Source organism: Scyliorhinus canicula, unplaced genomic scaffold (assembly GCF_902713615.1).
Source record: "Scyliorhinus canicula unplaced genomic scaffold, sScyCan1.1, whole genome shotgun sequence".
Taxonomy (NCBI): Eukaryota; Metazoa; Chordata; class Chondrichthyes; order Carcharhiniformes; family Scyliorhinidae; genus Scyliorhinus; species Scyliorhinus canicula.
The window spans coordinates 4,526,708-4,644,792 of record NW_024055498.1 but is presented as its reverse complement, the minus strand read 5'-3'; the positions used below and the strand labels follow the sequence as shown (position 1 = coordinate 4,644,792).

At 46.6% G+C, this 118,085-nt stretch overlaps 1 protein-coding gene and 18 non-coding genes across 19 annotated transcripts; 8 read left to right on the top strand and 11 right to left on the bottom strand.

The window, feature by feature from the left end:
• Nucleotides 1-8,799: 8,799 nt before the first annotated feature.
• Nucleotides 8,800-46,731, bottom strand: LOC119960329. The gene is made up of 5 exons (XM_038788063.1): nucleotides 46,582-46,731; nucleotides 43,912-44,044; nucleotides 13,431-13,710; nucleotides 12,591-12,670; nucleotides 8,800-9,113 (listed from the first exon to the last, which is right to left on the bottom strand). The coding sequence occupies exons 1-5, from the start codon at nucleotides 46,729-46,731 to the stop codon at nucleotides 8,800-8,802; spliced, it is 957 nt and encodes a 318-aa protein (XP_038643991.1).
• trnav-cac lies at nucleotides 39,920-39,992 on the top strand. Its single transcript has one exon. It is a non-coding gene; the product is annotated as a tRNA-Val (tRNA).
• trnan-guu lies at nucleotides 41,929-42,002 on the top strand. Its single transcript has one exon. It is a non-coding gene; the product is annotated as a tRNA-Asn (tRNA).
• Nucleotides 46,732-48,056: 1,325 nt separating the features above from the next.
• On the top strand, nucleotides 48,057-48,129 carry trnav-cac. The gene has a single exon. It is a non-coding gene; the product is annotated as a tRNA-Val (tRNA).
• Nucleotides 48,130-50,231: 2,102 nt separating this feature from the next.
• trnav-aac lies at nucleotides 50,232-50,304 on the bottom strand. Its single transcript has one exon. It is a non-coding gene; the product is annotated as a tRNA-Val (tRNA).
• A 330-nt stretch (nucleotides 50,305-50,634) lies between these two features.
• Nucleotides 50,635-50,707, bottom strand: trnar-ucg. The gene has a single exon. It is a non-coding gene; the product is annotated as a tRNA-Arg (tRNA).
• A 5,237-nt stretch (nucleotides 50,708-55,944) lies between these two features.
• On the bottom strand, nucleotides 55,945-56,017 carry trnav-aac. Its single transcript has one exon. It is a non-coding gene; the product is annotated as a tRNA-Val (tRNA).
• Nucleotides 56,018-71,065: 15,048 nt separating this feature from the next.
• Nucleotides 71,066-71,139, top strand: trnan-auu. The gene has a single exon. It is a non-coding gene; the product is annotated as a tRNA-Asn (tRNA).
• A 1,545-nt stretch (nucleotides 71,140-72,684) lies between these two features.
• On the top strand, nucleotides 72,685-72,756 carry trnat-cgu. Its single transcript has one exon. It is a non-coding gene; the product is annotated as a tRNA-Thr (tRNA).
• Nucleotides 72,757-77,757: 5,001 nt separating this feature from the next.
• Nucleotides 77,758-77,830, bottom strand: trnav-aac. The gene has a single exon. It is a non-coding gene; the product is annotated as a tRNA-Val (tRNA).
• A 329-nt stretch (nucleotides 77,831-78,159) lies between these two features.
• Nucleotides 78,160-78,232, bottom strand: trnar-acg. Its single transcript has one exon. It is a non-coding gene; the product is annotated as a tRNA-Arg (tRNA).
• A 94-nt stretch (nucleotides 78,233-78,326) lies between these two features.
• trnav-uac lies at nucleotides 78,327-78,399 on the bottom strand. Its single transcript has one exon. It is a non-coding gene; the product is annotated as a tRNA-Val (tRNA).
• A 2,236-nt stretch (nucleotides 78,400-80,635) lies between these two features.
• Nucleotides 80,636-80,708, bottom strand: trnav-uac. The gene has a single exon. It is a non-coding gene; the product is annotated as a tRNA-Val (tRNA).
• Nucleotides 80,709-82,339: 1,631 nt separating this feature from the next.
• trnav-aac lies at nucleotides 82,340-82,412 on the bottom strand. The gene has a single exon. It is a non-coding gene; the product is annotated as a tRNA-Val (tRNA).
• A 2,262-nt stretch (nucleotides 82,413-84,674) lies between these two features.
• trnav-aac lies at nucleotides 84,675-84,747 on the bottom strand. Its single transcript has one exon. It is a non-coding gene; the product is annotated as a tRNA-Val (tRNA).
• A 496-nt stretch (nucleotides 84,748-85,243) lies between these two features.
• trnai-uau lies at nucleotides 85,244-85,316 on the bottom strand. The gene has a single exon. It is a non-coding gene; the product is annotated as a tRNA-Ile (tRNA).
• A 1,924-nt stretch (nucleotides 85,317-87,240) lies between these two features.
• Nucleotides 87,241-87,313, top strand: trnar-acg. The gene has a single exon. It is a non-coding gene; the product is annotated as a tRNA-Arg (tRNA).
• A 2,345-nt stretch (nucleotides 87,314-89,658) lies between these two features.
• On the top strand, nucleotides 89,659-89,732 carry trnan-guu. Its single transcript has one exon. It is a non-coding gene; the product is annotated as a tRNA-Asn (tRNA).
• Nucleotides 89,733-93,622: 3,890 nt separating this feature from the next.
• Nucleotides 93,623-93,694, top strand: trnat-cgu. The gene has a single exon. It is a non-coding gene; the product is annotated as a tRNA-Thr (tRNA).
• The last annotated feature ends 24,391 nt before the right edge of the window (nucleotides 93,695-118,085 follow it).

The window sequence follows — 118,085 nt, the reverse complement described above, 5'->3', positions numbered from 1 at the left end:
TTCTTCTGAGGTAGTATGGGCTGAGGTTAGAAACAGGAAAGGAGAGGTCACCCTGTTGGGAGTTTTCTATAGGCCACCTAATAGTTCTAGGGATGTAGAGGAAAGGATGGCGAAGATGATTCTGGAAAAGAGCGAAAGTAACAGGGTAGTTGTTATGGGAGACTTTAACTTTCGAAATATTGACTGGAAAAGATATAGTTCGAGTACATTAGATGGGTCGTTCTTTGTACAATGTGTGCAGGAGGGTTTCCTGACACAATATGTTGACAGGCCAACAAGAGGCGAGGCCACATTGGATTTGGTTTTGGGTAATGAACCAGGCCAGGTGCTAGATCTGGAGGTAGGTGAGCACTTTGGAAACAGTGACCACAATTCGGTGACCTTTACGTTAGTGATGGAAAGGGATAAGTATACCCCGCAGGGCAAGAGTTATAGCTGGGGGAAGGGCAATTATGATGCCATTAGACATGACTTAGGATGTGTTGGTTGGAGAAGTAGGCTGCAAGGGTTGGGCACACTGGATATGTGGAGCTTGTTCAAGGAACAGCTATTGCATGTTCTTGATAAGTACGTACCAGTCAGGCAGGGAGGAAGGGGTCGAGCGAGGGAACCGTGGTTTACCAAAGAAGTGGAATCTCTTGTTAAGAGGAAGAAGGAGGCCTATGTGAAGATGAGGCATGAAGTTTCAGTTGGGGCGCTTGATAGTTACAAGGAAGCGAGGAAGGATCTAAAGAGAGAGCTGAGACGAGCAAGGAGGGGACATGAGAAGACTTTGGCAGGTAGGATCAAGGAAAACCCAAAAGCTTTCTATAGGTATGTCAGGAATAAAAGAATGACTAGGGTAAGAGTAGGGTCAGTCAAGGACAGTGGTGGGAAGTTGTGTGTGGAGGCTGAGGAGATAAGCGAGATACTAAATGAATACTTTTCGTCAGTATTCACTCAAGAAAAAGATAATATTGTGGAGGAGAATGCTGAGACCCAGGCTATTAGAATAGATGGCATTGAGGTGCGTAGGGAAGAAGTGTTGGTAATTCTGGACAAGGTGAAAATAGATAAGTCCCCGGGGCCGGATGGGATTTATCCTAGGATTCTCTGGGAAGCCAGGGAAGAGATTGCTGAGCCTTTGGCTTTGATTTTTAGGTCATCATTGGCTACAGGAATAGTGCCAGAGGACTGGAGGATAGCAAATGTGGTCCCTTTGTTCAAGAAGGGGAGTAGAGATAACCCCGGTAACTATAGGCCGGTGAGCCTAACGTCTGTGGTGGGTAAGGTCTTGGAGAGGATTATAAAAGATACGATTTATAATCATCTAGATAGGAATAATATGATTAGGGATAGTCAGCATGGTTTTGTGAAGGGTAGGTCATGCCTCACAAACCTTATCGAGTTCTTTGAGAAGGTGACTGAACAGGTAGACGAGGGTAGAGCAGTTGATGTGGTGTATATGGATTTCAGTAAAGCGTTTGATAAGGTTCCCCACGGTCGGCTATTGCAGAAAATACGGAGGCTGTGGATTGAGGGTGATTTAGAGATGTGGATCAGAAATTGGCTAGTTGAAAGAAGACAGAGAGTGGTAGTTGATGGGAAATGTTCAGAATGGAGTTCAGTTACGAGTGGCGTACCACAAGGATCTGTTCTGGGGCCGTTGCTGTTTGTCATTTTTATAAATGACCTAGAGGAGGGCGCAGAAGGATGGGTGAGTAAATTTGCAGAAGACACTAAAGTCGGTGGAGTTGTAGACAGTGCGGAAGGATGTTGCAGGTTACAGAGGGACATAGATAAGCTGCAGAGCTGGGCTGAGAGGTGACAAATGGAGTTTAATGTGGAGAAGTGTGAGGTGATTCACTTTGGAAAGAATAACAGGACTGCGGAATATTTGGCTAATGGTAAAATTCTTGGTAGTGTGGATGAGCAGAGGGATCTCGGTGTCCATGTACATAGATCCCTGAAAGTTGCCACCCAGGTTGATAGGGTTGTGAAGAAGGCCTATGGTGTGTTGGCCTTTATTGGTAGAGGGATTGAGTTCCGGAGCCATGAGGTCATGTTGCAGTTGTACAAAACTCTAGTACGGCCGCATTTGGAGTATTGCGTACAGTTCTGGTCGCCTCATTATAGGAAGGACGTGGAAGCTTTGGAACGGGTGCAGAGGAGATTTACCAGGATGTTGCCTGGTATGGAGGGAAAATCTTATGAGGAAAGGCTGATGGACTTGAGGTTGTTTTCGTTAGAGAGAAGAAGGTTAAGAGGTGACTTAATAGAGGCATACAAAATGATCAGAGGGTTAGATAGGGTGGACAGCGAGAGCCTTCTCCCGCGGATGGAGGTGGCTAGCACGAGGGGACATAGCCTTAAATTGAGGGGTAATAGATATAGGACAGAGGTCAGAGGTGGGTTTTTTACGCAAAGAGTGGTGAGGCCGTGGAATGCCCTACCTGCAACAGTAGTGAACTCGCCAACATTGAGGGCATTTAAAAATTTGTTGGATAAGCATATGGATGATAAGGGCATAGTGTAGGTTAGATGACCTTTAGTTTTTTTTTCCATGGCGGTGCAACATCGAGGGCCGAAGGGCCTGTACTGCGCTGGTTCGTTCTATGTTCTATGTTCTATGTTCTATGTACCCAGCGAAGTTGAGGGTAACGTATAACGCCAAAGACTTTTATTTTGAGACAGCGGAGGTGGCTGAGGCATTCATGAGGGCAGAAGGCTTGTCACAGACGTGAGGAGCGGAGCTGGAAGAGAGACTGTGGGATGTGTTTGAGCAGCATGTTGAAATGATACAACTTTCTTTTTACTGATGTGTATTGTAATTTACTTCTCTTTGCATTGTTACAGAGTTCAAGGTAATGGTGGGTTGTTTGGTATTCTGTGTTGCGACGATTAAATGTTATGTTAGTGAATTGTAGGGGTTGTATTGTTGGGTTTGTTGTTTTTTTATTTTTTCTTTCTCTGGGACTGGGTGGAAGGGGACGATATGTCTTTGCGGGGGGAGCCACCCGCGCGAGCTAACTAAAGTCAGCTAGTGAACGGAGGTGAGCTGAGAGGAGGGCTGCAGGCGGTGGAGCCTGGACAGCAGGCTTCAATGGGTCTCCGAGGCGAGCGAGGGGGGGGGGGGCGAAGGGGCGGAGGCTGGGAGATGTTGATTCAGGGGGAAATGTAGCCCCCCTACATTTGGGAGGGGGGGGGAATTGGTTCGATGTTAACAATGGACAGAGGGCAGCACGGTAGCCTAGTGGTTAGCACATCCGCCTCACAGCGCCGAGGTCCCAGGTTCGATCCCGGCTCTGGGTCACTGTCCGTGTGGAGTTTGCAAATTCTCCCCGTGTCTGCGTGGGTTTCGCCCCCACAACCCAAAAATGTGCAGAGTAGGTGGATTGGCCACGCTAAATTGCCCCTTAATTGGAAAAAATAATTGGGTAATCTAAATTTATTTAAAAAAAGAAAAAAAAACAATGGACAGGGGCGTGTCAGGCTTATGGGGCAGGGCCCGCTGGATAAGAAAGGTGGGGGGGGGGGAGAGACCCCCAGCAAGGATAGTCACGTGGAATGTGAGAGGGCTGGGAGGTCCAGTCAAGAAGTCAAGGGTCTTTGCGCATCTTAAAAGTTTGAAAACCGATGTGGCAATGCTGCAGGAGAACTCACTTGAGGGTGAAGGACCAGGTGAGATTTAAAAAGGGCTGGGTTAGCCAAGTGTTTCACTCTGGATTTGATGGAAGGGCTCGAGGGGTAGCGGTGTTGGTGGGCAAAATGGTACATTTCCAGATGGAGAAGGTGGTGGCACATCAGGGGGGTAGATATGTGATTGTGACAGGGGGGCTGGAGGGGCGACTAGTGGGGGGGGGTTGGGACTGGAACTTGGTGCAGGAGCCAAGGTAGGTCAGGTCACGGCCGTGATCGCTGGTCCCATCAGCGGTGGAAGGCGCTGTCTGGGCTAATGGTGGAAACTGGAGGGGTGGACACTTGGAGGTTCATGCACTCAAGGGAACGGGAGTACTCGTTTTTCTCAGCAGTCCATAGGGTATACTCGCGGATTGACTTTTTTATGGTGGGAAAAGCTTTGCTGGCTGGGGTCAAGGGGTCGGAATACTCAGCAATTGCAGTGTCAGATCACGCTCAGTATTGGGTGGATATGGTACTGGAGAAGGGAGTAGCGCAGAGGCCGGGGTGGAAACTGGATGTGGGGCTCTTGGGGAACCAAGTGTGCTGTGAGAAAATTGAAAAGGTAGTTAAGGAATATGTAGGTTTCAACTCTGCGGGTGAGGTGTCGAAGGCAGTTTTCTGGGAGGCTCTAAAGTTGGTAGTGAGGGTGAGATAATTTTGTTTAAGGCCAGGGTGGACAAAGAGGAGAGGTTGCAGTGGCAGAGCGTAATGGATGAGATGTTGGAGGTAGATATGAGTTATGCAGAAGATGGGGATCCAGCAAAGCTGGAAAAGAGGAAGGAACTACAGGCGAGCTTCGACCGACTATCCACCAGGAAGCCGGTGCACCAACTGAGATGAGCAAGGGGTGCAGTTTATGAACATGAAGATAAGGCAGGTATGTTCGCAGGTCAGCTCCAGAGGGAGGCAGTGGCAAGGGAAATTCTTCAGGTGAGGGACAGGGCAGGGAAGTTGGTTTGGCTCCGGAGCTGATTAACAAGGTTTTTGAGGAGTTTTATGAGAGGTTGTACAGGTCAGAGCCGCCCGGGGGAGACTGTGAGATGCAGGAATTTCTAGATGTGTTGGAGTACCCGAAGCTAGGGGAAGGGGAGAGGGCTACATTAGAAGGAGCAATAGTGGAGCAGGAGATAATGGATGCGATTGGGAGGATGCAGTCGGGGAAGGTGGCAGGGGAATCGAACCGTGCTGCTGGCCTGCTTGGTAAGCCAGCGATTTAGCCGAGTGAGCTAAACCAGCCCCTGTTTGGGTTGGGGTGAGATCCACGCAGAGAATGTGCAAACTCTATACAGCAGTGGCCCCGGCGGTTCGAACCCAGGTCCTCGGCGCCGTGAGGTAGCAGTGCTAACCACTGCGCCAGCATGTCGCCCTCGTGGAGTATCAATAACAACTGTCCCACCGGACACCAAGGTCTCGCTGCATTTCCCAGTTTCCTAAACTGCCATCATTCAGAGAATAATCTGCCTTCTTGTCTTTGCCACCAAGGAGGGTAACCTCACATGTACAGTCGTTGGAGATTGGCATGCAGGTACAGCAGGCGACGAGGAAAGCCTGTGATATGCTGGCCTTCAGATAGAGAAGGTTTGAGCACAGGAGATGGGATTGCTTTCAACAGTTATATGGAGCCTTGGTGAGGCCGCACCTTGAGTATTGTGTGTAGTTTTAGTTTGAGGAAGGACATTCTTGCTTTTGAGCATGTCCAGCGAAAGTTCACCAGACTAATTTCCGGGATGGCAGGCCTGACATATGAAGAAATACTGGATCGGCTGGGTTTGGACTCACTGGAGTTGAGAAGAATGAGAGGGGATCTCATAGAAACATATACGATCCTGATGGGACTGCACGGGCCAGATGCGGGACGAATGTTCACGATGTTGGGACTAGGGGTCACAGCCTAAGTATAAAGAATGAGCCATTCAGCACTGAGATGAGGCAGAACTTCTTCTCTTAGAGAGTTGTCAACTTGTGGAATTCTCTACCACAGAAAGCCGTGGGGGCCAGTTCGTTGGATATATTCAAGAGGGAGCTGGACGTGGCCCTTGTGGCTAAAGGGAGCAGGGGAATGGAGAGAAAGTGGGAGTGTGAAACGGAATTTGCATTATCAGCCATGAACATTTGAATGGTGGTGCAGGCTCGAAGAACCGAATGACCTACTCCTGCACCAGTTTTCCATGTTTCTATGTTGATATATATCAGTGACCGAACAAATGCAGATATGAAGTTGAAGAGATTTAAACACAGGTTTGTGAGAAAATGGAACCTGTTGCCACATGGAGCTTGGAGCAGAGAGTATTGATACATTTATGGGCAGATTTGGAAATACTGGAAAGAGAACAGTCTAGACTAGGGGTGGGCAAACTTTTCCGTGCAAGGGCCACATTCAGAAATTCACAATTCACAAAGGGCCGCATAGTATATTAAGTAAAATAATTACTTCACCCGGTTATGATTCTGGGCGCCTCATATAGAACATAGAACAGTACAGCACAGAACAGGCCCTTCGGCCCTCGACGTTGTGCCGAGCAATGATCACCCTACTCAAGTCAACGTATCCACCCTATACCAGTAAGTAACCCAAAAGCCCCCCCCCCCCCCCCCATTAACCTTAAAAAAAAATTTTTTTTAAAAAAAAATTTAAAAAAAGTTTCGGGTGGGGGGGGGGGGGGGGGGGAAGGACAGTCTGGTCTGGAGTATATGCGCAGACACAATTTAATTGGGCCGAATGATCTATTCCTCTCCCCCAATTTCTATACTATGTAAACCACAGAGAATACTGCGTACAGACAACCACGGAGAGAATCAGTCATGGGCGGAAAGAATTGAAAATGTCAGAGAGCCGGAAGAGGCAGTTCCCAGTGAGTAACAGTAAAACCCACTGCGGAAACTGAGCAGACTGAACCCAACCGACAACTCAGAGACTTTGGGACAAGTTCCCACGATTACAAGAAACACAAACAGCAAGTTTAAAGTTAGAAACAAATCGAAACTAACAGTAAATACATAAATTTAAAGAGAAACGGAGAAAAAAATTAATGAAAGAAGAAAATGGTCAAATCGGAGAAAATGCAATCAGAAACTCTGGGAAATGTTAAACCACAGTCAGTGATTGGGGGGAAGGGGGGGAAGAAGGGGGGGAATAGGGGGGGAGGGGGGAGGGGGGAAGGGGGAGGGCGGAAGGGGGGAGGGGGGAAGGGGGTAAGGGGGGGAAGGGGGGAAGGGGGAAGGGGAAGGGGAGAGGGGGGAAGGGGGAGTTGTTGGGTTACGGGTATAGGGTGGATACGTGGGTTTGAGTAGGATGATCATTGCTCGGCACAACATCGAGGGCCGAAGGGCCTGTTCTGTGCTGTACTGTTGCTGTACTGTTCTATGTTCTATCCATGGTAGAATCAAACAGAAATAAGGATGACATTCACTACCTCGAGTGAATGCCTTTCCTTCATGAATGAAATACTATTCGACCATGATTTTCCCATAGTCCTGTTATTATCCTTTTCCCATATTTGACCTTTACCCGTTTGTAAATCACTGTTCAATCAGCTCCCACCACCCATTCTGACAGTGCATTTCAGATCGTTAGAGTTTACTGGGTGGAATAAAACATCACCTCAGTCCCCATTGGTTTGCATTGTATCAATTGTATTGTAACAGTGAATACAATTAAAATGCAATTAAAGTGATAACATTGCCACAAAAACTGAGCAGTTCACGCGATTGGCATATACTCCAGGTTAATCAGTGGTTAAACCATTTTCTTGATCCATGCTCAGGTTTCTGTACAGCTCTCTCCGTGCTCTGTATCACTGTGTGTGTAATCCTCACCATGGTCAGGTTTCTGTACAGCTCACTCCGTGCTCTGTATCACTGTGTGTGTAATCCTCACCATGTTCAGATCTCTGTACAGCTCCCTCCGTGCTCTGTATCACTGTGTGTGATCCTCACGATGTTCAGGTTTCTGTACAGCTCTCTCCGTGCTCTGTATCACTGTGTGTGTAATCCTCACCATGTCCAGGTTTCTGTACAGCTCTCTCCGTGCTCTGTATCACTGTGTGTGTGTAATCCTCACCATGCTCAGGTTTCTGTACAGCTGTCTCCGTGCTCTGTATCACTGTGTGTGTAACCCTCACCATGCTCAGGTTTCTGTACAGCTCTCTCCGTGCTCTGTATCACTGTGTGTGTAACCCTCACCATGCTCAGGTTTCTGTACAGCTGTCTCCGTGCTCTGTATCACTGTGTGTGTAATCCTCACCATGTCCAGGTTTCTGTACAGCTCTCTCCGTGCTCTGTGTCAGTGTGTGTAATCCTCACCATGTTCCGGTTTCTGTACAGCTCTCTCCGTGCTCTATATCACTGTGTGTGTAAACCTCACCATGTTCAGGTTTTTGTACAGCTGTCTCCGTGCTCTGTGTCACTGTGTGTGTAATCCTCACCATGTTCAGGTTTCTGTACAGCAACCTCCGTGCTCTGTATCACTGTGTGTAATCCTCACCATGGTCAGGTTTCTGTACAGCTCTCTCCGTGCTCTGTATCACTGTGCTGTGTGATCCTCACCATGTTCAGGTTTCTGTACAGCTCTGTTCGTGCTCTGTATCACTGTGTGTGTGATCCTCACCATGTTCCGGTTTCTGTACAGCTCTCTCCGTGCTCTGTATCACTGTGTGTGTGTAATCCTCACCATGCTCAGGTTTCTGTACAGCTGTCTCCGTGCTCTGTATCACTGTGTGTGTAACCCTCACCATGCTCAGGTTTCTGTACAGCTGTCTCCGTGCTCTGTGTCACTGTGTGTGTAATCCTCACCATGTTCCGGTTTCTGTACAGCTCTCTCCGTGCTCTGTATCACTGTGTGTGTCTGTAATCCTCACCATGTTCAGGTTTCTGTACAGCTCTCTCCGTGCTCTGTATCACTGTGTGTGTAATCCTCACCATGTTCAGGTTTTGTACAGCTCTCTCCGTGCTCTGTATCACTGTGTGTGTAATCCTCACCATGGTCAGGTTTCTGTACAGCTCTCTCCGTGCTCTGTATCACTGTGTGTGTAATCCTCACCATGTTCAGGGTTTCTGTACAGCTGTCTCCGTGCTCTGTATCACTGTGTGTGTAATCCTCACCATGGTCAGGTTTCTGTACAGCTCTCTCCGTGCTCTGTATCACTGTGCTGTGTGCCGGCTCAGTGCAGCGTAGTACACAGCAGAGTCGCTCGGTTGAAGTTTGGAGATCATTAAACGGCTGATTTTCTTGGAAGTGTCGATAGAAGCAGAAATTCTCCCACCGGCAGCGTTTTCTTTATTCTCCTGTCCTGAAGTGTGTCTCTGAAGCAGGAATTCCGGAGCCTGTCCTGGGGACTGGCGGTACGAGTGTACTGTGTACTGACACAACCCTGAATATTCCCAATTTAAAGTAACTGTGTCACCGGCAGCAGAGTTTTGGAGAGGCGGGTTCTTGGACACCAAAGAACTGGAATCTGGCGGATGAAAAAAACGTAATTTGTTTTATTCGGGAAGCCATTATTTGTTAATCACGTGAATAGCTCAGTTGTTTATGGTATTGTTTTTATTTTAATTCTGCTTGAACTGTATTAACTTTTATGTCAATATGAACCAGTGAGGAATGAGTGGTTATTATCTTTCCCGCCACAAACTCGAAAGTTCCGCAATGCACACTCGGAATGTGTGGTGGGAACTGATTCCACAAAGACTTATCAACGGGCAATGGTCAATGACCGGGATAGGAAAATGCAGAGTTATGGGAAAATTAAATGGTTCATGGGAAGAAGTGTATTTCATTGACAAAGGGCAGTATCTGCCCGTGGGGCCTAATGCAATCCTTACTTCTGTATGTTTCCACCATGGGTGTGACATTTCTGCTCCTATTTTCCTTGCTGAGGAACAGACGCGAGGGAACATTTTCATATCAGTGAGACAATCTGTTTCCTGATATAATTGGCCGAGTGTAACCGAACTGCATTCACCACTTAGCACAGCAAGATCCAACAGAAAATGATTGCGATTCATTGGCTATGGATACAAACCTACGTTTGACATCCGTAGTTAGATGTCAATCACTGACTGCAGTTTAACATTTCCCGGAGTTTCTGATTGCCTTTTACTCTGTCTATTTTCTTTAATCAATAATATTTTTCTCCGTTTCTCTTTAAATTGAATCATTTACTGTTAGTTTCCTTTTATTTCTACATTTACTTTGCGCTGTTTGAGCTTTTCGTGATCGTGGGAACTTGTCCCAAAGTCTCTGAGTTGTCGGTGGGCTTCAGTCTGTTCAGTTTCCGCAGTGGGTTTCACTGTTACTCACTGGGAACTGCCTCTTCCGGCTCTCTGACAATTACAATTCTTTCAGTTTATTAACTGATTGTCTCTCGGGTTCTCTGAGCGAACTTTTCTGTAAGTTTTATATTGTGTATAATCTACTGAAGAGGAATGAACGATTTGGCCCAACTGATTTATGTCTGTGCATACTCCAGGTCAGCCTAACCCACCCGAAATCGAGTTGGCCATTTCCATCCAGCACCTTGTGTCGCTCCATTCTGTTTCCCCTCCTTTATTTTCCATCCTACCCATTTCTGAAACAATAGTCTCTGCGCCAACCACTCAATGTGGCAGCGATTAGTATACCCTGATGTCTCTGTGTAGAAATATCTGTTTCCAATTTGTGTCTGTTTTCTGTTAATGACTATTACATGTTCACCGTCCTTTTCTCTGGAAAAACGCACAAATCACCATTCAGATTTATGTTCATAATTTAATTCACCTATAAATCCTCCTCGTGATTCTCCATCCCTCGGCGAAAGTGGACCCAACATGTTGAACCTTTCCAGAGAGATTTGCATTGCAGCTGATTTCCGTCCTCAGAACCGCAAATTCAAAAGACAATTTCTAACGGGTAGAAAACCGACGAGACCACCTTTCAAAGTTGACCCGCCATTCATTTATCTGGTCGCTGATCCCCTACCTCAACAACCAGTCCCCCCATTGTCGCCATAACCTTTGATACTTTTATATCAAATAATCTATTCAACACTTCTGTGAATAAACTCACATCTGAGAATCCAGAACTCTTTGAGGAACAGAAATCAACGATTCACATGAATTGGTTAACTGAAGAAATGTATCCTCTTCTTAACTCTACTGCCGAAACACATATTCTGAAACTGGGATCCCAAGTGAGAACCTAGCCAGCGTGGATACACTTACCCAGTATCTGTTCTGCCAAGCCCTTTGAACATATGGTATGTTCTGATGAAGTTACATCTCAGGGCTCTACATTACATGGAATATCGGTCTAAATAACTCAATTTCAACTCACAGTAATTTATCTCAGGAATATTTGTTAAATTTCTTCCCAAGCATGGAGATAATTTCTGAACTGAGGTGACTGAACCCTATGCAGCATTCCAGACCATAGTCCCAGCACTGATCTCTGCTGAACACCACCAGTAGTCACAGCACTCCATTCAGCAAATAACCCTTCCATTATTACTCTCTGCCTTCTATGACCTAGCCAGTTCTGTATCCTTCTTGCAAGCTCACAACTGATCCCGTGTGACTTCACCTTTTGTACCAGTCTGACATGAGGGACCTTGTCAAAGGCCTTACTGAAGTCCATATAGACAACATCCACTGCCCTATCTGCAGCAACCACCATTGTGACCTCCTTGAAAAACTCTATTAAGTTAGTGAGACACGATCTCCCCTTCACAAAACCATGCTGCCTTTCACTCATACGTCTACTTGCTTCCAAATGGGAGTAGATCCTGTCTCGAAGAATTCTCTCCACTAATTTCCCTACCACTGATGTAAGGCTCACTGGCTTTTAGTTCCCTGGATTATCCTTGCTCCCTTCTTAAACAATAGAACAACATAGGCTATTCTCCAGTCCTCTGGAACATACCTGAGGACAGTGAGGATCCAAAGATTTCTATCAAGGCCTCAGCAATTTCCTCGCTAGCCTTCTTCAGTATTCTGGGGTAGATCCCATCAGGCCCTGGGGACTTTTCCACCTTAATATTTTTCATGACGATAATCCTCAACTCTACTATCCCACCTTATACCCCTAACGCTCGACGCCCTCACTGAATACATGTCTGTCTCTTTCAGCCTTGAACATGCTTAGCGCCAATATTTCACAGTTTCACGGCCATTTGAGAGAACAAGTTCCTCCTAATCGCTGTTTTACATGGCGCCCCTTGACTCAGAGATTATGCCCTCTGCTTCGAGACACTCCCACAAAAGGAAATCCTCTCAGGATCCAGCCTGTGAAAACCCCAGATTATCCTATCTGTCTCAATAAGGTCAAGTCTCTTTCTTCGAATCTCCTTTATAGAAATTACCTCCAAAGACGGGGCCAACTTCGTGAATTTTCTCCGGACTGTTTCAAATGTCGGTACATACGTTTTCTCAAATGTTGCGTTTCTTCACATGGTGCATCAATCACATTGCGCAGTTCGGAGAACGAACGGCTGCCGTGGAGAGAGCTCTAAGAGCCGATGTGGTGACCAAATGGACAGACACAGAGCCCCCTCACAGACCGACTCTGACAGCGGAGTCCGGACCGTCGACAATCTGCTTTCATTAAAAACAGTTAGGAATGAGAGAGCCTGTGATGTTGAGCATGGACATGATGTGCCATTAAACTAGTAATGGTCCACATACTGTCAACACCCACCAACACCACCACCCATCCCCAATTACCTCTACCCCTATCCCTCTGACCTCCTGCTCCATATACAGTTTCCACAGGAAAAACCTGGACCCAACTCCAGAATCATATTCTGCTCGGAAATCAAAATCTGCCGCCAAGAATATTACTTAGAAAGCAGATCAGCTCCAGTTTCAATCGGTTTTAAGAAATACGGATTATAATAATAAACTGAGGGCTAACATTCACGGACACGCTCTGTAAAATAGCGGGGTTTGGAGACACTTACCGGCTGTGACAGTCATCACCGTCCCGGATCCCTCTGCATAATCATATTTCCAGTTATCACACAGTGACGCGGTTCTCAGACTCCCCGGTATAATAACCACCGATACCTCAAACAGCAAGAAAATGATCACCAGTCATTCGATGCTGCCCAATTATTCGGGGGGTTGAAATACATAAACAACATCCAATGTTTCAGAGACTCTGTTGATTTAAACCGTTCTCTGTGAGGCCCTGAGCTATGACTAAATGGCTGGAGGCAGGAAATATTCGCTTCATATAAACGGACGAAAATGATAAAGAAAGATGGAAATGGTGGAAATGACAATGAAACGTAACCAGGTTACAGACATGATAACATCATCCCGATAATTCGCCACCAGGCCGGGCGAATTGTTACTTGCTTTGTGCGGAGGAAATTGTCCCGGTCTCTGTCACTGTGAATATCCCAATCCAAGCACAGTATGGCAAGTCAATATAAAATCCCCGGCTATATGGTGAACGTGGGGACATAACTTCAACAGTGGGGACTGCGGTTACCAGTTCCCTCTGTTGGAACAGGATCCGGCTGGTCTGAGGGTTCGTCACTGAGATCAGTTATTCCCAATCTCCATTCACTGACACTAATTTCTGGAAAAGTATCAACATCCGCACAAACTCGGCGTTTATAAAACTCAAGATGTTAACGGGAATGAACCAGTCTCGTTATAAACCAGAGCATGGGGCAGACAGTGGGAGGCGGAACTGTGGGGGTTTCAGGGGCAGATTAACTCCGTTTTTACATTTGTTTCTGTGATAATCCGCACTGAGGGGTTTTGTATCGCGGGAAGCCGAGACCCATCACTGTGTGCTCCAGTAATACTGAGCTTTACAGTAATAGGTGGCGCTGTCTTCAACTCTCACATCCCGAATTTCCAGCGAAAATGTCTTTTCTGCTTTATTCACCGACACAACAAATCTCCCTCCGCTGGAGATCCGCTCCCAACCTACCCCGGGCTGGGTTTGTCTGAAGAAATTTCCATTTTCGAATTTATCACCGGAATACACACAGTTAATGGTGAGAGTCTGACACTCCTCGCTGGTCACCGCTTCTGGGTCCTGTTTCACTTTCAGACTCAAACATCCTGGAAATTAAACAGAAGACAGTTTAATGGACCATCACAGCCAGAAACACAGATCAGGGCTAAAACCCCAGACAGGGTCTGTAATTGGGATGGACTCGGGCAGCTTTATATTAAATCCACACAATCTGGGTTAGTCTGATCGGTACTCACGGGGTAAACAGACACACAGGGTGAAAACAAGGAGGATTCCCGTCATTCTGCTGCCTGCAGCTGATGGTTTAGATGACGGGGATCGGGAGACTGCAAACCTGGACTGCTCTGGGAGACTGCTCCTCAGAGCTGAACTAAAACTAAATTACGCCCTTAAATCGGTAAATTAGGCCACGCCCACAGTGCAGCTCACAACAGAACTTGAGTATTTAAGCGGGGCAGCCGGTTGTGAACATCCACAGCCCTTGCTACCACGGAGCCTCCACTTGCCTATCGCTTCATTAGTTTTGTGAGCTGCAGTTCAAACGGAGCTCAAACTGCGCCGCATGGTAGCACAATGGTTGGCACCGTTGCTGTACAGCGCCAGGGTCCCAGGTTCGATTCCTGGCTTGGGTCACTGTCTGTGCGGAGTCGGCACGTTCTCCCCGTGCTTGCGTGCGTTTCCTCCGGGTGCTCCGGATTCCTCCCACAAGTCCCGAAAGACGTGCTGTTAGGTTAATTGGACATTCTGAATTATCCCTCTGTGTACCTGAACAGGCGCCGGAATGCGGCGACCGGCGGATTTCACAGTAACTTCATTGCAGTGTTAATGCAAGGCTACTTGTGACAATAATAAAGATTATTATGATTATTATTAAACAACCTCTCCCACCTCAGTCTATTGAACAGGGGTTCGGAGGGCGAGTTGTTCTGTCAGTAGATGCTCTCGCCCCCTTTTCATTTCAGAAATGAGTTGGGAGATCGGTCCATGTGATTTTGTTGGGTGGTCGTATTTACACTATTATTGCAATGGTGCCGGTAATACCTTTAACAAAACTCTGAAACGGTTCATGGAACCTCGCTTAAATGACTGATCAGAATGCCGAAGCCTCAGAGCCGGCAGCTTCCTTCAATCCAGAAACTGATGATCAGGTTACAATATGATACAGACCACTGATAATATCCAGGTAGATATTTACAATATACACAATGATTACTGCACCATCGCCGTCTATGTTTTTTTCAATTCTAACAATGCTTCAATTTAGTAACGATTACTTTCCAGTTCTGTCATATTCAGAATTCTAATTTGCAGTGACAGAGAATGGACAGATATTCAGAAGGACAATGCACATTATCGGATCGGGTTAGGGGCTTGGAAGAACGAGGAGAGGTAATATATAGTAAATTATACAATTTTATAGGCACTGTGGAAAGAGCGAGAGAAGTGATGTGATGAGAGGGAAGGTTGAGACTTCTGTGAAATGCATTTGAGATTACTGGCTTTATCAATACAAAAGGTGAAAATGTTACGCTATACATTTGTATAACGTTGATAATATCTGGGCTAGATTATTGTTCAAATCTGTGCACCACATCTGATGAATGATTGAGGGCCATGGAGAGGGTGTGGGACATCATTAAAATGGAACCAATGAAGAAATGCTTCCGCTTTGTGGAAAGACTGGGGAATGTGATCCTGTTCTCCGTAAAACTGAGAAGTCTGAGAGAAGATTTGATTGATATTGACAGCTGTCAACAATTCCGGTTGAATAAATAAGGAGATATTGCCTCTAGTGGCAGAAGGTTCAGTCACCAGAGAACTTGCATGTGAAGGATTGACATTTGCTAAAGAACCAGAGACAATTTGAGCTGGTATTTGCTTTGCAATGTGTGAATTTGAGACGTGTTCACTGACTGAAAGGCATGTGGAAGCGGATTTAAATGTCAAACATTGAATAGGATAATGTCCTGACTTCGAACCTTTAGCAAGGCAGCGGGGCAGGGGCAATAGAGGCAGAGTAATTTGAACGCTCCCCTCAGAGGTCAGTCAGGCACCATGTGCTGAATGACCTCTTTGTGAGATTGAATGATGAGGGAATGGAACACGAAGTTCTTGATGATCCCAGTATACAAATATTTACCTATTCCCTGCGCAATGACTTTTCGAAGGCTGTGCTAATGTAATGCAGTTCAGAAACCTATGGCGTCAGTAGAATGTTTGGAGAAAGAAGGTATGGCTTTTCCTAGTTCATACTCCACAGACTGGTGCCCAGATCTGGTATCCAGCAAGGACGGAGGAGGCTGTGTTTTAATCAGATGAGTTTTGAAGGAGAAGCAGAGAAAACAAAGGCCAATTTTCTTCAACACGCCGAGTATCTGATCGTTCCTTCAGTTTGACGTGAAACATACAGATAAAGAGGGAGAGTTGGCCACACATTGCTTAAAGTCCGAATGTGTTTTTGATTTCCAGTAAACTGTGCTTGTCATCTTGTCCAAATCTGCAATTTCAATGTGACTGAACACGAATTTTCTGATTGACAGACATCAAACTGTGAAGAACGACACTTCAGGAACCCCTGGATTAACTGTTCTGTTTGGCACTGGGAAAGTGATCAGCAAATCGGTTAACAAGTGTTCTCCTCACACACAGAGAAGGTTAGAAACATATCCTCCCCATCCCTGCGGATGCCTCGTCCCACCAGTCGAACAGACTCAGCAGAGGTGGCGGCACAACGCTATACATCCGGGAGGGTGTTCCCCTGGGAGAGCCCAAATTCGACCCCAGATCCCGTGAAACTGGTTTCAGATGAAGCATGGACAAATAAACATCCTGCTGATTGCCAAGTACCATCCCCCGACAGCTGATGAATCAGTACTCCTCCATGCTGAACATCATTTGGAGGAAACACTGAGGTGGCAAGGGGACGAAATGTACTCTGGGTGGGGGACTTCAATGTTCATCATCAAGAATACCTCGGGAAGCACCAGCATAGACGTAGTAGGCCGAATCTTAAAGGACATAGCTGCTGGATTGCATCTGAGACAGGTTGTGAGGGAGTCAAAAGAGCTGTCTTTCCCAGTGACAGTGCAGAACAGGAAATAGTAATTGCAAGGCACAATAATGCTACTCCCGAACCCATAAGAAACTTTAGTAAAGTGGCTATGACACTGGCCTAGTGATACGGATGCTGGGCAAGTGCCTCGCGAACATGGGGATGAAATTGGTTTCATGCTGGCGTGAGTGAGCCGCGTGTTTTACACTCAGTCTGGTTAACTTCTCCTCTGGGACAGAAAACCACATCGACTGTAAAACTGTCCGTCAGGTGGCTTCGCAGCTTAGGCCCAACATCAGTCCGCCACTGTTAGAACATAGAACAGTGCAGCACAGAACAGGCCCTTCGGCCCTCAATGTTGTGCCGAGCCATGATCACCCTACTCAAACCCACGTATCCACCCTATACCCGTAACCCAACAACCCCCCCTTAACCTTACTTTTTAGGACACTACGGGCAATTTAGCATGGCCAATCCACCTAACCCGCACATTTTTGGACTGTGGGAGGAAACCGGAGCACCCGGTGGAAACCCACGCACACAGGGGGAGGACGTGCAGACTCCACACAGACAGTGATCCAGCCGGGAATCGAACCTGGGACCCTGGAGCTGTGAAGCATTTATGCTAACCACCATGCTACCCTGCTGCCCCAGCTCCATGTTGCAAGCATGAGAATGTTAAATTTAAGCGAAAGTGTGAAATAGCTGAGAATGAACCGGCAGAACATATCGCATTCCTACAGGAATGTAATCCACCTCAAAACAATGGTAAAATAATTCAACACAATTGTGACATTGTAATCCACACGATACTGCCCGATTTAGACGCAAAGTCAGAAACTGCCCAATGTTTGGATTTTTGGAAATATATACTCAAGTTGCTCCCTCTAGCAGGATGCCCAGGAACCACAGCTTTCTAAAATAATTCTATCATGTGGTTAGTTACCACGGACAGCACTAACCTACTGAGGAGTTGACAATCCCAGAAGGTCTTACAGCAGCTGTGGAGAGGGAAAGGATGTGATGTACCGTGCCCAGTATTTTCTCTTTCTGTGTCTGATTCCAGCAACAGCCGTCCACTTTTATTAAAGGAGTGATTCACAGTTACTTGAAAAACAGACACAGGATTCATTTTCCATTTTCGTTTGGTTGGGGGTTGGAATGTTGAGTGACTCCAGGGAGACACCGAGCGGGTATCGACATCTCGTGCAGCTCAGCGTAGTTTGTAATTGAATTGATTAATAGCAAGGCCTGTTTAGTCATGTGGAATGTTCACTATTGTGACTCAATGAAGAAGTATTATAGCCATCACGTATAAGCCAGTTTATCTCAGTGACATTAGACTCAAGGACAGTATAAACGCAAAAGAAAAAAACATAAAAAAGTGGCGAGGATTAGTGAGAAGCCAGAGGATTGGGAAGCCTTTAAGAGCGAGCAGATGACAGATAAAATATCAATAAGGAAAGCGAAGATGAAATATGAGTGCAAGCTAGCTACTAATATAAATGAAGATGGGAAGAGTTTTTTCAATATAAAGAGAGAGGCAAAAATAGACATTGGACCACTGGACAATGTGCCTGGGCAGCAGGGTAGCATGGTGGTTAGCATAAATGCTTCACAGCTCCAGGGTCCCAGGTTCGATTCCCGGCTGGGTCACTGTCTGTGTGGAGTCTGCACGTCCTCCCCCTGTGTGCGTGGGTTTCCTCCGGGTGCTCCGGTTTCCTCCCACAGTCCAAAGATGTGCGGGTTAGGTGGATTGGCCATGCTAAATTGCCCGTAGTGTCCTAATAAAAAAAAAGTAAGGTTAAGGGGGGGTTGTTGGGTTACGGGTACAGGGTGGATACGTGGGTTTGAGTAGGGTGATCATGGCTCGGCACAACATTGAGGGCCGAAGGGCCTGTTCTGTGCTGTACTGTTCTAAGAAGTAATAATAGGAAACAAAGAAATGGCAGACGAACTGAATAGCTACTTTGCATCAGTCTTCACGGTGGAAGATACCAGTGGGATGCCAAAGCTCCAGGAGAAACAGGGGGCAGAGGTGAGTGCAGTGGCTATCACTAAGGAGAAAGTTCTGGGGACACTGAAAGTTCTGAAAGTGGAGAGGTCAACTGGACCGGATGGACTGCACCGCAGGTTTCCAAAAGAGATAGCTGAGGAGATTGCTGAGGCATTGGTAGTGATCTTTCAGAAATCACTGGAGGCAGGAAGGGTACCAGAGGACTGGAAGGTGGCTCATGTAACACCACTGTTTAAGAAGGGAGGGAGGCAGGAGACGGGAAATTAGAGGCCGGTTGGCTTGACTTCAGTCATTGGTGGGATTTTAGAGTCCATAATTAGAGATGAAATCGCGGAGTACTTGGAAGTGCATGGTAAAATAGGACCGAGTCAGCATGGCTTTTTCAAAAGGAGGTCATGTCTGACAGATCTGTTAGAGTCTTTGACGAGGTAACAAGGAAGTGAGACAAAGGAGAACCAGTGGAAGTGATTTATTTAGATTTCGAGAAGGCCTTTGATAAGGTGCCGCATAGGAGATTGATCATTAAGTTAAGAGCCCATATTGTTAATTCTCAGATCCTGGCATGGGTACGGGATTGGCTGACTGACAGAAGGCAGAGAGTGGGGATAAAGGGTTTTTTTCAGGATGGCAGCCGATGACGAGTGGTAATTTCACACATTTAGCACTCTCTGTGTGTAAGAGGCATTTCCTTTATCCTATAATTGCATTGTGTACTTTTAACCCGTGTCCAGGTGTACTTTTCCGACATTAAATTTAGAGTAAAATTGGGGGATATAACTTTTATGCATGGTGGCGGCCTGTGACTCGTGGTCTGCTGCAGGATCTGTGCTGGGACCACAACCTTTCACAATATACATTAATGATCTGGAAGAAGTAACTGGAGGCACTGCTGCTAAGTTTGCAGATGATACAAATATCTGTAGAGGGACAGGTAGCATTGAGGAAATAAGGGGGCTGCAGAAGGATTTGGACAGGCGAGAAGATTGGGCAATGAAGTGGCAAATGAAATATAACGTGGTAAAGTTTGGTTATGCACTTTGGAAGGAGGAATTTCGACATAGACTATTTTCTAAATGGGGAAATGCTCAGGAATCCAGAAGCACAAAGGGACATGGCTGTCCGTTTTCACGATTCTCTTAAGGTTAACGTGCATGTTCAGTCGGAAGTTAGGAAGGCAAATTCAATGTCAGCATTCATGTCAAGAGGGCTAGAATACAAGACCAGGGACGTACTTCTGTGGCTGTATGAGGCCCTGGTCATGCTCCATTTGGAGTACTGTGAGAAGTTTTGGACCCCGTATCTAAGGAAAGATGAGCATTTTGAGCAGGAGTAAGGGGCAGGGGGAGAGCTGACGGCCGATTTGAGCAGGGGTGGCGGCCATTTTGAGCCGCACATCGGAATTCCCGTCCCGGGGTCACGGTTCGAAGCCCATCCATTCAACATTGCTTTCCTCCTTTTATTCTGAGAAGGACAATATTTTTAGGTGGTGCTCGAGGATTACTGCTGTGTTTGTTCCCTTTTCTTTTGTAAAAAACAAAGTGCGTTCGTCACCTGAGCGAGCGGGTTGGTGGGCATTTTGAGTGAGGAGGGGCTGGCCATTTTAAACGAAGCAGTGGCCATTTTGAGTGAGCCAGGGGCCATTTTTTGGGGCCATTCTTTTCTCCGCCCCGCCCCACCATCCCTCCCCCCTTCCAAAAAGTCGCAATTTGGAAGATGAGCGGTGAGGAACTTGTAAAAGTGGGAGGGGAGGAATTTAAAAGTTGGTGACAGATTTTTAATTTATTGGTTTTTTAAAATTCAGTTCGGCACTGAGGGAAGTGCTCAGTGTTGGTCTCTGCTGTTTTTATGTTATGTTCCTGCCTGAAAAAATATATTCAGCTGCCACCAAAAAAAGGAAAGATGTGCAGCCCGTAGAAAGGGTCCAGAGGAGATCCACAAGAACAATCCTTGGAATCAACACCTTGTCGTATGAGGATCAGTTGAGGACTCTGGGTCTGTAGTCATTGGAGCTTAGAAGGATGAGTGGGGATCTTGTTGAAACTTACAGGATACTGCGAGGCCTGGATAGAGTGGACATGGAGAGGATGATTCCACTTGTAGGAAAAATGAGTAGAGAACACAATCCCAGACCAAAGGGACGATCCGTTAAAACAGAGATGAGGAGAAACTTCTTCAGCCAGAGGGTAGTGAATCTGTAGATATTTTTGCCGCAGCAAGCTGTTGAGGCCAAATCGCTGAACGTCTTGAAGGCAGAGATAGATAGGTTCTTGATTAATAAGGGGATCAGGGGTTATGGGGAGAAGGCAGAAGAATGGGGATGAGAAAAGTATCAGCCATGATTGAATGGCGGAGCAACTCGATGGGCCGAGTGGCCTAATTATGGTTCTATGTCTTATCGTGTAATCGGGGAGAATTAGCCTGACACAGTGTTAGCAACATGCTGTCGGACTTACTCACATAACAGCAGTTAGACTGGCATGCAAAAAACAGGTTCCTCACAGAATGCAAATTATACCCACACAACACAAATTCTACCGGGAGACACCAGCAGCTATTCATAGACGTTACAGTGCAGAAGGAGGCTATTCTGCCCATAGAGTCTGCACCGGCTCCTGGAAAGAGCACCCTACTTAAGTCCACGTCTCCGCCGTGTCCCCGTAACCCAGTAACCAACAGCTAGCCTTTTTTTTGGATGCTAAGTGCAATTCATCATGGCCATTCCGTCTAACCTGCGCATCTTTGGATTGTGAGAGGAGACCAGAGCACCCGGAGGAAACCTACGCAGACACAGGGAGAACGTGCAGACTCCGCACAGACAGTGACCCAGCAGGTAATCGAACCTGGGACCCTGGAGCTGTGAAGCAACTGTGCTAACCACTGTGTTACCGCGCTGCCCCCCACGCCATACAAAGTGTATTATCAAAAACAACTTACATTTACAAAACTCGTTAACTATCATAAAACTGGCCAGTTTAATTCACATGGGAGCAGGCAACCAAAATTGAGACTAAATCACTGAGGGAAATATTAGAATATTTTTCGAAGTCCAAGGTCCCTTGATTATTTCATCTGGCCCGTTCTCTTGTCACTTTTCACCGAATTCACATAATTAATGAGCTGGATACGTTTCCTTGGTTCTTACTCTCGACTTGTCCTCTGATGGTTTTAAGGTCTTAATTATAGTGTTACTGCCTCTGTGTCCTTGATTAACACACTGGGCTCTGACTTTATGTTCGCTCCATGTCCTGATTGTTATTGGATGACAAATCCTGAGGCTTTGTTTTCTTCGGATCCATTGATAAATTAAATCAGGTTTGTCTATTGTGGCGATATTACAAAATTAAATGTACTCCTTGAAGATATTTGATCCCGCTTTGGCTGTCTGTTGTATGAAATCATGTTAAATTGGCCGACAGAAGGGTTTCACCTTCAGCCTACTTTCTGAGTCAATGCATTAAAAAGATCACGTTCTTCCGAATCGTTTTGAAACCACTCCTGACACCTTTGACATAATTTTAAAAACGAGAACAAGATGTTCAGGTACCCGAGTCTATGCCCACTTCAAGATTTCGATCAAGACTAACTAGGTTTTGGACACTGGTTGTTTTAATGCTGTGTGCATTTGAAGATAATCTGTCGCCTGTTGACCACACATTAATGACAGAAACAGCTAATCACCGTGCTCCCGAAGTGCGGACAGTATTTTGCGATGTTGCATCGAAGATAGAACGGTAAAGAGACGTATCTTTGACGTATGATAGGACATGTTTGTGTAATTCTGTGGGAGGGGGCACCTGCCGTCCCTTTTGGGTAAAAAGTATATGACAACTCACTTCAAAATGAAGGTACCACCAAATGGATAAAATAGTGCAGTTGGTAAACGGCAAAATGTGTGATCAATTCGCCTTGTGCCACAGTGGGTTTTTGGAGCCACGGCCCATTCACTAAGGAGGTGAATGGAAACACAACGTCCTGTTCTGCTTCTCGAATCTTTCAAAAAATGGAATCGTTTATTTCTATCTACTCGGTCCCGAAAAAAAACTTGATTTTGAACAGCTCTACAAAATCTCATCTGAACCTTGCATCCGACATAGAGAAGAACCCCCAACTTCTCCAACCCATCCAAGTAACTGATTTATTTTCATCACTGGAAAATTGTGGAAAACTTCTCGGCCTCCTTGCTGAAGCGTTCTTAACATTCCCAATGTGCGATTCCCGGAAATGTACACAGCACTCCAGTTCAGGGCGAACCATTATTTTTTATGCAGCATCGCCAACGCTTCCTCTCTTTTGTATCACTCAGCTCTGTTCTGGAGGTCAGGAAACTATGTGCTTTGATCACCACTTTCATAACCTACTGATCCACCTGAAATGAACCTCACCCAAATACTCTAGAGCTCCTTGTTCCTTCATTCGTTGGAAACTTTAACAGAAGTAATAATTCTGGGGGGACAGAAAGACGAATATGAATTCCCCAAGTAAAGAAGAACGAACGTCAAACCCCAGAGTGTTTAATTATTAGATTCAGCCCTGCAAACACATAAGGCTAATTGCAAATACATTATTCTAGATAAATATATTCTGTGTTTGTTTGTGTGTGTTACTGTGTGCATTTTTGTCTGTGTTTGTGTGTGTGTGTGTGAGTTTGTGTGTATGCCTCTACTTATGTTTGTGTATTTGCTTGTGTGTGTTTGTGATTGTTAATGTGTGCGCACTTCTGTGCTTTTGTATGTGTGTGTTTGTTCGTGTGAGTTTCTGTGTTATATGCGTGTTTGTGCGTGTGTTCGTGCTGTACTTTCAACTGTGAGTCTTGAATTTCCAAAATGGCAAAGTTGCTGAAATCTCCGCTGGATTTACATCACTCTATGTCTTTACCACGGCGTGTCAGTAATCCTCACCCTGTTCAGTGTTTTGCACAGCATTCACTGTGCATTGTATCACTGTGTCTATGATCCTCGCCCTGTCGGCTGTTTTGCATAGCTTGTCTGTGTACTGTACCACTGTGTCGATAATCCTCACCATGTTCAGATTTCTGTACAGTTCTCCGTGCTCTGCAACTTCATTTCCCAACTCCTTGTACTCAATGCCCCGGCTGATGAAGGCAAGCATGCCACATGCCTTCTTCAACACCTTGGCCACCAATATTACATAAAACATAGAACAGTACAGCACAGAACAGGCCCTTCGGCCCTCGACGGTGTGCCGAGCAATGATCACCCTACTCAAACCCACGTATTGCCACTTTTACGGAACTGTGGACTTGCATGCCCAGATCCCTCTGTATGTTAATGTTCATAATGGTTCTGCCATTTATAGTATAATTTATACCTAGATTAGATCCTCCAAAATGCATCAACTCGCATTTGTCCGAATTAAACTCCATCTGTCATCTCTGTTCCCAGTTCGCCAATCTATCCATATCCTGTTTTATTATCTGCCAATCTTCGGAACTATCAGCAATCTTCGTGTCATCTGCAAACTTGCTGATTAGACCATCCACGTTTTCCTCCAGAACATTTACATACACTGCAAACAGCAGAGGTCCCAGCACTGTCCCCTGCGGAATACCACTAGCTACATATCTCCGTTCAGAAAAATACCCTTCCACCACTACTCTCTGACTCCTATAACCAAGCCACTTCTGTATCCAGCCAGCCAGCCCAAACCGAATCCCATGTGATTTTAGTTTTTGTAACAGTCTGCCATGTGGGACCTTGTCAAACGCCTTTCTGAAGTCCATTTAAACTACATCCACAGACCTTTCTTTATCACCACTTCAAAAAACTCAATCAATTTGGTGAGACATGATAGGTAGATAGGTTTTTGATTAATAACGGGATTAGGTAGAAGGGAGGGGAATGTGGTTGAGAAAAAAATATCAACCATGATTGAATGGGGGGGGGGGGGGAGACTTGAAAGGCCGATTGGTCTAATTATGTTCCAATTTCATATCGCCTTATGGTCTTTTGAAGCAGTGCAGTGGGAGAGTGGAAATGATATACTAATTTAACAGAGGGAAACAGGAACTTAGGGAACCCATATAAACCTGGAGAAAGTTAATACAGAACCAGGAAGAAACATTTCATTGAAAGGCAGAGAAAGATTGGATGATCTCTGGGAAACGCGCAAAGCACAATAAGATACAAGGGTGGATTGGGAGGTCTGTGGAGGGAAAGACTGAAATGGAGTCCAGTCTGGAATTCTGTGCAATGTTTGGTCTTCTTAATTAAGACATTATCGAAATGCTTGGGAGGTAATTTAGCAAATACACTTGAGGTAAATCCCTGTGAGAAGATATTAAGTGGTTTGGACCTGCTGCAGCGCCTGTTAGACCGCATGACGGCTCTGGAGCTGTGGGTGGACTCACTTTGGAGCATCCACGATGCTGAGGAGGTCGTGGACAGCACGTTCAGTGAGTTGGTCACACCGCAGATTAGGATTGGTGAGGGAGACAGGGAATGGGTGACCAAAAGGCAGAGAAAGAGCAGGAAGGTAGTGCAGGTGTCCCCTGCGGTCATCTCCCTCCAAAACAGGTATACCGTTTGGGATACTGTTGGGGGAGATGACTCACCAGGGGAAGGCAGTAGTAGCCAGGCTCATGGCACCGTGGCTGGCTTTGCTGCACAGAATGGCGGTAAAAAGACTGGCAGGGCTATAGTCAGGGGATTCAATTGTAAGGGGAGTAGACAGGCATTCCTGTGGTCGAAAATGAGACTCCCGAATGGTATGTTGCCTCCCGGGTACTCGGGTCAGGGATGTCTCCGATCGGCTGCAGGACATACTGAAGGGGGAGGTGAACAACCAGTTGTCGTGGTGCATATAGGCACCAACGATATAGGTAAACAAAAGGGATGAGGTCCTACAATCAGAATTTAGGGAGTTAGGAGATAAGTTAAAAAGTAGGACCTCAAAGGTAGTAATCTCAGGATTGCTACCAGTGCCACGGGACAGCCAGGGTAGAAATTCAAGAATAGTCAGAATGAATACGTGGCTTGAGAGATGGTGCAGGATGGAGGGGTTCAGATTTTTGGGACATTGGAACCGGTTCTGGGGGTGGTGGGACCATTACAAACCGGATGGTCTACACCTGGGCAGGACTGGAACCAATGTCCTAGGGGGTGTTTTTGCTAACACTGTTGGGGAGGTTTTAAATTAATGTGGCAGGGGGATGGGAACCGGATTAGGAAATTAGAGGTCAGTAAACAAACAGCAACTAAAGCCAGTAAGGTACGAGACAATAAACTCAATGTGACAAAGGGGAAGAGTAGACAGGGAAGAGATGATGAACGCAAAGGGACAGGTGGTCTGAGGTGCATTTGTTTTAATGCGAGAAGTGTAGCAGGTAAGGGAGATGAATTTAGGGCTTGGATCAGTACCTGGGAATATGATGTTATTGGTATTACTGAGACTTGGTTGAGGGAAGGGCAGGACTGGCAACTGAATATCCCAGGGTATAGATGCTTCAGGAGGGATAGAGAGGGAGGTAGAAGGGGTGGAGGAGTTGCATTACTCGTCAGAGATGATATCACAGCTGTGATTAAGGAGGGCACGATGGAGGATTCGAGCACTGAGGCAATATGGGTGGAGCTGAGAAATAGGAAGGGTGCAGTAACATTGTTGGGACTTTACTACAGGCCTCCCAAAAGCGAGCATGAAGCAGAGGTACAAATATGCAGACAGATTATAGAAAAATGAAGGAGCAATAGGGTGGTTGTGATGGGAGATTTTAACTTCCCCAACATTGAATGGGATTCGTGTAGTGTTGGAGGCGTAGATGGAGCAGAGTTTGTAAGGAGCATCCAGGAGAGTTTTGTAGAGCAGTATGTAAATAGTCCAACTCGCCAAGGGTCCATTCTGGACCTGGTATTGGGGAATGATCCCGGCCAGGTGGTTGATGTTTCAGCCGGTGATTACTTTGGGAATAGCGATCACAATTCCGTAAGTTTTAGAATACTCATGGACAAGGACAAGAGGGGTCCGAAAGGAAGAGTGCTAAATTGGGGAAAGGCAGAGTATAACAAAATTCGGCAGGAGCTAGGGAATGTGGATTGGGAGCAGCTGTTTAAGGAAAGGTTTTAAGGAAAGGTTGATTAGAGTGCAGGACAGACATGTTCCTGTGAAAATGAGAGATAGAAATGGCAAGATTAGGGAACCATGGATGACGGGTGAAATTGTGAGACTAGCTAAGATGAAAAAGGAAGCATATGTAAGATCGAGGCAACTCAAAACTGATGAAGCTTTGGAGGAATATCAGGAAAGTTGGGCGAATCTCAAACGCGCAATAAAAAGGGCTAAAAGGGGTCATGAAATATCTTTGGCTAACAGGGTTAAGGAAAATCCCAAAGCCTTTTATTCGTATGTAAGGAGCAAGAGGGTAACTAGGGAAATGATTGGCCCACTCAAAGACAAGGGAGGGAATTTATGCGTGGACTCAGAGGAAATGGGTGAGATTCTTAATGAGTTCTTTGCATCGGTATTCACAAAGGAGAGGGACAAGACTAATGTCGAGGCTAGGGATGGATGTTTAAGTACTCTAGGTCAAGTTGTCATACGGAAAGGGGAAGTTTTGGGTATTCTAAAAGACATTAAGGTGGACAGGTCCCCAGGACCAGATGAGATCTATCCCAGGTTATTGAGGGAAGCGAGGGTCGAAATAGCTGAGGCCTTAACAAATATCTTTGCAGCATCCTTGAGCACGGGTGAGGTCCCGGAGGACTGGAGAATTGCTAATGTTGTCCCTTTGTTTCAGAAGGGTAGCAGGGAAAATCCAGGGAATTACAGACCTGTGAGCTTGATGTCACTGGTAGGCAAGCTGTTGGAGAAGATACTGAGGGATAGGATCTATTCACATCTGGAAGAAAATAGACTTATCAGTGATAGGCAGCATGGTTTTGTGCAGGGAAGGTCATGTCTTACAAACCTAATATAATTATTTGAGGAAGTGACAAAGTTAATTGATGAGGGAAGGGCTGTAGATGTCATATTCATGGACTTTAGTAAGGCATTTGATAAGGTTTCCCATGGCAGGTTGATGGAAAAAGTGAAGTCGTATGGGGTTCAGGGTGTACTAGTTAAATGGATAAAGAACTGGCTGGGCAACAGGAGACAGAGAGTAGTGGTGGAAGGGAGTGTCTCAAAATGGAGAAGGTGACTAGTGGTGATCCACAGGGATCCGTGCTCGGACCACTGTTGTTTGTGATGTACATAAATGACCTGGAGGAAGGTATAGGTGGCCTGATTAGCAAGTTTGCAGATAATACAAAGATTGGTGGAGTTGCAGAGAGCGAGGAGGACTGTTAGAGAATACAACAAAATATAGATAGTTTGAAGAGTTGGGCAGAGAAATGGCAGATGGAGTTCAATCCAGGCAAATGCGAGGTGATGCATTTTGGAAGATCAAATTCAAGAGCGGACTATATGGTCAATGGAAGGGTCCTGGGGAAAATTGATGTACAGAGAGATGTGGGAGTTCAGGTCCATTGTACCCTGAAGGTGGCAACGCAGGTTGATAGAGGCATACAGCATGCTTGCCTTCATCGGACGGGGTATTGAGTACAAGAGTAGGCAGGTCATGTTACAGTTGTATAGGACTTTGGTTAGGCCACATTTGGAATACTGCATGCAGTTCTGGACGCCACATTAACAGAAGGATGTGGATGCCTTGGAGAGGGTGCAGAAGAGGTTCATCAGAATGTTGCCTGGCATGGAGGGTGCTAGCTATGAAGAAAGGTTGAGTAGATTAGGATTGTTTTCGTTGGAAAGACGGAGGTTGAGGGGGGACCTGATTGAGGTCTACAAAATTAAGAGAGGTATGGACAGGGTGGATAGCAACACGTTTTCCCATTAGTGGGGGTGTCAGTTACAAGGGGTCACGATTTCAAGGTAAGAGGGGGAAAGTTTAAGGGAGATGTGCGTGGAAAGTTTTTTACGCAGAGGGCGGTGGGTGCCTGGAACGCTTTACCAGCGGAGATGGTAGAGGTGGGCACGATAGCATCATTTAAGATGCATCTAGATGGGTATATGAACGGGCGGGAACAGAGGGAAGTAGACCTTGGAAAATAGGAGACAGGTTTAGATAAAGGATCTGGATCGGCGCAGGCTGGGAGGGCCGAAGGGCCTGTTCCTGTGCTGTAATTTTCTTTGTTCTTTGTTGAAGGTTATACAGGACAGCTTATCAGCACTGAAACAGGATAATTTGGAACGGCTCCAGAGTTCATTTGTCGATTGGAGAAAAGGCTGGACACCTAGAATCGGACGATCCAGGAGCTGGAGAGGACAGCGGAGGAACAGGCGGATTTTCAAACGTGGCGGACGTGGAGATCGGAAAGTTGTGGGAGCAACAAAAAAGGCTCTTGGAAAAGATGGAGAACCTGGAGAACAGGTCCCGCCGGCAGAACCTGAGAGTCGTTGGCCTCCCGGCGGGGGCTGAGGGGTTGGATGCTGCCAAGTAGATGGCAGACATGTTCCAGAAGCTGCTGGGGAATGAGGTATTCCCTCGACCGCTGGAGGTGGACAGGGCAGATAGAGCACAGCCGCGGCCAGGGGGTCCCCCACAGGCGATGGTGGTCCGATTCCACAGGTTCCTGGGTAAGGAGCAAGTTCTTCAGTGGGCCAAGAGTACGCGGAACTACAAATGGGACAATAGTACCCGGCGCGTCTACCAGAACCTGAGCATGGAGGTGGCCAGAAGGAGGGCAGGCTACAGGCAAGTTACAGGTTACAGATTTTGTACAGGAAGCAGGTGAAATTTGGAGTGCTCTACTCGGCGCATCTGTGGGTCACGCACGAGGGCCAGCACCATTATTTTGTGGAACCCGAGAAGGCGATGGACTTTTCAAGGAGGCAAGGGCTGTACCTGTTTTGTTATACTCTTCACGTAGCATAAGCTGCTTCCTGGACTTCCGGTTGCAACTATGCGGAGCTAAGTCGCACCGTCGGCAGCTCCCGCTAGGAACGGACCTTTGGGCTCTTAGGGCCCCCAGCGGTACTTTTTCGACGTTTCCCGACGTGGGAAGGAGTCAGCAACATTTCCCCAGCAGTGTATAGCCTGGGCCAGGAGTGGGGCGTGTAAAAAAGTGGTAGCAAAGCCAAAGCAGGTGCGAGGGAAGAAGCACAAGGTGGCGGAGACCAGGCAGCGTGGATGCAGTGGGTGCAGGAGCAACAGGAGGCTCTTCAGCGCTGCTTCAGGGAGCTTAAAGCGGACCTGCTGGAGCCGATGAAGGCTTCAATTGATAAGCTGCTGGAGACCCAGACGGCCCAGGGGGTGGCGATCCGAGAGGTCTGACAAAAGGTCTCCGAAAATGAGGACAAGACCTTAGTGCCGGGAGTGGCCGTGGTCAGCAGGAGTCAGCTGACTTACAGGAGTGCAATGTAGGGAGCAATGCAGCTAGGGGGGGTCCTAGCAGGGGAAAGGGGGGGAGGGGGGTACCGGGTTGCTGCTGGAATGGCCAAGAGGGAGCTGGAGCAGGTAGAGGGGTCGGGATGGGGGTCTGCCGCCGTGGGGAACGGGCCGAGCAGGGGAGCGCGGGCACGTGGTGGGCTGAGGAAGGGTATGGCTAGTCAGCGGGGCAGGGGAGTAGGTAGCCCCCTGATCCAGCTGATAACCTGGAATGTGAGGGGACTGAATGGGCCGGTCAAATGGGCCCGCGTGTTTGCGCACCTGAAAGGGCTGTAGGTGGATGTGGTCATGCTTCAGGAGACGCACCTGGTGGCGGATCAGGTTCGATTGCGGAAGGGATGGGTAGGCCAGGTGTTTCATTCGAGGGCCGGATACAAAAAAATCGGGGAGGGTGGCGATCCTGGTGGGAAAGAGGGTGTCGTTCGATGCGTCGATGCGGGTTTCATGCGGTGCATTTTGGGCCGGATTCCACATTTGGAGGCGGGGGGGCCTGATAACTTTTAAATGTAGACACCAAGTTGCTGGTGAAGATTTTAGCCACAAGGGTAGAGGACTGTGTGCTGCAGGTTATTCATGAGGATCAAACGGGGTTCGTGAAAGGGAGGCGGTTGAATACTAACATACGGAGGCTCTTGATGTAATAATGGTGCCAGCGATAGAAGAGGAAGCGGGAGATAGTGGCGGCGATGGATGCGGAGAAGGCCTTTGATAGGGTTGAGTCGGGCTACTTGTGGGAGGTGCTGGAAAGGTTCGGGTTTGGGGCGGGGTTCGTCAGGTGGGTGAGGCTGTTATATGAGGCCCCAGTGGCGAGTGTGGCCACGAATAGGAGGAGGTCAGAGTATTTTCGGCTATACCGAGGGTGAGGCAGGCATGTCCCTTGTTCCCCCCTGCTCTTTGCGCTGGCAACTGAACCCCTGGCCATGGCGTTGAGGGAGTCGAGGAACTGGAGGGGGCTGGTGCGGGTTGGGGTAGAGCACCGAGTGTCGCTCTATGCGGATGACTTGTTGTTGTATGTGGCAGACCCGGTGGAGCGGATGCCGGTGGTGATGAGGATTCTCAGGGAGTTTGGGGACTTCTCAGGGTACAAGCTCAACATGGGGAAGAGCGAGTTGTTCGTAGTTCACCCAGGGGACCGGGGGGGGGGGGGGGGGATTGGTGAGCTCCCACTAAAAAGGGAGGAGAGGAGCTTCAGGTACTTGGGGGTTCAGGTGGCCAGGAGTGGGGGGGCCTTGCACAAGCTTAACCTCACGAGGCTGGTGGAGAAAATGGAGGAGGGGTTTAAGAGGTGGGACATGTTGCCGCTGTCGCTGCCGGGTAGGGTGCAATCAGTCAAGATGACGGTGCTCCCAAGATTTCTGTTCCTGTTCCAGTGCCTCCCCATTCTTATCCCAAAGGCCTTCTTCAGGCGGGTTAATAGGAGTATTATGGGGTTTGTGTGGGCGCAGGGAACCCCGAGGGTGAGAAGGGTGTTCCTGGAGCGAGGTGGGGGGGGGGGGCCTAGCTCTGCCCAACCTCTGTGGATATTACTGGGCTGCCAAGGTGGCGATGGTGCGCAGATGGGTGATGGAGGGGGAGGGGGCAGCCTGGAAAAGGATGGAGATGGCGTCCTGTGTGGACACGAGCCTGGAGGCACTGGTAACGGCACCGCTGCCGCTCCCTCCAACGAGGTATACCACGAGGCCGGTGGTGGAGGCTACCCTCACAATTTGGGGGCAATGGAGACGGCACAGGTTGGGTGAGGAGATCGAGGAGGAGACGTGGGCGGACGCCCTAGGAAGGGTGAACTCCTCCTCTTCTTGCGCGAGGCTCAGCCTCAAACAATTTAAGGTGGTGCATAGGGCTCACATGACTGGGACAAGGATGAGCCGGTTTTTTGGGAGTGAGGACAGGTGTGTTAGATGCTCAGGGAGCCCAGCGAATCACACTCATATGTTTTGGGCCTGTCCAGCATTGGAGGACTTTTGGAAGGGCGTAGTGAGGACGATGTCGAGGGTGGTGGGATCCAAGGTCAGGCCGGGCTGGGGGCTCGCAATATTTGGGGTTGCAGAGGAGCCGGGAGTGCAGGAGGCGAAAGAGGACGGTATTTTGGCCTTTGCGTCCCTGGTAGCCCGGCGGAGGATTCTTCTTCAGTGGAAGGATGCGAGACCCCCAAGCGTGGAGGCCTGGATCAATGACATGGCGGGGTTTATTAAAATGGAGAGGGTGCAATTTGCCCTCAGGGGATCGTTGCAGGCCTTCTTCGGGAGGTGGCAACCATTCATAGATTTCATAGCAGAACGGTAGAAGAAGGCCAACAGCAACAGCAATCCGGGGGGTGGTGTCGTCTTTTTGTTTTGCTTTGAAGCGGTGTGTATATTTGCTCAATGTCAATGGCGGGTGCTAATTTATTTCTTTCTGTACATATGGGAGGGGGGTTGTTCTCTTTCTTCTTTTTGTATTTTGTTATTGATATATTGTGAAAATTTGAATAAAAATTATTTTAAAAAAAAAGACCAACCCACCTAAGTTGCAAATCTTTGAATGGTGGTAGGAAACCCATACAGACACTGGGCGAAAGTGCAAACTCCACACAGACAGTCATCCAAGGCCGGAATTGAACCAGGGTCCATGGTACTGTGAGGTTGCAATGATGCCCTTTGTGACAGTCTGAATTTTCCTCTCCTGATGTTTTAACATTTGATCTTTTCAATCACAATGTGTCTCAAAGAGAAGATTGAAACTTTGGTTTTAGCTGTCAGATATATTTCCTGTGCGACTATAAATCAAGAACCACGAGAATGATTTCAGTTCCTCTACAGATGCAGCTCAGATACCAGAAATCTCTGGAGTTCCCCATGTCCTCATTGCACTTACCTTGGGTAGAACAGTTCTGAATCAGGTGGAGTCAGTCACACGTGCCTCTGCCATGATGTTTCCATTCCTATTTTGTCACACACCTCCCAGTGACACTGACTATAACCATAGAAACATCAAATTATCATTGCTACCTTGCATCTTGCCCTCCTATTATTGTCTAATGATAACAGTAACAGAGTTATTATCTGGGACCCTGGATCTGGGAAGCAACAGTGCTACCCACTGTGCTACCATGCCACCCTAGATTGGCCGAGGTAGGGTGATATTTCATATGAAATTAAATGAAATGAAAATCGCTTATTGTCACGAGTAGGCTTCAACGAAGTTACTGTGAAAAGCCCCTAGTCGCCACATTCCGGCGCCTGTCCGGGGAGGCTGGTATGGGAATCGAACCGTGCTGCTGGCCTGCTTGGTCTGCTTCAAAAGCCAGCGATTTAGCTCAGGTGCAGATTCGATGGGCCGAATGGCCCCCTTCTGCACTGAGGAGACTCTTATAATTCTACATTGGATATAATGATATGTTCACTCACACACTGCAGTCTGACTTCTTACTGGAAATATACTGTGTTTGTTACACTCAAAGTTAATGAATCCTTTGTTGTTTCTCCTCTGGGCCCCATCTCCACTATTATTGTCTGATTGTCCCACTGAGACTCTCACTGTTATTATTGGACAAGCCACAAAAATTGATTCAGTAAAGTCTGAAGTACTGAATTTTCCAGAAGCAATGAGCTGATAAAGATTTCCCTGCTTTAAGACAGTTCGGATATTCGCAGTTTGTTCATCCACAACAGTATTTAATGGATTAACAGATGCAGATGAACAAAATAACTGTGTCAATCATGTCTAATTGTAAGACAAAAGCAACTTACTGCGGATGCTTCAATCAGAAACAAAAACGGAAAATACTGGACAATCTCAGCAGGTCTGACAGCCTCTGGGGAGCGAGATGGCTGCTCTCGTTCCGAGTCTGGGTGACGCTTTGTCAAAGCTGGAGAACTGGAAACAGGGTCATAATTTAAACTATTGTGGGTGGGGCGGGGGTGGTGGATGGAAGGGGAGAGAGGGGCAGAGGTTTCGTAGGGATTGGGACTGGATAGAGGCCCAGCAATAGGTGAAGAATGACTAAAATGTCTTGGACGGAAAGAAAAAGGGAATGCGAATGGGGGTGATCAAGGCTAAGAAACTCACCTGATGAAGGAGCTGCGCTTTGAAAGCTAGTGACTCCAAACAAATCTGCCGGACTTTAACCTGGTGCTGTAAGACTTCTTACAACACTAAGAAAGGTGCTGATAGTGGACGTTAAGAGATTAGAATGTGTTAACGGCAGAACAAAAGTAAGCAGTGTGTCAGAGGAAGACTAGGAACAGGGAGCAGATTACCCAAGTGGTGTGTGTGTGTCGTGGGGTGGGGTGGGGGGGGGGGGGGAGAGAGAGAGAGAGAGACAATGGTAAGGGTAGAGACGTCAATGGAAGTGTTAGAGCTGGAGATATTCACACAAAGGCCTGTTTGAGTAAGTAAAGAAACAGTTTATTTCAGATCTGGGAGAAAGATTTGGAGACTACACAGTCTCGCAATACTCTTTCTCACTTGAGCTAAGGTTCGCATTGGGTTAATATACAGATTCAAGGGGCGGAATTAGTTGTATTCTCATTTACAGACAATCAATCAACTATATTCGTGTCACAATTCATTATATGCAATCAATCAATTTTCTTAGCATTCCAGTTATCACATATATGGTTAAAGTAGGTGTTGTCTTACCTACCCCTAACTTCATACAGAAGTCATTCAAAACGAACACAAGGATATGTCCTATCTACAGCTGGAGACCTTGATCTATTATGGATACATTGTATTCCTTGTTCTGTGAAGCTGTTATCAGCAGCTATTGAGATACGCCCTATAAGTACCCACGCTTGGTTCTCATGAGGCGGTTTACACAGTTTGTAACTTATTGTTCAGGAATGTGGCTGGTTCGGCCATTTTGTGTCTTTAGTATTGCTTTAATAGCGAACAGCCATTTTGTGTACTTTCTGATATTAACAAGCATTGTGTATACAGTATCTATTTCTACAAATTGCCCCTTATAAACAGGCATCTAAGCCAATGAACAACTTTTGTCTCATCAGAACTATTCAAAAGTAATATTGGAGCACAATGTAGTTACAAATATAATTTATATCATGGTCCAGTATCAGAAAATGTCCCCCTGCAGGAAGTAATGAAAATGTTGCTAGAAATAAAAAGTGTATACTTAAACCCAACGTATATAATTGAAGTATACCAATTGGAACACATAGTGTGACCAAAGTGTTTAGAAATTTTCATACTTTTTTTCATCTTGTAAAAAATTTTAACTTTCAGTGTTTCTTCCAAGTGGGCAGAGTAAATTGTAGAAATGAAATGCAAATGTCAAAGTGTTATTTTGATTGAGTTGCCTATATCAAACCAATTGCTAGAGAAAATTCTAATTGTAAATGTTCAATAGTGGCTCTTTGCTTCAGGTTTTATTTGTAAACATTTCTTGAATTCTAGAACATTAGTATTGAAAGCTCTTTGATATGGAGTTTAAATATATTTGTTAAAAAAAGAAAAAGAAATTTTGGGGCAGCAGGGTAGCATGGTGGTTAGCATAAATGCTTCACAGCTCCAGGGTCCCAGGTTCGATTCCCGGCTGGGTCACTGTCTGTGTGGAGTCTGCACGTCCTCCCCCTGTGTGCGTGCCGGTTTCCTCCCACAGTCCAAAGATGTGCGGGTTAGGGTGGATTGGCCATGATCAATTGCCCTTAGTGTCCTAATAAAAGTAAGGTTATGGGTATAGGGTGGATACGTGGGTTTGAGTAGGGTGATCATGGCTCGGCACAACATTGAGGGCCGAAGGGCCTGTTCTGTGCTGTACTGTTCTATGTTCTAAATAAACATGTGGGGAAGGTAGAGGAGAGTAATAAGTGACATGGCCTTTCAGCCTTACTGGAAGCTGCAGCAAGACACTGCAGTTGAACATAGCACAGGTCCACTGGCTGCTCCGCTGCCACCTGTTTCTGCAGGGCAGTGGTTATCACGTTCATCTGACGCCGCAAAATGTTCTCCATTCAAAACTGGGCAGGAACATCAAATACTTCTCGCTTAGTTTGAGGAAAGTTTGCATCACATGCGATTGTTTCACATGTCATCTGAATCCCATGTATTAGATATATATTTGGCCTCCTCAGCCTCAAACTTCATTCAGAGAAGTCGGAGGTAGTGAATATTGAAGAAGCAAAGATCAGAAAAAGATGATCGCATTTTGACACAGTTTGGATATTCTCAGTTTGTTCAGTCCACAACAGAATTTAATAGATTTTCGGATGTAGATTAACATTTTAAATCACCATCTGAAACAGATCCAATAGTAATGTATGCTCATACAGACAGACACAAACGATACTGTAACTGAATTAGAGGAAATGGCAGAAATTTAACTGAACCACCTTCTTGAAAATCGGGTGGAAAAGCCACTCAGGGAGATGAGGAAATCCAAGCTCAGTGTGGATTTGCTGTCACCCCTCCTTTCTTATACATGAACGGGATTTAGGCAGCAGAATGTTTCATATCCAGAGCAAAGAGGGTCAAATATAATGAACATATCATTCTTAAATCTCTGACCTGTGAAGGTATTTGTGTTTAAAAACTAACTATGGTCAATCTCAAATGAAAACAAGGGAACTTGTATTACCCAGTGACTCGATTTATTTTCTTCGTCATTCATGTTTGCAATTAAATGTTGTATATTTCAGAGAGTCTCAATTTCAGGTGAGGAGATAAATATCACATAATATCAAGTTTTGAGTAATGGAACAAATCCTGAGTAAATTTGTTTGATATTTTTCGAAGGAACATAAGAATGATGTTATTATTGAATGAGAGGAAACCATTTCACCCGGAATTATTTGCTGAGCTCACATTTCTACATTTTAAAATTAATTTGAAATCAAATAAAGTAAACTACTTCAGCAAAGTGATCTCTAGAAGGCTTTGTTAAGCTTCACAAATCCTTTCCCTCTCTAATAGACAGACTCTGTAAACAGGATGTAGATCAAATGTAATTAGATTGTTATCAACTCCGAAATAATGACGATGCTTCAGCAGAAAATACACTTTTGTAAATTCATTATGAAACCAATTGCATGATTACGTAATGTTTATATCGTAAACTACGCCATCTTCATGTCCAAATCTTCTGGTCATTGGACCATGGGAATGTTTTCATTAAATCAAACTGAGCAAGGATTCTGCAGAAACTCCTTTTTCAAAAGCAAATAGGAAGATTAATTGGAACGGAGAAACTTCAAGATCACAGAGAGAGAGAAGGACATTGAGACTAATCGATTTGCTCTGTTCAATGTCTATATTTTTGTTAGAGTTTTACACACATAAAGGCCTTCGGTTTAAACCCGCACAGAAACATTATCAAACCCCATTGGTTTCCGTGTGTGGAAAAGTTACATGAGTGACATTTTCATTATTCATTTACACCCATCTTGAATTGCCCTTGAATTGGGTCGCTGAGTGAATCTGCCGTGTGGAACCCCGGTCCCCAGAGCTTCAGCCTGGTTCTCTGCTTTACTGGTCCAGAGCCAGTTACACTATTCAACCACCAGCCACTCCCCCAGTGAATCCAATATTACCCGAACATAATAACTTACAAGCATGTGTCATTTGCTCAGACATGTACCTTAAAATGCATTCAGGAGAAGCAGATGTGCTGAAAATTGCCGACACGCTGAGCTGGAACACAGATGCTCCTATTTTGACTCGGCACAAATATTAACAGTTTGTTCAATGTCGACAAATGCAGGTCAGAGGCTGGGAATCCTGCAGCGAGTAACTCACCTCCTAACCCCACAAAGCCTGCCCACCATCTACAAGGCACAAGTCAGGAGTGCTGGAAATCCTGCAGCGAGTAACTCGCCTCCTAACTCCACAAAACCTGTCCACCACCAGAAGGCACAAGTCAGGAGTGTGATGGAATACTCTCCACTTGCCTGGATGGCTGCAGGAACTCAACAAAAGCATCTTAGACAGCGCCTTCCAAACCCAAGACCCCGACACCCTGAAAGTTTATTTCCAGCCACTCCCCATGCTGACCATTTTCACAGTAACTTCATTGCGTTATTAATGTAAGACGACTTGTGACAATAATTAAGATTATTATTACTTGGAAATATATCGGTTGTACCTTCACTGTCACTGGGACATAATCCTTGAAGTCCCTCCCTAACAGCACTGTAGGTGTACCTACACCAATAGACTGCAGCGGTTCAGGAAGCAGCTCACCATCACCTTCTCAAGGGCAAAGAGTTCTGGGCAATAAACCGTGGCCTCGCCAGCGATATTCACATCCTCGAATGAATCAAATGAAACAGACACACAGCTGCCTGAATCCACCATCATGGGGTCACCTGGATTAGTGAAAAGAGATAAGGGAATGCCCACTCACATAGTCAAGCTTTTTGAAAATGTTTCGGTTTTCTCGGGGACGTATTGATTCCCTGCAGTGTGAGCTCAGCTTCTCAAAGCAAACCCAACGTGAACCGACCCCGCTGCCTGCACCGGAAAGAAATGAACAAAATCTGCAGCTTGGCCAATAAGAAACAACATCAAAGGGCTCGACCGGGATTTGAAACCGGGACCTCTCACATTTTCCTGCGGCACAAAGCTCGAAGCGAGAATCTTACCCCTAGACCAACAAGCCAGTAGGAGCGACTTGATTGAGCCAACAGACACTTCCATTGCCACCCACAGCCAATCAGATATCTGCGGAAAATGCTGGGAAATCTCAGGCAGTCAGGCTGCATTTGTGGACAGGGAAACAAAATTCATCTTTCACCTCCTTGACCTTCCATTGAAACCTGGAAAGGTTAGAAATGTAGAAAATTAGAAGCAAGTGAAATCCCGGAGGGAGGAAACAGAACAACAGGAAAGGGCTCTAATGGGGGGCAAGTCAGGAGAGATTAAATGAGAAAAGGCCTTGGGACCCTGGCCACAGAGTGAGATTAGCATCGAATCAGAGAATAATGACACCACAGTATGAGGCCATTCCGGCCGCCGTGTCTGTGCCAGCTCTCTGTCAGCGCAATGGAAGAAACAAAGAAACAAAAGATATGTCTGGAGGAGCTATCGATGGCAGATTGATCAACAACTGCCACCCGGACACAAAGAACAAGTGGAAACAAGATTGAAACCCAAATCTGCGATGGAAGGACACACAAAATGGGGGCAGCATTTATAGTGTGAAACTGCTGAACACACACTGAGTGTGAAAGCTGTATTGAGCCCAGTGGAAAGATGCGCTGCTGTTCCTCGAGTGGCTGTTGAGCTTCTTTGGAACATTTCACGACGCCGAGGTCCGGGAGGTCAGCGTTAAGATCCAGCTCTCCAGTCAGTTCAATTCTCCACTTTGGCTCTGTGGATTAGATGGGTCACGTCCCTGTGGTTAACACATATCTGGAGCATCAATTTTATCCAAACGCACTCCAGCTCAGACACTGTCTCTCTCTCTCGAACATCATCTGTGGGGAGAGAAACGACGTAAACATTCCGAGTCCTGAGAAATCTTTTTCAGAGTGGGCCAATGTAAATCAACCCCGCCGTCAGCATCGCAAACAATTCATAATCCCTGACCTGGAGTAAAGAGCCTGTCCTGGATTTAAACCCACGACCACTCCCACAGGCATTGCTTGAAAATCCTTAAACGAGAACCAGACCTCGAGACCAAAGAGCACAAATTTAAGACCGACATTCAGCAAAATATAACTTATGTTAATTTCGATATAATTTCTACACCTCACGGCTTTATATGTTGAGACATCTGTTCATTTAAGAAACAGCTGTCGCTTGCAACAAGGGACCTGGCCTCTCAAACAGACCATCAGAATCTGCAGCAACACAGTGAGGTTGTACATTCCGCACGTCCATTGATTGACAGCGGTTTCTGTAGTGTAGTGGTTATCACATTCGCCCCACACGCGAAAAGTCCCCGGTTCGAAACCGGGCAAAAACATCGAACATTTAGCATTTCGTGTGAGAAAGGTTTGCACAATTATTCAGCACAAAATAATTATATTTCCTGAATGTTGCCGGAATCTCGTGTTTTCCAGGACTATGAAATTTCGTCTCACATGAGCCACTACACTGAATTGAACATTAGAGCCCAAGCACTGAATTTTCGGCAGGCAATGAGAGGTAAAGAATTTTCATATCTTGGCACACCTCGGATATTAGCAGCTAGTTCATCCACAACAGAGTTTCAGCGATTTACAAATGAACATATTTAATCACCATCTCAAACATGTCTAAATGTATGACAAATGCAATTTACTGCGGATGCTTCAAACGGAAACAAAAACAGAAAATACTGGATAATCTCAGCAGGTCTGACAGCCTCTGGGGAGCGAAATGGCAGCTGTCGTTTCCAGTCAAGTGGACTCTTTGTCAAAGCTGGAGAACTGGAACTGGAGATTCAGACGATTGTGGGTGGGGGTGGGGGTGGTGGAGTGCTGTATTAGGTCTCGATAGAGAGCTAGCAATAGGTGGGAAATGACGAAAATGTCTCGGGCAGAAAGAAAAAGGAATGTAAATGAGGCTAAGCAAGGCTATGAAAGGTGCTGATGGCGCATCAAGCGGTCAGAATGTGTTAAGGGCAGAACAAAGGTAAGCAGTGTGTCAGAGAACAATAACAAACAGGGATCAGATTGCTGAAGTAGGATGGTATGGGCTGGGGGGAGGGGGGCAATGCTTAGGGTAAAACATATCAATGGAAGGGATGATAAGTTGATGGAAGAAACATGTGGAGGAGGGGGAAGTGACAGCGACACACCCAAAGCGTGAATCATACCCCTAGACCAACGAGCCCCGAAAAAGAGTCAAAGCATACTGTCATTGCCATCGAAAATCAATCTAACATCTGCGGAGAACGCCAAAAGTACTGCAACATCTCAGGGAGTCAGGAGGCATTTGTCGACAGGACAACAAATTTCGTCTTTCACCATCACCTTTCATTAAAACCGGGACAGGTTAGAAATCAGAAGGGGGTACAGTGCAGTTAGATTGCGAATACGCAGACCGGACGATGTACCACATGCTATGGTATCAGCAAAAGCCGGCACAGCCGCCGAGATTGGTCATCATTAACATATTGACGATGAAGAAAGAGGAGATCTCAGGACGATATCTGGCGGCTGCCAACAAGTCTAAAAAGAATGGTTACCTCAATATAAACGCGCTCAGTGTGGAGGATGGAGCGGTCTATTACTGTGCAGTGAGCCCAGTGTCACAAAGCAGCTACAACCACGTACAGCCTCAGAGAGTATTTTCCAATCCAGTAAATTTGCGTTCCTGCCCTTGAACCGGAGGATGGTTTGATCTGGATTCAGAAAAATACTCAGGTCTATTTCTCCACAATTGCATTGCCGTCTCTGTCCTTGTATAAGTCAATAGAGGAGCCGTTTCGGATTCGTGAGATTCATCAGCATGTCGCGATGCACAGTAAATTCAAGCTTGGAATATCCACTTCCGAGCAGCAGTAATGAAAGTTCTCAGATGTGGGGATAATAAAATCTTCCAGGACCGTTAACTTAGGTCGACCTTATGCCAATGAGTCTGAGCCCCTAGTAGTCTTCAGCGGAACATCGACTTTCTGATCGAAAATACATCAAATCTATGTTGACACTTCCTGGTTTCTGTTATGGAGGTTCCCAGATAAGGGACGTGTTTCAAAGAAAGTGTGGTGCTGTCCAAGTGAGTTCTGTAAAATCCACGGGCCTGTGATGATTCCACGTTTCACAAATGTCCATGTCCGCGGGACCATGTGTACGGTCCTTCCAGATATTTTCCGCACTGCCTCAGGGGACCAATATTGCCAGCATTCTCATTCAGTCCCTGGCAATCAGAGGATTGGCCGTCACTGTTGAAATGCACAGAGTTGTGATTCGGTTGACGTCTCCGTGGCGCAATCGGTTAGCGCGTTCGGCTGTTAACCGAAAGGTTGGTGGTTCGATCCCACCCAGAGACGGATTGTTGTTCCACTCCTGGATGATATGTTTTTAGGGGCTTTTTCGGACAGGGCTAAATCGCTGGCTTTGAAAGCAGACCAAGCAGGCCAGCAGGACGGTTCGATTCCCGTAACAGCCTCCCCGAACAGGCGCCGGAATGTGACGACTAGGAGATTTTCAGAGTAATTTCATTTGAAGCTGACTCGTGAAAATAAGCGATTTTCCTGTTCTGATAACACGTAACGTGCACCGGCTGCGGCATGGAGTCGCCTCTATCGCTGCAATATCCTTCATGGCGCCGAGCTGGGGAATAGCTCAACGATGCTGTGTCTCCCTCGATAACTCAGGAGATTGTGACACCCCCTCACGGACCTGCTGACAGACGAATGTTGAGCAGGAGTTGGCTATTCATCCCCTTGAGCCTTCTCCAACATTCAATAAGTTCGTGACAGATGCGAACATGACCTCAGATTCACATTTCACCTACCCCGGATAACCTTTGATTACCTGTTCAGTTGAGAATCCAACCACATCTGTCTTAAAATCTTCTTTGGGCCGATCTCAGCGGTCGCTGGAGAAGAATCCCTCAGAAAAAAAGCCCAAAGATCTACATAACCGGGCCGGGTCGAGCAGTATCTCTGGCCATGATGTAGAGATGCCGGCGTTGGACTGGGGTGAGCACAGCAAGAAGTCTTACAACACCAGGTTAAATGATTCTGTTTGGTGATTCACCTGAGGAAGGAGCTGCGCTCCGAAAGCTCGTGTTTGAAACAAACCTGTTGGACTTTAACCTGGTGTTGTAAGACGTCTTACTGTATCTCTGGCAGCAGCGCATCGCTTCCCGATGAACTTAATGCATTCTATGCTCGGTTTGAGCAGGTAACCAACAAGCCGCTGTCGAGTGCCCCAGCAGCCCTTAATTCACCCATACCCACCATCACAGTTTCTGAAGTCAGATCGGCCTTCTGGAAAGTGAACCCACGGAAGGCGACGGGCCCGGACGGGATCCCTGGTCGTGCACTCAGAGCCTGCGCATACCAGCTGGCAGAGGTATTCACAGACATCTTTAACCTATCCCTACTCCACTCCGCGGTCCCCACCTGCTTCAAGAAGACCACCATCATACCGGTACCAATGAAGAACGAGGCAACATGCCTCAATGACTACCCTCCGGCGGCCCTGACGTCAATTGTAATGAAGTGCTTCGAGAGGCTGATCATAGAACATAGAACAGTACAGCCCCTTCGGCTCTCAATGTTGTGCCGAGCAATGATCACCCTACTTAAACCCACGTAACCCGTATACCCGTAACCCAACAATCCCCCCATTAACCTTACACTACGGGCAATTTAGCATGGCCAATCCACCTAACCCGCACATCTTTGGACTGTGGGAGGAAACCGGAGCACCCGGAGGAAACCCACGCACACACGGGGGGGACCTGCAGACTTCCACACAGACAGTGACCCAGCCGGGAATCGAACCTGGGACCCTGGAGCTGTGAAGCATCGATGCTAGCCACCATGCTACCGTATGAAGCGCATCACCTCCATACTCCTAGAACGCCTTGACCCACTTCAATTCGCATACTGTCGCAACCGGTCAACATCAGACAGCATTTCCCTGGCCCTACACTCATCCCTAGAGCATCTCGAAAACAAGGACTCCTGCATCAGACTCCTATTTATTGACTACAGCTCCGCCTTCAACACCATAATCCCAAAAATCGCGGGTTCGAATCCCGCCCGTGCCTGGGTGCTGATCCATTCAAAGTCCTCTGTAACGTTTCATTGTCTCGCAAACACTTGCAGCATGAAATAACATTCACCTATTTTCTTCATTGGACATTTCACCTTCAGCTAATGAAAATAATTCCAGACAATTTGGTCTCTGAAAAAAGCAAGGTTCAGAGCAGTTCCACTTTTGTACCTTCTTCGTCAGAACCAAAATAAAGAAAACTAGTCTGTTGAGCCCTGCTATTATTCTGAGTTCTAACCTCCGCATGTCCACCAAAATCTTGGCATTCTTTCGACTTCATCGCATCCATGGTGTGAACCGAGAACTACAGATTAAGCATCATTTTTTGATTAGAAACACCTATCGTGACAAAGATAGTGTATTAACAGCTGAAATTTAGATTTCTGTCCAGGTTTCTCGCTCTGATATGCATTGCAGTCAACACTGAATCCACTCAACAGCCGAATTCTAACACGGAGTAAACCGAATCCGGCAGCAGAGGGCGCCAAATTCAAGCACGGGCGTCAGAAACTCACCTGATGGTGTCGGCCAAGCCGATAGGATGGGAGGCGAGTGATGTCACAATAGACCCTCTCCCTGCACTGCACTGAGTTCCCTCTCCCCTGCACAATCCCTGACTCAGTCCAGTTCAGTTCACTGAGAGCGATTCAGTCAGACATGGTTGTGATAATACTGACAGCGCTTTGGCACAGTAAGTAGTTATAGTGCTAATTAAACCAGATTAGCATATTAATACACATAGGCTAGAGTATAATTAACGATCGGGAATGTCTATGAAGTGCCTGCATCAGAGGTCCCAGAAAATGCCGCAGATACAAGCAAATTTGTATCAACTCTGTTTAAACTCAGGGCGGCACGGTGGCGCAATGGTTGGCACTGCTGCCTCATTGCACTGAGGACACGGGTTCGATCCCGGTCCCAGATCACTGTCCGTGTGGTGTTTGAACATTCTCACTCCCACAACCTAGATGTACAGGCTCAGTGGAGTGGCCACGCTAAAAAGCACCTCTTAATTGAACAAACTCTAACTTTATAAAGGAACAACAATCTGTTCATTTCAGTCCTTCACTTTCGCATGCCGGCAATGTTCAATCCAGTAGCTCAGTCACCAGTGACAATAACAGTCTCAGAAGGGGCTTCGGTGAAGTTAAATTGCCAATATAAAGGCCCCAACATGTACAAAATGCAATGATATCAGGAGAAACCGGCACAGCCACTGAGATGGATTCTCACCAACAACTCAGCAATGAAGAAAGATGTGGGTTCAGGACGATATCTGGCGTTTGCTGACAAATCTAAACAGAACGGTTACCTCAGTAAAAGCGCATTCGATGTGGAGGACGGGGAGGTCTATTACTGCGCACTGAGAAACAGCGTTCGAGAAAACCTAAAGCCCCGTACACAACCCTGAGTGAGTGTTTACAGCATCACTGAGGTTCCTTTCCGAGAAGGAATTGACCCCAGGCTCAGGCAAGCAATCATGTCTATTTACCGGACATGTCTCTGTCCTTGTGTAGATCAAGAGAGGAATAGTTTGGGAAATCTTGAGAGCTATGGTTGAAAACATCAGCCATGATTGAATGGCAGAGCGGACTCGATGGGCCAAGTGACCTAATTCTGCTCCTATGTCTAATAGTCTTATGGTCTTATTATGGTCTATCATACCGCAAATTGTATTGTAACTTTAAAACCAGAATATCTACCTACCGGCAGAGGGTGGCACTCAACTGAGGAGATGGACGAAAATCATGTCCTGCTCTTACAGAAAGTCCAAGGACAAAGACTCCTCGTTATCTGTTCTTTTAACGCAAAGCAGAATGGATCAATACGTTCTGCAGTACAAAATGTACAAGGTACTTAATGGGCGGCACTGTGGCTCAGTGGGTTGCACTGCTGCCTCATGCTCCTAGGACCCGCGTTTGATTCCCGGCTTGGTTCTCTATCTGTGCGATATCTGCACGTCCTCCCCGTGTCTACGTGGGTTTCCTCCGGGTGCTCCGGTTTCCTCCCTCAAATCCCGAAAGGACGTGCTGTTAGGCGAATTGGACATTCTGAATTCTCCCTCTGTGTACCTGAACAGGGGCCGGAGTGTGGTGACTCGGGAATTTTCACAGTAACTTCATTGCAGTGTTAATGTAAGCCTACTTATGACACTAGTGAAGATTATTATTACAGCAATGTACGCTTAATGTATAATAACCGCCGAGCAACATGAGAATTACTATCAGTTGGGACATGGGAAGCACATGGTGCCAGGTTTAGACTTTAATAGAAATCAATTTTTCGATCGAAAATACCTGAAATTTCTGTTGACACGACATGTCTTCTGTTCGATTCCCACGCAGATCAGGGACATACTGCGCCCATTTATGTTATGAAGAGACGTTGCATAGTTTTGGGTGTACAAGATTATGAGGGGCATGGCAGGGTGGATAGGGAGCAGTTGTTCCCCTTAGTTGAAGGGTCAGTTACGGGGGGACACAAGTTCAAGGTGAGGGGCAGGAGGTTATGGTGAATTTGACGAAAATCTTATTTAGCCAGAGGATGGTGACTGTTTGGAGTAAACTACGTGGGAGGGTGGTAGAGGCAGTGTGCTTCACATCCATTAAATAGTACCTGGCTGAACACATGGCACGTCTTCACATTCAAGGCTATGGAACACGTGCTGACAAATGAGTTCCTGTAGTTAGTCCTGTATTTTTCACATGTTGGTGCAGACTCGATTGACCGGAAGGCCTCATCTGAATTGCTTGGTTCTGTGCATCTGTGATTCTGAGTGCTATAACATTCCTGGCGCTATAATAATTCCGCGAGTGACAAACTTCCAGGATTTCTACGTACATATTTATGCCCAGGTATTGGCTGCCCAATTTTACTGGCCTTGTCTTTCACTGGCGTGTCGCTGGCAATCAGAGGAATGCATTTCTCTGCTGCAATAAAGCAAGATGTGATAATGTTGTGATAACAAGTACCGTGAGCCGGCTGCGACATTGGGATCGCCGCACCATTGAAGGATATGGCCTGCTGGACCTCTCGCTAATTCCGACAGCGAGACACCCAAAGCGAGAATCATACCCCTAGATCAACGCGTCCCGCGAAAAGAGCCAAAGCATACTGTCATTGCCATCGAAAATCAATCTAACATCTGCGGAGAACGCCAAAAGTACTGTAACATCTCAGGTAGTCAGGCGTCATTTGTCGACAGGACAACAAAGTTCGTCTTTCACCATCACCTTTCATTAAAACCGGGACAGGTTAGAAATATAGTACGTCTTAACCAAGTGAACTCCCGGAGGGAGGAAACAGAACAACAGGAAAGGGCTCTAATAGGGGGAAAGTCGGGAGAGATTAAATGAGAAGAGGCCCTAGCCACAGAGTTAGGTTAGCATCAAATCAAAGAAGAATGAGACCACAGTATGAGGCCATTCCGGCCGCCGTGTCTGTGCCAGCTCTCTGTTAGCGGAATGGAAGAAACAAAGAAACAAAAGGTATGTCTGGAGGAACTATCGATGGCATGTTGATCAACAACTTCCGCCCGGTCACAAAGAACAAGTGGAAACAAGATTGACACCCAAATCTGCGATGTAAGGACACACAAAATGGGTGCAGCATTTACAGTGTGAAACTGCTGAACACACACTGAGTGTGAAAGCTGTATTGAGCCCAGTCGAAAGATGCGCTGCTGTTCCTGGAGTGTCTGTTGAGCTTCTTTGGAACATTTCACGACGCCGAGGTCCGGGATGTCAGCGTTAAGATCCAGCTCCCCAGTCAGTTCAATTCTCCACTTTGGCTCTGTGGATTAGATGGGTCACGTCCCTGTGGTTAACACAGATCTGGAGCATCAATTTTATCCAAACGCACTCCAGCTCAGACACTGTCTCTCTCTCTCTCGCGCATCATCTGTGGGGAGAGAAACGACGTAAACATTCCGAGTCCTGAGAAAACTTTTTCAGAGTGGGCCAATGTAAATCAACCCTGCCGTCAGCATCGCAAACAATTCATAATTTCTGAACTGGAGTAAAGGGCTTGTCCTGGATTTAAACCCACGACCACTCCCATCGGCATTGATTGAAAATCTCTAAACGAGACCCATACCTCGAGACCAAAGAGCAGAAATTTAAGACCGACATTAAGCAAAATATAACTTATGTTAATTTCGATATAATTTCTACATCTCACCATTTTATATGTTGAGACATCTGATAATTTAAGAAACAGCTGTCGTCTGCAACAAGGGACCTGGCCTCTCAAACAGACCATCAAAATCTGCAGCAACAGTGAGGTTGTACATTCCGCACGTCCATTAGCTGCCAGCGGTTTCTGTAGTGTAGTGGTTATCACATTCACTTCACACGCGAAAGGACCCCGGTTCGAAACCGGGCAGAAATATTTAGCATTTCGTGTGAGAAAAGTTTGCACAATTATTGGGCACAAAATAATTCTGTTTCCTGAATGTTGCCGGAATCTCGTGTGTTCCAGGACTATGAGATTTCGTCTCATGAGCCACTAAACTGAGCCACTCACATGAGCCACTAAACTGTCCCTTTTTCATGTGTTAACCACAGGGTTACCTGTGACCCTTCTAATCCACAGAGCCCAAGTGGAGAACTGAACAGACTGGAGAACTGGATCTTAACGCTGACCTCCGGACCTCGGACTTTGAATTGTTCCAAAGAAGCTCAACAGACATTTGTTGCTTCCATTGATCTGACAGAGAGCTGGCACAGACACGGCGGGCGGAATGGCCTCAATCTGTGGTGTAATCATTCTCTGATTTGATGCGAACCCCCCCCCCCCCTTGTGGCCAGGAACCCAAGGCCTCTTCTCATTTAATCTCTCTTGACTTGCCCCCTATTAGAGCCCTTTCCTGTTGTTCTGTTTGCTCCCTCCGGGATTTCACTTGGTTAAGATGCCCTACATTTCTAACCTGTCCCGGTTTTAATGAAAAGTGATGGCGAAAGACGAGCTTTATTGTCCTTTCGACAAATGCCGCCTGACTCCCTGAGTTGTTCCAGTATTTTCCGCTTTCTCCGCAGATGCTAGAGTCACAGACAGACTCTCGGCGGTTGTGGCAAGGACTAAACAACATAACGGTCTACAAAGCGAAGCCGATCAGTATCTCTGGCAGCAGCTCACCCCTCCCCGATAAACTTAATGCATTATATGCTCGGTTTGAGCAGGTAACCAGCGATCCGCGGTCGAGTGCCCCAGCAGCCCATAATTCACCCATACCTACCATCAAGTTTCCGAAGTCAGATCGGCCTTCCTGAAAGTGAACCCACGGAATGCGATGGGCTGGGACAGGATCCCTGGTCGTGCACTCAGAGCCTGCGCATACCAGCTGGCAGAGGTATTCACAGACATCTTTAACCTATCCCTACTCCAGTCCGAGGTCCCCACCTGCTTCAAGAAGACCACCATCATACCGGTACCAAAGAAGAACCAGGCAACATGCCTCAATGACTACCGCCCGGTGGCCCTGACGTCAGTTGTAATGAAGTGCTTCGAGAGGCTGATCATGAAGCGCATCACCTCCATACTCCCGGAACGCCTTGACCCAATTCAATTCGCACACCGTCGCAACCAGTCCACATCAGACGCCATTTCCCTGGCCCTACAATGATCCCTAGAGTATCTCGAAAACAAGGACTCCTACATCAGGCTCCTATTTATTGACTACAACTTCGCACCGTGAAATCACTCTTCCCACTTCACCACAAGTTTATTTACATCAACGTATTTTCATTGCTTCCATTGATATTTCTTCCTCTCCCATTGTCTCCCCCTCCCCATTCCCCTAGCCAATCGCATCCCTCTTGGGAAATCCGCCCCTTTTTCCTCATTGTCATCTGCCATTAATACATTCTAATCTTCTAATCGCCTCTGTCATCACCGTTCTTAACACTGATTAGAAACATTTACATTCCCTTTTTCTTTCGACCCAAACACATTTTTGTTATTCTCCACCCATCGCTGGCCGTCTGTCGAGGCCCAACGCTTCACGCTCCCCCCACCCCCCCCCCCTTCCCCCACCCACTCCGCCAGTCTGCACTTGACCAAAGATCCAGTTGTCCAGCTTCGACAAAGAGTCACCCAGGCTCGAAACGACACTTGCCATCTCTCTCCACAGAGGCTGTCAGACCTGATGAGACTGTCCTGTGTTTTCTGTTTTTCTTTCCCATTGACGCATACGCAGTAAGTTGCTTTTATCGTACATTTAGACATGTTTGAAATGGTGATTAAATATGTTCATCTGCATCTGTAAACCCAAAAGATTCTGTGGTGGATGAACAAACTGCTAATATCCGAATCGTGGCAAAATAGGGAAGGCTTTTCTTCCCCTGGCGTCTTGAAAATTCAGTATTTCTGACTTTGTTGCAGGAATTTTAATATCTCACGAGAGACCAAATCTCATGTTCCTCGAACGTGCGAGATTGAGGAAGAAAGGTATTTTGTGCAAACATTCATCACACAAAAAGAGAAGCACGCAATGTTTCTGCCCGGTTTCGAACCGGCGACCTTTCGCGTGTTAGGCGAATGTGATAACCACTACACTACAGAAACGGCTGGGAGCATCGCAATCAGTGGCCCTGTGCAATGTTGAACCTCAATGTATTGTTGCAGCTTCTAACGGTTCCGCTGAGAGGCCATGAAACTTATTGGAAGAAGCCGTTTCTTTAAAACAGATGTCTCAACTTTTCAAAGTATCAGATATTGAACTTTGGTGAACTGGAGATAAGTTATGTTTTGCTTGAAGTTAAATTGAGAGGGCATGGCATTCATAAGTAACCACAGCTGAAACGAGAATTGATGATGCCCTGCTCACTTTGCTCTGCATCGGGAACCAGCTGTCCAACCCACTGAACTAAAGGGGACGCCAAAACTAGGGAACTGCGAGCAAGCCAGGAGTCGAACCTGGAATCTCCTGATTCGAAGTTAGACGCGCTATCCATTGCGCCACTGGCCCACAGCAGTTATTGGCTTTTGCTATTCCTCGATGATGAAGACCAGTTGCGAGATTGAGGTAATATTTAGCAACAGACTAAACTGAAAACACCAGATGTCTTTGCCGGTTTCGAACCGGGGACCATTCGCGTGTAAAGCGAATGTGATAACCACTACACTACAGAAACAGCTGGCAGCGCACACTCCAACGGACCTGTGTCTCCTTCAACTCAACTGCCTTGTTGCAGCTTTGCATGGTTCGGCTGAGAGGCCATGTCACTTCTCACAAGAACACGTCTATTTCTTTAAAACAGATGTCTAAACTTACAAGCCAGTAGAAGAACCTATATTGAACTGAAGAATTTGTTCAGCAAATCTCTAACGGCGAAATGCTCTATTCTATTATTAATGCAGCATTCTGAAATCCTACTGAAAAAAGCAACCGACTTTACACAATATTTGTTTCGTTATTCAATGCTTGAGTTGAGTTTAAGAATTGACAATTATGTGCTTCTTATATTTGACCTATTGTGTTTTGGTGTGTAAAATGCTGCAGCCTAAATACCGTTCATGTAGAAGAAAGGAGGGGTAATTGTAAATCATCATTGAGCTTGGATTCCCACACTGGCTTTTCCTGTTTCTCCATCAGGAAATCCATTTTTACTTTCCAAAAGGTTAAGTATCTGGCATTTCCTCTAAGTCAGTTACAGTATCGTTTGTGTCTGTCCTTTTGAGTACACATTGCTATAAGGCATCCATCATTCTGGCCTGTTGCATTTGCTGATCCCAACGCCATCTACTCTGCATTGCAGAGACTAAATGCCGACTGGGTGACCGCTTTGCAAAACACCTTCGCTCCATCGACACGCTGGTGGCAGACTCTCTTGTCCCTTGCTATTTGAACTCACTGTCCTGCTCTCAAGTCCAGATGTCCGATCTTGGCCTGTTGCAATGTTCCCATGTAGCTCAGCACAACGCCGAGGAACAGCACCCCATCCTCCGAATAGGCACGGTACAGCCTTGCGGATTTTACAGTAGTCTCAACAACTTCGCACCGTGAAATCACTCTTCCCACTTCACCACATGTTTATTTCCATGAACGTATTTTCTGTCTCAAAGCTGGTTCAGTTAAGTCTCTGGCATTTCCTCTAAGTCAGTTACAGTATCGTTTGTGTCTGTCCTTTTGAGTACACATTACTTTCAGACAGCCTTCAATCTGGCCTGTTGCATTTGCTGATCCCAATGCCATCTACTCTGCATTGGAGAGATAAATGCCGACTGGATGACCGCTTTGCAAAACACCGTCGCTCCATCGACAAGCTGGTGGCAGACTCTCCTGCCGCTTCCTATTTAAACTCACTGTCCTGCTCTCATATCCACATGTCCGATCTTGGCCTGCTGCAATGTTCCCATGTAGCTCAGCACAACGCCGAGGAAGAGCACCCCATCCTCCGAATAGGCACGTTACAGCCTTGCGGATTTTACAGTACGCTCAACAACTTCGCACCGTGAAATCACTCTTTCCACTTCACCACATGTTTATTTCCATCAACTTATTTTCATTGCTTCCATTGATATGTCTTCCTCTCCTATTGTCTCCCCCTCCCCGTTCCCCAAGCCAATCCCATCCCTCTTGGGAAATCCCCCCCTTGTTTCTCATTGTCCTCTGCCATTAACACATTCTAATCTTCTAATCGCCTCGGTCAGCACAGTTCTTAACACTGATTAGAAACATTTACGTTCCCTTTTTCTTTCGACCCAACAGATTTTTGTTATTCTCCACCCATCGCTGGCCGTCTGTCGAGGCCCAATGCTTCACGCTTCCCCCCACCCCCACTTCCCCCCACACATCGCCAATCTAAACCTAATCAAAGATCCAGTTGTCCAGCTTTGACAAAGAGTCACCCAGACTCGAAACGACACTTGCCATCTCTCTCCACAGAGGCTGTCAGACCTGATGAGACTGTCCTGTGTTTTCTGTTTTTCTTTCCCATTGACGCATAAGCAGTAAGTTGCTTTTATCGTACATTTAGACATGTTTGAAATGGTGATTAAATATGTTCATCTGCATCTGTAAACTCAATAGATTCTGTGGTGGATGAACAAACTGCTAATATCCGAATCGTGGCAAAATAGGGAAGGCTTTTCTTCCCCTGGCGTCTTGAATATTCAGTATTTCTGGCTTTGTTGCAGGAATTTTAACATCTCATGCGAGACTAAACCTCATGTTCCTCGAACGTGCGAGATTGAGGAACAAACGCATTTTGTGCAAACATTCGTCACACAAAATGAGAAGCACGCGAAGTTTCTGCCCGGTTTCGAAACAGGACCTTTCGCGTGTTTGGCGAATGTGATAACCACTCGACTACAGAAACCGCTGAGAAACTCGCCATTCGTGGACGTGTGTAATGTTCAACCTCAATGTGTTGCTGCAGCTTCTAATGGTTCCGAGGAGTGGCCATGTAACTTATTGCAAGAAGCAGTTTCTTTAAAACTGATGTCTCAACTTATGAAAGCATCAGGTATTGAACTTTGCTGAACAGGAGATAAGTTATGTTTTGCTTGAAGTTAAATTGAGAGGGAAGGGCATTTCTAAGGAACCACAGCTGAAACGAGAATCGATGATGTCCTGCTGAATTTGCTCTGCATCAAGAACTAGCTGTCCAACCCACTGAACTAAAGAGGAGGCCAAAACTGGGAGCTGCGAGCCAGCGAACTTAAAATCTCCTGATTCGTAGTGAGACGCGTTATCCATTGCGCCACTGGCCCACAGCAGTTACAGGCTTTTGCTATTCCTCGATGATGAAGACCAGTTACGAGATCGAGGTAATATTTAGCGATAGACTAAACTGGAATCTCTCTGGAATGTTTCTGCCCGGTTTCGAAGCACGGACCATTCGTGTGTAAAGTGAATGTGATAACCACTACACTACAGAAACAGCTGGCAGCGCAGACGCCAACGGAACTGTGTCACCTTCAACTCAACTGCCTTGTTGCAGCTTCGCATGGTTCGGCTGAGAGGCCATGTCACTTCTTACAAGAACACGTCTGTTTCTTGAAAACAGATGTCTAAACATACAAACCAGAAGAAGAGCAAATCTTAACGGTGGAAAGCTCTCTTCTATTAGACTCGCAGTCTCCGCACAGACAGTGACCCAGCCGGGCATCGAACCTGGAGCTGTGAAGCATTTATGTTAACCACCATGCTACCATGCTGCCCCTAAAACGTGCTGCTGACCAATAAGAAACAACATCAAAGGGCTCGTCCGGGATCTGAACTCGGGACCTCTCACAGTTTCCTGGGACACAAACGCCAAAGCGAGAATCTTACCCCTGGACCAACGAGCCGGTCCTGGACCAACGAGCCGGTCCTGGACCAACGAGCCGGTCCTGGACCAACGAGCCGGTCCTGGACCAACGAGCCGGTCCTGGACCAACGAGCCGGTCCTGGACCAACGAGCCGGTCCTGGACCAACGAGCCGGTCCTGGACCAACGAGCCGGTCCTGGACCAACGAGCCGGTCCTGGACCAACGAGCCGGTCCTGGACCAACGAGCCGCTCCTGGACCAACGAGCCGCTCCTGGACCAACGAGCCGCTCCTGGACCAACGAGCCGTTCCTGGACCAACGAGCCGCTCCTGGACCAACGAGCCGCTCCTGGACCAACGAGCCGCTCCTGGACCAACGAGCCGCTCCTGGACCAACGAGCCGCTCCTGGACCAACGAGCCGCTCCTGGACCAACGAGCCGCTCCTGGACCAACGAGCCGCTCCTGGACCAACGAGCCGCTCCTGGACCAACGAGCCATGTTGCAGCTTCGCATGCTTTGGCTGAGAGGCCATGCCACTTCTTACAAAAACACGTCTGTTTCTTTAAAACAGATGTCTAGACTTACAAGCCAGAAGAAGAACCGATATTGAACTGAAGCATTTGTTCCGCAAATCTCTAACGGCGGAATGCTCTCTTCTATTATTAATGCAGCATTCTGAAATCTTACAGAAAAAAAACAACCGACTTTACACAATATTTGTTTCGTTATTTAATGCTTGAGTTGAGTTTAAGAATTGACAATTATGTGTTTCCTATATTTGACCTCTTTGTGTTTTGGTGTGTAACATGCTGCAGCCTCAATACCGTTCATGTATAAGAAAGGAGGGGTAATTGTAAATCATCATTGAGCCTGGATTCCCACACTGGCTTTTCCTGTTTCTCCATCAGGAAATCCATTTTTACGTTCCAAAAGGTTAAGTATCTGGCATTTCCTCTAAGTCAGTTACAGTATCGTTTGTGTCTGTCCTTTTGAGTACACATTGCTATAAGGCATCCATCATTCTGGCCTGTTGCATTTGCTGATCCCAACGCCATCTACTCTGCATTGCAGAGACTAAATGCCGACTGGGTGACCGCTTTGCAAAACACCTTCGCTCCATCGACACGCTGGTGGCAGACTCTCTTGTCCCTTGCTATTTCAAATCACTTTCCTGCTCTCATGTCCACATGTCCGATCTTGGCCTGCTGCAATGTTCCCATGTAGCTCAGCACAACGCCAAGGAACAGCCCCCATCCTCCGAATGGGCACGGTACAGCCTTGTGGATTTTACAGTAGGCTCAACAACTTCGCACCGTGAAATCACTCTTCCCAATTCACCACATGTTTATTTCCATGAACGTATTTTCTGTCTCAAAGCTGGTTCAGTTAACCATGCTCCACCCATCGCTGGCCGTCTGTCGAGGCCCAATGCTTCACGTCCCCCCTCCCCCCCCCCCCCCCGCCACTTCCCCCACACACACCGCCAATCTAAACTTAACTAAACTTAACCAAAGATCCAGTTGTCCAGCTTCGACAAAGTCGAAACGACTTTGCCAGACTCGAAACGACACTTGCCATCTCTCTCCACAGAGGCTGTCAGACCTGATGAGACTGTCCTGTGTTTTCTGTTTTTCTTTCCCATTGACGCATACGCAGTAAGTTGCTTTTATCGTACATTTAGACATGTTTGAAATGGTGATTAAATATGTTCATCTGCACCTGTAAACCCAATGGATTCTGTGGTGGATGAACAAACTGCTAATATTCGAATCGTGGCAAAATAAGGAAGGCTTTTCTTCCCCTGGCGTCTTGAAAATTCAGTATTTCTGACTTTGTTGCAGGAATTTTAGTATCTCATGAGAGACCAAATCTCATGTTCCTCGAACGTGCGAGATTGAGGAAGAAACGTATTTTGTGCAAACATTCGTCACACAAAATGAAAAGCACCGGATGTTTCTGCCCAGTTTCGAACCGGGGACATTTCGCGTGTTAGGCGAATGTGATGACCACTACACCACAGAAACTGCTGGGAGCTTCGCCATCAGTGGCCGTGTGCAATGTTGAACCTCAATGTATTGTTGCAGCTTCTAATGGTTCCCCTGAGAGGCCATGTAACTTATTGGAAGAAGCCGTTTCTTTAAAACTGATATCTCAACTTATCAAAGGATCAGATATTGAACTTTGCTGAACTGGAGATAAGTTATGTTTTGCTTGAAGTTAAATTGTGAGGGCAGGGCTTTCATAAGTAAGCACAGCTGAAACGAGAATTGATGATGCCCTGCTCACTTTGCTCTGCATCGGGAACCAGCTGTCCAACCCACTGAACTAAAGGGGACGCCAAAACTAGGAACTGCGAGCCAGCTAGGGGTCGAACCATGAATCTCCTGATTTGCAATCAGACGCGTTATCCATTGCGCCACTGGCCCACAGCAGTTGCTGGCTTTTGCTATTCCTCGATGATGAAGACCAGTTACGAGATTGAGGTAATATTTAGCGACAGACTAAACTGGAAACACCAGATGTTTCTCCCCCCACAGCCTGCACTGCAAGAGCCCCCCCCCCCCCTCCCACAGCCAGCACTGCCAGTGCTCCCACCCACAGCCGGCACTGCCAGTGCACCCCCACCGCTGGCACTACCAGTGCTCCCCCACAGCCTGCACTGCCAGTGCCACCCCCATTCAGCACTGCTAGTGCTCCCCCACAGCCGGCACTGCCAGTGCTCCCCCACAGCCTGCACTGCCAGTGCCACCCCCATTCAGCACTGCCAGTGCTCCCCCCACAGCCAGCATTGCCAGTGCTCCCCCACAGCCAGCACTCCTCCCACCGCCAGCACTGCCAGTGCTCCTCCCACAGCCAACACTGCCAGTGCTCCCCTCGCAGTCAGCCCTGCCAGTGCCCTGCCACAGCCAACACTGCCAGTGCTCCCCACAGCCGGCACTGCCAGTGCTCCCCCACAGCCAGCACTGCCAGTGCCACCCCATTCAGCACTGCTAGTGCTCTCCCACAGCCGGCACTGCCAGTGCTCCCCCACAGCCTGCACTGCCAGTGCCGCCCCCATTCAGCACTGCCAGTGCTCCCCCACAGCCAGCATTGCCAGAGCTCCCCCACAGCCAGCACTCCTCCCACGGCCAGCACTGCCAGTGCTCCTCTCACAGCCAACACTGCCAGTGCTCCCATCGCAGTCAGCACTTCCAGTGCCCTGCCACAGCCAGCACTGTCAGTAACCCCCCCCCCCCCACAGCCAGCACTGCCAGTGCTCCCCCACAGCCAGCACTGCCAGTGCTCCCCCACACAGCCAGCACTGCCACTGCTCCCCCACACAGCCAGCACTGCCAGTGCTCCCCAACACAGTCAGCACTGACATTGCACCCCCCACAGCCAGCACTGCCAGTGCCCTCCCGCAGCCAGCACTGCCAGTGCTCCACCCGCAGACAGCACTTCCAATGTTCTACCCACAGCTGATTGCCTGAGTGACTGTCAATCAGCGGCTGGAGCTGCTGATTGGCTGAGAGGCTGTCAGTCAGCGGCTGGAGCTGCTGATTGGCTGAGAAGCTGTCAGTCAGCGGCTGGAGCTGCTGATTGGCTGAGAGGCTGTTAGTCAGCGGCTGGAGCTGCTGATTGGCTGAGAGGTTTTCGGTCAGAGGCTGGAGCTGCTGAGAGGCTGTCAGTCAGTAGCTGGATCTGCTGATTGGCTGAGAGGCTGTCAGTCAGGTTGATTTACTCATTAATTTAATAATTGATGTAACCGGATATTTCACCGCGATCCTGATCTGCTCCCTGAACCTGGACTGAGTCACCACATAAATAAATGTGTTTGTGCAGCAATTTACGTCCCGCAGCATAAATCCGACTTGTTGTAAATTATATTCAGGAAGGGTGAGGTAATCAACATCTGACAAATCCAGATAGAAAAATTTAATAACAGACACGGTCCAGAGGAGAATGAAAGCTCCGGAGATGCTGAAGAGTAAAATCATTGACTTCCTTCTGCTCTCCATCTCTGGGTCTGTGCGATTGTTTCCCTGACTCTGAGCCCTCAGTGTCTTCCGGACCCGACTGGTGAGTAAAATGTGTCTGACTGTCAGGGCGTTGGTCAACAGGATTGAGAAGAACGGGATCAATGGGGTTAACACCTGATCAAACCAGGAATATCCAACCCATCCCGGGTCAGTCCAACTGCTGCTCTTTGCCTGACAGCCCCACTGGACATTGTCGTTTATCTTCACAGATTCATATATAATGTACAGGGGGATGTTTTTCACACAGAGCAGGAGGCCGCTTGTGGACAGAACCACAACCACAGTTTTCCCGGTACAATATTTAGTTTTCAGTTTCTGGCAGCGAATGGCCACAAATCGATCGAAGGAGAAAGTGAGGGTGAACCAGACAGAACAGTCCTGGGCTGCAGCCATCAGGACAGATTCAACACGGCACACAGGGGAGAGGGACAGGAAACTCCAGGGGTAATAATAAACATTCATCCTGTTCAGTATGGCTTTTGTGATAATATACAGCAGATCCGCCGTTGCCATGGCCACCAGGTAGCGAGTGGTGCAGGTAGAGAGACCACACTTCCCCCGACTCAGAATCACAATTCCCAGTAACTTAACTGTCAGAGAGAGAAAGGAGAGACGTGGGAAATTACGGGATAGTCAATCTCCCTGTCTGAACATAATCTCAGCATCAATATAATGGACAGTGGGTGGGGGTGTTGCGAGAGGAGTGGGCACAGAGATTAACATTGCAGAGAGGGAAGTAGCAAATGTAACACCTGTGTTAAAGATGGGGAATGCGGGAAAGTGTGGATTGCAGCACTGTCAGTTTGATCGCAGTGGTAGGAAAATGTTTATAATTCAGATACCTTTGGGAGAGGTTACATTTCTCATTCAGTCTCATTTACAGGATTCACTCCGGCCGGCCAGGTGTCCCAAAATGGATACAAACATACCAGAGATTGTCATCCCTGCTCAATTATTGGACCACACCCCGGATTGGACCGTTCCCTGGACTTTGTTTCTGATGGGGTTGGACCCCATTCCTGGTTTATTTGAATCCTCCACGATCAATGGAAAAATAAAACAAACGCAGGACCTTCCCACTTCATAATCATGGGAGGAATAGAAGTATAGAATGTATGGTGCAAAAGGAGGCCATTCAGCCCATCGAGTCTGCACCGGCCCTTGGAAAGTAAACGCCAGTTAAGACCACCCCATCGCCATAACCCAGTGACCCCATCTAAATTGTTTGGAAACTAAACACAATTTATCGGCCAATCCATCCAACAGCGCACCGTTGAACTGTGGGAGGAAACTGTAGCACCGGAGGAAACCCACGCAGACACGGGAAGGATGTGAAGACTCCGCACAGACAATGACCCAAGCCAGGAATCGAACCTGGGACCCTGGATCTGTGAATCAACTGTACCGTGTAGCCCAACCTGTCCAGAATAGAGTCTGTCCAGTCCCGAGAACATTCCGAGGGCACACCCCTACCAGGTTTACTCATTCGCAAAGCACCCGATCCTAGGAAACCCCCATTGCCATGTCTCGAACACCCCAACATCACTGTTCCCAGGAATCCATCCTCACCCTGTTTGAAAACAATCCCTGCCAAGCTTTTCTCAGGAATGTTCCCGCCCAGGCATTGGACATTCCCCAGCGTTCACTTGGCCGGAATAGACTCTCTCCAGATTCGGACTCATTGCATTTGACAAAAAAGTAGGGAAGTTCGAAAACAAGGGCGTTAAGATGGAGGAGAAAGTTCCCAGTCTAAAGTTGTTGAAATTGAAGTTACTTCCTGCGGGATGTAACATCCTAATTGGAAGATGAGATGTTACTCCTCCAGCTTACATTGGACTTCACTGCATTCTTGCCGCAGGCCAAGGACAGACATGTGGGCCTGAGAGCAAGTTGCTGAGTTACAATGCTCACAACAGGACGGCTGGGGCCATGCTGTGGGTTGAGAGAAGGTGTTCCACAAAGCAGTCTCCCATTCTGTGTTTAGTCTCCCCAATGTAGAGGAGACGGTATTGGCAGCAAATACAGTAGACCAAACTGAAGGAACAGAAGTGAAACGCTGCTTCTCCAGAAAGGAGAGTTTGCTGCCGAGTACCATGAGCCTGGAGGAGGTAAAACGACAGTTGTTGCACCGTCTGTGATTGCAGGGGCAGGTGCCGGGGAAGGGAAAGGGGTGTGGGGTGTGATGGGGAAGTGGATAAAGGTGTCGAGGAGGGAGCCTGAAGAGGGTACCCGAGGAATGCAGACATTGAGGGGGGTGGTTGGAGAGAGGTGAAGATGTCTTTGGTGGTGACATTATGCTGGAGTTGACAGAAATGGTGGAGGAATTTCCTTTCAATGTGGAGGCTGATGGTGTGGAAATTGAGAATAGGGAGACATTATCATCTTTCCGGGAGGGAGGGGGATGTGTGAGGACAGAGGTGTGAGAAATGAATTGAACACGATTGAGAGCCCTGTTAACAAAAGGAAGGTGGTGGGGACAGCCCCGGTTAAGGAAAAGACAGACATGCCAGACAGGCTATTTTCGAACACGTCATCATCAGAACAGAAGCGATGGAGGCGGAGAAAGTGGGAGAATCAGATGCAGTCTTCACAGGAAGCAGGATATGAGGATCTGTACATAACCCTCCTGTTGGGGAACGGACCTGCAGAGAATTGGGCATCCATTGTGAAGATTAGGCGGTTGGGGCCAGGAAAATGGACCTTCCTTATATGACATACGGCACCAGAGGAATCAGGAATCATAGGCTTCCCACAGTGCAAAAGGAGGTCATTCGGCCCATTAAGTCTGTACCAAACCTCTAAAAGAGTAACTCAACCAAGCTCACACCCCCGCCTATCTAATTAACCCCTTAATCGAATTTACACATTTTTTGGACGCTACGGATTAATTTATCATGGCCAGTCCACCTAACCTGCACATCTTTGGACTGTGGGAGGAAACCAGAGCACCTGGAGGAAACCCACGGAGACAGGGGGATAACTGCAGTCTCCACACAGACAGTGACCCAAGGTGGGAATTGATCTGGGGACCCTGGTGCTGTGAGGCAGCAGTGCAAACCACTGTGTCACTGTTCCGCCAATGTCATTAGGAAGGGGCAGAATAAGGTAAAGCGGATGAAATCAAGATAGGAAGAAATGATCTTGCTGGGATGAAACAGGCCGGAATAATGGGTCTACTGGGACTTTCCTGTTTGTGGATTTTGGGAAGGAGGTAGAAGCAGGAGGTTGATGCAGGATGTGTGGGGTTGTGGGACGATGATGTCTGAGGCTGTGAACAGAGGATATCCAGAGCCAATGAGGTCAGTGAGTATCCTGGGAACAATATCATGATGTTTGGTGGTGTGGTGCTGGTCTAGGAGGAGGTAGCAGGATGGGCCTGAGAGTTGACGGTCAGTCTCTGTGAGGAGGAAGTCAGTACACCAGACAATAATGGCACCGCCCTTGTGGGCAGCTCAGATCACCAGGTCAGGGTTGGATATTAGAGAGAGGTTTGGAGCAAGTTTCGAGTGAGTCAGGATAGAGTTGGTGAGAGGCACCAGCCGTACCAGCCTCCCCGGACAGGCGCCGGAATGTGCCGACTAGGGGCTTTTCACAGTAACTTCATTGAAGCCTACTTGTGACAATAAGCGATTTTCATTTCATTTTTCATTTCACAGAGAAATTGAGACGGTCGATGTTGCACTGACAGATCTCAATGAAAAGATCAAGAGCTGATAGGAAGCCAGAGGGTGGGGTCCAGGTAGAGGGAGATGACTGGAGGCAGATGGTTTTCAGCAACAAATATTCATAAAATAGACAGTGAGAAACAGCAGAGACAATATTATCTACTCACTGATCACCATCAGAATAATTACCAAAGAATTGAAAAGCAGAAGTCGGTCTCTGTTATTCTTGAATTTACAACAGAACATAATAAAATCTTCCAGTCACAATGTCAACAGTTGGAAAAAGGGAATTAGAAGTCTGAGTTAAAGAAATCCAATAACACAGAGTCTACTAAATAGTCGGCACATATTCCAAAGTTAACATTATTCCTGACACATTTCATCCAATTATTGTAATAACTATCAGAAATAATAGATCTGAGTAGTATAATAGATGTTAAACAATTTGAGTTTCTAAAGGCCGTCAGTTAGATCCAACATAACAGACTGATGGGTAATCTCAGAGCCAGTGGAGTTAGGGGACATAGCAGCAGAATTGACACATGCTGGCGACACACACATAAAACAGGGAGAGGAGGTAAAGGGATTTAGGCTGATTGGTGGAAGGTGGGAAGTGGTGTTCCACAAGGGTCAGCATTGGGATCACTCTCCTTCCCCATTCCCATCATCATTACGGAATCGGGAAGCAGTCCGATAATTGAACAATTTACAGACAAAATCAAATTGAGAGTGATAGTGAATACAGAGGAAGAATATAACTAATTACAAGAACACATTATCAGTAATTATGAATTTGCAAAGTGGGTATTCCAACGGGAAATTAATTTCCCGACAGATCAGTGTCTGCTGCTGCATTTTGATCAGAACAATAAGTCCCGCAATCACTCCTTGGAAAACAAGTGTGTGAATGGACTGGAGGGGTTTCTGGGTTCAGGTGAATAGATTCACAATTCGTGTGAAGCAGAAACAGTTTAAAAACATCCATAACAATTGATCAAACCTGTGAGTTCATTTCAGAATGAATAGAAATGAGAAAATATCACAAAACATATTGGAATACTGCACTGTTGTGGGTTTTATGAAATATTGAAGTGTGGATCATGTTTGTTCCTGTTGGGGTAGGTCAATAGAAAACAGAGATAGGGACATTTCACTCCATACAATAAATATCAAACATCTTCAAAACCCAACCAAACAGGGGCTGGTTTAGCTCACTAGGGGCTGGTTTAGCTCACTGGGGACTGGTATAGCTCACTGGGCTAAATCCCTGGCTTTTAAAGCAGGCCAAGCAGCACGGTTCGATTCCCGTACCAGCCTCTCCGGACAGGCGCCGGGATGTGGCGACTAGGGGCTTTTCACAGTGACTTCATTGAAGCCTACTCGTGACAATAAACGATTTTCATTTTCATTTCATTTTCAAACTCTTCCTCTTTTCAACCTATTCCAAAGTTAAAACTCACATAGAGAACTCCACAGAATGAAGCAACAACTCACCAATAAAATACATCATTTCAAAATAGAACTAACTAATGTCAGTCCAGTTACTGACCCACACACAATACAATTACACATGGACAGATAGCCTCAGTAATCGAGAGATAATTAGATCAGATATTCCACTCTGGTTAGAGACCCACACTCAGTACAATTCTACACTGTCAGATACTTCCAGTAATCCTTGTTCACCGCTGTCAGATATTCCACTCTGGCGAGAGACCCACACTCATTCCAATTCTACACTGAGATACTTCCAGTAACACTTCCTCACAGCTGTCAGATATTCCACTCTGGTTAGTTACCCACACGCAGTCTGCTTTAATTCTTTCTCCTCCTAAACCTCCCTTCAGAGAAATTGCCTTCACTGAGATCCAATCTAACATTATACAAGATGCCACTCAATATCATAACTTCACCGGTCAGAGATCCAGTGAGTAACAAACAGAGGTTTATTGTGATTTGATGGAAGGGATTGAAACCATTGACATGCTTAAATACATTTGACAATTATATCGTTGATCATGTGTCTGTATAACAGTGAGCTCGAGATCAGGATTAAACATTTTCACTCAAAGTTTCAAATCAGAGAGCCGCTCACACACAGATTTACACAAGTTCAATGGTGATATTCACTTGAAAATGAAAATGAAAATCGCTTATTGTCACGAGTAGGCTTCAATGAAGTTACTGTGAAAAGCCCCTAGTCGCCACATTCCGCCGCCTGTCCGGGGAGGCTGGTACGGGAATCGAACCGTGCTGCTGGCCTGCTTGGTCTGCCTTAAAAGCCAGCGATTTAGCCTGTATGAAGTGATGTGTCCTTTCGTGCTGGTGTCAGTCTCTGTGTCTGAAACTCCGAGGTTATATGTTCCCAAAGCATTTAATTTATACCCTGGGGGACCACATCAGGGATATTGAGGTTGTGAAATCGTACACGTTATTATTAGAAATATATGAACAAACAGATTACGATATTGTGTTCAGTGAAATAAAATATTCTCTTTTGAGTGAGTAACCACTTTCCAAACGCTGAACTGTGTTGATCACATTGTTCAGCTAACACTAACAGAAATGATACTGTCCACTCAGACAACATCAGTCCCATCTCTAGATCTCAGACTGTTACAGTGATAACCCTCACACCACTGTGACCATTCAGTGATTCAGTTCCAATTGTCAGTGTGTTTCTCTGGGTCGTTTCACTGCACTCTGGGATGTAGCTGCCTCTGTAACTCTGACCATTCAGTTATTCAGTTCCAATTGTCAGTGTGTTTCTCTGGGTGGTTCCACTGCACTCTGGGGTGTAGCTGCCTCTATCTGTGACCATTCAGTGATTCAGTTCCAATTGTCAGTGTGTTTCTCTGGGTGGTTCCACTGCACCCTGGGGTGTAGCTGCCTCTATCTGTGACCATTCAGTGATTCAGTTCCAATTGTCAGTGTGTTTCTCTGGGTGGTTCCACTGCACCCTGGGGTGTAGCTGCCTCTATCTGTGACCATTCAGTGATTCAGTTGCAATTGTCAGTGTGTTTCTCTGGGTGGGTCCACTGCACTCTGGGGTGTAACTGTCTCTGTAACTGTGACCATTCAGTGATTCAGTTCCAATTGTCAGTGTGTTTCTCTGGGTGGGTCCACTGCACTCTGGGGTGTCGCTGTCTCTGTAACTGTGACCATTCAGTGATTCAGTTCCAATTGTCAGTGTGTTTCTCTGGGTGGGTCCACTGCACTCTGGGATGGAGCTGCCTCTGTACCTGTGACCATTCAGTGATTCAGTTCCAATTGTCAGTGTGTTTCTCTGGGTGGTTCCACTGCCCTCTGGGATGTAGCTGCCTCTATCTGAGACCATTCCTTTATTTGATGTCAGTACGTTCTGTCTGAGCCTAAGTAGCACATTTCAATGTCTCCAAAATCTGGAACTGTTTTAAGCGCAAAGTATGTGATCCCATATCTAAATCTAATTCAGACCCTCAAACTAAGAAAATCTTTAGAACCATTGGAACCTCAGAAAACTCAGAGGCTGCAGCACATTCAAACTCAACACCTCAGAGAGCAGCATTAAAACATATACAGCTGTGAAAACTAATACCCCGTCTCTAACTGATACCAGCCGACCATCTGATACACAGACTGGCCAGACTGCTGGTTTAGCTCACTGGGCTAAATTGCTGGCTTTGAAAGCAGACCAAGCAGGCCACCAGCACGGTTCCATTCCCGTACCAGCCTCCCTGAACAGGCGCTGGAATGTGGCGAGTAGTGGCTTTTCACAGTTACTTCACTGAAGCCTGCTTGCGACAATAAACGAATCTAATTAATTTCATTCACTTAATCTGGGAGAGAGGCGGGGTGAGATGTGGAGGAAGAGAGAACTGGTCTGTGCGATGCGCTGCAAGAAGACAGGGTGAGAGAGAAAGAGGGTGGGAGGAGATAGAATGGGAGAGAAAGAGGGTGGGAGAAATAAAGAATAAAACGAGAGAAGGAGGTAGATTGTCTGATAGAAAGGGAAGCAGAGAATGGAGCCGAGTGGGTGAGTGGATGAGGGAGGCAGATTGTGTGAGAAGGATGGTGTATAAAATACTAACATTATATCAGACATAAGAGAGCGACTGAGTGACTGAGGGAGTAGGAGAGGGAAAGAATGTGAGAGACAGTTGGAGAGAAGTAAAGAGTGTGAGAGAGGGAAAAAGTGTGAGAGAGGGAAAGAGTGTGAGAGAAAGTGTGAGAGAGGGAAAGAGTGTGTGAGGGAGCGAGGCATGCAGGGAGAGACAGAGGGAGGGTGAGTGCGTGAGAGTGGGAGAGATGGAGGGAGTGTGATAGATGGAGGGTGCGAGAGAGGCTGAGTGAGGTCGAGAACATGTCAGAAGGAGAGAGAGGGAGACAGCACAAGAGAGAGAGAGTGCGAGAGAGGGAAAGAAGGTTAGAGTGCGAGAGGGAGTGCGAGAGAGGGAGGGAGTGTGATAGATAGAGTGCGAGAGAGGGAGGGAGTGTGATAGATGGAGGGTGCGAGAGAGGCTGAGAGTGCGAGAGAGGGAAGAAGTGTGAGAGAGAGGGAGAGAGAGGGTGTGAGCGAGTGAGAGAGTGTGAGGAGGGAGAATATGTATGAGATGGAGAGAATGGAAGGGAGAGATAGAGTGTGAGGGAGTGTGCACATATTGTGATGTGGAGATGACGGTCGTTGGACTGAGGTGAGCACAGTAAGAAGTCTTACAAAACTAGGTTAAAGTCCAACAGGTTTGTTTCAAATACGAGCTTTCGGAGCGCAGCTCCATCCTCAGGTGAATGGCAAGGTATGTTCCAGAAACATTTATATAGACAAAGTCAGAGATGCCGGACAATGCTTGGAATGCGAGCATTTGCAGGTAATCAAATCATTACAGATCCAGAGAGAGGGATAATCACAGGTGAAAGAGGAACCGCTGTAAATAGTGATGTGCGACGCACTACAAATAATGACGTACTGACCATGGCCCACAGTAAATAATGATATGAAATGAAAATCGCTTATTGTCACGAGTAGGCTTCAATGAAGTTACTGTGAAAAGCCCCTAGTCGCCACATTCAGGCGCATGTCCGGGGAGGCTGGTACGGGAATCGAACCGTGCTGCTGGCCTGCTTGGTCTGCTTTAAAAGCCAGCGATTTAGCCTTGTGAGCTAAGCCAGCCCCTAAAATAATGATATTCTACCCAGGGACCACTGTACTAATGATATACTACCGAGGGCCACTGTAAATAATGGCATACTACACAGGCAACACTGTAAATAAAGATATATCACCCGGTGATCACTGTAAATGATAATATAGTTTCCAGGGAGCACTGTTAATAATGAAATTCCACCCTAGGACCTTGGTAAATAATGATGAACTTCAGAGGACATCTGTAAATAATGATATATTGCCAAGATACCACGGCAAATAATGATATACTACCCAGGGACCTCTGTAAATAATGATATACTACCCAGGGACCTCTGTAAATAATGATATACTACCCAGGGACCACTATAAATAATGATGTAATATCCAGGACCACTATAAATAACGAATTCACACGCTCGGACCGTTGTAAATAATGATGTACTACAACTGGACCGCTGTAAATAATGGCATACTGCCCTGGGACAACTGATATAGTAGAATAGTAGCCAGGGAACACTGTAAATAATGATACACTACCCAGGGACCACTGTAAATAATGATATACTACACAGGGACCACTGTAAATAATGATATCCTACCCAGGGACCACTGTAAATAATGATATACTACCCAAGGACCACAGTAAATAATTATATACTGCCAAGGGGCCACTTAAATAATAGAATAGTAGCCAGGGACACTGTAAATAATGATATCCTACCCATGGACCACTGTAAATAATGATATACTGCCCAGGGACCACTGAAATAATAGAATAGTAGTCAGGGACCACTGTAAATAATGATACACTACCCAGGGACCACTGTAACTAATGATATACTACACAGGGACCACTGTAAATAATGATATACTACCCAGGGGCCACTGTAAATAATGATATACTATCCAGGGTCCTCTGTAAATAATGATATACTACACAGGGACCACTGTAAATAATGATACACTACCCAGGGACCACTGTAACTAATGATATACTACACAGGGACCACTGTAAATAATGAAATTACACGCTGGGACCGTTGTAAGTAATGATGTACTATACAGGGGCCAGTGTAAAGAATGACATTTTACCAGGGACCACTGGAAATAATGATATACTGGCCAGGGACCACTCTAAATAAGGATATACTATCCAGAGATCTCTGTAAATAACGAACCTACACGCTGGGCCGCTGTATATAATGACGTACTACACAGTGACGACTGTAAATAAAATATCCTACCTAGGGCGCCAGCAAATAACTAAATCAAACGAAATTAAACGAAATTAAATCAAGATATATGACACGGGACCACTGTATATAATGATATACTGCCCAGGGGCCACTGTAAATAATGATATACTATCCAGGGACCACTGTAAATAATGATATACTGTCCAGGGACCACTGTAAATAATGACATGCCACCCACGGTCCATTGTAAATAATGATATACTACCCAGGAACCATTGCAAATAATGATATAGTATCCAGGGCCGCCTGTAAATAATGAAATCACACGCTCGGACCGTTGCAAATAATGATGTACTACAACTGGGCCGCTGTAAATAATGGCATACTGCCCTGGGACAACTGATATGGTAGAATAGTAGACAGGGACCACTGTAAATAATGATACACTACACAGGGACCATGTAAATAATGATATACTACACAGGGACCACTGTAAATAATGATATCCTACCCAGGGACCACTGTAAATTATGATAAACTACACAGGGAGCACTGTAAATAATGATATACTACACAGGGACCACTGTCAATAATGATATCCTACCCAGGGACCGCTGTAAGTAATGATATACTACCCAAGGACCACAGTAAATAATTATATACTGCCCAGGGGCCACTTAAATAATAGAATAGTAACCAGGGACACTGTAAATAATGATATCCTACCCAGGGACCACTGTAAATAATGATATACTGCCCAGGGACCACTGAAATAATAGAATAGTAGTCAGGGACCACTGTAAATAATGATACACTACCCAGGGACCACTGTAACTAATGATATACAACACAGGGACCACTGTAAATAATGATATACTACCCAGGGACAACTGTAAATAATGAAATTACACGCTGGGACCGTTGTAAATAATGATGTACTATACAGGGGCCAGTGAAAAGAATGACATTTTACCAGGGACCACTGGAAATAATGATATACTGGCCAGGGACCACACTAAATAAGGATATACTATCCAGAGACCTCTGTAAATAACGAACCTACACGCTGTCTGCGGAGCGAAATGGCAGCTGTCGTTTCCAGTCAAGTGGACTCTTTGTCCGGCGCTGAGGTCCCAGGTTCGATCCCGGCTCTGGGTCACTGTCCGTGTGGAGTTTGTACATTCTCCCCGTGTCTGCGTGGGTTCCGCCCCCACAACCCAAAAATGTGTAGAGTAGGTGGATTGGCCACGTTAAATTGCCCCCTTAATAGAAACAATAATTGGGTAATCTAAATTTAAAAAAAAAAGTGGACTCTTTGTCAAAGCTGGAGAATTGGAACTGGAGATTCAGACGATTGTGGGTGGGGGTGGGGCTGGTGGAGTGCTGTATTGGGCCTCGATAGAGGGCTAGCAATAGGTGGGAAATGACGAAAATGTCTCGGACAGAAAGAAAAAGGGAATGTAAATGAGGCTAATCAAGGCTATGAAAGGTGCTGATGGCGCATAAAGCGGTCAGAATGTGTTAATGGCAGAACAAAGGTAATCAGTGCGTCAGAGAACAATTACAAACAGGGATCAGATTGCTGAAGTAGGATGGTATGGGCTGGGGAGAGGTGGGCAATGCTGAGGATAAAACATATCAATGGAAGGGATGATAAGTTGATGGAGAAAACATGTGGTGGAGGGGGAAGTGAGAGTTCACAGTCTGAAGTTGTTGAACTGATAAAATGAAAGGGACAAAGAGCTGTCTGAGTCCACCAGAATTAGTCAATAGAAATGTGAATGCCCACACGTAGACAAGCTTCTCGGGAACGTATTGGTTCCATGCAGTTCAAGCTCAGCTTCTCAAAGCAAACCCAATGTGAATGAATCCCGCCGTTTCCGCCGCAAAGAAATGAAGAAAACATGCGGCTTGACCAACGGGAAACCTCATCGAAGGGCTCGTCCGGCATTTGAACCCAGGACCTCTCAAAAATTCCAACAGAAACACACCCAAAGCGAGAATCATACCCCTAGACCAACGAGCCCCGCGAAAAGAGTCAAAGCATACTGTCATTGCCATCGAAAATCAATCTAACATCTGCGGAGAACGCCAAAAGTACTGCAACATCTCAGGCAGTCAGGCGGCATTTGTCGACAGGACAACAAAGTTCGTCTTTCACCGACACCTTTCATAAAAACCGGGACAGGTTAGAAATCAGAAGGGGGTTCAGTGCAGTTAGATTGCGAATATACAGACCGGACGATGTACCACATGCTCTGGTATCAGCAAAAGCCGGCACAGCCGCCGAGATTGGGCATCATTAACATATTGACGATGAAGAAAGAGGCGATCTCAGGACGATATCAATATAAACGCGCTCAGTGTGGAGGACGGGGCGGTCTATTACTGTGCAATGAGCACAGTGTCACAAAGCAGCTACAACCACGTACGAAAGCCTCAGAGAGTATTTTCAATTCCAGCAAATTTGCGTTCCTGCCCTTGTACCGGAGGATGGTTTGATCTAGATTCAGAAAAATACTCAGGTCTATTTCTCCACAATTGCATTGCCTTCTCTGTCCTTGTGTGGGTCAATAGAGGAGCCGTTTCGGATTCGTGAGTTTAATCAGCATGTCGCGATGCACAGTAAATTTAAACTTGGAATATCCACTTCCGAGCAGCAGTAATGAAAGTTCTCAGATGTGGGGATAATAAAATCTTCCAGGGCCGCTAACTTAAGTCGACCTTATGCCAACGAGTCTGAGCCCCCAGTAGTCTTCAGCGGAACATCGACTTTCTGATCGAAAATACATCAAATCTATGTTGACACTTCCTGCTTTCTGTTATGGAGGTTCCCGGATAAGGGACGTGTTTTAACGGAAGTGTGGTGCTGTCCAAGTGAGTTCTGTAAAATCCACGCGCCTGTGATGATTCCACGTCTCACAAATGTCCATGCCCGCGGGACCATGTGTACGGTCCTTCCAGATATTTTCAGCCCTGCCTCAGGGGACCAATATTACCAGCATTCTCATTCGGTCCCTGGCAATCAGAGGATTGGCCGTCACTGTTGAAATGCACAGAGTTGCGATCCTCCGTGGTGCAATCGGTTAGCGCGTTCGGCTATTAACCGAAAGGTTGGTGGTTCGATCCCACCCAGAGGCGCATTGTTGTTCCACTCCTGGATGATATGTTTTTAGGGGCTGTTTAGGACAGGGCTAAATCGCTGGCTTTGAAAGCAGACCAAGCAGGCCAGCAGTACGGTTCGATTCCCGTAACAGCCTCCCCGAACAGGCGCCGGAATGTGACGACTAGGGAATTTTCAGAGTAATTTCATTTGAAGCCGACTCGTGACAATAAGCGATTTTCCTGTTCTGATAACACGTACCGTGCACCGGCTGCGGCATGGAGTTGCCTCTATCGCTGCAATATCCTTCATGGCGCTGAGCTGGGGAATCGCTCAACGATGTTGTGTGTCCCTCGATAACTCAGGGGATTGTGACGCCTCCTCACGGACCTGCCAACAGACGAATGTTGAGCAGGAGTTGGCTATTCATCCGCTTGAGCCTTCTTCAACATTCAATAAGTTCGTGACAGATTCGAACATGACCTCAGATTCACATTTCACCTTCCCCGGATAACCTTTGATTACCTTTTCAGTTGAGAATCCAACCACATCTGTCTTAAAATCTTCAATGGGCCTATCTCAGCGGTCTCTGGAGAAGAATCCCTCAGAAAAAAAGCCCAAAGATCTACATAACCGGACCGGGTCGAGCAGTATCTCTGGCCATGGTGTGGAGATGCCGGCGTTGGAATGGGGTGAGCACAGTAAGAAGTCTTACAACACCAGGTTAAATGATTCTGTTTTGTGATTCACCTGAAGAAGGAGCTGCGCTCCGAAAGCTCGTGTTTGAAACAAACCTGTTGGACTTTAACCTGGTGTTGTAAGACTTCTTACTGTATCACTGGCAGCAGCGCATCCCTTCCCGATGAACTTAATGCATTCTATGCTCGGTTTGAGCAGGTAACCAACAATCCGCTGTCGAGTGCCTCAGCAGCCCTTAATTCACCCATACCCACCATCACAGTTTCCGAAGTCAGATCGGCAGGGAAGGAAATACTGAGTAGCGAGATCATAACGAAGAGGGTGACGAGGCAGTTCCCCGCGATCGTTCCTGAATCAATCGCTCTTTAGCGCAGGCAATTATCTGTCAGAGCAGCAATCCAGATTGAGGTCCCACTGCATTGCTGATCCAACCAATGACAGGAATCGAGCCGCGGCAGCAATGTCTAGAATATCCCAATGGTGTTGGAGCGAGGCCATCAAATGGAAGCTGTGACCGGGGCACCGCAGACTCAAAGCTGAAAATTGTGCGGCGGTTATCAGCTGCAGTCACAAGTGATGGGGCGGAAATAGCGACAGCTGAGCACCCAGCAGCCCGTGACCATCCTGCACCTGCTCAACTCACTGAGAACAATATAGTGTCGGAGGGGTGGGGGCAGATTGAACTGACGCTACCTGCGCCTATTTGAAAGAACTTTTTCTATTGCCCTTTTCAACCTGCATTTAAATCCCGCGGGGTTTTCCGTTCTCAAGTTCTGACAATACTTTTTGAAATGTTCTATTGATTCTTCTTCTCTCATCAATTGTTGCGCCAGACTCCAAATGATAATAACTCACAGTGCAATAAACGTCACTTTCTTGCATAAGGTGCGGTGGCCAAGAGGAAAGGCGTTGGTTTCGTAAACCAAAAATCGCGGGTTCGAATCCCGCCCGTGCCTCGGTGCTGATCCATTCAAAGTTCTCTGTCACGTTTCATTGTCTCACAAACGCTTGCTGTATGAAATATCATTCACCAATCTTCTTTATAGGACATTTGACCTTCAGCTAATGAAAACAATTCCAGGCAATCTGGTCTCTGAAAAAAGCAACGTTCCCCTTTTTCGTCAGAACCAAAATAAAGAAAGCTCGTCTGTTGAGCCCTGCTATTATTCTGAGTTCTAACCTCCGCATGTCCACCAAAGTCTTGGCATTCTTTCGACTTCGTCGCATCCGTGGTGTGAACCGAGAACTCCAGGGATGATTAAGCATCATTTTTTGATTAGAAACACCTATAGTGACAAAGATAGTGTACAAACAGTTGGAATTTAGATTTCTGTCTAGGTTTCCCGCCCTGATATGCATTGCAGTCAACACTGAATCGACTGAACAGCCGAATTCTAACACGGAGTAAACCGAATCCGGCAGCAGAGGGCGCCAAATACAAGCACGGGCGTCAGAAACTCACCTGATGGTGTCGGCCAAGCCGATAGGATGGGAGGCGAGTGATGTCACAATAGACCCTCTCCCTGCACTGCACTAAGTTCCCTCTCTCCTACACAATCCCTGACTCAGTCCAGTCCAGTTCACTGCGAGAGATTCAGTCAGACATGGTTGTGATAATACTGGCGGCGCTTTGGCACAGTAAATAGTTATAGTGGTAATTAAACCAGATTAGCATATTAATACACATAGGCTAGAGTATAATTAACGATCGGGAATGTCTATGAAGTGCCTGCATCAGAGGTCCCAGAAAATGCCGCAGATACAAGCAAATTTGTATCAACTCTGTTTAAACTCAGGGTGGCACGGTGGCGCAATGGTTGGCACTGCTGCCTCATTGCACTGAGGACACGGGTTCGATCCCGGTCCCAGATCACTGTCCGTGTGGTGTTTGAACATTCTCACTCCCACAACCTAGATGTACAGGCTAAGTGGAGTGGCCACGCTAAAAAGCACCTCTTAATTGAACAAACTCTAACTTTATAAAGGAACAACAATCTGTTCATTTCAGTCCTTCACTTTCGCAGGCCGGCAATGTTCAATCCAGTATCTCAGTCACCAGTGACAATAACAGTCTCAGAAGGGGCTTCAATTAAATTAAATTGCCAATATAAAGGCCCCAACATGAACAAAATGCAATGATATCAGGAGAAACCGGCACAGCCACCGAGATGGATTATCACCAACAACTCAGCAATGAAGAAAGATGTGGGTTCAGGACGATATCTGGCGTTTGCTGACAAATCTAAACAGAACGGTTACCTCAGTATAAGCGCATTCGATGTGGAGGATGGGGCGGTCTATTACTGCGCACTGAGAAACAGCGTTCGAGAAAACCTAAAGCCCCGTACACAACCCTGAGTGAGTGTTTACAGCATCACTGAGGTTCCTTTCCGAGAAGGAATTGATCCCATGCTCAGGCAAGCAATCATGTCTATTTACCGGACATGTCTCTGTCCTTGTGTCGATCAAGAGAGGAATAGTTTGGGAAATCTTGAGAGCTATGGTTGAAAATATCAGCCATGATTGAATGGCAGAGCGGACTCGATGGGCCAAGTGACCTAATTCTGCTCCTATGTCTAATAGTCTTATGGTCTTATTATGGTCTATCATACCGCAAATTGTATTGTAACTTTAAAACCAGAATATCTACCTACCGGCAGAGGGTGGCACTCAACTGAGGAGATGGACGAAAATCATGGCCTGCTCTTGCAGAAAGTCCAAGGACAAAGACTCCTCGTTACCTGTTCTTTTAACGCAAAGCAGAATGGATCAATACGTGCTGCGGTACAAAATGTACAAGGTACTTAATGGGCGGCACTGTGGTTCAGTGGGTTGCACTGCTGCCTCATGCTCCTAGGACCCGCGTTCGAGTCCCGGCATGGTTCTCTATCCGTGCGGAGTCTGCACGTCCTCCCCGTGTCTGCGTGGGTTTCCTCCGGGTGCTCCGGTTTCCTCCCACAAGTCCCGAAAAGACGTGCTGTTAGGTGAATTGGACATTCTGAATTCTCCCTCTGTGTACCTGAACAGGGGTCGGAGTGTGGTGACTCGGGAATTTTCACAGTAACTTCATTGCAGTGTTAATGTATGCCTACTTATGACACTAGTGAAGATTATTATTATGACAATGTACCCTTAATGTATAATAACCGCCGAGCAACATGAGAATTACTATCAGTTGGGACATGGGAAGCACATGGTGCCAGGTTTAGACTTTAATAGAAATCAATTTTTCGATCGAAAATACCTGAAATTTCTGTTGACACGACATGTCTTCTGTTCGATTCCCACGCAGATCAGGGACATACTGCGCCCATTTATGTTATGAAGAGACGTTGCATAGTTTTGGGTGTACAAGATTATGAGGGGCATGGCAGGGTGGATAGGGAGCAGTTGTTCCCCTTAGTTGAAGGGTCAGTTACGGGGGGACACAAGTTCAAGGTGAGGGGCAGGAGGTTATGGTGAATTTGAGGAAAATCTTATTTAGCCAGAGGATGGTGACTGTTTGGAGTAAACTAGGTGGGAGGGTGGTAGAGGCAGTGTGCTTCACATCCATTAAATAGTACCTGGCTGAACACATGGCACGTCTTCACATTCAAGGCTATGGAACACGTGCTGACAAATGAGGTCCTGTAGTTAGTCCTGTATTTTTCACATGTTGGTGCAGACTCGATTGACCGGAAGGCCTCATCTGAATTGCTTGGTTCTGTGCATCTGTGATTCTGGGTGCTATAACATTCCTGGCGCTATAATAATTTCGCGAGTGACAAACTTCCAGGATTTCTGCGTACATATTTATGTCCAGGTATTGGCTGCCCAATTTTACTGGCCTTGTCTTTCACTGGCGTGTCACTGGTAATCAGAGGAATGCATTTCTCTGCTGCAATAAAGCAAGATGTGATAATGTTGTGATAACAAGTACCGTGAGCCGGCTGCAGTATTGGGATCGCCGCACCATTGAAGGATACGGCCTGCTGGACCTCTCGCAAATTCCGACAGCGAGACACCCAAAGTGAGAATCATACCCCTAGACCAACGCCCTTCTAATCCACAGAGCCCAAGTGGAGAATTGAACTGACTGGAGAACTGGATCTAAACGCTGACCTCCCGGACCTCGGACTTTGAATTGTTCCAAAGAAGCTCAACAGACATTTGTTGCTTCCATTGATCTGACAGAGAGCTGGCACAGACACGGCGGGCGGAATGGACTCAATCTGTGGTGTAATCATTCTCTGATTTGATGCGAACCTCCCCTTGTGGGCAGGAACCAATGGCCTCTTCTCATTTAATCTCTCTTGACTTGTCCCCTATTAGAGCCCTTTCCTGTTGTTCTGTTTGCTGCCTCCGGGATTTCACTTGGTTAAGACGCCCTATATTTCTAACCTGTCCCGGTTTTAATGAAAGATGATGGTGAAAGCCGAGCTTTATTGTCCTTTCGACAAATGCCGCCTGACTCCCTGAGTTGTTCCAGTATTTTCCGCTTTCTCCGCAGATGCTACAGTCACAGACAGACTCTCGGCGGTTGTGGCAAGGACTAAACAACATAACGGGCTACAAAGCGAAACCGAGTAGTATCTCTGGCAGCAGCGCACCCCTCCCCGATGAACTAAATGCATTCTGTGCTCGGTTTGAGCAGGTAACCAGCAATCCGCGGTCGAGTGCCCCAGCAGCCCATAATTCACCCATACCCACCATCAAGTTTCCGAAGTCAGATCGGCCTTCCTGAAAGTGAACCCACGGAAGGCGATGGGCTGGGACAGGATCCCTGGTCGTGCACTCAGAGCCTGTGCATACCAGCTGGCAGAGGTATTCACAGACATCTTTAACCTATCCCTACTCCACTCCGAGGTCCCCACCTGCTTCAAGAAGACCACCATCATACCGGTACCAAAGAAGAACCAGGCAACGTGCCTCAATGACTACCGCCCGGTGGCCCTGACGTCAGTTATAATGAAGTGCTTCGAGAGGATGATCATGAAGTGCATCACCTCCATACTCCCGGGATGCCTTGACCCACTTCAATTCGCATACCGTCGAAACCAGTGCACATCAGATGCCATTTCCCTGGTCCGACACTCATCCCGAGAGCATCTCGAAAACAAGGACTCCTACATCAGACTCCTATTTATTGACTACAACTTCGCACCGTAAAATCACTCTTCCCACTTCACCACATGTTTATTTTCATCAACTTAATTTCATTGCTTCCATTGGTCTTGGTCTTCCTCTCCCATTGTCCCGCCCTCCCCATTCCCCTAGCCAATCGCATCCCTCTTGGGCAATCCGCCCCTTGTTCCTCATTTTCATCTGCCATTAACACATTCTAATCTTCTAATCGCCTGTCAGCACAGTTCTTAACACTGATTAGAAACATTTATATTCCCTTTTTCTTTCGACCCAACACATTTTTGTTATTCTCCACCCATGGCTGGCCGTCTGTCGAGGCCCAATGCTTCACGCTCCCCTCTCCCCCCACTCACCCACCCACCCTCCACTTCCCCCACACACTCCGCCAGTCTACACCTGACCAAAGATCCAGTTGTCCAGCTTCGACAAAGAGTCACCCAGACTCGAAACGACACTTGCCATCTCTCTCCACAGAGGCTGTCAGACCTGCTGAGACTGTCCTGTGTTTTCTGTTTTTTTTTCCATTGACGCATCCGCAGTAAGTTGCTTTTATCCTACATTTAGACATGTCTGAAATGGTGATTAAATGTGTTCATCTGCATCTGTAAACCAAAAAGATTCTGTGGTGGATGAACAAACTGCTAATATCCGATCGTGGCAAAATAGGGAAGGCTTTTCCTCCCCTGGCGTCTTGAATATTCCGTATTTCTGACTTTGTTGCAGGAATTTTAATATCTCATGAGAGACCAAATATCATGTTCCTCGAACGTGCGTGATTGAGGAAGAAAGGTATTTTGTGCAAATATTCGTCACACAAAACGAGAATCACGCGATGTTTCTGCCCGGTTTTGAACCGGGGACCTTTCGCGTGTTTGGCGAATGTGATAACCACTACAACACAGAAACCGCTGGGAGCATCGCAATCAGTGGCCCTGTGCAATGTTGAACCTCAATGTACTGTTGCAGCTTCTAACGGTTCCGCTGAGAGGCCATGTAACTTATTAGAAGGAGCCGTTTCTTTAAAACTGATGTCTCAACTTATCAAAGGATCAGAAATTGAACTTTGCTGAACTGGAGATAAGTTATGTTTTGCTTGAAGTTAAATTGAGAGGGCAGGGCTTTCATAAGTAACCACAGCTGAAACGAGAATTGATGATGCCCTGCTCACTTCGCTCTGCATCGGGAAACAGCTGTCCAACCCACTGTACTAAAGGAGACGCCAAAACTAGGAACTGCGAGCCAGCCAGGAGTCGAACCTGGAATCTCCTGATTCGTAGTCAGACGCGTCATCCATTGCGCCACCGGCTCACAGCAGTTGTAAACTTCAGCTATTCCTCGATGATAAAGACCAGTTACGAGATTGAGGTAATATTTAGCGATAGACTAAACTGGAAGCACCAGATGTTTCTGCCCGGTTTCGAACCGGGGACTATTCGCGTGTAAAGCGAATGTGATAACCACTACACTACAGAAACAGCTGGGATCGCAGGTTCCAACGGACCTGTGTCACCCTCAACTCAACTGCCTTGTTGCAGCTTCGCATGGTTCGGCTGAGAGGCCATGTCACTTCTTCAGAGAACACGTCTATTTCTTTAAAACAGATGTCTAAACTTACAAGCCAGTAGAAGAACCTATACTGAACTGAAGAATTTGTTCAGCAAATCTCTAACGGCGAAATGCTCTCTTCTATTATTAATGCAGCATTCTGAAATCCTACAGAAAAAAGCAACCGACTTTACACAATATTTGTTTCCTTATTCAATGCTTGAGTTGAGTTTAAGAATTGACAATTATGTGTTTCTTATATTTGACCTCTTTGTGCTTTGGTGTGTAACATGCTGCAGCCTAAATACCGTTCATGTATAAGAAAGGAGGGGTAATTCGAAATCAACATTGAGCCTGGATTCACACACTGGCTTTTCCTGTTTCTCCATCAGGAAAACCGTTTTTTCTTTCCCAAAGCTGGTTCAGTTAAGTCTCTGGCATTTCCTCTAAGTCAGTTACAGTATCGTTTGTGTCTGTCCTTTTGAGTACACATTACTATAAGACATCCTTCAATCTGGCATGTTGCATTTGCTGATCCCAATGCCATCTTCTCTGCATTGGAGAGACTAAATGCTGACTGGGTGACCACTTTGCAAAACACCTTCGCTCCATCGACAAACTGGTGGCAGACTCTCCTGTCGCTTGCTATTTGAACTCACTGTCCTGCTCTCATGTCCACATGTCCGAACTTGGCCTGCTGCAATGTTCCCATGTAGCTCAGCACAACGCCGAGGAAGAGCACCCCATCCTCCGAATAGGCACGGTACAGCCTTGCGGATTTTACAGTAGGCTCAACAACTTCGCACCGTGAAATCACTCTTCCCACTTCACCGCATGTTTATTTCCATCAACTTATTTTCATTGCTTCCATTGATATGTCTTCCTCTCCCATTGTCTCCCCCTCCCCATTCCCCTAGCCAATCGCATCCCTCTTGGGAAATCCGCCCCTTGTTCCTCATTTTCATCTGCCATTAACACATTCTAATCTTCTAATCGCCTCTGTCAGCACAGTTCTTAACACTGATTAGAAACATTTATATTCCCTTTTTCTTTCGACCCAACACATTTTTGTTATTCTCCACCCATGGCTGGCCGTCTGTCGAGGCCCAATGCTTCACGCTCCCCTCTCCCCCCACCCACCCTCCCTCCACTTCCCCCACACACTCCGCCAGTCTACACCTGACCAAAGATCCAGTTGTCCAGCTTCGACAAAGAGTCACCCAGACTCGAAACGACACTTGCCATCTCTCTCCACAGAGGCTGTCAGACCTGATGAGACTGTCCTGTGTTTTCTGTTTTTCTTTCACATTGACGCATAAGCAGTAAGTTGCTTTTATCGTACATTTAGACATGTTTGAAATGGTGATTAAATATGTTCATCTGCATCTGTAAACCCAAAAGATTCTGTGGTGGATGAACAAACTGCTGATATCCGAATCGTGGCAAAATAGGGAAGGCTTTTCTTCCCCTGGCGTCTTGAATATGCCGTATTTCTGACTTTGTTGCAGGAATTTTAATATCTCATGAGAGACCAAATCTCATGTTCCTCGAACAAGCGAGATTGAGGAAGAAAGGTATTTTGTGCAAACATTCGTCACACAAAATGAGAAGCAAAATGTTTCTGTCCGGTTTCGAACCGGGGACCTTTCGCGTGTTAGGCGAATGTGATAAACACTACAGAAACTGCTGGGAGCATCACAATCAGTGGCCGTGTGCAATGTTGAACCTCAATGTACTGTTGCAGCTTCTAACGGGTCCGGTGAGAGGCCATGTAACTTATTGAAAGAAGCCGTTTCTTTAAAACTGATGTCTCAACTTTTCAAAGGATCAGATATTGAACTTTGCTGAACTGGAGATTAGTTATGTTTTGCTTGAAGTTAAATTGAGAGGGCAGGGGTTTCATAAGTAAGCACAGCTGAAACGAGAATTGATGATGCCCTGCTCACTTTGTTCTGCATCAAGAACTAGCTGTCCAACCCACTGAACTAAAGGGGACGCCAAAACGAGGAACTGCCAGCCAGCAGTCGAACCTGGAATCTCGTGATTCGTAGTCAGACGCGTTATCCATTGCGCAACTGGCCCACAGCAGTTATCAGCTTTTGCTCTTCCTCGATGATGAAGACCAGTTACGAGATTGAGGTAACAGACTAAACTGGAAACACCAGATGTTTCTGCCCTGTTTCGAACCGGGGACCGTTCGCGTGTAAAGCGAATGTGATAACCACTACACTACAGAAACAGCTGGCAGCCAAGACTCCAACGGACCTGTGTCACATTCAACTCAACTGCCTTGTTGCAGCTTCGCATGGTTCGGCTGAGAGGCCATGTCACTTCTTACAAGAACACGTCTATTTCTTTAAAACAGATGTCTAAACTTACAAGCCAGTAGAAGAACCTATATTGAGCTGAAGCATTTGTTCAGCAAATCTCTAACGGCGAAATGCTCTCTTCTATTATTAATGCAGCATTCTGAAATCCTACAGAAAAAAGCAACCGACTTTGCACAATATTTGTTTCGTTATTCAATGCTTGAGTTGAGTTTTAGAATTGACAATTATATGTTTCTTATATTTGAACTCTTTGTGTTTTGGTGTGTAACATGCTGCAGCCTAAATACCGTACATGTATAAGAAAGGAGGGGTAATTGCAAATCAACTTTGAGCCTTGATTCCCACACTGGCTTTTCCTGTTTCTCCATCAGGAAGACCGTTTTTTCTTTCGCAAAGCTGGTTCAGTTAAGTCTCTGGCATTTCCTCTAAGTCAGTTACAGTATCGTTTGTGTCTGTCCTTTTGAGTACACATTACTTTCAGACATCCGTCAATCTGGCCCACTGCATTTGCTGATCCCAATGCCATCTACTCTGCATTGGAGAGATTAAATGCCGACTGGGTGACCGCTTTGCAAAACACCTTCGCTCCATCGACAAGCTGGTGGTAGACTCTCCTGTCGCTTGCTATTTGAACTCACTGTCCTGCTCTCATGTCCACATGTCCGATCATGGCCTGCTGCTATGTTCCCATGTAGCTCAGCACAACGCCGAGGAGCAGCACCCCATCCTCCGAATAGGCACGGTACAGCCTTGCGGATTTTAAAGTACGGTCAACAACTTCGCACCGTGAAATCACTCTTCCCACTTCACCACATGTTTATTTCCATCAACCTATTTTCATTGCTTCCATTGATATGTCTTCCTCTCCCATTGTCTCCCCCTCCCATTCCCCTAGCCAATCGCATCCGTCTTGGGAAATCCGCCCCTTGTTCCTCATTGGCCTCTGCCATTAACACATTCTAATGTTCTAATCGCCTCTATCAGCACCGTTCTTAACACTGATTAGAAACATTTACATTCCCTTTTTCTTTCAGCACAACACATTCTTGTTATTCTCCACCCATCGCTGGCCGTCTGTCGCTCTCCCCCCACGCACCGCCAATCTAAACCTAACCAAAGATCCAGTTGTCCGGCTTCGACAAAGAGTCACCCAGACTCGATACGATACTTGCAATCTCTCTCCACAGAGGCTGTCAGACCTGCTGAGACTGTCCTGTGTTTTCTGTTTTTGTTCCCCATTGACGCATACGCAGTAAGTTGCTTTTATCGTACATTTAGACATGTTTGAAATGGTGATTAATATGTTCGTCTGCATCCGATAGATTCTGTGGTGGATGAACAAACTGCTGAATATCCGAATCGTGGCAAAATAGGAAGGCTTTTCTTCCCTCGGCGTCTTGAAAATTCAGTATTTCTGACTTTGTTGCAGGAATTTTAATATCTCATGCGAGACCAAATCTCATGTTCCTCGAACGTGCAAGATTGAGGAAGAAACGTATTTAGTGCAAACATTCGTCACACAAAATGCAGAAGCACGCGATGTTTCTGCCCGGTTTCGAACCGGGGACCTTTCGCGTGTTAGGCGAATGTGATAACCACTACACTACAGAAACCGCTGGAAATACACCAATCAGTGGCCCTGTGCAATGTTGAACCTCAATGTACTGTTGCAGCTTCCAACGGTTCCGCTGAGAGGCCATGTAACTTATTGGAAGAAGCCGTTTCTTTAATACAGTACTGATGTCTCAACTTATCAAAGGATCAGATATTGAACTTTGCTGAACTGGAGATAAGTTATGTTTTGCTTGAAGTTAAATTGAGAGGGCAGGGCTTTCATAAGTAACCACAGCTGAAACGAGAATTGATGATGCCCTGCTCACTTTGCTCTGCATCGGGAACCAGCTGTCCAACCCACTGAACTAAAGGGGACGCCAAAACTAGGAACTGCGAGCCGGCCAGGAGTCGAACCTGGAATCTCCGGATTCGTACTCAGACGCGTTATCCATTGCGCCACTGGCCCACCGGACAACGGGATCTTTGGTTAGGTTTAGATTGGCGGTGCGTGGGGGGAGAGCGACAGACGACCAGCGATGGGTGGAGAATAACAAGAATGTGTTGTGCTGAAAGAAAAAGGGAATGTAAATGTTTCTAATCAGTGTTAAGAACGGTGCTGATAGAGGCGGTTTCGAACCGTGGACCATTCGCGCATAAAGCGAATGTGATAACCACTACACTACAGAAACAGCTGGCAGCGCACACTCCAACGGACCTGTGTCACCTTCAACTCAACTGCCTTGTTGCAGCTTCGCATGGTTCGGCTGAGAGGCCATGTCACTTCTTACAAGAACACGTCTATTTCTTTAAAACAGATGTCTAAACTTACAAGCCAGTAGAAGAACCTATATTGAACTGAAGAAATTGTTCAGAAAATCTCTAACGGCGAAATGCTCTCTTCTATTATTAATGCAGCATTCTGAAATCCTACAGAAAAAAGCAACCGACTTTACACAATATTTGTTCCGTTATTCAATGCTTGAGTTGAGTTTAAGAATTGACAATTATGTGTTTCTTAATATTTGACCTCTTTGTGTTTTGGTGTGTAAAATGCTGCAGCCTAAATACCGTTCATGTAGAAGTAAGGAGGGGTAATTGTAAATCAACTTTGAGCCTGGATTCCCACACTGGCTTTTCCTGTTTCTCCATCAGGAAGACCGTTTTTTCTTTCCCAAAGCTGGTTCAGTTAAGTCTCTGGCATTTCCTCTAAGTCAGTTACAGTATCGTTTGTGTCTGTCCTTTTGAGTACACATTACTTTCAGACATCCGTCAATCTGGCCCACTGCATTTGCTGATCCCAATGCCATCTACTCTGCATTGGAGAGATTAAATGCCGACTGGGTGACCGCTTTGCAAAACACCTTCGCTCCATCGACAAGCTGGTGGTAGACTCTCCTGTCGCTTGCTATTTGAACTCACTGTCCTGCTCTCATGTCCACATGTCCGATCATGGCCTGCTGCTATGTTCCCATGTAGCTCAGCACAACGCCGAGGAGCAGCACCCCATCCTCCGAATAGGCACGGTACAGCCTTGCGGATTTTAAAGTACGGTCAACAACTTCGCACCGTGAAATCACTCTTCCCACTTCACCACATGTTTATTTCCATCAACCTATTTTCATTGCTTCCATTGATATGTCTTCCTCTCCCATTGTCTCCCCCTCCCCATTCCCCTAGCCAATCGCATCCGTCTTGGGAAATCCGCCCCTTGTTCCTCATTGGCCTCTGCCATTAACACATTCTAATGTTCTAATCGCCTCTATCAGCACCGTTCTTAACACTGATTAGAAACATTTACATTCCCTTTTCTTTCAGCACAACACATTCTTGTTATTCTCCACCCATCGCTGGCCGTCTGTCGCTCTCCCCCCACGCACCGCCAATCTAAACCTAACCAAAGATCCAGTTGTCCGGCTTCGACAAAGAGTCACCCAGACTCGATACGATACTTGCAATCTCTCTCCACAGAGGCTGTCAGACCTGCTGAGACTGTCCTGTGTTTTCTGTTTTTGTTCCCCATTGACGCATACGCAGTAAGTTGCTTTTATCGTACATTTAGACATGTTTGAAATGGTGATTAAATATGTTCGTCTGCATCCGATAGATTCTGTGGTGGATGAACAAACTGCTGATATCCGAATTGTGGCAAAATAGTAAAGGCTTTTCTTCCCTCGGCGTCTTGAAAATTCAGTATTTCTGACTTTGTTGCAGGAATTTTAATATCTCATGCGAGACCAAATCTCATGTTCCTCGAACGTGCAAGATTGAGGAAGAAACGTATTTAGTGCAAACATTCGTCACACAAATTCAGAAGCACGCTATGTTTCTGCCCGGTTTCGAACCGGGGACGTTTCGCGTGTTAGGCGAATGTGATAACCACTACACTACAGAAACCGCTGAAAGTAACACAATCAGTGGCCCTGTGCAATGTTGAACTTCAATGTATTGTTGCAGCTTCCAACGGTTCCGCTGAGAGGCCATGTAACTTATTGGAAGAAGCCGTTTCTTTGAAACTGATGTCTCAACTCATCAAAGGATCATATATCGAACTTTGCTGAACTGGAGATAAGTTATGTTTTGCTTGAAGTTAAATTGAGAGGGCAGGGCTTTCATAAGTAACCACAGCTGAAACGAGAATTGATGATGCCCTGCTCTCTTTGCTCTGCATTGGGAACCAGTTGTCCAACCCACTGAACTAAAGGGGACGCCAAAACTAGGAACTGCGAGCCGGCCAGGAGTCGAAACTGGAATCTCCTGATTCGTAGTCAGACGCGTTATCCATTGCGCCACTGGCCCACAGCAGTTATAGGCTTTTGTTATTCCTCGATGGTGAAGATCAGTTACGAGATTGAGGTAATATTTTGCGACAGACTAAACTGGAAACACCAGATGTTTCTGTCCGGTTTCGAACCGGGGACCATTCGCGCATAAAGCGATTGTGATAACCACTACACTACAGAAACAGCTGGCAGCGCACACTCCAACGGACCTGTGTCACCTTCAACTCAACTGCCTTGTTGCATCTTCGCATGGTTCGGCTGAGAGGTCATGTCACTTCTTACAAGAACACGTCTATTTCTTTAAAACAGATGTCTAAACTTACAAGCCAGTAGAAGAACCTATATTGAACTGAAGAAATTGTTCAGAAAATCTCTAACGGCGAAATGCTCTCTTCTATTATTAATGCAGCATTCTGAAATCCTACAGAAAAAAGCAACCGACTTTACACAATATTTGTTCCGTTATTCAATGCTTGAGTTGAGTTTAAGAATTGACAATTATGTGTTTCTTATATTTGACCTCTTTGTGTTTTGGTGTGTAAAATGCTGCAGCCTAAGTACCGTTCATGTAGAAGAAAGGAGGTGTAATTGTAAATCAACTTTGAGCCTGGATTCCCACACTGGCTTTTCCTGTTTCTCTATCAGGATGACCGTTTTTTCTTTCCCAAAGCTGGTTCAGTTAAGTGTCTGGCATTTCCTCTAAGTCAGTTACAGTATCGTTTGTGTCTGTCCTTTTGAGTACACATTACTTTCAGACATCCTTCAATCTGGCCCGCTGCATTTGCTGATCCCAATGCCATCTACTCTGCGTTGGAGAGACTAAATGCCGACTGGGTGACCGCTTTGCAAAACACCTTCGCTCCATCGACAAGCTGGTGGTAGACTCTCCTGTCGCTTGCTATTTGAACTCACTGTCCTGCTCTCATGTCCACATGTCCGATCTGTTATTCTCCACCCATCGCTGGCCGTCTGTCGAGGCCCAATGCTTCACGCTCCCCCCATCCCCACCCTCACTTCCCCCACACACACCGCCAGTCTAAACCTGGCCAAGATCCAGTTGTCCAGCTTCGACAAAGAGTCACCCATAATCGAAACGACACTTGCCATCTCTCTCCACAGAGGCTGTCAGACCTGATGAGACTGTCCTGTATTTTCTGTTTTTGTTTCCCATTGACGCATACGCAGTAAGTTGCTTTTCTCGTACATTTAGACATGTTTGAAATGCTGATTAAATATGTTCATCTGCATCTGTAAACCCAATAGATTCTGTGGTGGATGAACAAACTGCTAATATCCGAACTGTGCCAAATGTCCCCTTTCTTCCCCCGGCGTCTTTAAAATTCAATACTTCTGACTTTGTTGCAGGAATTGTAATACCTTATGCGAGACCAAATCTCATGTTCTTCGAACGTGCGAGATTGAGGAACAAACGTATTTTGTGCAAACATTCGTCACACTAAATGAGAAGCACGGGATGTTTCTGCCCGGTTCCGAAAAGAGGACCTTTCGCGTGTTAGGCGAATGTGATAACCACTACACTACAGAAAAAGCTGGCAACGCAAACGCCAACGGAACCGTGCCACGTTCAACTCAACTGCCTTGTTGCAGCTTCTGATGGTGTAGCTGAAAGACATTGCCACGTCTTACAAGAACACGTCTGTTTCTTTAAAACAGGTGTCTAAACTTACAAGCCAGAAGAAGAAGAACCTATATTGAACTGAAGCGTTTGTTCAGCTAATCTCTAACGGCGAAATACTCTCTTGTATTATTAATGCAGCATTCTTAAATCCGACAGAAAAAAACAACCGACTTTAAACAATATTTGTTTCCTTATTCAATGCTTGAGTTGAGTTTAAGAATTGATAATTATGGGTTTTGAGTGACGAATGTTTGCACAACATACGATTGTTCCTCAATCTCGCACGTTCGAGGAACATGAGATTTGGTCTCGCATAAGGTATTACAATTCCTGCAACAAAGTCAGAAATGTTGAATTTTCTAGACGCCAGGCGAAGAAAAGCCTTTCCAATTTTGCCACAATTCGGATATTAGCATTTTGATCATCCACCACAGAATCAATTGGAGTTCCAAAGCTTGGAGCTGCTGTGGGCCAGTGGCGCAATGGATAACGCGTCTGACTACGAATCAGGAGATTCCAGGTTCGACTCCTGGCTGGCTCGCAGTTCCAAGTTTTGGCGTCCCCTTTAGTTCAGTGGGTTGGACAGCTAGTTCTCGATTGATGGCCAGCGGTTTCTGTAGTGTCGTGGTTATCACATTCGTCTCACACGCGAAAGGTCCCCGGGCAGAAACATCGAACGTTTAGCATTTTGTGTGAGAAAAGTTTGCACAATTATTGGTCACAAAATAATTCTGTTCCTGAATGTTGCCGGAATCTCGTGTGTTCCAGGACTATGAGATTTCGTCGAACATGAACCACTAAACTGAATTGAACATTAAGGCCCAAGCACTGAATTTTCGGCAGGCAATGAGAGGTGAAGAATTTTCATATCTTGGCACAGCTCGGATATTAGCAGCTAGTTCATCCACAACAGAATTTCAGCGATTTACAAATGAACATATTTAATCACCATCTCAAACATGCAACTTACTGCGGATGCTTCAAACGGAAACAAAAACAGAAAATACTGGACAGTCTCAGCAGGTCTGACAGCCTCTGGGGAGCGAAATGGCAGCTGTCGTTTCCAGTCAAGTGGACTCTTTGTCAAAGCTGGAGAACTGGAACTGGAGATTCAGACGATTGTGGGTGGGGGTGGGGGTGGGGGTGGTGGAGTGCTGTATTGGGCCTCGATAGAGGGCTAGCAATAGGTGGGAAATGACGAAAATGTCTCGGACAGAAAGAAAAAGGGAATGTAAATGAGGCTAATCAAGGCTATGAAAGGTGCTGATGGCGCATCAAGCGGTCAGAATGTGTTAATGGCAGAACAAAGGTAAGCAGTGTGTCAGAGAACAATTACAAACAGGGATCAGATTGCTGAAGTAGGATGGTATGGGCTGGGGGGAGGGGGGCAATACTTAGGGTAAAATATATCAATGGTAGGAATGATAAGTTGATGGAAAAAACATGTGGTGGAGGGGGAAGTGAGAGTTCACAGTCTGAAGTTGTTGAACTGATAAAATGAAAGGGACAAAGAGCTGTCTGAGTCCACCAGAATTAGTCAATAGAAATGTGAATGCCCACACATAGACAAGTTTCTCGGGAACTTATTGGTTCCATGCAGTTTGAGCTCAACTTCTCAAAGCAAACACAATGTGAATGAATCCCGCCGTCTACGCCGCAAAGAAATGAAGAAAACATGCGGTTTGACCAACGGGAAACCTCATCGAAAGGCTCGTCTGGGATTAGAACCCGGGACCTCTCGCAAATTCAGACAGCGATACACCCAACGCGAGAATCATACCCCTAGACCAACGAACCCCGCGAAAAGAGCCAAAGCATACTGTCATTGCCATCGAAAATCAATCTAACATCTGCGGAGAACGCCAAAAGTACTGCAACATCTCAGGCAATCAGGCGGCATTTGTCGACAGGACAACAAAGTTCGTCTTTCACCATCACCTTTCATTAAAACCGGGGCAGGTTAGAAATCAGAAGGGGGTTCAGTGCAGTTAGATTGCGAATATACAGACCGGACGATGTACCACATGCTATGGTATCAGCAAAAGCCGGCACAGCCGCCGAGATTGGTCATCATTAACATATTGACGATGAAGAAAGAGGAGATCTCAGGACGATATCTGGCGGCTGCCAACAAGTCTAAAAAGAATGGTTACCTCAATATAAACGCGCTCAGTGTGGAGGATGGAGCGGTCTATTACTGTGCAATGAGCACAGTGTCACAAAGCAGCTACAACCACGTACGAAAGCCTCAGAGAGTATTTTCAATTCCAGTAAATTTGCGTTCCTGCCCTTGTACCGGAGGATGGTTTGATCTGGATTCAGAAAAATACTCAGGTCTCTTTCTCCACAATTGCATTGCCGTCTCTGTCCTTGTATAGGTCAATAGAGGAGCCGTTTCGGATTCGTGAGATTAATCAGCATGTCGCGATGCACAGTAAATTTAAGCTTGGAATATCCACTTCCGAGCAGCAGTAATGAAAGTTCTCAGATGTGGGGATAATAAAATCTTCCAGGACCGTTAACTTAGGTCGACCTTATGCCAATGAGTCTGAGCCCCCAGTAGTCTTCAGCGGAACATCGACTTTCTGATCGAAAATACATCAAATCTATGTTGACATTTCCTGCTTTCTGTTATGGAGGTTCCCGGATAAGGGACGTGTTTCAACGAAAGTGTGGTGCTGTCCAAGTGAGTTCTGTAAAATCCACGGGCCTGTGATGATTCCACGTCTCACAAATGTCCATGCCCGCGGGACCATGTGTACGCTCCTTCCAGATATTTTCCGCACTGCCTCAGGGGACCAATATTGCCAGCATTCTCATTCGGTCCCTGGCAATCAGAGGATTGGCCGTCACTGTTGAAATGCACAGAGTTGTGATCCTGTTGTCGTCTCCGTGGCGCAATCGGTTAGCGCGTTCGGCTGTTAACCGAAAGGTTGGTGGTTCGATCCCACCCAGAGACGAATTGTTGTTCCACTCCTGGATGATATGTTTTTAGGGGCTGTTTAGGACAGGGCTAAATCGCTGGCTTTGAAAGCAGACCAAGCAGGCCAGCAGCACGGTTCGATTCCCGTAACAGCCCCCCCGAACAGGCGCCGGAATGTGACGACTAGGGGATTTTCAGAGTAATTTCATTTGAAGCGGACTCGTGACAATAAGAGATTTTCCTGTTCTGATAACACCTACCGTGCACCGGCTACGGCATGGAGTTGCCTCTATTGCTGTAATATCCTTCATGGCGCCGAGCTGGGGAATAGCTCAACGATGCTGTGTCTCCCTCGATAACTCAGGAGATTGTGACACCTCCTCACGGACCTGCTAACAGACGAATGTTGAGCAGGAGTTGGCTATTCATCCCCTTGAGCCTTCTCCAACATTCAATAAGTTCGTGACAGATGCGAACATGACCTCAGATTCACATTTCACCGACCCCGGATAACCTTTGATTACCTTTTCAGTTGAGAATCCAACCACATCTGTCTTAAAATCTTCAACGGGCCTATCTCAGCGGTCTCTGGAGAAAAATCCCTCAGAAAAAAAACCCAAAGATCTACATAACCGGACCGGGTCGAGCAGTATCTCTGGCCATGATGTGGAGATGCCGGCGTTGGACTGCGGTGAGCACAGTAAGAAGTCTTACAACACCAGGTTAAATGATTCTGTTTTGTGATTCACCTGAGGAAGGAGCTGCGCTCCGAAAGCTCGTGTTTGAAACAAACCTGTTGGACTTTAACCTGGTGTTGTAAGACTTCTTACTGTATCTCTGGCAGCAGCGCATCCTTTCCCGACGAACTTAATGCATTCTATGCTCGGTTTGAGCAGGTAACCAACAATCCGCTGTCGAGTGCCCCAGCAGCTCTTAATTCACCCATACCCACCATCAAGTTTCCGAAGTCAGATCGGCCTTCCTGAAAGTGAACCCACGGAAGGCGACGGGCCCGGACGGGATCCCTGGTCATGCACTCAGAGCCTGCGCATACCAGCTGGCAGAGGTATTCACAGACATCTTTAACCTATCCCTACTCCACACCGAGGTCCCCACCTGCTTCAAGAAGACCACCATCATACCGGTACCAAAGAAGAACGAGGCAACATGCCTCAATGACTACCCTCCGGCGGCCCTGACGTCAGTAGTAATGAAGTGCTTCGAGAGGCTGATCATGAAGCGCATCACCTCCATACTCCTGGAACGCCTTGACCCACTTCAGTTCGCATACCATCGCAACCGGTCCACATCAGACGCCATTTCCCTGGCCCTACACTCATCTCTAGAGCATCTGGAAAACAAGGACTCCTACATCAGACTCCAAGGGCTGGTGAAGCTCACCAGGCTAAATCGCTGGCTTTTAAAGCAGACCAAGCAGGCCAACAGCACGGTTCGATTCCTGTACCAGGTGCCGGAATGTGGTGACTCGGGGCTTTTCACAGTAACTTCATTGAAGCCTACTCGTGACAATAAGTGATTTTCATTTTTCGTTCATTTATTTATTGACTACAGCTCCGCCTTCAACACCATAATCCCAGCCAAGCTCATATGAAAGCTCCAAAACCTAGGACTTGGCTCTCCACTCTGCAACTGGATCCTTGACTTTCTGACCAACAGACCACAATCAGTAAGAATGAACACCAACACCTCCTCCACAATAGTCCTCAATACCGATGCCCCGCAAGGCTGGGTACTTAGCCCCCTACTCTACTCCCTGTACACACACGACTGCGTGGCAAAACTTGGTTCCAACTCCATCTACAAGTTGGCTGACTATACGACCAGAGTGGGTCGGATCTTGAATAACGACGAGTCCGAATACAGGAGGGAGATAGAGAACCTAGTGGAGTGGTGTAACGACAACAATCTCTCCCTCAATGCCAGCAAAACTAAAGAGCTGGTCATCGACTTCAGGAAGCAAAGTACTGTACACACCCCTGTCAGCATCAACGTGGACGAGGTGGAGATGGTTAGCAGTTTCAAATTCCTAGGGGTGCACATCACCAATACTCTGTCCTGGTCCACTCACGTCGACGCTATCACTAAGAAAGCACAACAGCGCCCACACTTCCTCAGGAAACTAAGGAAATTCGGCATGTCCACATTAACCCTTACCAACTTTTACACGTGCACTACAGAAAACATCCTATCGGGCTGCATCACAGCCTGGTATGGCAACTGCTCAGCCCAGGACCGCAAGTAACTTCAGAGAGTCGTGAATATAGCCCAGTCCATCACACGAACCTGCCTCCCATCCATGGACTCCATCTACACCTCCCGCTGTGGGGGAAAGAGGGCAGCATAATCAAGGATCCCTCCCACCCGCCTTACTCACTTTTCCAACTTCTTCCATCGGGCAGGAGATACAGAAGTTTGGGAACACGCACGAACAGACTCAAAAACAGCTTCTTCCCGACTGTCACCAGACTCCTAAATGACTCTCTTATTGACTGACCTCATTAACACTACACCCTGTATGCTTCATCCGATGCCAATGCACATGTAGTTACATTGTATATATTGTGTTGCCCTATTATGTAGTCCCATGTATTTTCTTGTATTTTGTTGAATTTTGTTTAATTCCCTCTTCTTCCATGTACTGAATGATCTGTTGAGCTGCTTGCAGAAAATACTTTTCACTGTACCTCGATAATAAGCAAATCCAACCCAATAACCCGTCTTGCGCCATTTTCACATAATAATAAATGGCAATGGTCTTTCTGACCGCCCTCTCGCATCCACCTTGAGAGATGAATATCACCCCCCCCCCCCCCCCCCCCACACACACACATATACCCCTACCCCTCTCGGTGTCGGTTTGTTTCTGGGACCCACTGTCTTTCTGCTATAATGTGATTGACGGCACCTACACATATAGCGATCTCTATATTTATGTGCTGGTATTTCTCTATATATGTGTCATATTGCGATCAATTCTACATTTGCTGCTACGCATATTCTCTCCAATCAGACGGAATATGAACCGTGGAGGCTGCCCGGATGCTGACTGTGTATCAGGATCGTCAGTATCGATTGTACTGCTGTGTGGCGTCAGTATCGTCTTCAACCCTCATTTCAGCGTCCAGATGTTCCACTGGGTCTTGGTGGCTCCAGTCTGATAGAAACGAACAGAAAACAATAATAATCTCAAAATTCAGAATCAGCCTCATATTGACCAACGTAACGGTCACCTGCACCATACTCATTATTATTTAATTAACAATAATATCTGGTTACTCAGTAAGGGGAGAATGGGGGTTTTGCAGTGAAGGAAATGCTGAGTAGCGAGATCATAACGAAGAGGGTGACGAGGCAGTTCCCCGCGATCGTTCCTGAATGAATCGCTCTTTAGCGCAGGCAATTGTCTGTCAGAGCAGCAATCCAGATTCAGGTCCCACTGCATTGCTGATCCAACCAATGACAGGAATCGAGCAGCGGCAGCAATGTCTAGAATATCCCAATGGTGTTGGAGCGAGGGCATCAGACGGAAACTGTGACCGGGGCACCGCAGACTCAAAGCTGAAAATTGTGCGGCGGTTATCAGCTGCAGTCACAAGTGATGGAGCGGAAATAGCGACAGTTGAGCACCCAGCATCCCGTGACCGTCCGGCACCTGCTCAACTCACTGAGAAGAATATAGTGTCGGAGGGCTGGGGGCAGATTGAACTGACGCTTCCTGCGCCTATTTGAAATAACTTTTTCTATTGCCCATTTCACCCTGCATTTAAATCCCGCGGGGTTTTCCGTTCTCAAGTTCTGACAATACTTTTTGAAATGTTCTATTGATTCTTCTTCTCTCATCAATTGTTGCGCCAGACTCCAAATGATAACAACTCACAGTGCAATCAACATCATTAACTTGCCTAAGGCGCGATGGCCAAGAGGAAAGGCGTTGGTTTCGTAAACCAAACATCACGGGTTCGACTCCCGTCCGTGCCTCGGTGCTGATCCATTCAAAGTCCTCTGTAACGTTTCATTGCATCGCAAACACTTGCAGCATGAGATATCATTCACCTATTTCTTTATAGGACATTTCACCTTCAGCTAATGAAAATAATTCCAGACAATTTGGTCTCTGAAAAAAGCGATGTTCAGAGCAGTTCCCCTTTTGTACCTTCTTCGTCAGAACCAAAATAAAGAAAACTAGTCTGTTGAGCCGTGCTATTATTCTGAGTTCTAACCTCCGCATGTCCACCGAAAGTCTTGGCATTCTTTCGACTTCGTCCTAAAGTGTGAACCGAGAACTCCAGGGATGATTTGCACAGATTAAGCATCGTTTTTTGATTAGAAACACCTATAGTGACAAAGATAGTGTATAAACAGCTGAAATTTAGATTTCTGTCTAGGTTTCCCGTCCTGATATGCATTGCAGCCAACACTGAATCCACTGAACAGCCGAATTCTAACACGGAGTAAACCGAATCCGGCAGCAGAGGGCGCCAAATTCAAGCACGGGCGTCAGAAACTCACCCGATGGTGTCGGCCAAGCCGATAGGATGGGAGGCGAGTGATGTCACAATAGACCCTCTCCCTGCGCTGCACGAAGTTCCCTCTCTCCTACACAATCCCTGACTCAGTCCAGTCCAGTTCACTGAGAGAGATTCAGTCAGACATGTTAGTGATAATACTGGCGGCGCTTTGGCACAGGAAGTAGTTATAGTGTTAATTAAACCAGATTAGCATATTAATACACATAGGCTAGAGTATAATTAACGATCGGGAATGTCTATGAAGTGCCTGCATCAGAGGTCCCAGAAAATGCCGCAGATACAAGCAAATTTATATCAACTCTGTTTAAACTCAGGGCGGCACGGTGGCGCAATGGTTGGCACTGCTGCCTCATTGCACTGAGGACACGGGTTCGATCCCGGTCCCAGATCACTGGCGGTGTGGTGTTTGAACATTCTCACTCCCACAACCCAGATGTACAGGCTAAGTGGAGTGGCCACGCTAAAAAGCACCTCTTAATTGAAAAAACTCTAACTTTGTAAAGGAACAACAATCTGTTCATTTCAGTCCTTCACTTTCGCAGGCCGGCTATATGTAATCCAGTAGCCCAGTCAGCAGTGACAATAGCTGTCCCAGAAGGGGGTTCGGTGAAGTTAAATTGCCAATATAAAGGCCCCAACATGTCCAAAATGCAATGATATCAGGAGAAACCGGCACAGCCACCGTGATGGATTATCACCAACACCTTAGTAATGAAGAAAGATGTGGGGTCAGGACGATATCTGGCGTTTGCTGACAAATCTAAACAGAACGGTTACCTCAGTATAAGTGCATTCGATGTGGAGGATGGGGAGGTCTATTACTGCGCACTGAGGAACAGCGTTAGAAAAAACCTAAAGCCCCGTACACAACCCTGAGTGAGTGTTTACAGCATCACTGAGGTTCCTTTCCGAGAAGGAATTGATCCCGGGCTCAGGCAAGCAATCATGTCTATTTACAAGACATTTTTCTGTCCTTGTGTAGATCGACAGAGGAATAGTTTGGGAAATCATGAGAGCTTTGTCTGAAAATATCAGCCATGATTGAATGGCGAAGCGCACTCGATGGGCCAAGTGGCCTAATTCTGCTCCTATGTCTAATGGCCTTATCATCTTATTATTGTCTATTATACCGCACATTTTATTGTATCTTTAAAACCGAATATCTACCTACCGGCAGAGGGAGGCACCCGAATGAGGAGTTAAGATGGACGAAAATCAGGCCTGCTCTCGCAGATGAGTCCAAGGACAAAGTCTTCTCGTTACCCGTTCCTGTAACGAAATGCAGAATGGATCAATGTCTGCTGCGGTACTAAATGTACCAGGTAATTAATGGGCGGCACTGTGGCTCAGTGGTTTGCATTGCTGCCCCACAGCTCCAGGAAGCCGGGTTCGATTCCCGGCTTGAGTCACTGTCTGTGTGCAGTCTGCAAATTCTCCCAGTGTCTGCGTGGGTTTCCTCAGGGTGTTCCGGTTTCCTCCCACAAGTCCCAAAAATACATGCTGTTAGGTAATTTGGACATTCTGAATTCTCCCTCTGTGTACCCGAACAGGCGTCGGAATGTGGTGACTAGGGGATTTTCAACGTAACTTCATTGCAGTCTTAATGTAAGCCAAATTGTGACACTAATACAGATTATTATTATTATGTACAATAACCGCTGAACAACATGAGAATTACTATCAGTCTGGGACATGGGAAGCACATGGTGCCAGGTTTATGCTTTAATAGAAATCAAGTTGTCGATCGAAAATACCTGAAGTTTCTGTTGACACGACATGTTTTATGTTGGATTCCCACACAGATCAGGGACAGTCTTCGCCCAATTGAGACGAAGGTGCGCTAAGGGGCAATTTAGCAAGGTCAATCCAGATTTCCTACACATCTTTGAACTGTGGGAGGAAATCGCTTCTCGCCTTTTTGCTAAGATGAGCGTGAGGTCAGGTGGAATGCGTGGATCTGGTATGTCTCTCTTCTGGGTGCCATGAATTGGATTCAATTTGAATTGGTTTTTGGAGCAGGCAAGGAGCTGCATTAGGGGTTTGCCCCTGTCCACACTCTGAGCTCTAGCTTTGTAACTCTGATAAGGTCTTTTTAAAAAATTGAGCAGCCGGAGGAAACCCTCGCAGACATGGGGAGAAAGTGCAAACTGCACACTCATGGCCGGAAGTGAACCCGGGTCCCTGGCGCTGTGAGGTAGCAGTGCTAACCACTGTACCACTCCTGTTCCGCCGCACCATCCCTGCTTGCAGGACAATAGAGGCATGGATTCTAAAAGCAGGGAGATCATGTTGGAGTTGTACAGAACTGCCGTGAGGCCACAGCTGGAGTACTGTGTGCAATTCTGGGCGCCACATTATAGGAAGGATGTGATTGCACTGGAGGGGGTGCAGAGGAGATTCACCAGGATGTTTCCTGGGATGGAACATGTATGTTATGAAGAGAAGTTGCATAGTCTTGTGTGTACAAGATTACGAGGGTCATGGCAGGGTGGATAGGGAGCAGCAGTTCCCCTTCGTTGAAGGGTCAGTTGCGAAGGGACACAAGTTCAAGGTGAGGGGCAGGAGGTTATGGGGATTTGAGGAAAATCTTATTTATTCGGAGGATGGTGACTATCTGGAGCAAACTACGTGGGAGGGTGGTCGAGGCAGTGTGCTTCACATCGATTAAATAGTACCTGGATGAGCACATTACACGTCCCCACATTCAAGGCTATGGAACACGTGCTGACAAATGAGTTCCTGTAGTTAGTCCTGTATATTTTACATGTTGGTGCAGACTCAATTGACCGGAAGGCCTCATCTGAACTGGTGGTTCTGTGCATCTGTGATTCTGAGTGCTATAACATTCCTGGCGCTATAATAATTCCGCGAGTGACAAACTTCCAGGATTTCCGCGTACATATTTATGTCCAGGCATTGGCTGCCCAATTTTACTGGCCTTGTCTTTCACTGGCGTGTCACTGGCAAACAGAGGAATGCATTTCTCTGCTGCAATAAAGCAAGATGTGATAATGCTAGGACAGCAAGTACCGTGAGCTGGCTGAGGCATTGGGATCGACGCACCATTGAAGGATACGGCCTGCTGGTGTGGGGGCTCAGCTCAACGATTCTGTGTCTCGCTCAGTAACCAACACTGACTCGGGAAAATGCACTGCCTTTTCATTGCCATATGAGCATCCGATTTGGGAGGAGGGAGTTGGTCAATCGGCCACTCGAGTCTACTCCACAATTCAATGAGATCATGACTAAGGTGACCATGGCCTCAGCTCCACATTCCGTGTAACCCAGGGGCGCTGGTAGAGGTATAATCAGTAAGTTCGCAGATTCCGAGAAAATTGTTGATGTGGTTAATAATGAAGAGGAAAACCTTAGAATAGTGGCAAATGGTCTGAAAATTTGCGAGGTGATGCAATTTGGGAGGGCTAGAAAGGCAAGGGAAAATATAATGAACAGTAGGACGCTCGGAATTACAGTAACCAGAGGGACCTGGGATGCGTATCCATAGAGCCCTGAAAGCAGCAGCACAGGTAAATACGGTGGTTAAGAAAGGCTTATGAAATATTTGCGTTTATTTTCCGTTGAACATAAGAGCAGGGAGGTTATGATGAAGCTGCAGAAACGCTGGTTAGGAAACGGCTGGATCCCTGTGTGCAGTTCTGGTCGCCACACTATCGGAAGGATTTGATTGCACGAAAGAGGGTGCAGTGGAGATTCCCCAGGATGTTGCCGGGGCTGGAGTGTTTCTGCTATGATGACAGGCTGATTGGCTTAGGATGGTTTTCCTCAGAGCCGAGAAGGCTGACGGAGCACCTGATTGAGGTTTATTAAATCTATCTAATCCACCTATTCTGCATATTTTTGGATTGTGGGAGGAAACCGCGGCACACGGAGGAAACCATCACAGACCCGGGGACAACGTGCAAACGCCACGAGCTCGTCCAAGGCCAGAGTAGAATCCGGGTCCCTGGCGCTGTGAGGCTGCAGTGCTAGCCATTGTACCGCCCCAAATAACCGAACTCTTTGAGCAGGTTTTTGATCATTTGACATAAATGCTCCTCTGAATCTCCTTTGGACATGTAATGATGTGAAAAGCTCAACATTAATTTAAATTGTTGCATTTGCTATTGTCCAATGAGACCTGATAGTTTACTGAGTGAGTGAGTCTGTACACCAAGATATGAACAAGAAGCAGGATTTAAGGAATGACAGATCGATTCGTCAATCTTACATCTGTTATGAATGCAAGTTGCAATCGTGAACTGGTTTAACTGTGCAAGTGGACCTCACCTCTTGCTATTTTTGAGATGTTTTGTTACAATGTTTGTCACTCACTGTGTAACCTGAACTGCCCATGAGGACGCGCCCCCTGCTGAGCGGCAGCTGGAACTGCCAGTGTGGGGTTTTTGGACGGGTCCACTGTATCTCTGTAGCAGTGTGGGCTGCATGGCACAGAAATACATGGCGCTGTCTGAGATCATTGTGTTACTGATCGTTAGCTCGGTAGTCTTGTCTTTTTTATCAAACGTAGAAGAAAACCGATCATTGAGGTCGGTGTTCCTTTGCACAATCTGTCCAATAAGAAGAAACATATACGTTGGTGCTTTCCCGGGCTGCTGACTGTACCAGTACACAAAAGGGTTAGCATCGCTTGTTTCCAAGGTGCAGGTTATTGTGGCATTCCTTTCCTCTGTAACCATTATTTCAGATTCCTTTTGTTCCACGGTGTCCTGGTGGCTCCATTCTAACAGAAATAACAACAATAATGACAATCAGAGTTAGCATCGCATTCAGCAATATGATCACCAGCAAAATAATCTCTGTCATTTTACCAATAAAATCAGGGTTACGGCATTCAGGAAGAGAATGGAGTGTTACTGGGAAGGAAATACTGACTGAGAAGTGAGATAACGATGATGAGCGAAGCGAGATGGTTCCTCATGATCCTCCTTGAGATTGAAACTCTACAATGAGAGACATCCTCTGTCAGAGACAGAAATACAGATCCCCGTCACACTGCACTGCTGATCCGGCCAATGAGAGGAATGAACCAGCAGCAGCAACCTCTCCACAATTGGGTCAGAGTGAGAGCAGCAACCGGAAGCTGTGGGCGGGAATATTGAGTGAAGTGTGCGGTGACTCTCAGCTGCAGTCGGAACTGATGAAGCGGAAATAGCGACGGTTGAATCTTCACTAGACCGTAACCATCCTGCACCTGCTCATCGTGCAAGTCACTGACAAGAAATATATTGGAAAGGACATGACGGACTAGAATCTAGAATCTTCGAGTCGGGGGTGAGGGCACACGACCTATATTGCCCGAGACACTTTGAAATGGTTATCTTATTCTTCTTTCAAAAATAGCATTTTCTACATAGCCGGGTAATTGCCTTTACATTTCCTTCTTAAAGTTATTGTTGAATGTCCTTCCTTTATTTAGACACCTCTTCTGCAGTTCAGCAAATCGCAGTAGACATAATGAATGGAACTTTCCTGGGCTTTATTTCTCCTCGATCTTCGTACTATCCAAGGATCTGCTCGTGGAACCAGCTCCGTGTCATCTTCATTGACAGATCCACTTACATTTCAGCAACTCAGTACAGTCTCTCCTTTACTTTCTTTGACCTAAGGCGAGGTGGCCTTCTGGCAGGTAGAGCTTTACGGCAAAGGAGAGGCCCTTTGACACATCGTGTTTGCTCCGGCCATCAAGTACCTATCTAGTCTAAACTAATTTCTGACACTTGGCCGTCGCCTTGCATACAATGGCGTTTCAAATCCTCATCTAAACGCTTCTTTGTTGTTGTGAGAGTTTCCGCCTGGACTAGCCTTATGGGCAATGAGTTCCAGGTTCCCACCGCGCTCAAATTCCCTCTAAATCATCTGCTTCACACCTTAAATCTATGCCCCCTCGTTGTTGACCCCTCTGCTAATGGAAATGTTTATTTTTTGCACCCCTCGATTAGGTCCTCCTCAGTATTCTCTGCTTTAAGGACAATATCCCAGCCTATCTAGCCTCTCCTCAGAGCTGAAACATTCCTGCCCAGAAAACCTCCTGATTAATCTCTTCTGCACCCTCTCTGCTATAATCACATCCTTTCCGTAAGGTGGCGAGCAGATGTGCACAAAATACTCCAGCTGAGGACTAACCAGCATTTTATACGGCTCCACAATTCCCTCCCTGCTCTTATATGCCATGTCTCAGCTAATAAAGGCAAGTATCCTGTGTGTCTTCTTCACCACCTTATCTACTTGCCCAGTTGACTGGGGGGATATCTGGGCATGAACACCAAGGTCCCTCTTGCCTCTGTACTTCTTGGCATCCTTCCATTCATTGTGTGTTTTCTTGCAAAGTTCGTCCTCCCAAAATACATCAGGGTTAAATTCCATTTGCCACTGTTCTGCCCATCTGGCCTTCCGTCAATATCATCCTGCAATCTATACCATTCCTCCTTGCTATTTAGCACACCGACGATTTGCATGCTGTGTGCGAACGACGGTTGGGTATAGCTCAGGAGATTGGAAAGCCAGAACGGTCTGGATTCCTGTTCCAGCTCTGGGGTGGTTGCGACCTGTCTCCCCGTGACGTTGCAATGGATTAGACCTGCCCTCCGACAGATAGCGCCAGAGAAAGAAGTAATGAGAAGAATCCAGATTTGGATAGTCACGTCTCATTCCTGACATCGATATTTTCACATACAAATCAATGAACCTTAAATCCATTCAGAAACCCCCATTGTGAACCGGATTGAACAGAATCCACCAGCAGAGGGCGCAAAGTCCAAGCATGATAGAAAGTCACATGAGACCAAAGCCAGACGTATATTCAGTGATGTCACAGTGGGCCTGGCTCCCGTGCTGTGTCTGGGTGGGACATTGAGCTGAACAGAGCCTGGGTTCCCTCGCTCCTCTCAATCTCTAATTCATTCCATTCCCAATCACTGAGAGATCCAGTCAGACATGTTTCTAATAATACTGGCGGGGCTCTTGCATATTAAGTACTGGATTATGCACCATGGGACCCGTGCTCTCTGGTTGTGACTTCTAAAGAAATAAAATGAATTTAAATGGATTCTGACCCTTCTTTTCTGATATGAAAGAGTAAACGCAAATCACGAACGTACCTCACTCATTGCAGCATATCCATGGAATTGTTACTAAAATGCCTGCTCTCGGATAACTGCACAGGCTACACACTTTCAGAATGACCCGGCAGGTTTTTGTACGGCGTTGAATGGTTTTCAGTTCACTGTGCCTCACTGCACAGAGATAGGTGGCGGTGTCTGTCACTCGAACGTCACTAACATTCAGAGAGCTATGATTGTCTGCTGAAATGAACCGAGCTGTGATCCTGCCCTGATCGCTGGTGCCGATCGCCAGGTGCTGCATGGTTCCATCCGGGTATTGTCTGTACCATTGTAGGATCACTCCTGCTACTGTGGTGGAACAGGCCAAGGATGCAATGTCTCCCTCGGGAACCACCATTGACTCTGGAGACTGCGATAACTCGTCACTGCCAGCGGCATCTGAGATGTAAAATAACATGAATAATTTAATATCACACAGACGGCGATAATATGATTTAGCACAATCAAATACAACATGACATAACAATATATACAATAAAGGAAACTGTACGTCCCTATAACATGACATATCTGATGTGTAACATATTCCTGCCAGAAAGAGTGATTACACTCACACGGAGAGAAGGGTAAGAAATTCAGGGAAATAATCACTAAAGTAAAGCTCAGCTTCATGTTGGATCCTGTCGATCTGTGTTCAGTAGCTGTCGGTAGTGTTCAGGACCAGAGACAATGCTGCGAAGGCAGCGTTGTTGTATATCAAACTGAGTCTAACACCAATTGCACCGTGCCCGCCCGAACCGGGTCCCTGTGACTTGTGATCACAAAGTGAAGCTGTGAGGGAGCTTCAGCATTGGATGGGGTGTGGGTCGAAGAATTCGCATGCGCAGAGCACCGCCTATGTGGAGTCAGTCTGAGGACACGTGTGATGTTTTCCTGCAGATTTAGTGACGTAAGTCTGTAAACCGAGTGACGTAAGTGGGACTGGTTGAAGGGTCAGAAACATTTTTCCCGGAGCTGATCTGAACAGCCAGCCCTGAGTTTTAGAGAATTAACAGCTGATCAGAAATAGCAAGACTGGGTTACCCTGGAGACTCGTTTGATGACGGATCTGTCGGTCGGATCGGATTCTGCAGTTTATTCTTACTGCCGCTGCTGGTAACAGGTGGGTTAGTTTCATTCGAGATTAATGTGGTCCCCTCCCCCGCCCCGGTGTGGGTTTGTGTGGCTGACATCGCCGCTGCTCGATGGCTCCACATCATGTCTGCATCTGCCCGAGATTCTGTCGAAACTCCAACAGACAGGAGCTCTAAGACAAAGTACGGGACTGTTGTCCACCATGAACTCAGTCTGTGAATCCTGCTCCTGAGTAACTATTCAGAGCCACTTTCTCCACCCAGAGATACAGAGAGAGGTTTGGCTGCCTGAGCGGTGCTGTTGCTGTTTTGTTTTTTGCCTCGCTGCTTGTCTGCTGACATGAGTAACATAGCACAAGTGAAAGACTGAAACTTTCTCCTGAACACCACACGGACTGCAGCGGTTCAAGAAGGCAGCATCAAAGATTAAACTAAAAACAGCAACTTCTTCTTCTGTCTTAACATCAGACGGCAGTAGCCGAGAAACAGAATTCCCATCACTCAGATCAGAAATACATGCTGAAACAGGAAATAATCATATGTTTAAAATTCCGATTGAAACTATGATTTCAAATGCGATGAAATGTGTTTGTTCCACAATTACTTTCCGAAATGCCCCGCCCGCACCAGCCCCATACAACCCAGATGGCCGCATTGTCGCCGTCTGATTTGTAAAGGTTGAAATTCGAAGCAACACCTTCTATTCCGCACCACCAAGAATCGGTTGTCTTTCTCAGCATTTTCTCACTTCACTTTCTTGCGTCTCCAATGACGGTTTAAGACCTGTAGGTGGGGAACTGCCCGTCAGTGAATGGGAACAATCAGAGCTGGGATACAGTCAGTACCTTATAAGAAGAATCGCTGCATATTTCCAGACGGGGTTAGGAATGGGTTTGCTGGTCTGGTTATTGTAGGACGGAAACACATGTTTGTGAATTGTGTCAGAAAAACAATAAACAGACACTCGAAAGGAGAATTAATATTCGAGGGACTCTGACCTTGGCGTTTGTTATAAAGTCTGCAACCACTGCCTCATGGAATGTGCTAATTTTCTACAAATGAACCAATAAAATACACCAGTCATCCAGACTCTGTGTATCGACTTTGATCAAAGGGTCCTAGAAGGGGAGAACTGAGATGGAGAAAGGTTCACACAATAATTCAGACAGAAATGGAAAGATCATAAACAGACTAAATGTGAGTTAAGGAACCATAAATTAACTTGTGAAATTCATTTCAGTACAAATGCAAGTTATAAACTAACGAATATAAGTATTCAGTTCCTGCTCACTTGTTTGATTTTGATGTTGTATTAATGAGCCTGTGACCCTGACAGGCTGAGTAGTTGTGTCCGTCTATCATTGTGAGAGCGCCCTCTGCTGCGAAGTAACTGGAACTCCCAGTGCGAGTTCATGTACGGGACCCGCTATAACTCTGCAGCAGTGTGGGCTCCATCGCGCAGAAATATACGGCACTGTCGGAGAGATCAGCTTCGGCGATATTTAAAGGAACCGTTTGGTTTTCTTTGTGTAAAACAGCCGAGAATCTGGCTGGGAAATCTGGAGACTTATCTGAACTGCCAGTGCTATATATTTTCATTACATTCCTCGGAGGATTCCCGGGATACTGAATGTACCAGAACAGAGTGTCAAAAACAGCTGTCGAGTATCCGCAGTCCAGGTTAATGCTCTGTCCTTCAAGAACCGTTAACTCAGATCGATCCTGGGACACTGAATCTTTACCATTTGTTCCTGGAACAAAACAGAAAATGTACTCAGTATCTGGGAGTAAAGATAACACACAGAACACATGGTGAACATTTAAACATCGACTCACCGGGAAGCATGGCCATTATTATCAGTAACCAACATGGGGAACACATGGTGTCTGGATTAGAGTTCAACAGAAATAAATCAGATTTTGAATATGTTCTGTATTAACACGGAATTTCAGATCAGTGGAAGCTTCACTGACTGCGAGACTGAGGAGCGTTTCCCAGCGACATGATTGGCTGGTCTGTCGAAACTGGTGACAGTTGGGCTCCAATCAGTGTTCGTTTTGGACCAATGATATCTTCTGACGTCCTCTTTCTTCCTGCCTTTCTCTGTTCCTCCAGCTCTGTCTTTGTCTCAAGGTCTGCCCCGCTCTGTCGCTCGGTCTCTGTGTCTCTGTTTCCCTTTTCTCTGTTTCTGACCCTCTCTCACACACTTCCTCTGCCTCTTTCTTTTTCTCCCGTTTTCCTTGAAGTTCAGACTGTAGAAAATCCAATTCGTCCATCTTTTTAGTTTCAAGGAGTTCATCAATGTGTTCAGTTAAAAGGAGCATCTATGGAGCTGAGTCCACAAAAGATCAGCCATGATCTCATTGAATGGCAGAGCAGGCTCGAGGGGCCAGATGGCCTACTCCTGCTCCTAGTTCTTATGTTCTTATAACAGGTAAAATAGGATATCCACAGCTCAGGGTAGGATCAAAATGGAAACAGTTACATTTAGATCCCAATATTAAATAGAATATTTGTGTGAATTAGGAGTCATGTTTACATTTTTGTATGTGTTGGCAGTTTAGAGTCGGGATCACATCGTGATCTCCGTGGATTCATATTGTTTAAACCCAGCTTCTTGAACCAATGTGCCTGAGAAATTACACTAAACAACGGGAAACGCCAGGATATAAAATGACGTTGGAATTAGCTCCGTGTGTAAGTTGAAATAAATTGCAATAATAACAATATGGAACAAAAATAATGTTCCATCACCATGCAACAGAATTCGGTGATTTTTCAGGAAAGGGCCATACCTCAGATCGCCACCAGATGGAGCTCGCTCATCGTGTTTTTCTGTTTACTGCACTGGGTACAGGAGTGACAACATGGTGTTTGTGCGGCTGGTCTAGTAATCCAGGGTGTCAAATGGCTCTAGGAAATGACCCCTTCCTTATTGCTTTCGCACTTCTCAAAGATTTACCTGAATAGAACATATATAACATAGAACATTACAGCGCAGTACAGGCCCTTCGCCCCACGATGTTGCACCGTCCTGTGAAACCCTTCTAAAGTCCCTCTACACTATTCCTTTATCGTCCATCTGTCTATCCAATGACCATTTGAATGCCCTCAGTGTTGGCGAGTCCACTACTGTTGCAGGCAGGACATTCCATGCCCTTATTACTCTCTGAGTAAAGAACCTACCTCTGACATCTGTCCTATATCTATCTCCCCTCAATTTAAAGCTATGTCCCCTCGTGCTGGACATCACCATCCGAGGAAAAAGCCTCTCACTGTCCACCCTATCTAATCCTCTGATCATCTTGTATGCCTCAATTAAGTCACCTCTTAACTTTCTTCATTCTAACGAAAACAGCCTCAAGTCCCTCAGCCTTTCCTCATAAGTTCTTCCCTCCATATCAGGCAACATCCTGGTAAATCTCCTCTCCACCCTTTCTAATTCTTCCACATCCTTCCTACAATGCGGCGACCAGAACTGCACGCAATACTCCAAATGTGGTCGCACCAGAGTTTTGTACAACTGCAACATGACCTCATGGCTCCGAAACTCAATTCCTCTAACACACCGTACGCCTTCTTAACAACCCTCTCAACCTGGGTGGCAACTTTCAGGGATCTATGTACATGGAGACCTACGGACACCGTGATCTCTCTGCTCATCCACACTACCAAGAATCTTACCATTAGCCCAGTACTCTGTCTTCCTGTTATTCCTTCCTAACCCTAACCCTAAGCCTAACCCTAACAGAGATTTTAGATCAGATAAAGTGTTAAATAAAGAGAATCATGAAAATGTAAAACCTCTTTTCCATTAACGCACATTTTGCTGCTAAACAGTTGACATTTCCGAAACATGTTTCGTGAGGGAGAGAGATGGAGAATACTAAGATTAACGTTTCGTAAACAGCTTTTAAAAAATGTACCAGAATAACGCGGTTTTGCTGTTAATGGACTTCATTTGTTTTTATTCCAGGGCTGTGTCATCGGACATTCAGAAATACAAAATCGGCACAAAAACATACTTTTCTTTTTGATTCAATTACGAACTCGAGTCGGAACAGCCCCACCCAAAACATTGCCTTGCCTACAGTTATTTTGGTGTCCAATCTGTTGGTATTTTCACAGCAACTGTGAATTTCATCTTAACGGGAAAGCTTTCTGCTCGTGTTTGCACCGATTGGATCTCTTTGTGAGGGATATTATCGGTCTCAGTCCCACTGATATATTTAGATTTCACGAATCGTCTGTTAGTTCGGAAATGTTGAGCAAAGTGATGTCATTAGTAGGGTGTATGTTTGGTGACTGTTGTTTCAGCGGGAGTGTCACTGAGATTTGATCTACCCACACCATATTTTTAAATACAGCATGACAAAGACAGCAAAAGCACTAAATGCACCCTGAAACTTAGGAATGCACCTCAGTCAACCGATCGTTAAGAATTTAAATAATTGTTTCATGTGATTTTGGGGTCCCTGGTTACATTTTGCTATTTCCGAGGCAACCACGTTGCTGTGCGTCTGGTGTCACGTTGCGAGCCAGACTGAGTTAAGATGGCAGATTCCCTTCCCCTAATGACAACAATAAAGCTGATGGGTTTCTACGACAACCAATGATCACCATTACTGAGACTTGCCTGGTGTCAATTCCATATTATTTGTATTTAATTATTGAATTCAGTAAATTCCCCCCGCTGCTATGGTGAGAATTGAACCTATGTCTTGATATCATCAACACGGATCTTTGAATTCGTGGGATAGTAATTTTACTGCTACAACAGTATAAGAACATAAGAACAAGGAGCAGGAGTAGGCCATCTGGCCCCTCGAGCCTGCTCCGCCATTCAATTAGATCATGGCTGATCTTTTGTGGACTCAGCTCCACTTTCCGGCCCGAACACCATAACCCTTAATCCCTTTATTCTTCAAAAAACTATCTATCTTTACCTTAAAAACATGTAATGAAGGAGCCTCAACTGCTTCACTGGGCAAGGAATTCCATAGATTCACAACCCTTTGGGTGAAGAAGTTCCTCCTAAACTCAGTCCTAAATCTTCTTCCCCTTATTTTGAGGCTATGCCCCCTAGTTTTGCTGTCACCCGCCAGTGGAAACAACCTGCCTATGTTGGATAACTGCTAAACTTGAATGGAATTTATTTACTTGCATTGTCGTAAACCTGACCAGTGTCCAGAGTCCAACAAAGGTAGTGGGAAAATTTGAAAACGTTTGAATAAAGCAACAAATCAAGTTGCTGTTCCCAAGGTCGTTTAAATAACGCAAGAGCGCGCCCAGGTGTCTGTTCTTGGCCTGCTGCAATGTTCCAGTGAAGCGCAACGCAAACAGGAGGAACAACATCTCATCTTCCGGTTAAGCACGCTACAGTCTTCCGGCCTGAACATCGAATTCAACAACTTCAGATGATCAGCCCCAACTCGACCCATTTGTTTTCATGTCACTTTGACTGTCTTTTACCATTTATTTCTTTCCTGCACCTTTCCTGTACATTTCTCCTCTTTGCTTACACCTTCCCCTCCCTATTTTCTCTCCCTACAGATGCTGCCAGACCTGCTGAAATTTTCCAGCATTGTCCCTTTCGTTTCAGATTCCAGAATCCGCAGTAATTTGCTTTTATTTAGGAGATTGACTGTCTTGTATTACATTTAAATTGGTTAATGATATAATGCAATATTCCCAGGATTGTTGTCCTCCCTCTATTACTCAGTGTTCGCCATTTTGCAACATTTCTTTTCCAAATCCCACACACCCAGCACAAAATGGTTCTGAAATATAATGGTACAGGAAAATCTGGAGGTAGATGCTCTCATGTTTCCCGTTTCTTAATAAGCATTTGCTAGAAAAAATTGCTCAGGCTTACAAAGCGTCAGGAAAACTCGGTTGAACTCATGTATTTCATCATCGTCTTTTTTCTCTGAATGCTATAACCAATATCCTGCGGTTTCCGTTTCATCAAAAACCCTGATGTGGAGCATGTGGATGACGAGAGGATGGAGTAAGCTTGAGCAGATTATTGAGACAAATCACCTTAAACGTGAAGGAGAGTTGTTTGAATCCAGTCCAATGCTATCCGCTGGGAACGAAGAAACGTTTTCAGGGACTGAGCTCGCGTACTGATCGTAGATTGGCGCAGCGACTCCAATTTGGTTCTCTGGAAAACTCAGCGCTGCGAGGGTCAGACATGAGGCCCAGTCGGGCAATGGACATTATTGGGGCGAGTGTTGATGGAGGAGCTGAAAATGATGTATAGAGGCCGGCAAGTTGTAATGTTTAATTTACTAATTCTGCCAGCAATGGCCGACAAAGGGCAGCCCAGTCCACCCAGCTTGTCCCGCAGAACAAAGGAAGTAAATTTGATGAAAGCAAATTACTGCGGATGCTGGAATCTGAAACGAAAGTAAAAATGCTGGAAAATCTCAGCAAGTCTCAGCTTTGACAAAGAGTCATCGGACTCGAAACGTTAGCTCTTTTCTCTCCCTACATATACTGCCAGACCTGCTGAGATTTTCCAGCATTTTCCCTTTCGAAGTAAATTTGATGTGCAGTAACGAGTGTAACGTAGGAAAGTGTCGCTGTGCCCACAGCAAGATCTCAGGGAATGTGTTCATCGGTTTCAGTGATGTCGACTGAGGTTTAAGTATCTCGGGGAACTGCCCTGCTTTCGAAAACAGTGCGGCGGTGACGAAGATCCTCCAGAAAGGGTAGTTAAAGCCTCTATTGCTCGTTTATCCGAATGCTTCACTGCGGAGACGCCCGGACTCCCTTTGTACTGATAGTCCTCAGATATCTGCAGGGAGTCTTGAACCCACAACTTCCTGGCTCAGGGGCCCTAGAGTTGAGAAATGGAACAGTTACAGCCGAGACACGGATAACTCTTTGAGCTGGAGTCACAGCCTGTGACAGTTTTATTTCAGTGAGGTTTTTGTACAGCGGGAGATGAGTATTAAACCGCTGTGTCTCTCAACACGCAGAAATATACGGCGCTGTCATGGGTTTCCGCTCGAGTGACTGTTAAAGGAAACTTCTTTTCTGCATTAGTTTGGTCGGCTTCGAATTTTCCCTTGGCAAAATCTGCGTCTGTTTTCCTGCTTCGGTCTCGATGCAAAATAAATTGCGGGGCCTGGTTCTTGCGCTGTCTGTACCAGTACAGATCGGGGTTCTGGTAGTTCGTTGTGTAGGTACAATCTAATTTCGTTCTAACTCCTTCAGTGATATTCAGTGCAGTCTGAGGCTGGGACACAGAATCTGCCTGAATGGCCGCTGCAATAAAAGGTAGCAAAATGTTCAATGCCACATTGCGTGCAAAAATCTATCAGCATCACTTTACTGCAAACAAACCAAATATTTTGGCTGTACATACCGAAAAACAGCCACAATATAACCAGGTGGCTATAGGACATGAGCCTCATTCTATCTTCAGGAACAATCTTTCGGTAGCATATGTATATATTCACTCTTACGATACGTTAAGCTAAGAAATGTTGCACAGAGAGCTAAAACTATAGTTTAGGAAGTGTTTTTGAGATGATATTTCCAATAAGAAGCTTCAATGCGCTAACTGGGTAGCAACATTTTAGGTAGCAACGACAGCTGACTGGTCAGTGATCGTTCCGCTAGCTCCTCCTACATCATCTACTCGCGTCACCGCTCTGGGCGGGGTTTGCATTGACAATTAGTCCCACCCCTTCACTCCTCACACCACTTATTCAGAAAAAATAACATCAGGCTATGTAATCTGACAGTTGAACTTTTTAGAAAAGGCAACCTTCAGTCTGAGGGGTTGATAGTCTGCTGTTTGCCAAGGTCATTCACTGGCACCAGAGGAGCTGAAATCTCAGCCCAACACTTCCGCTCTCATTCCCTCAGGGAAATATGCCGAATTCCAGAAAACAGTGTTCCGTGTTTAGAGCAGCGAGATCCAGATGATTTTTCGAAGTTGGGGTCAATCTGTTTGTCCAACCACCCACACCCACCCCCTTGTATTGAGCGACCTGCCTGACAGAATGTCATGTGTAGAAAGGATGTGACATAAAGAGTTGAGCAACTTGTGAACTTACCGGTTAAAAGCGCGGCCGCTGTGAGGAATAAATACACAGTAACAAACGACATGTTTGCAGAGAGATCAACAGATTAGGTTTCAACAGAAATTATTGAGGCTGAAATTGTTTTCGCCAAGAGTTGAAAAGAGAATGAGTCACATCCGAGTGCCTGCTGATTGGTACATTGCTCATAACGTCATCGGGTCACATCCAATTGCCTGTAAGTTTATTTTCTCTTCAATTCAACCAATCTTCTCACGGGGCATTGGAGCTCTAATTCATCCTATTGGTGCAGATCGAATGCAGCAAATTAAATGTATTCATCTCCATGCTGACAGTGATATGGTTCTTCATAATATGTGATGGGCAGTTGTTTCACAGCTGAAACCGATCAAATTCTAACGAATTCGGTGGGCACTGTTGTAAAAGTTGACGTTTTGATGAGAACTCTGTATTTTGGGTGACCATTACGATCTTGTGAACATCCTGTTATACTATGAGTCGACTGCAACATAGGCGTGCAGGTGAAGCCTTACTAATATTGCCCCTCAGTGTCCAAAGATGTGCAGATTAGGTGGGGAGGTGGGGATAGGACGGTGGAGTGGTCCTAGGTAGGGTGCGCTTTCAGAGGGTCGGTGCAGACTCGATGGTCCAAAGGGCCTTCTTCTGCACTGCGGTGTTCGGTTCTATCACGTTTCTATGAAGTGTGATCGGTCAGTATTGTGTGACGTGCTATAGGTCCAGAAATTCCATTTGTCCTTCAGTACATGTTCCTGCCTGTGTGCAATATTAAGCCGTCATTCCCCCATCACTTTGCCATTTCCTGGAGCCATTAACCACAGCCACTGGGTTTATTGATCAAAGTATGTTGCTTGGTCAGTGAATGTTTGCAGACAACAAACTTTTCTGAGAAATGCAGGACAGTATGACATAATGCGTGTAAAATGCAAAACAAAAAGATACGACAAAGATATAAAGAAAGAGATTCAGAATTAGTTAAAGTATTTCCTTTCAACTCGCCCATACTTCAATTGCGGCCATTTACAATGCTGAATTCTTAAAACATGTCTCCCGACAAAAGACCGCTGGAAACTGCCCCATTGATGAATTGCACTTTGTGATCTGGACAGTGTAAATTTCCCAGAATCGCCGTTGAAGGGCGCTGTAGTCACATGTTTCCCGCAGGTCCGAACTGGAAACAAACCTTGTGGTGCCATTGTCTGTGGCTGCAACGCCCGCAGCCTCATGTCGCTGCTTAGACTCTGATGAGCCTTACCTGTCCTGCTTTATTGGAATGGTTCCTGTCGATATTCCCTGTTCAGTATTGGTTGTATCAGCAATGCATTGCGTTGAACCTGTGTATTCCGGCTCCAGCAGAAGATTCCCTAATCTGCAGTTACAGATTGACAGAGTGAAGCAGAACCATATTTCACCATTCCCTAACATTGTATCATTACTAGTCAGCATTTCCTTCCCAATTATACATCTCTGTTGTCTTCCTAACTGCTGTAACTCAGATCTTATTGTTGGCGAACTAATATTGACTTATTTTTATTCTTCATTGGGCGTTGGTGGTAAGGCCAGCATTTGATGTCCCTCTCTCAGTTCCTTTGATCTCAGTGACTTGCTAGGTCATTGCAGAGCGAAGGTAAGAGTCAAAGAGATCAATGTGGATCTGGAGTCATGTGTCAATCACTGGCCTGATGTGACAGCTTTTATATTTAATGTCCGGTTTGAGCGGTTCTGACTGAATAAACCAAGGTTTGACATCACTAATTTAGAGACTGTAACAAGGAAGCGTAAAATATTCTGAATTTTTTAAAAATGGAGACCGGCGATTAGAGGGAACAGAAAAGGAAAATACATCGAAAGGCATCGTTAAGGTCCTGAAGGTGCATTTGAATTTTAAAAAAATTATAACTGTAAACTCTAGATATAATTCGAACATGTAATCCTCAACCAATCTTGGTCACTGTTGCATTTCATTGCATTTAATACAAATCGCAATGGGTTTCATGGTGGTGGTTTAATTATTGATTTTGGTTTATTAGTACGGTAGCGCATATATGTGACTCTAACTGGAACTCGCACTGTGGACATTTGCACAGCATCCGCTACATGATCGCACCCGGGGTCTCAGCCACTGCTAACCACTGCGCCACCGTGCGCAGACAAACCTCAGAGCATAACTAAATATGTGAACATGAGGGATTATATGTACAATTATTTTTAGATGATCTTCACATCCGTTCGTCCTTGTAATTGACGGTAACTTACTGGGTGTTTGACCTGTGAAGCGGTGGGAGTATCTGTGCTAAGGTTCAACTGTTCCCAGCTCTGTGGGTCTTAGGGCACAGGAATAAACGCGGCTTTGCTCAGCTGCAGCCCAGAGGGTGAAATCGTGAAATTTGTCAAATTGTGGAGTAGCGCAGAAGGATGGTTTTTGGATTGGATTGGATTGGATTTGTTTATTGTCACGTGTACCGAGGTACAGTGAAAAGTATTTTTCTGCAAGCAGCTCAACAGATCATTCAGTACATTGGAAGAAAGGGAATTGAACAGAATTCAAGAAAGTACATGAGAATACATAATAGGGCTACACAATATATACAATGTAACTACATAAGCATTGGCATCGGATGAAGCAGACAGGGTGTAGTATTAATGAGGACAGTCCATAAAAGGGTCGTTTAGGAGTCTGGTGACAGTGGGGAAGAAGCTGTTTTTGAGTCTGTTCGTCCGTGTTCTCAGACTTCTGAATCTCCTGCCCGATGGAAGAAGTTGGAAAAGTGAGTAAGCCGGGTGGGAGGGATCCTTGATTATGCTGCCTGCTTTCCCCCGGCAGCGGGAGGTGTAGATGGAATCGATGGATGGGAGGCAGGTTCGTGTGATGGACTGGGCGGTATTCACGACTCTCTGAAGTTCCTTGCGGTCCTGGGCCGAGCAGTTGCCATACCAGGCTGTGATGCAGCCCGAGAGGATGCTCTCTATAGTGCATCTGTAAAAGTTGGTAAGGGTTAATGTGGACATGCCAAATTTCCTTAGTTTCCTGAGGAAGTAAAGGCGCTGTTGTGCTTTCTTGGTGATAGCGTCGACATGAGTGGACCAGGATAGATTTTTGGTGATGTGCACCCCTAGGAATTTGAAGCTGCTCACCATCTCTACCTCAGCTCCGTTGATGCTGACAGGGGTGTGTACAGTACTATGCTTCCTGAAGTCGATGACCAGCTCTTTAGTTTTGCTGGCATTGAGGGAGAGATTGTTGTCGTTACACCACTCCACTAGGTTCTCTATCTCCCTCCTGTATTCAGACTCGTCGTTGTTCGAGATCCGGCCCACTATGGTCGTATCGTCAGCAAACTTGTAGATGGAGTTGGAACCAAGTTTTGCCATGCAGTCGTGTGTGTACAGGGAGTAGAGTAGGGGGCTAAGTACGCAGCCTTGCGGGGCACCGGTGTTGTGGACTATTGTGGAGGAGGTGTTGGTGTTCATTCTTACTGACTGTGGTCTGTTGGTCAGAAAGTCAAGGATCCAGTTGCAGAGTGGAGAGCCAAGTCCTAAGTTTTGGAGCTTTGATATGAGCTTGGCTGGGATTATGGTGTTGAAGGCGGAGCTGTAGTCAATAAATAGCAGTCTGATGTAGGAGTCCTTGTTTTCGAGATGCTCTAGGGATGAGTGTAAAGCCAGGGAAATGGCATCTGATGTGGACCGGTTGCGACGGTATGCGAATTGAAGTGGGTCAAGGCATTCCGGGAGTATGGAGGTGATGCGCTTCATGATCAGCCTCTCAAAGCACTTCATTACAACTGACGTCAGGGCCACCGGACGGTAGTCATTGAGGCACGTTGCCTGGTTCTTCTTTGGTACCGGTATGATGGTGGTCTTCTTGAAGCAGGTGGGGACCTCGGAGTGGAGTAGGGATAGGTTAAAGATGTCTGTGAAAACCTCTGCAAGCTGGTCCGCGCTGGTTCTGAGTGCACGACCAGGGATCCCGTCCGGGCCCATCGCCTTCCGTGGGTTCACTTTCAGGAAGGCCGATCTGACTTCGGAAACTGTGATGGTGGGTATGGGTGAATTATGGGTTGCTGGGGCACTCGATAGCGGGTTGTTGGTTACCTGCTCAAACCGAGCATAGAATGCGTTAAGTTCATCGGGGAGGGGTGCACTGCTGCCAGAGATACTGCTCGGCTTCGCTTTGTAGCCCGTTATGTTGCTTAGTCCTTGCCACAACCGCCGAGAGTCTGTCTGTGACTCTAGCTTAGTTTGATATTCTCTCTTGGCATCTCGGATGGCTTTGCGGAGGTCGTACCTGGATTTCTTGTATAGGACAGGGTCGTCTGCCTTGAACGCTTCAGCTCTGTCCTTCAGTAGGGAGTCAATCTCGCGGTTGAGCCATGGTTTCCGGTTGGGGAACGTACGTACTGCTTTCTTTGGCACGCAGTCGTCCACACATTTGCTGATGAAGTCTGTGACGGTGGTGACATACTCATTTAAGTTAGTCGCTGAGTTCTTAAATATGGACCAGTCCACTGTCTCCAAGCAGTCACGTAAGAGCTCTTCTGTCTCCTCAGACCTGCACTGCACAACCTTCTTAGCTGGATTCTCCCGCTTGAGTTTCTGCTTGTAAGCCGGGAGAAGGAGCACAGTCTTATGGTCTGATTTCCCAAAGTGCGGTCGGGGGATGGAACGGTAGGCGCCCTTGATTTTTGAGTAGCAGTGGTCAAGAGTGTTGTCGCCCCGGGTGGTACAGGAGATGTGCTGGTGGAATTTTGGCAGTACACTCTTGAGGTTGGCTTTGTTGAAGTCTCCGGCCACAATGAACAGGGCCTCCGGGTGTTCTGTTTCATGGTTGTTTATGACTGTGTACAGTTCATCCAGCGCCTTCCTCACTTCTGCCTGGGGTGGGATGTAGACCGCTGTGATAACTGCTGAAGTGAACTCACGTGGAAGATAGTATGGGCGGCACTTTACGGTCAGGTATTCCAGGTCTGGGGAGCAGTAGGTTGCCAGGGTCACCACATCCAAGCACCAGGAGGAGTTGATGAGGAGGCAAACCCCTCCACCCTTCGCTTTGCCTGAAGATGCCGTGCGGTCCGCCCGGTGAATAGAGAAGCCTTCAGGTTGTATGGCACAGTCCGGTGAGGCGGGGGTGAGCCATGTCTCTGTGAAACAGAGCACGCAGCAGTCTCTTACTTCCCTCTGAGAGGTAAGTCTGGCGTTAAGTTCATCCAGCTTGTTTTCAATCGCTTGGACGTTTGCGAGGAGTATGCTGGGGAGAGGGGTCTTGAAACCACGTTGCTTCAGTCTAACCTGCAGACCGCTGCGTTTCCCTCGCTTTCTCGGTCGGCGGCTGCTGCTGGATGATCCTGGGATCCGATGGGAGACGTCAGCCCTTGTGGAAGGTAGGTGGTTGTGTCTGGCAGGGTCCAGGGCGCTGGCGGGGTCCAGGGCGCTGGCGGGGTCCAGGGTGCTAGCGAGGTCCAGGGCGCTGTTTACATTGACAAACTCCGTTTAATCTTCAAAGTAAAGCGGGTATTTTATCAGAACAGAGGCTGTGTTTCAGGTTGATTCTCGAATCAGTTACCACCACGCCCCCAACCCGCATGTAGTACTACAGATACAGGTGAAAATTATCCTTTCTCCTTCGATGTTAACTCTTGGGGATAAAGGCTGAGTGACAGAATATCAATGACTCCGATCTGGCGAAAAAGAGACCCATAACTTCCTGGTTCCACGGCGTCGCATTTAGGAAGTGTTAATGATGACTGGGAGATTCCTCCAGGAGGCTCGCACGGAAGGATTTACCCAGAAATTGCGCTGAACCGCTAACATCCGCTGGACAATAACGCAGGGCTGGGAAACACCTGACGTGAGCGATTAAAATCGCGAACATTGGATGACTGCAGTTTGACCCTGGTAGTTGCTGTGCAATAGTTAGTGGGAATAAAAACACTGCAAATTCCAGAGTAACGATGGAAACAAAACAGGTCCAGCCTTGCACGGAATACCCCCACCCCGACACACGACACCCAACGGAAACTCCATAGCACCCAAAACCTTCGCACCACCCCTATCGCCCGCCCACCCCATCCACGGGCTAATCCGGCCAGGCGCACCTGTGAACTGACCTTCCCACACTCCAAACCAACTCCCGGTGCGACTGGTCCTGCCCCCTCCTCTCCCCCCCCCCCCCCCCCCCCCCCGTCTGGCGCCACCCGGTTCAACAGCATCTCCGGGTTTAGCCCTCAGCCCTCAAGGACTGACCGCCCCACCCCCTCCAGGATTGGACACCCGCATCCCGGACTGGGCCCCCTTCGGCCCACATGCCCCTCCCCCGAGATCCGGCTCTCCACTCCTGTCCGACTCCCCCTCCTCTCCGCTTTGGCCGCACCCTCCGATCCGACCCCTTCTATTCCAGGACTGACCCTCCCCTCCGGTCTGACTCTCATCCTGCCGATTGACACCCCCATTCCGACCCACTCTTCCTAAACTCAGTCCCCTCCGTCCTAACCACCCCTCCTACACTGACAACACCAACCCCCTCGATATGAAGCCCAATAACCGACCCCACGCCCCCAACGACCCGAACGCGCCTCCCCCGTATGACCCTCCAGTCCGAGCCCTGCTTATTACCTATGGTGCGATCCGAAACCCCTCCGGTCCAACCTGACCCCCCCCCCCCCCCCACTCCAGTCCAGCCTGACCCTCCGATCCGACTCGACTCCCGTCCCTCCAATTCGAACGTCCCCGTTCTCTCTTCCAGGGGAGTCTCTCTGGTCTGACCCGACCACATTTTTTGGTCCGACACACGTCCGGTCTGAGCAGACCCACCCCTTTGCTGTTCGATCACCGCACCCCCCTCCCCATTGTATCCCCGCCCCCCCCCCCCCCCCGTCCAATACCCCGCCTTGTCTGTCCCACTTACCTTTTTAATTGTCCCTTTAAACACTTCCCTTCCGGAAGCTAGTGCTTCAAAAAATGGGTGCTTCTTACCTCACTGCGCCAGAGTTGCTACTCGCCGGACTGAAATAGACAGGTTCTTGATGAATAAGGGGATCAGGGGTTATAGGGAGAAGGAAGGAGAATGGGGATGAGAAAAATATCAGCCATGATTTAATGGCGGAGCAGACTCGAAGGCCGATTGGTCTCATTCTGCTCCTATGTCTTATGGTCTTATGGTTGCAGAAGTGGGACAGGTATTTTAAAGCGCACATTGTAGTGATTGACGCTGCCACCAGAGGGCAGTGGGAGACTGGTGAGTATATTTATTGAAGAAAATTTGATGGAGGGGACCAATGTGGAATCAGAAACGTACTTTTAAGACTGATATCAAACTTGAATTTTTAAAAAGTTATTTATTATCATGTGTTTTCAATGTTACTTTTACTGTTGGGATGTTCGCATTTGACGGCTTCCAATTAGAAATTAACATAAAGATCTTCATCAGGATCTTCTTCTTGTCAAACCGGGTGACCAGAGTGTTCAACAACGCTACAGGAAGAGTGAGTGAAGAGTGTTCAACAACGCTGCAGGAAGAGTGAGTGAGGAATGTGCAACAACACTGCAAGAA

Bases quoted from the DNA above. Each gene is read 5' to 3' on its own strand.
- LOC119960329 (XM_038788063.1), bottom strand. From the start codon at position 46,731: ATGTCGCAGCCGGCTCACGGTACTTGTTATCACAACATTATCACATCT. The intron at 44,045-46,581 runs GTACGTAGAAAT...CTTAATCTGTAG, and splicing joins CAATACCTGGGCATAAATAT to TTCTCGGTTCACACCATGGA. The intron at 13,711-43,911 runs GTACAAAAGTGG...TTTAATTTCCAG, and splicing joins TTTTGGTTCTGACGAAGAAG to GATGTTTGAGTCTGAAAGTG.